A 144,179-nucleotide genomic window follows, 5' to 3' on the forward strand; every position below is an offset into this window, starting at 1 on the left:
GACGCTCGCAACAATGGTTGATATGTCCGATATGAAGGATGGTGCTTTACGTGAAATCGATATGGATGAAAGTGTCTTCGGTATTGAATTCAAGTCACTTATTACAATTGATGACTTGGAGGAGATTTTTAGGCATGATCAACTAGGCGTCACTAACATGCACTCATACATCCGGTAATATTCACTCATCCGATATATTATTTAATTAGTCCCACAATATAATTTATTTACACATTTCAATGAAAATAATCTAATGTTTATTATGTTTTTATTTAAGGTTGTTGTATGACAGAGTGTTGCGCGGGAATCCATTGTCTAACAGATTCCGTTTCGTGTCTTCCGCCCATTGCAGCGGAATGGCAATTGCTTCGGAACCGGAATCAGTTAGACAGCGCTTAGTCGATAGATTCATGTCCACCGGCAATACAGAAAGTCTGCATCTTTGGGCGTATAATACCCGACCAGTAGGGTTAGTTTCTCATTCTTTGTTCATCTAATCTCTGTTTCTTCTGTGTATAGCAAAATTTTCATATAACCTATTGTTTTAATTTATAGAGCACACTGGTTGCTGCTTGCTATCAACCCTATAAGGGAAGTCGTGTATTATCTGAATTCGGTAAATGGTGAATGGACCAATTATCCGGCTATGAAGGACATCGTTGATTTGTAAGTGGGATCGTTCTAAATATATATTCGTGTATATTTATATATTTACTTATTTGTGGGATTGATCTAAACATATGCTTTTATATATTTGTTAATTAGATCAATACAAGTGTTCCGAAGTCAACGGGACGCACAGGTATCCCGAACTAAATCTAACAACATTACTTGGATCCAAGTGCAGGTACATTATTTTTCACAATTTTGCTTATAATATATTTATGCTACTTGATAAAACAAGACAACTATAGAATCTTATTTGTTTTTCTATGTAGTGTCCGCAACAGCGAAACAGTTACGATTGCGGATACTTTGTATTGAGGTTTATGAAAGAAATCCTTCAGGCAAATCAATTAGAGATTCCGCTCACGGTATGAATTTATAACTTAAGATAATTTCATATAATTTATTACATTTAACTAAATGTATCATTCATATTATGTTTTTGTTTTGTAGTACCTTGACGAATTCCGTACTGCTGGGTACCCGAGACTTAAGTTGGAAGAAATAAAAGAGGATTTGTGTCAATTTTATATTAAGCGCTTTTTCATGTAGGATTTGTGTCGATTTGAACACTAATATTATTGATGTTGTAATGATGTATATATATAATTTTGGATATTATAATGGTATTATATTAGTATATATATTGTCTTACTGATGGCTGAAATAATATCGTCAAAATAAATTACAGGTCGAAAATATTACAGGTTGAAAACATATTACAGGTCGACTGGGAGGATTAAATTACAGGCTGCACATTAAAATACCTCATTTAGCAACGACAGCGCTTTTAAAAAGCGCTCTTAAAGGTCCACCTACTAAAGCGCTTCTTAGTAAAAGCGCTGCTAAAGATTAATAAAAAAGAAAAAAAAACAAAAAAAAAACGCAACATACGAAAGCGCTTTTGGAAAAGCGCTCTTATAGGGGGGGCTATCAGAGCGCTTTTTCCAGAAAAAGCGCTCTTAAAGCCCAACCTATAAGAGCGCTTTTCCAAAAGCGCTTTCGTATGTTGCGTTTTTTTTTTATTTTTTACTCTCACAGGGGGGCTATCAGAGCGCTTTTCTAGAAAAAGCGCTCTTAAAGGGTGGCCTACCAGAGCACTTTTTCCAGGAAAGCGCTCTTATAGGGGGGCCTACCAGAGCGCTTTTTCCAGAAAAGCGCTCTTATAGGGGGGGCCTACCAGAGCGCTTTTTGAAGCGCTTTTGTTACCTTTGCCAGCGCTGCTTTTCACAGCGCTTTTAAGCGCTTTTAAAGCCCATAAAAAGCGCTTTTAAAGCCCTTCCGTGTTGTAGTGTGTTCTTTGATATTCTATGCCAGCATGTCCTTGCAGTCTTATATAGGAAAACTATGTACTCATATTGATTCAACTAAATATATCTTTTAATTAGAGACACCCATCCCATGATTATAATTTACAACAAATCAAGCCTTACCGAAGCATGAGTCTTTCTCTGGCACCTTTTAACCTCCGCCTCTCAAAATCAAGATCTCTCATTGTAGCATTTATCTCAAGCTCAAGGACTGAAACTTTAGCCCATGCCTCTTCACGAGTTGCCTGCTAACGACAACAATAAGCATCTAAGTTTTAAATATATAAACTTCACCCGGAAAAAACAGGAGCATAAAAGAAAAAGGATAAGATAGAAAACAGAGAATAAAATAATCAATCAGAAGATCATGCAACGTGATGAATATATGAATCTTCATTCTTTGGATCATGGGTACTAGTAAGGTAAGATCATTATAATTGTTTCAACAACTTCTGCTGCTATCTTACTTAAGTAACATAGCAAGAAACCTGGGTGTAACAAGACATAATTTCTATAAAAGTACCTTGGTATCAAAACATTTTTAGTGTTTAATGAAATATAAACTTCTCATAACTACCTTTTTAGTATTATCATAATTCTCATCATCTTCTAGAGTTCACATATGAAGAGGAGGTTATGATTGGAGACAATCCTGTAACTTTCTTAAGGGCAAACAATTCTGCTTTGCCTCATGTACAATACAACCATCCCTAAGTTAATTCTTTTTTTCTTCATAGCATAGAGCATTTGGTGGAGGAGGAGGATATGGTGGTATTGGTTATGGTGGAAGCATGGATCATGGATATGGAGGAAGTGGCGGTGGAGGTGGTTATTCTCGCGGTGGAGGTAGTGGTGGTGGAAAGTGGAGGAATTAGTGGTTAAATATAATTCAATTAATTATTTATACAACCCTTTTGCCACGTCATCCAAAGTCAAAGGTCAGTCAGCAAATGTGGTAAAAGAGTTTGGTAAATCCAGGTTTTGGGTTTTATAAGGGGCGTTTCGTAAAAAAAAACATTCAAGGGGGCCAAACCCAAACTCGCAATATTGGCAGGGGGTGAAATATATTAAACCCTTTAATTTTTATTTGTCTCATGTGACATCAAGAGTATGCAACATGTGAGATCTAATCGAAGGGTACTTGATTGAATAAAATTCTAAGTTTTATGAAAATTTTGTTTTGAAACCCCGAAGACATATTCCATATGATTTCACCTTCTTATGGTATGATTTCATCTTCTTTCATATAAAATGTTTTGGCAAAAGAGTTAATAACAAATAAGTGAGTTTTGGCAAAACATTTTATATCATACAAAGTGAGTTAAAGAAAATTTAATAAAAATAAATATAAAAAGAAGTTGATTGTAAGTTAATTTTTATTAAATAATTAAAAAGATTAAATAAAATGAATATAAGAAATTAGTGGCTGATATATTTCTCATAGACATGTGAAAATAAAGGATATAATAAATTATTTAATAGTAAAAATAATATCTTAATTCCATACACAAATTATCCATTGACATGCTAAAATAAATTTTAAAAATAAATAATATAATAAATTGATAAAATTAGAAATTAAAATATTTTAAACATTTCCTCCATTGATATGCTAAAATAAATTAAGAAAAATAATAATATAATAAATTAATAAAATTGAAAAATACGAATGCTTTAACTGCAGGGCAATTTCCTCAACCATAGCATGATACTGCTTAATTTAAAAGAAGTGAAAGTAGGCGTGGCAAACAGGCATGCCCTCCCCGCAAAAGCCTGCAAAAAAAACGGGGCGGGGCGGTCAAAATAGTAGACGCAGGCTCATTTACTAGGCCCGCCTCGTTTAATGGCGGACATGCGGGCATGCCCACTACTCTCTTTTTAAAAAAAAAAAAAACTTTTTTCCCACTCATGCTATAAATTAAAAACATATATAATTAATAAAAAGATGTAGTTAAAAATAAGAACAAACTTGTAATATCCTACATTCAAATCCAATAATTAAATTCAACATAATTAAGTAGTTCAACATAAGTTCAACAAGCATTACCCCAAAACAAACATTACATCAAAACAAACATAAGTAGTTCAACAAGCAACATAAGTTCACTAATCAATCTTCATCTACATCATAAACACATGATGCTCCAGTTGTAATACTTTTCGCCAAGCTTCCATCATCATTATCTTCATCATCACCCACTACAGCTATAAAACAATTTAAGTGTAAGCAAAACTTTGATATTTGATTATTTACCAAAACAAAGTTGAGAGAAACTTGATATTTGATTATTTACCAAAACTATTAAAGCCGTGAAGCCAATTGCGAGTACAAATCAATGATTCTACATTCTTCGACAACAAGCGACTTTTATATTTGTTTAGAATGATTGAACCAATACTGAAAGCAGATTCAGATGCAACAGTAGTAATAGGGATGCCTAACAAATCACGAGCCATTAAAGATAATTCTTTAAATCTATTCCAATTCTCCTTCCACCATTGAAGAACATTCAAGTCATCAAAATTTTGATAACTTAAATCCACACTTGCTTCCTCCAAATAAATATCTAGTTGAGACTTTCCGGTCTCTGTTGCAATTTGTTGTTTGTGTACTTTCAAATCCTATTTAACACATTATGCAATTAGTTAACAACATAATAGATAGAATATTTGTAACATACTACAGCTGCAAAATTCACAATAGACAGCATATTTGTAACATATTACAGCTGCAGAATTCACAATAGACAGCATGTAGCCTATAACAACACATAGCAGCAGCCTATAACAGCACAATTCAACAACCTATAACAGCAGCAGAATTTGCAACATATAACAGCACATAACAACAGCCTCTAACAGCACAATACAACAACCTATAACAACAGCAAAACATATAACAGCACTTTAACAATTAACAGCAACATACAACAGCACTTTAACAATTAACAGCAACATTTAACAGCATACATTGAGCATATAACATCATACATTGAGCATATAACAACTTACATTGAACAAACTTCTGGTAAACGCGTGGGAACTTGATTCTCCTCTAGTGTTGAAAGATGGAGTTTGAGAGATTGTGGGAGACGGAGTATGAAGGCGACGATACATCTCAAAGAGAGCATACAACTTCTCCTTAATTTCTTCCGTTTTAAGTGCAGAGGTAAGTGGATCAACTTTTTCTTACATATATTCCAAAGAGGTAAGCTTAATCCTCGGATCAAGAACCGCTCCTAGAGCAAGAACCACACTATAATCACTCAAATACTTCTCAAATTTGATCATCATTCTTTCCGCCATGTCTCGAATAAGAGCATCTTCTTGAAATAGGAGAAAATTCAGGGTTCAAATATTTCATCCAATCCCTAATTTTTTGAAACTCCATAAATTTATACGGCAAATCATGTGCAATGGTTGCAGCAACACCCATTGACCTAGAAACCTTTTTATCTATTGTAAGATTCTTGAGTCTACCTTGCAAGTTGATCATTACTTGACCTACATCAGCATATTTGATTTTAGTGCACTTCTTCATATGACGATTCAAAGACGTGGTACCATAATTCCTATCGCCATCCTTCAAAATCTTTGAACAACCGTTGCACTTAGCCAATGGATTCCCATCTTTATCCATTCCCATTTTAGTAAACACTTTCCAACAATCAGCATTTGAAATTTTGGCCTTCTTAGACTTAGGTAAAACATCATCTTCGGTATTTCTTAATTCATTTTCACCAATAGTTTCATTCTCCAAATCAACCACATTCACATTCACTTCATCTACAATTTCATTACCAACAGTTTGTGAATCCATTTCAAGTTATCTCCTACATATCCAAATAAAAACAACTTTAAATTTATTCAAATGATTCATTAAAAATAGACTATATAAAATAAACAGTATAAAATAAACTATATAAAATAAACTATAAAATAAAATAAACTATATAAAATAAACAGTTTGTAAACTATATAAATCCATTTTCGTTAAACTATATAAAATAAACAGTTTGTGTAAACTATAACAAGTGAATCCATTTTCGTTAAACTATATAAAATAAACTATATAAAATAAACAATTTGTAAACTATATAAATCGTTAAACTATAAATAAACTACATAGTTTGTAAACTCATGAAATAAACTATATAAAATAAACTATATACAATAAACAATTTGTAAACAGTAAGTTACAAATGAAGTATTCTCAATGAGTTACAATGTGTTTACATAAACTCACCATCACGTTACAAACTGTTTATTGATTTTAATGATTTATAGTTGTTACAAACTGTTTACATAAACTGTTTATTACAGGTGAGTTACAAATGAAGTGTTCTCAATGAGTTACAGGTTTGTTCTCAATCGTTAAACTATAAGTGATGGTGAGTTTACAAACTGTCTTCTCATTGTAACGTGTTTGTTACAAATGAAGTATGATTATGAGAGAACAAACCTGTAAGTGATGGTGAGAAGAAGTAGTGCCGCTGAGAAGATGGTGAGAAGCGTCGCTGAAGTATGAGAATGAGAAAGTGATATTTTTTCTTTTGGATAGCAACAGAAAGTGTGTAAGTGTAACCCTAATTTCATTTGATATTGGGCCTTTTTTTATTTGGGCCATAAATAATTAAAGAGATATTAATAAAAATAATTTTAGTTGTTCTTAAAATACCCGCGGGCTGCCTGTGACCGTGTCATATCCGCCCTGTTTTTTTACGGGGCGGGGCGGGCATACTTAATTATGCGGGTTCAAAATTCATGCCCGAACCGCAAAAAATGACGGGTAAAACGGGCTTTACCCGCGGGCCAGGCCCGTTTTGCCACCCCTGAATAAAAGTATATTTCTATAGGAATGTAATATTCTCACCCTTTTATGGGAATAAAAAATAACAAATTAATGAATAAATCATATTATTGAAATAAATGTGAAAATATGATTTTCAACCTCGATATAAAATTTAAATCTATGAAATAAACACACTTCTAAAGATAATATGAATTCATTTATTGCTAAAGATTCTTACAACTGCATTATTTGTGAGGAAAGTCTCTAAAATAGAAGAGATTTTTTAAATATATTTTCAATAAATAAATGTAAATGACATGGAGGAAGAGAAATTTTTTTACCGATTAAAAATTGGAAATATAGAATCATTATTTTTATACAATAAAAGAATGAATACTATAAAAAAAAATACAAATTTGCAACATTTTTTATTGATTGAAACACATTAAAATAATAACTATCACTTATAGTGAACATCAATAAAATTTAAAAAAGATAATAAAGATTACATGGGGAAGAGATAAAATTTATTTACCGATTAAAAATTAAAAATATACTATCATTCTTTTGATACAACTGAACTTAGAAGAATAGATACTATAAAAGAATATAAAACTGCACGAATGGAACACAAATTAAGATAATAACTACCACTAATAATAAACATGAATAAAATTTAGAAAAAAATAAGTAAAGATTCAATTTATGAAAAGAAAATTGAGAGATGAAAGAAGTATCATAAAACAACTTGCTGGTTGTGAAAGTGTGAAATTTTCCTTTTCATAATTTGGAACATAAAATTTTGCGTTTCCTTTTATATGTCATTTAGCTAACTGTCTGTGATCACTAAGTTAATGCGCCAACATCTTGCAATATGTGCACTTCATTAAAAAAAGTGGAGACTAAGTAATTTAATTAACTGTTTAACTGGATATTTTTTTTTAAACATCCAATAAATACATGCATTAATATACTTAGGCATAAGAGATGCCCTTAGTACAATAATAATAGCAATTTAAATCCTGCATATACTGATACAAATAATACTGTAACACAAACTTAATCCACCCACCAAACCTCACTCCTCACACATAAAATAAACAGATTATAGTAATTACAATTACAACACCTATCCAAACTATAAATTCCAATAACTTGCAGCCCCAGCGGCGCAAAACCATAACCGAACTCGATTGAAGTTGCATCCAGAAGGAAAAACCTGTGACTCTAAGTAGTTGGCCCTGCTGAAAGCTGCAGAAACAGACAAAATCTAAGACAATAAAATTATCACAACTGGCAGCGACTCATTACAAAAGACTACTGCGCGCACTCTGAACCGGCTTTTAAAATTATCAGCTTCTGATTTGCGATTCCGAATCACCACTCAACAACTCTGCACTGCCGATAACAACATCGCTGAAGCACTCCCTTTAACAACCATTTTGTACGAAGGCAGGTCCATGAATTCCAACACCATTGGGATAAAATATAGTTCGAATTGTTATTCTTGAATCTCAGCCACGTTTTACTTTATTTTAGTCAAATTAATTATTTAAATTGATTTAATAAGATGAAATATTTATCAAGTATAATATTGATTTATAAAATATATTGTTGAATAAATAAAATAACGATTTAGGTTGTTAACTCAAAATATTTTAGTGGTTAAATTTTTGTTATAAGAGGGTAGTTCTTAAAAAACTACGTGGGTTATATTTATTTTAATTTATTTTAAAAAAAACAGGTACGAAGAAATAGTAAATTAGGGGAGTAATCATCTTTATCAAAAAAAAAAATTTATTAATTAAAATAAAACTTTATTGATTAACAGTGTAAATAATAAAATAAAATAAATAAATATATGAATATTAAATTGCAGAATTACCCTCAGTTTTGGCGTCAAAACTTTTTTAAGAGACTTAACAACTTTAATTAATAAAATAACTCTAATTTTGGCTCTAAAAATACTTCAATAACTTAACAACTTTAATTAATAAGGTATTTTCGAGTCAAAATATTTCATTTTATTTTAATGATAATTATGAATGTATAAAATATTTAATGAGATCAATTAAGTAAAAAAATTTTTTTTTCTCCTTTATTTATACATTTTTGTTTTGATCTGAATTAAGTAATTTATTAAGTAATTATCAAGCGTTTTTGTGAATTGCAATAACAAAACCCAGCTAAAGATTTTTCCTATCTAATCTAATAAGTAACGGAAACCATCTAGAAACTCACGCAACCGTGATCTCCGCAGCTTAACAAAACACCGAACCCCGCCGTGTGAGTCCCCGCCACGGCGAAACGCGATGCCGGAGCTTTTTTTTCATTTCTAAATCGATTCTCTCTCTTCTTTCCTTTTGTTCATAAATCAATCATCGAATCACACTACTATACTACACACTGGTTAATTTAGGGTTTAGGTTAATCAAATGGCGACCGCTTCTCAGTCGCACCCTCACCCTCACCTCCACTCTCACTCCCATCCCCACCGTTATATAGGTCCTCCCTCCGTCGTACCCGGCGATGCTCTGAATCGCATCCTCGCCGACCTCTGCACCCGTGGCAACCCTAAGGTAGCACTGTTATTCATTCTTTTCATTTCACTTAACATGCTTGCTGCAATTTGATTGAATAGTAGCTGATTTGTGAATTTGGAATGAATTTGATCTCTGTAGGAAGGTGCTTCTTTAGCTTTTAAGAAGCATCTAGAAGAAGAAGCTCGGGACCTAAGCGGTGAAGCTTTTTCTCGATTTATGGATCAATTATATGATAAGATATCAAGCCTTTTAGAGAGTAGTGATGTTGCTGAGAATCTCGGAGCTCTTAGGGCAATTGATGAGTTAATTGATGTGGCGCTTGGAGAGAATGGTTCCAAGGTTTCTAGATTCTCGAGTTATATGAGGACTGTTTTTGAGGCAAAGCGTGATCCTGAGATTTTGGTTCATGCTAGTAGGGTTCTTGGTCACCTTGCTAGAGCTGGTGGAGCTATGACTGCCGATGAAGTTGAACGCCAGGTTGCTGCATATTTTGTCTATTCTTATACACTCCATCTCTCGGAGTTGAATGAGTGTGCTGATTTTTTTGTTTATCTTTTCAGGTTAAAATTGCACTGGATTGGCTTGAAGGGCCCAGAGTGGAGTATCGGCGTTTTGCTGCTGTTTTAATCTTGAAAGTAAGTTTCATTATTATTATTATTATTATTATTATTTATTGCGAGAAAACTTGCATTTATATTGATTCTTTTTCGCGTCGGACAATTATTTTTTTAGTTTTCTTTTTCGGGTTTCTTATTTTTGGAATTTAGTTATTAAATAACTGTTTCACTGTTTGAGTGACAAATTACTTTAAGAATAGCGTTTTTATATTCTCTCACAATTTTGGGATCTCCATATTTTTAGAATATGAATGCAGTATCTTTTTGTTTTGGTCATTGCAGGAAATGGCAGAAAATGCTTCAACTGTTTTCAATGTCCATGTGCCGGAGTTTGTAGATGCTATCTGGGTTCCTTTGCGAGATCCAGCATTGCCAGTTCGTGAGCGGGCTGTGGAGGCATTGCGTGCCTGCCTTAATGTTATTGAAAAGCGTGAGACACGATGGCGTGTGCAATGGTCAGTTTTTTTTAAAAGTTAATCATATAAACTGGGGTAAACCTGAAGTTGGTAGTAAGACTATTTTGTTGACTTTGTTGACAGTAATTGTACTTGAACTAAAGGACATAAGAAAAAACTCTCACTAAAATCTAGTTTATATCTTCAGAAGGTGATTATGTATATGTAGTAATAAAGACTGGTCAACGGCTTTCCAGCGGCTACTTCGCATTTGAATATAATAACTGCTACTTCGCATTTAAATATAATAATCAGCTTATGGATAGACTGATCATTGAGCATAAGTACAAGTTCTTGTCCAAACTGCGAATAGTTATGGAAGACAATTCATTATCATTATGTTTCCATGGTTGTCAAAATCTCGATCTAGATCTTAGAATCTCAAGATTTTACGATCTCACTCACCCCAACAATCCAAATCTTAAGTAGAATCATGTACTGTAGCGACATCATTGATTATGTGCGATCATGGCCAGTTCCGGCCATAATCGGCTGTTTTTCGGCGACCACCATTACATGCCGAGAAGATTGACAAGACGTAGAGGAACAACAATTACGGTTTGGTAGAGGTGAAAGCACACCCTTTGAAATGATGAAGTTTTAGATTAAGGATTTAGAGAATAAACATCTCGTTTGTAGGGTTTGTTTTAAATAATAGGCTTTATTGTAAACTAAGTAATGGGCTAAATGTCCCTATTGTTCGACAAATGTTTGTTGCGGAGAATGGTAATTAGGTATAAAAACACACTCATACATGTCTAAAGAATATGAAAGAGGGGCATTTCCCCCAAATACCCTATTATGTTTTGTTTTAGTAGAATCTTGTCTAAAAATACTTCAAATATACAGTATTATGTTTTATTTTAGTAGGATCTTGCGATTTCTTTTATGATCTTATGTTTTACGATTTTTCTACCCCCTCTTGATCTTACAAAAATGATTGGGTAGGGTCTTTCAATCTTAGCTACAATCTTATGTTTTACGATCTTAAGCAAGATCTTGATAACCTTGTTTGCTTCTACTTGATGCTGTTATGTTAAGAGTTTTATTCAGATTTTTGTAGATTATATAATCCTAGCCTGATACCAGTGGCAGTGTATTCATAATTGTCCGTGATGTGAGGGGGTGTCTTACATTGTTTCCTGCTATACTTGACACTGTTCTGAAGAAATAAATGGGACAAACTTTGGCACTAACTCATATGGTTGTTTACTTCGTCTCACTGTCCTCCATGCGGAGGTGGTAAAAATATTGGCTGGGCCTTTTAGCAGTAGTAGTATTCCCGTTTATAGATCATCGAATTATAGAATATCAATAATAGTATAATATATTTGGCTTGTGATCAATGAAGGGTTATATTCTAGCCTGATACTTGATGGTGTTATGTTCAAGTTTTATTCAGATTTTTATAGATTATATAATCCTAGTCTGATACCAGTGGCAACATGTTTCCTTTTATACTTGACAATGTTCTGAAGAAATAAATGGGACAAACTTTGGCACTAACTCATATGGTTGTTTACTTCGTCTCACTGTCCTCCATGGCGGAGGTGGTAAAAATATTGGCTGGGCCTTTTAGCAATAGTAGTATTTCCGTTTATAAATCATCGAATTATAGAATATCAATAATAGTATAATATATTTGGCTTGTGATCAATGAAGGGTTATATTCTAGCCTGATACTTGATGGTGTTATATTCAAGTTTTATTCAGATTTTTATAGATTATATAATCCTAGCCTGATACCAGTAGCACCATGTTTCCTGTTATATTTGACAATGTTCTGAAGAAATAAATGGCACAAACTTTGGCACTAACTCATATTGTTGTTTACTTCGTCTCACTGTCCTCCACGGCGGAGGTGGTATAAATATGGGCCGGGCCTTTTAGCAATAATAGTATTACAGTTTATAGATCATTGAATTCTAGAATATCAGTAATAGTATAATATATTTGGCTTGAGACCAATGAAGGGTTATATCTTTGGTTATCTAAATTCATTTCGACGGGTGATTAAGTTACTGTTGACTAATATAGCAATATTTTCTAGGAGGGTTTTGAGTGGAGTAATCATGTCATTGACTTTTGGATGTATGATTTCCGCTGACTTTCATTGTACAGCATGCTTAGATTTCTTTGTTAATTTATTGCACAGTGCATCCCTATTAGAGAGTAAATCTTTCATTTGCTATTTGATGACAGGTATTATCGAATGTTTGAGGCCACACAGGATGGATTAGGTAAAAATGCCCCAGTGCACAGTATACACGGTTCGTTGCTTGCTGTTGGAGAGCTTTTGAGGTTAATATAATTTTCATCATTTGCACCGTTGATTTGTAGATGTTTTATAATTTATTCTAAACTAGCATTCTTGACAAATTTTGTCCACTTTTAGGGGGCATCATTATATATTGCTTAAAAAAAACACATATTTGTCTGGTTTGTTTAAGAACCGTAATAGTCTTCGTAGTTTGTTGCTAGTGCACTGCTCTAGTGCTCAGGCCTGTGCTTTGTAAAAGCTTTGTTTCAAGAGGTGTATACTAAATGAATATGAAAATAAAATGGTGGTTGTTTTATTTATGGATTATCATTCTTTGACCGCTTAAGATGGAAAAAATCAGTGTTATTAGTAGCGGAGTACGGAAAATAGAGGATTGCGAGCAATTCGATATGAGAAATAGAATAGCGTAAAAGGGTAATAGCAGTAGCAGAAGCCGCGAAGCGGTTGAAATATAAATCCACCTTTGTTAAACTTGGAAATATTAGATTTTTGAGATAAATTGTGGAATAAAAATCCACCTTTGTCCTTCAAACTACGTTATACCTTATCAATCTTCTTTTGTTGAGGCTTAAGAAGAACTTTGCATTTGGTTATCATTGACCACCTACCATTCAGTTTCATTAGTCTATTGGATTTAACATTTTTAGACTCTCTGGAAAAAAGAGGCTTACTTACCCTAATAGTAGATGATGCGTTTTTAGTGGACAAATAGGCAAGTTGATTAAATTTGAAATGCTATGCTGAATTAGCGATTGAACAAACTTATAAAATATAAAATGAGATTAAAGAAAATGTTTATATACATTCAATTTCATATGATGTTTTTACATATTATTTACTTCGAAATATTTACCAATACTAGAAATGAGAAAGAGTTCTTCAATCTTGTAATAACTCCTTTTTGTGAAAAAGAAGGAATAATTCATGAGTCCTCTTGTGTGAAAACCACACAACAAAATGGAATTTCAGAAAGAAAAAATGGTCATCTTCTGGACCAAAGGTCATCTTGACCAAACTCAGGCGTTGTTCTAAATTAATGTTCCAAAGTATCTCAGGGGAGATAAAGCTGTGTTCTCACAACAACATACCTCATTAATTGGATTTCTGGAGTGTTGGAATTTAGGAGTCCTATGGATATTCTTTACTGAAGATAAGGATAATTCTTTTGAAACTCTTATTCTTCCTAATCTTGAAACAAATTCTCACGAGTTTATGCGAGAGAAGAAATAGTTGGAAATGAATCTAAAAATGAGGCATTGGCTGAAGATGGATTTGGATGTGAATCTGGAGATGACATAATGGCTGATAATATAATTGAGAAAGAAGCATTGGTTGAAAACAAAGAATGATAAGCATCAAAATATGAATTTTCAATTTTACAAGATAATATTTCAGCCCCACATAATGAAATAGGAAACACAATAAATTAAGATAACCATAAACTCTTAATTGCCATAAAGAGGGGGGGGGGGGGGGGGGGGGGGTGCTACAAAATGTACAAAAAGATCACTCTATCCTCTCAAAATATATTTCATTTCAAAATTTTTCTTGAGCCCATAAAACCCTTCTAGCAAACTTCAGTACCAACCAAGTTTCCACTAATGTTTTTGAGGCATAATCTGATAAAAATTAGAGAAGAATACGACATGGTAGTTGATTGCTCTGCCAGAAGGAAAGAAACTAGTTGGTTTGCAAATGGGTGTATACTGTAAAATACAAGGCTGATGGGACAATTTAGAGGTACAATATTGCTATGACATTGATTGTTCGAAACTTTTGTCCTGTTAGCAAAGAGGAGTTACAACAATTTGATGTGAAAAATGCATTTTTATATAAAGAGCTTGAGGAAGAAATTTATGCGTTGATTCAACCGGGATATAAGAAAAATGTTGTTGCCACTTTTATTTGTAACTTGCAAAAGGTATTATATGGAATGATACAGTCACCTAAGACATGATTTGGAAAGTTTACTAGGACTATGACAATCTTAGGATACAAATAAAGGAATGGAGATAATACACAGTTTATTAAACAATTCACAAACAATCTACTTCAGGGGGTGTTTATTAAACATGACAATCTTAGGATACAAATAAAGGAATGAAGATAATACACAGTTTATTAAACAATTCACAAACAATTTACTTCAGGGGATGTTTATTAAACATGACAATCTTAGGATACAAATAAAGGAATGGAGATAATACACAGTTTATTAAACAATTCACAAACAATCTACTTCAGGGGGTGTTTATTAAACACTCTACTTCGGGGGGAGTATTAGTATTGTTGGTATATGTTGATGATATTATTGTGAGTGAAATGATTGGAAGGAACAACAAGTCTTGATTCAACATTTAGCATAAGAAATTGAAATGAAAACTTTTGGGAGGTTGAAGTATTTTTTAGAAATAGAGGCGACTCTAAAAAAAGGGTATTTTCATATCAAAACCAAAGTATATCGAGGATCTGCTCATGGTATATCGAAGATCTGCTCATGGAAACAAGTAAACTAGCTTATACACCCGTGGGGATTCTTATAGTTTCAAGCTATTAGTTGGGTAATATGGAATAAGATGCGGTGGTGGATAAGAAAAATGTACTAAATATTGGTTGATAGATTAAGTTACCTTTCCCACACTAGGCTAAATGTTACATTTGTTGTGAGTGTGGTTATAGCCAATTTATGCACAATGCAAAGGAAGTTCATTCACTTGCAGTTCATAGCATTCTACAATATATTTAGAGTGTGTTTGGATGAGGCATTTTAATGAGAGAAAATAATGTTTTGAGGAAAATAACAATGACTTGCCAAAATTCATTATTTGGATAAAAATAAGGAGAATTATTTGATGGAAATTTATGAAGTATGTTTTTAAGTTAAAATTAAAGAGTTTCAAATGACACCTAAAAGTTTGAATTTTCTCTCTCACTATATACATTGTGAATGTTTAATTGGTTATTATTAACTTTTCAAATTTTGTAAGTTGCTTAGGCTTAATAACTTTCTTGTGATAGCATGTACTCGAAGCAAATTATGTTGTGTGAGTGTAGGGTGTAGTGGCGAGTTGAAATTAGAGGAGTCAATAGAAGATACCAACAAACCTTGGCCGTTGCCAATGTAGATCTGATCTAGACCTTCAAAGTTGGAATGTTGCTGAATGTTGACACCATTTAGAGTGACATGGCGAGATGTATTTGATTATGGATGTAGTCAGGTCCGAATTGAGATAGAGAGCTTGAGGTGAGGGTGCATGAGCTATATGGTTGGAGTACATCTGAGAGGAAGACATGGACTGCATTCGAGGAGGAGGCAAGTGTGGAGGATGCATATTAGAGTTTTGTGCAATGTTCATAGAAGACATCATAAGCTGATGCAAGGCCGATAGGAACATGGAATGGTATGGGACATGGTATTCAGGACCAAAGATACTCTAAGCATAGTAAGGCAAAGGCAAAGTTTAAGAGAGAGCTTATGGAGTAGTAGCTCGTGTGAGGAGTTGCTCTGAGTTAGCCACGATGGAGAAGAAAAAGGGGAAGCTTGTGATTCATCTTGAAAAGTGGAGGGAACGAAATCTTGATTAAAGCGATGATAGCAAATGGACACACACTTGGCATTGAATCATGCTACCATGACCACTGCGACCTCCATGAACTTGGTAATTGGCTAAATGTTGCGAATCTGAGGACGGAGACTGCGACTCAGTGAGATTGATCCGAGGATCGCTCAAATTAGGTGTAGCATTTGATGCAGAGGACAAAGCTGTGAGATTCACATTGGTCGGTGAGATCGTGTTTTTGTGAAAACGATACAAGCGTGATTCATGAAATAGGAGAGTCTTGATTTCTTCGATTGACACCGACCCTAGTTTGCCAGTAATGATGCTGATTGTGGATTTGAAATCCTGAGGTAAGCCTTCAAGGATACATCGAGGTGTTTGTGAGGCGAGATTGGTTCACCAATAACATCGGAAGAATTAATCAGAGATTGAATTTGCAACAAAAATTCTGAAATATAATTCTTGTGGTTCTCCAATCGCTTCAAATGCAGGAGAGATGCAATTGTGATTTGCGTCTTCAAGTGAAGTTAATTTTAGGATTTAATTGAAAATGATGGAATTTGCAAGCTTTGATCACAAGCAGAAAATGAATGTGTACGCAATGGGGAAGAGGATTCAGTGCGCACGACTGTAGATGGAGGACCAGAGGCCTCTGGACCGAGGGGTGCTTCTATTGACACCATGTTAGAATTCTATATTATCACTGATTGATAGAGATAATTCTAGGGACCAGTTAGGAACAGTTAGATAAGGCAAGTATACTGCAGCTAGTGCACAGTAGTTACAATAGGAATTGCATTGTATAAGTTCCTTTAATATTTATCAAGTGAAATGATTTGTTTAAGTGGCATATTTCCGCTCATTCAATATTTTTTTGGGGGTGAGGGTAGAGAAAGAAGATAATTAAAATAGTTCAGGTAAAAACTAGAAAAAAAAACTGTTGGCTCAAATATTACTTTAAACAATGTATACAGAAACTTATAAGCTAGTGAAAAAACCTTACAAGATGAAATAAGCTAGTCAAATCTGCTTTAAGCTAGTGTACAAACATATCCATACTCACAGACAAAGTGTAACATGCTCTTGATACGCCTAATGGTTGGGCATAGTTTTGTCAACGTATGTAAAATTGAAACTAAGTAGTGAGTTTGTGCTCATTGGGCTTCTTTTATCAGCATATTTCTACTAGGACAATTTTTTTTTGATAAGCTCTACAAGGGCAATTTAATTTATGGCAATCTTTTTATCTTGTTTTATTTACTTAATGTAGTATCATGAAATATGTGTTTGTTCCTAATTATAAATCTTCTCAATATTTTTGTAAGTAACTTATTTGGTACTAATTATGGCTGTGAAGGAATACTGGGGAGTTCATGATGTCAAGATACCGAGAAGTTGCCGAAATTGTTCTTAGATATCTAGAGCACCGGGATCGGCTTGTCCGCTTGAGCATAACTTCGTTGCTACCTCGAATTGCTCATTTTCTGCGTGATCGTTTTGTTACCAACTATTTAACAGTATGTTAATTTTCCCTATTAATTGATTTTTATACTGGGAGGAGAATGCTGGATTTTGAATGATTTCAAAATTTTAATTGAGTGCCTATTGAAATGAAATTCCATGCAGATATGCATGAATCATATTCTTTCCGTCTTGAAAGTTCCTCAAGACCGTGATAGTGGGTTCATTGCTCTTGGGGAGATGGCTTTAGCACTGGATGGGGAACTTAGCCATTATTTGCCGACCATATGCACTCATTTACGCGAGGCAGTATGTTACACTATTTTGATGCCAGTCTTGAGCCGTATTTTTTTCTTGCTACTTGTTTCATTTCTTGTTTAAATGTTTGTTATTTTTTGGTCTATAACACATGACAATGCCATCTTTTGACAGTAGGTATTTTATAAATGCAGATTGCTCCCCGTAGGAATAAACCTTCACTAGAGGCCTTGGCTTGTGTTGGAAATATAGCAAAAGCAATGGGGCCTATTACTGAACCTCATATTCGCGGTCTTCTGGATGTTATGTTTTCTTCTGGTCTTTCGACTGTTCTTGTGGAAACTCTTGAGCAAATAAGTATGAGGTATGAGTGCAGCTTTGAACAGAGTTTTCACCTATCCAGTGAATAGTTTATATGCATTTTCTATGTTTGTTATTCAGCATTCCATCTCTGATGCCAACCATTCAAGACCGGCTACTGGACAGTATATCTATGGTTCTTTCTAAATCTCCTTATCTAGGGAGGTCCGCGCAAAGCATTGGTAAAGGAACAATTATAAATATCGGTCAGCAAGTTTCAGAGCTTAGTGGTTCTGCTCTCATACAGCTTGCTTTGCAGACCCTTGCTCGCTTTAACTTTAAGGTTCTGTACTCTTTTATGTATGAACTGCTGTCACAGATGATGAAGTCTTCATCTTTTTCTTGATATTCCCAAGTCATTCAAAAATGGCCAGAGATTGTAACGCCATTTTACTTTGTTGATATAGGGCCATGATCTACTTGAGTTTGCGAGGGGATCAGTTGTTGTCTATTTGGATGACGAGGATAGATCTACACGAAAAGATGCCGCTCTATGTTGTTGCAAATTAATTGCTACTTCTTTCTCTGGTATTGCGAGTGCACATTTTGGTTCTAACAGGTTGTCTCGATCAGGAGGGAAGCGCCGCCGTCTTGTTGAGGAGGTTTGCTGTTTTCCTATATTTATTTTTGATAAGTATTCCAATTTATTTATTCTTGAAATTTTTGATTCACTGAAAATTGAAAATCCCATGTTAACAACCTTTTTGTAATTGGAGTCCTTATTGTCCATTTCTTGGCTTAGTGTTTAGCACTTTGTCATACTTGCAGAGAGACTAGAGTGCTTTGTGGTATTGAGGAGTTTGTTGTTTTTCTGAGTTTCACTGTCAGTTCTTGTGAGGTTGATGCATTGTGATCATCATGTTGTAATGCTCTGTGGCATTTGATTTTCTGCAGCTTGTGGAGAAGCTTCTCATTTCTGCTGTTGCAGATGCTGATGTAACTGTACGCCACTCTATCTTCACTTCTGTTCATGGAGATAGAGGGTTTGATGAGTATTTGGCACAGGCTGACAATTTGAGTGCAGTATTTGCTGCTTTAAATGACGAGGTAAAATTAGACCGGGTACTTTGTTTGGTTAGATGTCATGTAAGCCTTTTGATTTTGATTTGCTAGTGTTTGATCTTCCCTTAGAATCAATTGACCAGTTTTTAACTTATTATCTAAGGTTGTGCAATGTTAAAATATTTTTGCAAGGGTGGTTGCTTTTAGCGGTTTTTTGTTGGGTTTGTTGAGCACTTTGTTGTGTATGATGGTGAAATTTATACTCTCCTTCATCATTTATATTTATTAAATTAATTCCAAAGGGCTCGGGTCTCTGACAAAATTGTATTATTCATCCATTAATGACACAAATTATAGATTCTATTGCCTTTTTGTGACAAAGTCGTGGTTATGGTATATCATCACATGTTCCTGTACAGTAGGGACTTATTTTCATTTAGTTTGTGTTTGGAGTGCCATTTCGTTAGATCTTATTGATATAGTGTCTTCTTCTGCAGGATTTTGATGTTCGAGAGTACACAATTTCTGTGGCTGGAAGGTTGTCAGAGAAAAATCCTGCATATGTTCTTCCAGCTCTTCGTCGATATCTCATACAGTTGTTGACATACTTGGGGCAAAGGTAACTTTGAAGTTTTAATGGGAGATAAGAGCCTTAATGGAAAGATTCCGCATTATAGGGTGCCATGGAGAAAAAATAACTTCTCTATTCCATGCCCATTTTAATTCTCTTGATGTGTCAGCAGTGCAGATAGCAAATGCAAGGAGGAAAGTGCAAAGTTAATTGGCTGTTTGATAAGGAATTGTGAAAGACTAATACTTCCATACATTGCTCCAATTCATAAGGTTTATCTTGTTATGCTATTAAAGATACATACTTGTTTTATTTTACATGGTATATTGTTAATGATTTTTCTAATTATATATCAGGCGCTTGTGGCCAGACTTCTTGATGTTAGTGCCAATATTGGAATTATAAGTGGAGTCCTTGTAACTGTGGGGGATCTTGCTAGGGTGGTAAGTAAATTTTCCTTTGTACTTTTTATATTAATTTATTTTGATAGCGTACTTATATTAATTGGTTACCAACTAATTTGGGCTGTGGTTCTGTTTAGGGAGGGTTTGCAATGAGGCAATACATTCCTGAACTTATGCCTTTAATTGTTGAAGCTTTATTGGATGGAGCAGCTGTCTCCAAACGTGAAATAGCTGTTGCTACCCTTGGTCAAGTTGTACAGAGCACTGGGTATGCATATATAAAATAAGTATGCATTTGTTTGTGTTTATATCCTTGCAGGGATATATTTTTTTGACAAAATGTTAAGACTATTCAAAAACGCGTCCATCCATTTGCAGTTTTTTCATTCATTTTTCATATATAGTTCAAATTGCACGCTTAGTTTTGATTTTTTTATTTTTCTAAACTTTGATATCATATGCAGAATAAAATGGTTTGACTCAGATATCCAAGTTATATGCTTAGTTTTCTCTTTTAATGTAGTTCAAATTTATTTGACTATTTTTGCAGGTATGTTATTACTCCATATAACGAGTATCCACAATTACTTGGGTTACTCTTAAAATTACTGAATGGCGAGCTAGTATGGTCTACCAGGCGCGAAGTATTGAAGGTGATTATGAGAAATGAATTAAGTAATGTTCTAACATGTGTTCAAATGTGGTAGTTAAATTATAATTGGTTTCTGCCAGGTTCTTGGCATAATGGGTGCTTTGGATCCTCATTTGCATAAACGAAATCAAAAAGCACATCCAGGGCCTCATGGAGAAGTTACCCGCCCTGCTTCTGATTCAAGTCAACAGATTCAGTCTATCGATGAATCTCCCAAGGACTTGTGGCCTTCTTTTGCTTCGTCAGATGACCATTATTCCACGGTAGCATATTATTACTATTCCATGTTAGTATTTCTAATTTGCTTATATTGATTCATACTTATAATGTTAATGTTTCATTTAAGGTTGCGATTAATTCTCTCATGCGGATTTTGAGGGACCCGTCACTTGCTAGTTACCACTTAAAGGTGGTTGGGTCTCTGATGTTCATCTTCAAGGTATACAAGCATGAAACAGGCCCTGTGTGTTTTCTTTCTTCTTTCTCCCTTCTTGATTTTTTTGGGCTCAGAAGGATTTACATCCTTATTTGTTCTCTTCTCTTAAAGTGTAAATAAGACAAAGTAGATGTAGTAGATGTTTACTTTGTTCTGTTTAGTTTATTTCTCTCTCTCCACATTTGTTGATGCAACTGAAATTTTGACAGAACTAGTGGTGTACTTAAGCTTTTGGGAGGACATGAGCTTGAACCTTCTTTGGAGGAAACCCTATATAGAAATTTTATACTGTTTAGAGTTCCACACCGGCTATGTTAATGTAACCGAATTTTGATAGAACTAGTGGCGTACTTTGAATTTTGGGAGGGCATGAGGTTGAACCTTCTTTGGAAGAAACCCTTAATAGAAATTGGAGACTGTTAAGAGTATCACATCGACTAGAGATATGTCATATGTAGACTTGGGTAATCTCTACCTTACAAGTCGACGTTGCGGGGTTGATGTTTGTACGGTTGTGACATAGCTTTAATTTAGGAAGGTAGTTGTTGGACTCTCTGCCTTAATTGCAGTCCGCCCCTAGTCGTCTTAATTGCGGTCCGCCCCTAGTCGCCTTAATTGCGGCACTTTGGCTTGCCTCATTGCAGCCCCCAACACCTTCATTGTGTTGGCTTTGAAGGGGCGGATTTAGTCCCACATTGCTTAGAGATATGGCCTGTGTTGTGTTTATAAGTGGGGGCAATCTTCACCCTACAAGCCGGTTTTTTAGGGATGAGTTAGGCGCAACCCAAATTTTGAGAGTAGCAAATAGTGATTAATCTTGTATCATTTAAATACTTTTGTACATAAAAGGTCTTGTGATAAATAGTATTAAAATCAATCTTGTTAGTTTGATTTCTTTATCATGATCTAATGTTGGAAACTAATGAACCATTAAGTGTTCTTTTTGATTGGTAGTTTTTTTTTTGATTTACAAATTCATATATTATTCTGGATAGTCACTGCTAATATGATTAAAATTTTGTTTGAGGTCAGTCAATGGGACTAGGCTGCGTTCCATACTTGCCAAAGGTTAGACTTTAAAGCTTAAATTTGGGTTGGACCTTCATGTTGTTTTTATTTGGTTATCTTGGTGTCTAAGAATTTGTTTCTGAACATGGGATACTTTGGGTGATGGATATAGTTTTTGTTGATTCTACCATGGCTTTCCCCCTTTCTTCTGGTAGGTTTTGCCTGATCTCTTTCACACTGTTCGTACATGTGAAGATAGTTTGAAGGACTTTATAACATGGAAGCTTGGAACTCTGGTGTCAATTGTGCGCCAGGTAGATTTTAATGTCTTCAAATTGAAAGAAATATCTTATATGATCACTTTTTTTTCTGCCCACTGGCCTAACTATGACGTTATTGTGCAGCACATTCGAAAATATTTGCAAGATTTGCTTTCTTTGGTTTCAGAATTATGGTTAGCATTCTCTCTTCCAGCACCAACTCGTCCTTCCCTTGGCTATCCGGTTCGTGTTGCAGCTTCTCTAAATTTGGTAGAATAAACCAAGAGATACCTTCTTGTGGTTTAAGATTATTTTTACATTTTCCTTCATCAATGTTGCAGGTACTTCACCTGGTAGAACAACTTAGCTTGGCTCTTAATGATGAATTTAGGACATATCTACCGGTTATTCTGCCGAGATGTATTCAGATAATCAGTGATGCAGAACGATGCAATGATTACACTTATGTTCTTGATATTCTCCACACCCTAGAAACTTTTGGTGGTCTGTTCTCTTTCCTGTAGTATACTGCGTGTTTTTATTCATGTGCTAAATCAAACTATCACTTTGACTTTTCATTGTGTGCAACTTACCTTGCATATCCAACTCAACCAATCACCTACTGAAACTTAGACAGTGTAAATCACACACTGTTACTAATTTATTTAAATTGCTAATGGAGTGGTGTATGTGACCTGTACATGTTTAAAATATAAACCTGAAATTCAAAAGACAAGAAAGGGTGCTACCAATGATAAAAGAAGTTTAATATTTTTAGCTTCATGGGGGTAATACTGCTCTTACTATGTAAAACAAAGGTTTGTATATGCTTTTAGGCCCTGCAAATATCAAGAGTCTTGGATTTAGTTCTGTAAATTTTTTGTTTGTTTAGTCATTGCAAATATACTACGATTTGTTTTTAACCTTTTTATTTATTTTTAATCTCTAAAATATGTTTATAAATTGATATATGTAATATTAGTTTGTTTTTATTTTGAAGTACTAAAATCATATCTTGTACACATTACAAGGACTAATTCCAATAGAATAAATTTTAGTGACTAAAACAAAATATGGAAGATCAATAGTAATAATTTGTATATTTTCAAAGACTAAAACCAAAATAATGTTTTTACTGTGACTAAAACCAAAGTTCTTGATATAAGTTTAAAATAAAATTATAGGTTAAGTGGTTGCTGTTGCTAGAAACAGTTTTGTCAAATAGTGGCCACTATGTGTCTGCTAGCGGATGTGGCGACAATAGTGGAAATAATAGAGTTTTAGCATTTTTTTAAAAGAATAAAAAATCTGTGTCCGAAGAGCAGGTGAGTATTTTCAATAAATAAGCTGTGCTCTGCCTCCATCCCCTTTTTTTATTTGTATGAGGTTAACCTTTTATTTTATATATATATATATATATATATATATATGTATATATATATATATATATGTATATATATATATATATATGTATATATATATATATATATATATATATATATATATATATGTATATGTGTGTGTGTGTATGTATATATGTATATATGATTGCCTTATTTCAACTGTTATGTGGCTTCTGCTGTTAGCGTGCAACACTATCTGCTATTTCAAATAGTGGATTTTTGGCATTCCACCATGACACTGCTAGAAATGGGAAACTGACAGTATTCTTCCTGGTTATTCAGGGACTTTGGATGAGCATATGCATCTACTTCTCCCTGCTCTTATTAGGTTGTTTAAAGTGGATACTTCTGTTACAGTAAGACGTGCTGCAATTATAACTTTAACGAAATTGATCCCTCGTGTGCAGGTTGGTTACTTGCTTCTACTCGCCCAGTATTTTTAAATTGGATTTGTGTTTGATATCTATTGTCCTAGTCTGATATTCGATCCTTTTCCCTTTTGTCATCAGGTCACTGGTCACATATCCGCTCTTGTTCATCACTTGAAGTTAGTTTTGGATGGGTGAGTCTGCAAATTCTAAAACTTCAAAGTATATTGTGGTACACATGTCCTTTAACCTTTGAAATCTTTTGACTAGATGTTTAAAATTTAAAAATATAGTTTAGGAAATTTATGTTTCTAAATATCAGTAATGATTACGATTGTTGAAAAATTTATGCCCGGTTTATTATCTTGGAATTTGATTGGAAAAGGTCATTTTGGCATTAGGGTGGTGCAAACCCTCAAAATTCTGCGACATTAATATGTAGTTCAAAGGGATTTTCCCTATATTCTTTTACATATCGGCAGGTTTCTATCATCTGCTATTAGAGCAGTTCTGAACTGGGGCAAGAGATTCACTCTAGGGGAAAATGGACATGCCGTAGTTTGACGGCAACAATAATGCTTATTGGTTGTTGATTTGTATTGCGGAACATTTTAATTTTGTGGGAACACCGGAGAGTGAGAAGTTGCCAGAGGCAATGAAAGCCTTAAGAAACTGTGCTCTCATATGGTGCCAGTGGTGGAGTCAACGCCATCTACAAGCGAGTTGGCAAACGTTTCATATTGCACTACTTTGGCATTTTAAGCCAGAGTAGAGAGACATTCTACTTAAATCTGATAAAGAAGAAGAACTTGAATTTGAAATGGGGTCGTCGATGTCTCACACATTCAATCTTCAACAAGAAACAAATTCTTTAGTGAATGTCATTATGGAAAAAGCAACATGACACTAAAGCAGATTTTTGCAAATTTCCTAGTGTCGAAAGCCACTTTGATGGACATGATGCGGGTATGGTGTTTGAATCGAGGACCAGGCTGTCTCCCAACTTGTCTTTGGTGAAGGTTGGATATATTTTAGATTGATCAAACCAGCGCTGTTGGTGCCTACTGCTGTCATGCTATGTTTTTGGGTCATATAGACATGCAAAACAATGTATGATCTAGGCATTAGTTATCATGTTTCACGCCTTGTTGGTCACTCTACTTCAAGTTGTGAGACCCTAGTGGACACTTATTTTATCCTTCACCTTGAGGACAAGGTGAATGAATCATTAGGGGCAGAGTATTGTTAGACCTTTTTAGTTTTGTAACTTCTATTATATTACTAGGAGTGGTTAATGGAAAATGATTAGATGCCTTTGTGGAAAATTATTAGTATATTATTAGGAGCAGTTACATTTTACTAATTATGTGTTTATATTAGGAATTAATAGGGGATGATAGGGGAGGTTTATTATCTTAGAATTTGATTGTAAAAGGGCTATCTTGGCATTAGGGAGCTGCAGACCCTCGAAGTTCTGCGACATTAATGTGGTTCAAAGGGTAGGAGTTATACTTCAAGGAGGTGCTAAAACTTCTTGACAGCTTGTTCTCCAATGCTAGGAGAACGATGCATTTTGGGGAGAATATTTATAATTAATTTTGAACTAAATGCAGTAGCTAACTGGAATTGAAGGTATGCAATTGAGGATTTAGGGATTAATCATTAATTTGGGTATTTGGCATTTTTCCTCTAGGATATCTTTTCCCTAGCCAAGTATGGCTTGATCTCTTCTTGTACATTGAGTTTTAAGTTTGTTGTGATGCTTGTTCTTATAAATTTTAAAGTCTGATTAGTTTCCTATAGAAGCCGTGTTATCTATGTTATGTATCATAGCTACTCGTTAGATTATTGAGATTGTTCCTTACTTCTTTATTCCTGTTCTATGTCGCATGCTTATAATTGTCTTCCTTGGATTTTAAAATATTTGTGGTCCCTCTCTCTGTAATGATATATATATATATATATATATATATATATATATATATATATATATATATATATATATATATATATATATATATATATATATATATATATATATATATTTGTAGTTAAACCAGTCAGGTTTATAAAAGGTGATAACAAGAGTTGATGAACATCATTTCTCCTTCAACTCTTGTTCTTATCCTTTGTTACCCTTGTTAGATGATTTTGTGATGTTCATTGATTGTACTTGTAATTTACAGGAAAAATGATGAGCTCCGAAAGGACGCTGTTGATGCACTTTGCTGTCTGGCTCATGCCCTTGGCGAGGATTTCAAGATTTTTATACCATCAATAAACAAACTTCTTCGGAAATATCAATTGCAGGTTGCTTTTTTTTCTTCCTCAATTTCTCACCCTCGTTTTGCCCTTAACGTCTGAAGTCTGTCTTATAAATTCTAAAAGTAATATACTGCAACAGCACAAGGAGTTTGAGGAAATTGAAGGCCGTTTACAGAGACGTGAGCCACTAATCCTTGGGACCACAGCTACTCAAAGACTGAACCGTCGACTTCCTGTTGAGGTTATTAGTGATCCGCTAGATGATGCGGAGAATGATCCTTATGAAGCTGGATCTGATGCTCACAAACTCAAAGGACATCAGGTTAATGATAGTCGATTGCGATCTGCTGGGGAAGCTTCTCAGCGAAGTACAAGGGAAGATTGGGCAGAATGGATGAGACATTTTAGCATTCAACTTCTGAAGGAATCTCCTTCTCCAGCCCTACGAACCTGTGCTAGGCTTGCTCAGTTGCAGGTTCTATTGGATATTTGTATTATTCGTTGGAGTATGGATGGATGCTCTTCTTTTTCCTATCTGATTTTCATTTTCACTTTGTTTTACAGCCTTTTATTGGGAGGGAATTGTTTGCGGCTGGATTTGTCAGCTGTTGGGCACAGTTGAATGAGGCCACTCAGAGACATATGGTTCGAAATCTGGAAATGGCATTTTCTTCTCCACATATTCCTCCGGAAATATTGGCGACTCTTCTGAATTTGGTATAGTTTCTCATCTTTGTAATTATTTTGAATCTTAAATGTGAGTGATCCTATTTCTTTCATTGGTTTCTCCTTAAAGAATACTGATTGGGCACACCTTGTTGAAAATTACCAAAATTGATTGTTCACATAAAGATGTGTAGCATTAATGTGTTTGGACAGCAGAGAATTTAGATGATAAAATAGTTATTACTGCTTGCAAATATTTGCTGCATCTGTTATTACAATTTGAAAAATATATTTGTACATTGGTGGATTTTTGGTGTTGCTAAATATACATTTTTCTGTATCATAGAATCTGATATATATGTGGATCAACCCTTGCAATTATTTTGAATATGCAAGGTAAGACTACCTACTACAAAAGGCTGATTGAGTTCTCTTAAAAGTCCCATACTACAAAGCCGGTTTTGTAGGGTGTTAAGAGTCCTATATCGGATAATATATGGCCTGAACATGTGCTTATAAGTAGGGGCAATTATCACGCTACAAGACGGTTTTGTGGGGTTGAGTTAGGCCCAACCATATTTCTTAACATGGTATCAGATCCTTGTTTAAGATCCGATGGACCAACTGCTATTAGGTTTCTGCTATCGAGACAACCGCCATTTATTTCCACGCTCCAGATGTCCTATCTTAGGCGTGAGGGGGTGTGTTAAGAGTCCTACATCAGATAATATATGGCCTGAACCTGTGCTTACAAGTGAGGATAATCCTTAACCTACAAGCTGGTTTTTTAGTGTTGAGTTAGACCCAATCATATTTCTTAACATAGGGTTGAGTTAGACCCAACCACATTTCTTAACATGGTATCGGAGTCTCGTTTAAAATACGGTGGACCATCTGCTATTAGATTTATGATATCGGGCCACCCACCATTTATTTACACGCTCTAGATATCCATTCTTGGTGTAAGAGGGTGTGTTAAGAGTCATACATCGGACAATATAAGGTTTGGACATGTCCTTATAAGTGGGGGTAATCCTCCCCCTATAAGTCGGTTTTGTACGGTTGAATTAGGTCCGATCACATATCTTAACACAAAATTACAAACAAGATGACTACAATCTCTCTCGCGGACACAGTTACCACTGCAATCTCTTTCGGGTTGTTTGACACTTTTGTTGCAAGAGTTTCTGATTTGCTATTCGACCGAACGACGAGCCCTTTTGGATTGCATGTCGTCACCTCTGAAAGTTCTCTCAATGCTTAAATTGACTGCTCTCTGAGCTTCACTAATGATGCATCTGAAGCAATACAAATCGTGCTTAGAGTGGCAATATTCACCTGCAAAGAACATAAATCAAATGATGCAAACAATAAGGAAGAGGATCGAGCACTTGAAGACATGGTATCTAGAGTTTGTTTCAATCCTTTTTGAATTATTTGTCGCTTCCGTTTTGAGTTCCCAAAAACAAAAGTAAACAAAAGTTTGGGATGTGTTTGTATTGTTTTTTTAATGATAAGTTATATTGAAGAAAAAGTCTTTTCGTTGAATTTGTGAAGTGTTCTTGACATTCTTTCTTCCTCTCACTATTGGTTTTGGTATTGGTCATGCTACCCTTTGTTATACACTCTCTTGTGATTTGAATTTCTTGTTTGTTTGGTTTCGTCTTGTTTGATTATGTTTGGTTTCGTCGTTGGATTATGTTTGGTTTGATTTTTTTTGGTTAGTTTGGTTTCATTGTTTTGTTTGGTTGATCCCTCTCCATCGACTCTTCTATTTGGTTACTCATCTCAATATTAGTTTTTCTATTTAGATGCTTCTCTCTCCATTGATTATTCTGTTTGGTTACTCCTGTCCTTATTGGTACTTCTGTTTGGTTGTTTCTATCTTTCTATTGGTTCTTCTGGTTACTCTCTCAATATTGGTTATTTTGTTTGGATTGAATTGATTCAATTTGATCTGGTTTGATTCAGTTTGACACAGTTTGTTTTGGTATGTTTGGCTCAAATTGATTTGGTTCAATTTGGATTGATTATGTTTGGTTTGGTTTAGTTTGTATTGGATTGGATTGGTTCGATTTGAACTGATTTGATCCAGATTGATTTAGTTAATTTTGATATGTTTGATTCAAATTGATTTCGTTTGATTTGATATGGTATGATTCGATTTGGTTCAAATCGATATGATTTGATTTGGATTAATTCAGTTTTGTTTGATTTGGTTTGAATTAGATTGGTTTGATTTGATTTGATTTGATTTGATTCAGTGTGTTCTGATTTAATTTGATTCAAATTGATTTGGTTCGATTAGACCTATTGGTTTGGTTTGTTCCCTCTCTTTGGATGCTCCTCCCTCAATTGGTTTCTCTCATTGACTTATTCAACGGTTGCTTCATCTCTCTTTGATTATTGCTTCTTCCTATAATGATTCTTCTTATTGGTTGCTCTTTCTGTTGGTTATGATATTAGTTAGTTTGGTTCAGTCGTTTATTTTTAAGGTTAATTTGTAACAAGTTTAAAGTTTAACAAACTTTAGCTTGATGGGGAGTGTTGGAAATTTAAGATTTATATTGTTTATTATTTTTTATTTTTTGTGTGACAAATTCTGATATTGTTTATTATTTACCATTTGTCGTTTTTTTATCCCTGTTGTTTAGAAAATAAATTGAATGTTTTGATCCTTGAGAGATCTTTTTTCAAGCTCTTACTAAAGACAAACTTGTGGTTGGTTGGAAATTATATTTTTCCAGTTTTGGTTTTGGGAAGCATTAGTTAGACATTTCATAAGTTACTAATATTGATTTTGAAAATGCATGGAGAGACTGACCGACATTTTTCTACTTTTGGAATTTAATCTCACTTGCTTTTGTTAATTGTATCTGTAGGCTGAATTCATGGAACATGATGAGAAACCTCTTCCTATTGACATCCGCCTTCTGGGTGCTCTTGCAGAGAAGGTTCTTCCCCTTTTTTCATTAGTTGTCTTTGGGTGTGTTTTTGTGTGCCTGCGTGTGATGCATGCAAACCTTCAACACATGTTTTTCTTTTCAACTTTTTAACCCTCTTATATTGGATATTTTCCTGACTTTCCCTCATCTTTTTCATGTGATCTTATTGTTTTATGTATGACATACAGTGTCGTGCATTTGCAAAGGCCTTACACTATAAAGAAATGGAATTTGAAGGAGCTCGTTGCACCAAGATGGATGCTAATCCAGTTTCTGTAGTTGAAGCTCTTATTCATATAAACAACCAATTGCACCAACACGAGGTTTATTTTAAAATTTGATTGAGTGTCAAGTTTAACAGTTGGCTGCTACTATCGTAGTTTTGACTTTTCTATCTCTGCATTTCAATTTTATAGGCTGCAGTTGGGGTATTGACCTATGCTCAACAACATCTAGAATTTCAACTTAAGGAGTCATGGTAATATTTGGTCTATATCTTTGGAATGCTATTGAGAATATTAGTTACTTATAGTATATATACATTAGGTATGAGAAACTGCAGCGATGGGATGATGCTCTCAAGGCGTATACTGCAAAGGCATCTCAAGTAACAAGTGCACAACTTGTGTTGGACACTGCTTTAGGTCGGTAACCGTGACTTCACTTTCATTCTAACTTTCTTATTTTGAGTTATTTCAACGTGGTTCAACATGCACGTTTTTTGGGCATGTTATGGCACCTAATAAGCTGTAGTTATGGGGTACTGCAATATCCGAGAATTGAGGTAATATTTATTGCACGTTATGCGAGTTCCCTTTGATCTTGAGTATGGACAATGCATATGCAAAAATATCTGACTTGTTTATAAATAGAGTAGTCTGCGGGTGTTGGTATGAATGAAACTCTGATAGATACTCTAGTCTGTTCGATTTTTAATCTTGAAGTGTTGTTTCTTACAAATAACCAGGGAAGAATTCTTTATGAAGGAGGGACAGAGTTCAATCCTTACAGCTAACAAATTCACCACTAACATTTGCCTATAAAAAGGGTGATCATAACCATACAGAATATCTAAACAAACTCCAACATCAAAAATACAACTTCAATACTTAAAGTTCTAAATAATATATTATTTACATACATATCAACATCTATACAATATCTCTCTTTGCAAGAGGACTGAGAAATTTTATCTGTGAACTATGTAAGAATAATTCAGATTTTAATTAGTTTTATCTCCAAACCCGATTTTTGATATGATATTATGATTTCTTTTAATTTGTGTTGCTCACCTCATGTAGTTGGAAAGAACTTTCGTTATTTGTTTTGAATAACTGTGAGCCAGAAGTTTGTATTGCAGGTAGGATGAGATGCCTTGCTGCATTAGCTCGATGGGAAGAGTTAAGTGATCTATGTAAGGAATATTGGACCCCAGCTGATGCAGTAACTCGTCTTGAAATAGCACCAATGGTGGGTTTTGTTCTCTGTTTATGTGTGGACATTTTCCACTGCTCATGTTAGCGTGTTTTTGATACCTTTGGTTTTTGGTTTAGGCTGCTAATGCAGCTTGGAACATGGGAGAATGGGACCAAATGGCTGAATATGTGTCTCGGTTAGATGATGGCGACGAAACAAAAATTCGAACTGCAGGAAATAATGCTTCTAGCAGTGACGGAAGTAGTAATGGTACTTTCTACAGGGCTGTTCTATCAGTACGCAGAGGAAAGGTATTTAATTTGTTGAAGATATCTACTTCTCTTGTTTTTTCTGTTTGTTTTTCCAATTTCATTTACAGTGATTGCAATCTAAATGGCAGTATGATGAAGCACGGGAGTATGTTGAAAGAGCTAGAAAATGTCTGGCAACAGAGCTTGCTGCTTTGGTGAGTGTGCTTTATTAAATTGCCCCTTCAGGATTAATTCTTTAGTATTAATTAATTTGAATTTCTTCAATTGTGTGGTCTTATTGGATACCATGCCTCAGTCATTTAGTGTGTGTTAATCATTGTGTATCAAGAAGTTTAAATTGAAACTTTTATCTCTTTTTTGGGAAAGGGTAAATGATTTTTTTGTTGCAACTATGTGACTTGATATGCCATATTTTGTATAATCTACAATCACTATACAACTGTTGCGAAAAAAACATTCTTGAGCATTTTACCAATAAGCTTTCAGCAATTTGACTTTGATGCTGAAACCTGTACTGTTTATGTTCATTGTTTAAATAAATAATATTATCTTACGTTCCCATTTTATTTTATTTATTTATGTTGATCAAATTTGATTTGCGTGCAAAGTCATCACAACCGAGTTTGAAATCCCAACTGTGGGGCACCTTAGAGCCTACCAATCATTTGCATCAAACCAAAGCATTATTAAAAACAAGCAAAATAACAATGGCATGGAGTGACATAAACCAAAAAACAAAAAAATTAAAATAAAATTTATAGCAAGGTAAATGACACAAGAAACCATGCAATAAAATAAGGAATGACATCCCACTAAGTAAACCTAGATTTTACAGTGCCACTGAAGCTAATTTTTCTGCGCAATCATTTCCTTCTCGATTTGTTTGTGCCTCAAGGTTTTGGAGAGCTATGAGCGTGCTTACAGCAATATGGTTCGTGTTCAGCAGCTATCTGAACTAGAAGAGGTTAGCATTCAAAAATCTTAACCTACCACTTACTTAATGTAATGGTTGGCCAACTTGGGAAAATCTTTTCTTCTCCCAGGTGATTGATTACTCTACACTTCCTATTGGAGACAGAGTTGCTGAAGAGCGACGGGCTCTTATTCGCAACATGTGGACTCAGCGTATAGAAGGAGCCAAGAGCAATGTTGAGGTAAACAAATTTTCTCCATGGAAATTCATATGTATGCTTAAACATTATTTATGGGTAAAATTTCAGATGAATGTAGTTAGCGTTTTTTGAGACTTTTAATGGATACATATATTAGTTTGTTGTTTCATTGAAAACAAAGGGAATTGTTTATGCTAGGTCACATTATTGAGGATATGGTGATGAGTGGTATTAATTAATGACTTTCCATAGGTTGACAGTTATTATTAACGTTCTAAAACATAACTAGTAACATTAAGTCAATGCTAAACAAAACAGTGGATGGGAAAGTGATATCAATAAAGAGAATTCAGAGGCCAGACACAGCAAGAAGCTTCACAAAGCAGGTGTGAGCTGCTGGATATATACTGAAATTGGAGTGAGCTACTGGAACGATGTTGAAGCAGGATAGGGACTTTGTGTGTGTGTGTGTGTGTGTGTGTGATGAGTGTCGGGAAACCAATGACTCTTTAAGTTGCTTGAAGCAGGTTGATTGTATGGATAAAAAAGGTTTATTTTTTTAAGATGTCAGAATAAATATTTGGTTAATTGAGGAGATTTCATTCAATGAAACATCATAAATTTCAATCTTCGAAGCCTTGCAGCTGGAATTAACCTCAGAAATCTCGTTATTATAGCACCTATGGATCTAAAATGGGATGTTGCAGTACTTCTGGAATGGTGCAGAGGGCTGCGATGTCTCATATTCCGTTTCAAACCTGCAACGACTTAAGTTTGTTTTTAGCTTCTGCAACCCAACTTTTATCCGTGTAATAACATTTACAAATCTGGGTTTTTGATCTCCTTCCTCTGACTTTCTGATGATTTTTTGGCAGGTTTGGCAGGCACTTTTGGCTGTTAGAACACTTGTGTTGCCACCTGGGGAAGACATTGAAACATGGCTAAAATTTGCTTCCCTTTGCAGAAAAAGTGGGCGCATTAACCAAGCAAGATCTACTTTAGTTAAACTTCTACAGGTTTGTAATGTGCACCTGGTCTATGATGGTTTCTTTCCTATGTTCACTGTTAAAATAGAAATCAGAGTGTTCTGAATGTGCTTGAGTGAGTAAAGCACTCAGCATCCATAATATTTATACACTATATAATTAATTACATATTATGTTTACAAGGAGAAATAAATAATAGTCCAACTTCCTAAATGCATGAATCTAAATATACATGAACCTAAAACTTAAATGCTCTTTTTAATGGAAAACTGATGGGTTCTTATATGAATATATGGATGAATAGAGAATATATGAATAGAATAGGAAAAGAATTCTGTAATTGTATTATTATGGATGATCAATTACAGAGAAATAGTGGCAATGAAGATAACAAACTGATAGTTAATAACTATCAGCCCTTAAGCACGCAGTGCTTCCCTCACCAAGATGGTGATATGTAATCCTAATAGAATCCCTAGATACCCTCTTTGCTCTATTCCTTCCCTATTTTATAGACACAAACTTAGCTGATTATTTTCTCTCTCTCTTCCCTAATTTATCGTAACAATATAATTATAATAACAAACTCCTATAATTATAATAATAGACTCCCATAATTATAGTAACTAACTCCTATAATTATTCCCTCTATTCCTTTATTCCTTTGCCACGTCTTCTAGTATAAACCCTCCATACTTTTGGCTTAGGCCCAAAGTCAAGCCCAACTTCTTCATCTAAGTCTCTATCAACACCTCGGTCCTTCACAACAGCCTTGTCCTCAAGGCTAAAATTTGGAAACTGCCCCTGCAGATAAGCATTGTCTTCCCATGTGATATCATCAACATGTTTGTTCTTCCACTGAATTAAACTTTGAGGAATAGAAACACCTCTCAGCACATTAATTCTGGAGCCTAACACCTTTTCTGGATAAAAGTCATCATCAGGTGCCACCTCTAACTCTGTAGGTAGTGCCCCTTGAGCCTGATAGTCACCTATAGCCTTTTTTAGCAATGAAACATGAAAAACTGGATGGATTCTGGAAGTGTCAGGTAATTGCAACTTGTAAGCTACAGCTCCCACCTTGTCCACAATTTTGAAAGGACCGTAATAACGAGCAGCTAGCTTTTGATTAATCCTCTTGATCACTGACGGCTGTCTATGAGGTCTAAGCTTCAAAAACACCCATTCACCGACATCAAATTGTACATCTCTTCTCTTTGTATCTGCATACTTCTTCATTTGTTGTTGAGCACGCAACAAATGACTTTTAAGCTGATTCAAAGCCTCGTCCCTTTCACTTAATTCCAAAGCCACAGCAGCTACCTTTGTTTCGTTGCTTAAAAATCTTAACAAGCTGGGAGGTGGTCTTCCATACACCACTTCAAAAGGTGTCTTCCCAATAGAAACATGAAAAGTAGTGTTATACCAATATTCTGCCCAGGGAAGCCAGTGAGACCAGGACTTTGGCTGTTCTGATGCAAAACACCTTAGATAACTCTCCAAACATCTATTTAACACCTCGGTTTGCCCATCAGTTTCTGGATGGTAGGCAGAGCTCATCTTCAATTTTGTACCTTGTAGCTTGAACAATTCCATCCAAAAATGACTTACAAACAAAGGGTCTCTATCACTGATAATAGAAGCAGGAACACCATGGAGCCTGACAATCTCCTTCACAAATAACTCTGCTATGGACTTTGCAGTGTAGGGGTGTTTTAGAAGGATGAAGTGACTGTACTTAGATAGTCTGTCTACTACCACAAGTACAGCTGCATAACCCTTAGATTTTGGAAGGCCGGTGATAAAATCTAAGGACAAATCCTCCCAAATCGCATTGGGTATAGGAAGGGGCTGTAGGAGACCACCTGGGGCAGTAGCTGCATACTTTTGTCTCTGGCATATGTCACAAGCTCTCACGAAATCTCTGACCTGCCTTTGCATTCCCACCCAATATAAATTCTCAGCCAACCTTCTATAGGTCCTGAGGTACCCAGAATGACCTCCTGTGGGAGTGCTGTGAAATTCTTGCAACAACAATGGGATTGAGGGAGAGTTTGGGGACAATACCAACCTGCCATGATAAAACAAGGTCCCCTGTTGCACCGTAAAACCTGGCCTAGCATCTGGTGAGGCCATCAATTCAGCAATGATCTTCTGAATTTCCAGATCCTGTTGCACTTCTTGCAACAATTTCTGACCCTCCAACCATTTTGGGTAAGAGACTATAGAATTCATCTCCACATCTCCATAGCATCTGGATAAAGCATCAGCGGCTTTATTCTCCCCTCCTGGCTTATATTTAACTTCAAATTGGTACCCAAGCAACTTAGCTAACCAACATTGTTGGTCTGGTGAGGAAATTCTTTGTTGAAGGAAATGTTTCAAGCTCTTGTGGTCAGTAAACACAGTGAATTGTTTCCCCAAGAGATAATGTCTCCAGTGCTGTATAGATAATACTAATGCCATTAGCTCTTTTTCATACACAGATTTTGATAAATTGCCATCAGACAAAGCCCTGCTGAAAAACGCTATAGGCTGTCTGTTTTGCATCAAAACTGCCCCGATACCCCTTCCGGCTGCATCACATTCCACTTCAAAGGGTAAGGAAAAATTAGGCAGCGCTAATACAGGAGAGGTGGTCATGATTGTCTTCAGTTGGCTGAAAGCCGCAGAGGCTTCTGGACCCCACTTAAAATTATCTTTCTTGGTCATTTCAGTCAAAGGTTTGGCCAATTTGCCATAATCCCTAATAAATTTTCTGTAATATCCCGTAAGACCCAAAAATCCACGTACCCCTTTTACATTTTTGGGTTCAGGCCAGTCCATTATACATCTAATCTTCTCAGGGTCTACTGATACCCCTGCGCCAGAAATTATGTGTCCCAAGTAATCTATTTGTTGACATCCGAACTTGCACTTAGATTTATTAGCAACAAAACAATTGGACAGTAAAACAGTCAGCACTTGCTTCAGATGGTTCTCATGCTCAGACATATTCTTACTATACACTAGGATATCGTCAAAGAAAACTAATACGAATTTCCTCAAAAATGGTCTGAAAATGTCGTTCATAGTGGCCTGAAATGTGGCTGGGGCGTTCATCAACCCAAATGGCATTACTAAATATTCATAATGTCCATTATGAGTTCTAAATGCGGTCTTGTGGATGTCCTTATCTGCTACTCTAATTTGATGATAACCAGATTTTAAATCAATTTTAGAAAAAATTGTTGCGCCAAATAACTCATCAAGCAGTTCTTCTACTATGGGAATGGGGTACTTATCTGGTATTGTAGCCTTGTTGAGAACTCTATAGTCCACACACATCCTCCAACTTCCATCTTTCTTCTTAACCAAGATAACAGGACTTGAAAAAGCGCTCATACTAGGACGAATCACACCGGCTTCTAGTAATTCAGACACTTGCCTTTCAATCTCTTCTTTTTGATGATGTGGGTACCTATATGGCCTCACATTAACAGGGTTCTGATCTGAGAACAGTTTGATTTGATGCACTTGAGACCTCTTGGGAGGAAGACTTATGTATTCTTGGAATATGCTCGGAAATTGACTCAACATAGTTTTCAGCTCTTGATTTTTTTCTGCACCATCTAACTTCTTTTCACCTTTTGACCAACTCCACACTTCACCCCTTCTCTCATGTCTATCTTCCAAGAAATTGTTGAGGAAACCTTGCTGTTCTGTTTTTCCTACCTGCCCCTGTAACATTACTATCTCACCTTTATGCCAAAATTGCATAGAGAGAGCCTTCCAATCCATAACCACCTTCCCTAGAGTGCTCAGCCATGAAAACCCCAGCACTACATCCAACCCACCTAAATCCAAAACCAAGGCATCCACCACTATCACCATTGGACCCAGATTTATACTAACTCCTTCACACACCCCTTGAGAAAACACCCTATGTCCATCCCCCAACTTAATGCTCTTTGCAGCCATAGGAGTGACTTGCAAGCCTAAAGCAGCAGTGATTTTAGGAGAAATAAAATTGTGGCTAGCTCCACTATCCACTAAAACCCTTATTGATCTTTCAGGGCATTTGTGAAGAGTAGGGTGATACTTCCCGCCACACTTGAAACATAACCCTTTAGCTCTTCTCTCCTCCATCTCATCACTATGCACGCTTCGAACCCCTTTCCATTGCTCAGAAAAGTTAGAACGACCGTTTTCCATTTTCTTTCCGGTTGAACGCAATGATGAAGAGGACTTTTGCGTGGAACCCACCAAACCCGTTTTCCGAGTCGGGTTGGACCAACCCGTATTAGTTGATCGGGTCAGATCTTTAGGGTTAGAATTTAACCCATTATGATATTTGGGTGAGGATCCAGCCCAATCCCTTCGACCCCCAAAATCACCAACGGCCTTCTTCTTCCCATAATATCGCTCCCCATCGTCATCTTCTTCCTTCAGTTCACCTTCAACATCTTTAGCCATCCTCATCATCTGCATCCTAGTGATAGGATTCAATGTTCGAACTCGCCTTCTGATCTGTGGTTTTAAACCACTCATGAAATAACCCAAATATTGTTCCTCAGGTAATCGACCCACTTGCGACGATAGAAGCTCAAAAGCTTCCACAAACTCCTCCACACTCCCGGTTTGACGTAACGTGGACAATTCTTCAAACGGGTTTTCTAAGCGTCGACCACCATAGCGCGCGATTAAGGCCTTCTTCAATTTTTCCCAAGAGAGATCATCCTCTGTTTCAAGCAGTAAATTGAACCAATGTATTGTTGAACCCTCCATGCTCAAACGTGACAGCTTAACCCGCATCTCATCCGGGGTATTCTGCACATCGAAATAGATCTCTGCGCGCGTAATCCACGCAACTGGATCATCACCTTCGAAGACTGGCAGCTTCACTTTCTTCCCAGCAAGACGTGATTCATTGCAAGACGATACTTCAATAGACGGCTCATTCTCCGGGGTTGTCTTCTGTTTGCCCAGTTGCTTGCTCATCTCACCGATCACAAGGCTTTGAGTCTGCATTTGTTCGATCAAGGACTGTAACGTCGTCTTTACCTCACTCATTTGTTCCTCCAGTGCGTCAATTCTGTCTCCCATTTTTGGTTTCCGTGGCATCTAACGCTCGCTTGCAGAAGCGGTGTGGGTTTCGGATCCGGTAGGTCGGACCAATTGATGGGTTCTTATATGAATATATGGATGAATAGAGAATATATGAATAGAATAGGAAAAGAATTCTGTAATTGTATTATTATGGATGATCAATTACAGAGAAATAGTGGCAATGAAGATAACAAACTGATAGTTAATAACTATCAGCCCTTAAGCACGCAGTGCTTCCCTCACCAAGATGGTGATATGTAATCCTAATAGAATCCCTAGATACCCTCTTTGCTCTATTCCTTCCCTATTTTATAGACACAAACTTAGCTGATTATTTTCTCTCTCTCTTCCCTAATTTATCGTAACAATATAATTATAATAACAAACTCCTATAATTATAATAATAGACTCCCATAATTATAGTAACTAACTCCTATAATTATTCCCTCTATTCCTTTATTCCTTTGCCACGTCTTCTAGTATAAACCCTCCATACTTTTGGCTTAGGCCCAAAGTCAAGCCCAACTTCTTCATCTAAGTCTCTATCAAAAACATACAATGTATTTTTTCTATTTCCAACACTCCCCCTCAAGCTGGTGAATAAGCATTCTCCATTCCCAGCTTGGATATAATTCGTTCAAAATTTGAGCAACTCAATCCTTTAGTGAGAATATCCGCAAGTTGCCCATGTGAGGACACATATGGGGTGCAAATCAGCCCACTGTCAAGCTTCTCCTTAATGAAGTGTCTATCAACCTCAATATGCTTAGTTCGATCATGTTGAACTGGATTATGTGCTATACTGATAGCTGACTTATTATCACAGTAGAGCTTCATGGGTCCTTCCCATTTGATTTTCAAATCTTCTAAAATAATTTTAAGCCAAAGTAATTCACAAATGCCTTGTGCCATGGCTCGAAATTCAGCTTCAGCACTAGAACGTGCTACTACATTTTGCTTCTTACTCCTCCAAGTCACAAGATTTCCTCTAAGAAAGGTGCAATACCCTGTAGTGGATCTTCTATCAACAATTGATCCTGCATAGTCTGCATCAGTGTAGGCCTCAAGTGTTGTATTTCCATTTCTTTTGAACAAAATTCCTCTTCCTGGAGTTCCCTTGAGATAGTGCAGGATTCTATGAACTGCTTGTAAATGGATCTCTTTAGGACAGTGCATGAACTGACTAACCATACTTACAGCATATGCAATATCAGGTCTAGTGTGAGACAAGTAAATTAATCTCCCAACTAGACGTTGATACATTTCTTTATCTACTGCAACATCTTCTTCTGTATTACCCAATTTAAGATTTGGATCCATAGGAACGCTCGCTGGTTTACACGCTGTTTTTCCTGTCTCTTTGAGTAAATCTGTAATGTATTTTTGTTGTGATATAAAAATGCCTTTTTGGGAATGTGCCACCTCAATTCCCAAGAAGTACTTCAGCTTTCCAAGAGCTTTTATTTCAAACTCCTTAGCCAAACAATGACTCAAGATCTGTTGCTCCTTCCAATCATCTCCAGTCATTATAATGTCATCCACATATACTAACAAAACTGTTACTCCCCCTTGTGGTGAGTGTTTGATGAACAAGGTGTGATCCCCTTGACTTTGCTTGTACCCCAAGGATGTCATAACCTTAGTGAATCTTCCAAACCATGCTCGAGGTGATTGCTTTAGGCCATATAACGCTTTTTTCAACCTGCAAACTGTATTGTCAGACACATTTTTCTCATACCCCGGTGGTACCTGCATATAAATCTCCTCCTCAAGTTCCCCATGTAGGAAAGCATTCTTCACATCAAATTGTTGTAAATTCCAACCATAATTGGCAGCAAGTGACAAAATTACTCTCACTGTATTCATCTTCGCAACCGGTGCAAATGTTTCTGAGTAGTCAATTCCATAGGTTTGTGTAAACCCTTTGGCAACCAACCTGGCTTTATATCTTTCGATTGATCCATCAGCCTTATATTTTACCGTGTACACCCATTTGCATCCAACTGGCCTCTTTCCTTCTGGTAAAGTCACTATCTCCCACGTTCCATTCTTCTTCAGTGCGTCCATCTCAATATTCATGGCTTGCTTCCATTTTTCATCAGACAATGCCTCAGAAACATTAGTAGGTATGGAAGTAGCGTTAAGGTTTGTAAGGAAGGCTCTATGGGTAGGTGAGAATTTTTGAAAAGAAAGATAGTTTGAAAGGGGATATAAAGGCTGTTTGGTGCATTTTCTGGTACCTTTCCTAATAGCAATTGGAAGGTCTAGGTCATCATCTGTTGTTTGGGTCATAATTTTATCCTGCAATTCAGAAGAATTAATTACCTCATTTGAAGGAGTCGAGTCAGGCTCTTGAACTTGTGTCGATTCAGGAACGGCCTTTGACTTTCTCATGTAAACCAGATTCTTTCCATATCTCACATCCACTTCAGGTTCACGTTCAACTACTGGTATATTTGATTGATTTGACTCAACTCCCAATTCTTCAGGCTCAGATGGGTTTGGTACAAGTGTGTTTAACTCAAGACCAGAAAGATCGGGTCTATTTGACTCGAAACTGGAAGAATTAGGTGGTTTTGACTCGAGACCAGAGAGATTGAGTGTATTTGAGTCATGACCAGATGTATTTGACTTAATACTAGACAAATTGAGTGTATTTGACTCGAGACCAGAAAGATCAAGACTTTCAAGCTTATCTTCCTTAAAACTCTCCCCCTGAAGATAAGGTTGAGTGAAGTACGGTTCCTCTTCATGGAAGGTAACATCCCGCGACACAAAGAATCTATTAGATGGAGGATGAAAACACTTATATCCCTTTTGAGTAGAGGAATAACCGACAAAAACACATCTTAGGGCTCTAGGATCGAGTTTTTTCCTGTCTTGACTATGCACATGGACAAATGAGACACACCCAAAGATTCGAGGTTTGAGATTACTACTTGTTGACAAATTTGGATAGAAGGAAGAAAGAACATCCATAGGACTCTTGAACCCTAATACTCTAGAGGGTAATCGATTAATAAGATATGTGCTAGTGAGAACGGCCTCCCCCCATAAATATTTGGGAACATTTTTATGAAACAATAGTGCTCGAGTTTGGTCTAATAGATGCCCATTTTTTCTTTCTGCGATTCCATTTTGTTGTGGTGTTTTAACACAAGAAGACTCATGGACAACTCCTTCTTTTTGACAGAAAGAAATAAGAACATGATTGAAGTACTCTTTTCCATTATCAGACCTAAGTCTTTTAATGTTTACTCCAAATTGATTTTTAATCATGTAGAAAAACTTTGGAAAAACAGTACTGACGTCAGACTTGTTTTGGAGTAAAAATACCCAAGTAACCCGGGTACAATCATCTATAAAAGTCACAAACCACCTAGCACCTGTTACATTTGGATTAGTAGAGGGCTTCCAAACATCTGAATGAATAAGATAGAAAGGGGAAAGACTTCTTTTGTTGTTTAATGGAAATGGTAGACGCTTATGTTTAGCAAACTCGCACACATCACAATGAAGACTTTCAATATCTACCTTATTGAATAAAGACGGAAACAAAACTTTAATGACTCCAAAAGAAGGATGACCTAATCGACAATGAAAAAGAAAGATTTTTTCCTTTTTGGAGAGTATTGACTCTGACATAAATGAGTGAGACAAGTGGACATTTGTACGGTGACCTGGTTCTTCAAGATAGTAAAGGCCATTCCTTTCTCTAGCACGTCCAATCGTCTTTCCCGAGTCCTTATCCTGAAATATACAACAATCATTAAAAAAAGTCACACTACAGAATAAATCATTTGTAAGTTTTTGTATGGAGACAAGGTTCATGGATAGCTTCGGAACATGGAGAACCCTTTTTAAGGTTATAGAATGATTTATTTGAATATCTCCAAAGCCAGCTACAGTTACAAGAGTACCATCAGCAGTAGAAATTTTTTTATTACTGGGACAAGGGGAATATGTGGAGAACTGTTTTGAAGAGGGTGTCATGTGGTCTGTGGCTCCTGAATCTAATATCCAAAATAAATGAGAAGGTGTTTCTGAGACATGAAATCCAAATGAGAGTGGAAGCTTACCAGAATACGCCACACTACAATTACTTGATGATTTTTCCATACCAGAAAATGCAGGGACAGTGGCTGGAACAGTGCAGACAGCGGCTGAAACTTGCAAACAGTGGCTGGAACTTGCAGACAGTTGCTGGAACTGTGCAGACAGCGGCTGGAACGGTGTAGACAGCGGCTGGAACGGTGTAAACAGCGGCTGAAAAATGTGCAGAGTTGTACCAACGGCTGCAGAAAACTGTATGAAACAGTACGGACGGCTGCCGGAAAAGTATAGATAGCGTTTAATTGAAAAAACTTGACAGCACGTGTTGCCCAGTCAAGATTTAAGGGTTCTGACAGCATAAAAATGCCCGGTCAGATTTCTAAATACTGATATTAGCGGAAGTAGAGTCCCCTAGATTAGGAGCTCTGATACCATGTTAAAATAGAAATCAGAGTGTTCTGAATGTGCTTGAGTGAGTAAAGCACTCAGCATCCATAATATTTATACACTATATAATTAATTACATATTATGTTTACAAGGAGAAATAAATAATAGTCCAACTTCCTAAATGCATGAATCTTAATATACATGAACCTAAAACTTAAATGCTCTTTTTAATGGAAAACATACAATGTATTTTTTCTATTTCCAACATTCACTTTCACATGTGTACCATACTCACTTTATTTCCCATTCACAGTATGATCCTGAAATAACTCCTGAAAATGTTCGATATCATGGCCCACCTCAAGTAATGCTTGCATACTTGAAGTTCCAGTGGTCACTTGGAGAGGATTCAAAGCGCAGAGAGGCATTTGTTAGGCTACAGGTATCTCATGTTTTCCTCTTGTGTATTGTGTACTTACCTGAGCTTGAATATTCATCAACCATCCTTCTGCTTTATATTGCCTAGAATTTAGCTATGGAATGTTCAAATGTACCCAACATTCAGCCAGTTACGCACCCAGTCTTCACAAGTGGTTTGAATCCAAGTGTTCCTCTCCTTGCTCGTGTTTATCTGAATCTTGGCTCCTGGCAATGGGCACTTTCTCCTGGACTGGTTGAGGAATCCATAAAAGGTTTTTAGTGGCCCTAATTTGGATCTTTAACATAAACTAATATTGATCAATTTTTAATTTTGTTTCATTATTTGTAGATATACTCGATGCATTCTCAAAAGCTACTCAATATGCAAATAAATGGGCCAAAGCTTGGCATAAATGGGCGTTATTCAATACAGCAGTGATGTCCCATTACACTGTGAGAGGTTTCCCAGACATAGCGGCACAGTTTGTTGTTTCTGCTGTCACCGGATATTTTCATTCTATAGCATGTGCAGCAAATTCGAAAGGTGTTGATGGGAGTTTACAGGTAAGCTCCTATTTCTCCTATTCCTGCTTATATTGCAATCTTTAGCCCGGCTTGGATACAATGTTAAATATGCTTGGATCTCAACTCTAAAACCTAGTTCAAAAGGCGAGGTTGCCCTCACACATTTATACATTCAACAGCCTAGAAACCTAAGCAATGTGAGATTTCAAACTAACCCCAACATCACAACTACCAACTTCAACATGAGTAAAGCACTCAGCAACCATGATATTTATACACATTATATAATTAATTACATGTGAGACTTCAAACTAACTCCAACATCACAGCCACCAACTTCAACATGAGTAAAGCACTCCGCAACCATGATATTTATACACATTATATGATTAATCACATGTTATTTTACACGGAGAAATTAATACAAGCTCAACCCCCTAAATGCATGAATCTAAACATACGTGAACTTAAAGACTAAAATGCTCTTTTTGAATGAAAGCATACAATAAATTTAACTATTTCCAACAACTTTGTTGATCATTATATGTATAAGTATATAAAGAGAATATTCTCTAGAATATTCCTTAGTGTATTCTAGAATAGAATAGGATATTTATGTAATTAATACTAGGATTTGTATTTTCTTCTATATAAAACATCTTCCGCTATGCTATTCAAATTTCAAACACATGGTTTTACCTAAATGTCTCTTAGTCTCTCCTAATTCAATAAACTTTATTATAAAAGCCCAATTTTCAAGCTCATGTCAATACAACACCAACAATATCAACAACCAAACTTTTTCCACTAGGTGAGATTTTCAACATGGATCAATCAGCACCATAATAGGTAGAAATAGGATGTCAAAATTTTGCATTTCCTATTTATCCCTGCTTTATCTTCTAGAGAAACATTTGCATGTTTGGATAAAAGTGATCTTTATGTTCATGTTCAACCGTAATTCTTTTACTCTGTATTCTACATCTGATTTTCTACATCAACTCTTCTAGCTAGGAATATTATTGAATCATGCGAGTTTTTCCTTTGATTCTTAAGCATTGGTGAACTGCAGGATATTCTTCGACTCTTGACACTATGGTTCAACCATGGAGCTACTGCAGAAGTTCAAATGGCCCTAACGAAAGGATTTTCCCTAGTTAATATCAATACATGGCTAGTAGTTCTGCCTCAAATAATTGCCAGGATACATTCTAATAACCATGCCGTGAGAGAGTTGATACAATCACTGTTGGTTCGAATTGGTCAAAACCATCCACAGGTATATGGCCGTATTTTGAAATTGGAGGCTTGTATTCTCACTAGTTACAAAGATTTTATAACCTGCGAAAGCATGAGTTTTCTTTTTGAAGGATCACAGTTTTTTAATTGCCATCTTTATTTGATCTTTCTTGAATAAGACTTAAGGGAGTTGCTTAAATCCGTATGTTTGCTCCTTGTATTACTGAGAGTTATATCAGTAATTTTTAATAGGTGGTTTGATACGTTTTTTGCTGCAGAAGTAATGCTTATTATTCAATAGAAGTAACAAATGTTTGTACGTAAATGTAGAGGTAGTACAGCAAGGACACCCGGCATTGGAATTAGCTTAACTAAAAACTAATGAAACTCATTGACTTGTTTGGGAAACTGAATAGGAGTGTATTTCTGTAGTGAACATGACTCACCATGCAAACTAGATAACTTGGGGAGATTTGACATTGATTTCTAAAGTTTAGGAATACCATAAACCAATTAAGTGTGTATGACATGAGGGGAATCCTTGTTGAACAAACACAGGATGAAGCAGATAGAAAGTGAAGGCTATGGGACTCCATCTAGCCCCAATCGACTGTCCCGAACTCCGGTCCTTTCAAACAACAATGTCTTTTTTATGCCAAATGTCTTTTGTAAATTAAAGAGACACCCAGGAACATAAAGGACAAAATCAACTAACCCGGAAAGGGAGAGGAAAGGAATGGGCTGTTCCAATCCCTTGAGAGGTATGGGAACCAGAGCTAGAGGTACTACAGGTAAATAAATAAAAAATGTAGAGAGGAGAAATTAGTCTTATTACCAGATATGGCCAGACAACAGTATCAAGAGCCTTGTGTCAGAATTTTGAATATTACCCATGATTCCTATGATTACACTTAATTACATCCATTTATAGATCTATTTGATGACTTGTTATAGCAGGTAGTGCCTAGGACTGACTGGCACGCGTCTGTCAGTTTGTTATGGCTATAGCACCTATTTGTAACTGTGCGAAACAGCTAGTTACAAATTACAATCAGCTATAAGGCTATGTTAGATCTCATGAGCTGACTAGATGACTATAAACTGATCCTTTCATATTGTATATATGCAATCAAATTGTTTACTAGTGTTTGTAACAAAACCGGCATAGCTTGACTCATGCTGCATTCTGATTAACATTGAAGAGTTCGATACAGTCTAGCATGCCAACTGTAGCTCTTCTCAACCATTTTGTTTCCATTTTATTGCGCTTTCCCACACTCTCATCAAACTACATATTCAAAGTCCCTTATGTATTCCCAAAATTAAGCTAGGTGTGTATAATCTGCTGTCCCCATCTTGTGGGTTAGTGTTAATGTTGGGCAGTCTAGTTTGGGCTTGTCTGGCCAAATTGGCTCACATGTCATTTTGTATATCCATATATGGTATTCTTGTACCCTAATGATTGTTAATAGATTCGTTTTGACATCATATCTTCCCTTTTCAACGTGATTCAGCTAGCTTCTGATTATCGGCAACATTGCTGATTGATACATTATGTTATTACAGAAGATCTAGGGGAAACACTTGGATGTCAATTTTGTTAATAATTTTAGACTTGGATTTCATTTTTTCTCCAGGCTCTCATGTATCCTTTGCTTGTGGCCTGTAAATCAATAAGCAACTTACGTAAAGCTGCAGCTCAGGAAGTTGTGGACAAAGTTCGGCAGCACAGTGGTGTACTTGTGGATCAGGTTTGATAATTATCCCTTTTAAGTTTATGTTTGTCAGATTCTACCATTTAAACCAAAATATGATTTTATCTACAGGCTCAACTTGTATCAAAAGAACTTATCAGAGTTGCTATTCTTTGGCACGAGCTGTGGCATGAAGCACTTGAAGAAGCCAGCCGTCTTTATTTTGGCGAACATAATATTGAAGGGATGTTAAAGGTGTTGGAGCCACTGCATGAAATGCTTGAAGAAGGTGCAATGAAAAGCAATGCTACCATAAAGGAGAGAGTATTTATTGAGGTTGTATTAGTATCCTTAGTTATTATAATAAACTATAATAATGTACATTGTATTGTATATCTTTTTACCTATAATTTTTATCAACCCACCTTGTTTTTGAATAAAAAAGTTGTTACTATCTTGTTGTGGCAGGCCTATCGACAGGAATTGTTGGAGGCATATGAATGCTCTATGAATTATAAGAGAACTGGGAAAGATGCTGAGCTTACTCAGGTATGAGAGTTTGGACTTTTAACTATGAAGAGCTGTATTAGAATATTATATTACTAGCGTTTATTATTAAGTATATGGGCATGACCCATTTGTCTTTCTTATGTATTAGAATACGAGGGTCACTACACATTATAGTGTATCTGATTGAATGTTCACATTCCTTCTTTCTTTCTACGTTGTACGAGAGCCTACTAGTGTTTGCCGTAAAAAAGAAGGAAGAGAGAAGTTGCTGGATCAGTTGAACCCACTAATTTATTGGTACAGAAGTTGCTGTAAATCTTAGTCAAATCCTATCCATTGTAAGTGTTAACGTGGTGGGATTTTAGATAAGACTTAAGAGGAAGAGAGAACAATAAGAACCTGAATGTTATTGATACTGACCGAATAGCAGCCTGATATAAAAGACTAAACACTAATCTCTATTAAAAGAGATGCATAGACTCAATCATAAATCAAGAACAAATCAAAATAAAACAGGTTGTATAATGTCTAATCGTAAGCGATACTCTAAAATATATACTAATTCTAAGAAATAACTTAAGATACTCTAATATAATATAATATAATATTAGATAGTATAAAATGTATCTTATAATATTCTAGCAGTAAGCTTCCTTTCCTGAATGGTGGACACAAGAGAAGTACAACCAAAATAAAATCCCTCATTATTTAGTTAAAGCTGTCCGAGGTTCCTTTGCTAAGGGTATGCACGGTGCGGTTTTGACGTTAAAAGTCATCCAAACTGCAAGAGAAGAAAAAATGCGGTTTGATTTTGTTCGGTTGACTTTGGATTGGTTCGGGTTTTTTCAAGATTTTTATTGAGTTTAACACACATATCTAACATACACATATAGAGGACAACATAATTTTGTATTTAGTCAGTCACCCATACATAACCACGAAATAAGTTCATAATTATCAAAATAAATTTGTAATTTGATGCATAAATATTAATTGTCTTACAATTTTATCTTATGTCTAAAGGATAATACACATAACATTTCATTCTTAAGTAAATTTGACATATTATATTGTGCACTTATAAACAAGTGCATGTATGATGTGACTATGCTAATCTGATAACACAATTTTTTTTATTATCAATATTTTATATATAAAGGGTTACAAAAGTAGTTTAAATTAAACTTTTTCTTTTAATCTTTTCCTTATCAACATCAAAAAATTAAAAATGAAAACAAAAGTAAATATATATAACAATTTCATTTTAAATAAAAATAATAGTATTTATAAATAAATAATTTTTTTTTATAATTGTGTAAATTAAAATAAATATTATAAAAAAAATGATAAAATATACACATAGTACTCGTTGATTTCTCTAAAAAATTTATATATAATGGTATGTAAGATTTTGTAACATATTGCGGTCCGGTTTGGTTTGGTTTGTAAAATACAAATTGCAAACAAAACCGAACCGCACGGTTCTGTTAGAAAATGATCTAAACACATTTGAATCAAATGCGTTTTTTTTGCGATTTTCAGTTTGGTTCGGTTCGATTAGCGGTTTTCTATTGGACTAGTACGGCTTTTGCATATCTTTTAGGGTTCTGTTTGTGAGGTAGGAGCGGAGGGGCGAGATAGGAGGGGAGGGGAAGAGAGGGCTTCGTGGAAGAAGATTTTAATAAAGAATAGAAAAATCAGTCTTTGAAAAAATAAATTTGTATGGATTATGGAATGATAAATAAATGCTTATCATTGATATTTTTTTTAATTTTCAAAATATTAAAACAACATAGATTATAAATGAAGAACTCTGATGATTCACTTGAGTTCTTCATGTTTAAAATAAAATAAAAAGATTATAATTGAAGAAATTATTTAAACCCTGCAAAAGCCTTCAAACGCCTCTTATATAATTTTTGAGTTCTCCCAAACTAGATGGTTTCCGTATTATGAATAAAATGAAACCCCACAAAATCTTCTCCACTTACATCCCTCAATTCTTTCCATTCAATCCTTCTCTTTTTTTAAAGTCTTACCTTTCAAATAAAGCCTTAGGGTAACTACTCACTCCGTTGTTTAAATGGACCATTCCTTGCCTGAAGTTGTGAACCCTCCCCATTGTAAAACATGCATACAGCCTCTTTTTTTTTTTTTTTTTTTGGCAAAAAGCGGATAGAATTTGACTGGTTTATCAACCAAATGAAAATAGCATGAATAGCGCACTTGCATGAAATTTGGTCCACCTTACATTAAACTTGAGAAATATGCTCCAATCTGATCTCAAAGGAAAAAGATGATGGACAGCATAAGAACCTAGATTGCATGCAACTCCTTATAAACTGACTAAAATATTCATACTCCATTACAACTTATTTTTAATGCTGGCACTAAATAACCAAAACATTGCATATGTGCATGGTGTTGCAAATCAATTACTCTAAGTGGTTAAATTGTTAGATGTAGATTCGTGAATGTTTTTTATTTTATATATCTAACACCATACTGGTACTTTCAGTGCAATTGTTGCTTGCTACAATCTGTTTGTCATTCTTTCCTTTCCGGAAATAATTTTTATTTATTTCTTTATCAGGCATGGGATATCTATTATCATGTATTCAGAAAGATAGATAAACAACTTCAAAGTCTTGCTACTTTAGACTTGGAGGTAATGGTGATGCTTAGTGATTCAATTTATTTGTCATTGTCATGGGCCTTATATTTTGTTTAAATTTTGTAGACGGTTTCTCCAGAGTTGCTAGAATGCCGAAATTTAGAGCTTGCTGTTCCTGGGACATACTGCGCTGGTAAATTAGTTTTACTATTTCCTTGATATCAAATTACATGATATTTATGTTCCATTTGAAAGCGGTGGAAATCAGAAAATATGAACTATTGAAAAGAAAAAACAGCGAAAATTAAGGGTTTTCTTTATTGTTTGGATAAAGAAAAACGGAGAGTTGGTATCTCAGAATTTTCTATCTCGTTTATTTAAATGGAAAATTGGAAAGAAAGAAAATTGATGATTAGTATAATGCTTTTTGACCATTGAAATGGAAGAATCAAATGCAACTCTCTAGAGGAGAGAAATGACCAGAAAGATAGATAAATTTAAAAAGATAGGTTGTCGAATAAATTATTGTATTTTGTCCATTTGAAAAGGTACTTATATTTAATCTACTTAATATTCGATTTCTAGTTATTACATTTATATATGGTAGAAAATGAACATTGAGAGTTTGATTGAATCGTATGTGATTATGAATATCTAAATCTTTAAGATCACAATACCTTATATGAGGTGAGTATGAAACAAATCTTATAGTGTGATTATTCCTTAGCATTATGTTAACTACGGACTGCATACAGTTTGCTGTAGTGTCTATGCTACTCTACGGCTACTCAACACTACTCCGAAACTAGGGTGAAGAGTAAATGAGGTCGATCTAAGTTGATCTGAAAATATAGAGTTTATTTTATTGAAAAAGAAGTGCATGATGTGATGTACAGTGTACACGATGGGGCACCAAACCCAGAAACAGTTTGGGCATCTAACAATACATATAAGTTTTAACTAACTTCAATGAGACATCTTCGGTTATTTAAGCTAAATGAGAGAGATCCTCCTATTACTACATCTAAAAATATGATATATTTCAGTAAACATTTATATCCTTATTTCAGATGCACCAGTGGTTACTATTGCATCATTTGCACCCCAGCTTGTTATCATACCATCTAAGCAACGGCCCAGGAAATTAACTATTCATGGGAGTGATGGTGATGATTATGCCTTCTTATTGAAGGGGCACGAGGATTTACGCCAGGATGAACGAGTCATGCAGGTATGAGTACGACGTCTCTTGTACTAGTTGTCTTAGAGAATACTGTCTGTATGTCTATGGTGGCTGGTAAATTTTTCTCTCGATGCATTCGTCTTGACAAGTTGATAAGAACCCTTTCATTTTTTGCTAGCTTTTCGGTTTGGTTAATACCCTTCTTGAGAATTCTCCTAAAACAGCTGAGAAAGATCTTTCTATCGAACGATATGCTGTAATCCCTTTATCTCCAAACAGTGGTCTAATTGAATGGGTCCCGAATTGTGACACTTTGCATTCACTTATCCGGGAGTACAGAGATGCTAGAAAGGTCAGAGCTATATTCCTAGTTGCCTTCACTTGCAAAGAAATATTTCTTCACTCTAATATGATAATTCTCCATGATCTAAGTTGCTTGAATTATTATAATTCTTGGCTGTACAGGTCATCTTGAATCATGAACACAAATGCATGCTCAGTTTTGCACCTGATTATGATCACTTGCCTCTTATAGCTAAAGTGGAGGTGTTTGAGTATGCTTTGGACAATACTGAAGGAAATGACCTAGCGAAGGTATGTGATGTTTGTACAAAGTTCACTTCACTCATTGTATTCTATGATGAGATCTAAAGTTTTGCTACTTTCCTGCTCCTAGGTGCTTTGGTTAAAAAGTCGAACTTCAGAGGTATGGCTCGAGAGGAGAACAAATTATACCAGAAGTTTGGCAGTTATGAGCATGGTATGTCCTTGCTGTTAAGATACGAAAGACTAAGAGGCATTTGAATAAACCGTGTGTTTTGTAAAGCACTACGGAGACTTTATTATATATAGAGAGATTACAGCTAATTACATAATATAGTCGATGTGGGACTATTCTATATACAAATATTCTTAACACTATATTTACAAATATCAACACTCCCCCTCAAGCTTGAGCATATAAGTCAAATGCACCAAGCTTGCCACATATATAATTAGTTCTGGGACTTCGCAGGGATTTTGTAAACACATCTGCTAATTGATCATTGGAGTTGACAAAACTTGTAACAATTTCGCCTGATTCAATCTTCTCTCTGACAAAGTGACAGTCTATCTCAATATGTTTAGTTCTTTCATGGAAGACTGGATTTGAAGCAATGTGCAATGCAGCTTGATTATCACAAATAAGTGTCATTGATCTTGCTTCTTCAATTTGAAGTTCTTTGAGTAACTGTTTTAACCAAATGAGTTCGCATGTTGCCAATGCCATGGCCCTATACTCTGCCTCGGCACTTGATCTTGCAACTACATTTTGTTTCTTACTTTTCCAGGATATAAGGTTTCCTCCAACAAGTACACAATACCCAGAAGTGGATCGTCTATCAATGGGTGACCCTGCCCAATCAGCATCAGAGTATCCAACTATCTGAGTATGTCCTTTATCTTCATACACGAGACCTTTTCCTGGAGCACACTTGATGTATCTCAGAATCCGGACAACAGCATCCATGTGTTCTTGGCAAGGAGAATTTAAGAATTGGCTTACCACACTAACTGCAAAAGAGATGTCCGGACGAGTGACTGTGAGATAATTCAACTTTCCAACCAATCTCCTATACCTACCTGGATCAGATAGAGGCTCCCCCTGATTGGGTAGCAATTTGACACTTGGATCCATAGGAGTATCAGCTGGTTTAGCGTTCAACAACCCTGTTTCTTGCAAAATATCCATAGCATATTTCCGCTGGGATATCACCAAGCCATCTTTAGATTGGGCCACCTCAATTCCCAAGAAATAACGGAGTTTACCAAGATCTTTTGTTTGAAATTGATTCGAGAGATGTTGTTTCAACTGGAGTATTCCTTGATGATCACTGCCAGTTATCACAATATCATCCACATATACAATAAGATAGATACACCCTTGGGCAGAGTGACGATAAAACACAGAGTGATCAGCTTCACTACGGACCATACTAAACTGTTGTACTACAGTGCTGAATCTGCCAAACCAAGCTCTCGGAGACTGCTTAAGACCATAAAGAGACCTGTGTAACCTACAAACCATTTGTGAGGACTCCCCCTGAGCAACAAACCCAGGTGGTTGCTCCATATATACTTCCTCTTCAAGATCACCATGTAAAAAGGCATTTTTGATGTCAAGTTGATGAAGAGGCCAATGTCGAATGGCTGCAATGGCTAGAAGAAGTCGAACAGATGCCATCTTTGCTACAGGCGAAAAAGTATCACTATAATCCAACCCAAAAATCTGAGTGTATCCTTTGGCTACCAAACGAGCTTTAAAACGATCAATCTTACCATCTGGACCAACCTTCACTGTGTAAAGCCAACGACAACCTACTAACGATTTCCCAGGGGGTAGATGAACCAGTTCCCAAGTACCACTGCTTTGAAGAGCACACATTTCGTCAATCATTGCTTGCCTCCACTCAGGGTGAGATAATGCTTCACCTGGAGTGTTAGGAATAGAAACAGAAGACAAAGAAGACAAGCAAGTATACTGCAAAGGAGAAAGACGATGATAACATAAATCAATATAATGTGGAGAAGGATTTCGTGTTTGACGTATACCTTTTCGAAGAGCAATCGGAAGATCGGACTCAGGTTGCGGGATCGGATCCGGTGATGGCGAAGGCGTCGGAGGAGAGTCTGCAATGACCTCAGGGACAGGTACTGCCTCAGGAATAGGTACGACAGAAGTGGGTTGGCGACGCTGATATGTTTGAAATGGGCGAGTAGTGGGAGGGTCAACCGTAAGGCTTGAATGGTGGGGGATAAGGGGAAATGAGACTTCCGGAAGAGGTGTAGGAGTACTTTCCTGAAGGGGTTCCGGAGTTACTTGGCTGGACTCGAAGTATGGAATTGACTCGAAGAAGGTAACATCGGCCGATACGAGGTATCGTTGTAGAGTATGTGAGTAGCAACGATATCCCTTTTGGGATCGATGATAACCAAGAAAGATACACTTTAGTGATCGAGCTGATAGTTTATCAAGACCAGGGGAGAGATTGTGTACAAAACACGTAGACCCGAAAACTCGAGGAGGAACTGGGTGAAGAGGAGAGTTTGGAAACAGGATTGAGTGAGGGATTTTATTATTAAGGACAGATGAGGGCATGCGATTAATGAGGTAACATGCCGTGAGCACCGCATCCCCCCAAAACCGGAGAGGAACATTATCATGGAGAAGTAGGGTCCGAGTGGTTTCTACGAGATGCCGATTTTTACGTTCGGCTACCCCATTTTGTTGAGGTGTATGGGGACAAGATGTTTGGTGCAGAATACCATTGGATGACATAAAAATTTGAAATTGTTGAGATAAATATTCGCGTGCATTGTCACTTCTTAAGGTACGGATAGACAAGCCAAATTGGGTTCTTATTTCTTGATAAAATTTTTCAAAAATAGAAAACAATTCTGATCTGTTCTTCATTAAAAATAGCCACGTGCAACGTGAAAAATCATCAATAAAAGTGACAAAATACCTAGACCCAAAAGTAGACTCAGTACGCGAAGGACCCCAAACATCGGAGTGAACTAAAGCAAAAGGGGACGCAGCCCGTTTATTGACTCGATTGGGAAAGTGACTACGAGTATGTTTCCCTAACTGACAAGACTCACAATGTAAACTAGATAATTTAGATAAGCTGGACACCATCTTTTGGAGCTTGGGGAGACCTGGATGACCTAACTGCGCATGTATAATGAGTGGAGAATCTGTGGCAGAGCATGTGGTGGATGACGCAGAGAAGTAGTAAAGGCCTTGAGACTCACATCCGACGCCAATCGTCTTCCCCGAACTCCGATCCTGCAAAGTAACAGCACTATTAGTAAAGGTGATAGAACAATTAAGGGCACGAGTTAAACGACTGACTGACAGTAAATTAAACGGACAATTAGGTACATATAGGACAGAAGTAACAGAGAGAGATGGTAGGATTTGAACAGTACCAATCCCTTGGGATTGGGTTTTAGAACCATTTGCGGCGGTTATACTAGGTAAGAAACCAGAGGTAGAGATGGAAGAGAAAAAACCTTTATTACCGGTAACATGATCAGACGCACCAGAATCGAGGACCCAAGGACCAAGAGGAGATGATTGAGAGAGGCAAACAGATGAATTACCAATGTGTGCAACCGAAGCCGTGGAACCAGAGTTCTGATTAGTCTTACACCACCTGAGAAAATCGTCGTAGCTTGGCGTAGGATTTTGAAGTGAAGGTGAAGTCTGCATAGTATCGGGATAATCAATTTGAGCTGTATTTACCTGACGTGGAGGTCTGCCATGAAGCTTCCAGCAACGGTCGATAGTATGCCCAAGCCGATTACAATGGTCACACTTGGGACGTGGTTTGGAGTTGGATGACCCTCCTCGAAGGCGATTGTGATTGTTTCCAAGAGATGCAAGGGCAGCAGTGTCACCTGGTGTTGGAGCAGGAGAAACCGGACCAAACTCATGAGGTGTAGCCAAGCGCAACAGTTGTTCACTAACTGTATCATAGCTAGGAACAATAGTACCTGATAAAATCTGGTTACGAACGGATTCGAGTTCTGATGGTAGTCCTTTAAGTGCCATGACCATGAAATATTTACTCTGCTGTTCGGCATGAGCTGTTTCATCTTTTGCGTAAGGCATGAGGGTTTCATAACTGGCTTTCAAGGCATCAAGCTTACTCAGATAAGCTTGCACATCCATATTTTCCAACGTCAGTGTGTTGAGTTTGTGGATGACACTGTATAGAGAGTGAACGTCGTTGGAAAAGACTTTCTTGGCCTTTTCCCATACCTCATAACAAGTGGAGTAGGCTTGGTACTGAGCTTGGAGGTTAGGTGCTATGGAAAACCACAACACAGTACATAGAGAGGCATCAGTTTTCTTCCATTTAGCGAGTTTGTCGGTTGCAACGGCAGACAATTTTGTGGTTAGGTGCTCTTCAAATCCCTGACCGTGAAACCACATATCGACAGCACGAGCCCATATGTTATAGTTTGCTGATCCGGTTAGTTTTTCACATGGGATTAGCGGAACTTTAGTAAACGAGTCTCCCATAGCTTCAAGTTAACAAGAACGGGGCTGTTTGTACTGGAGGGTAGATTTTTGCGAGTCGGAAGAATAAACCGAGAGCGGATCTGCGATCAGAGAACAAAGCTGAGCAAAAAAAAAAAAAAAAAATTTTTTTTTTTTTGATGAACAGTACCGCGCCGGTGAACAGTACCGATCGATGAACAGTACACACGATGAACAGTACCGCGCCGGTGAACAGTACGCGCGATGAACAGTACCGAAAAAGTTGCCGAAAAAAAAAAAAAAAAAGAGGCAAACCGGAGTGATGACACGGTTTGCAGAAGGAAATTTCTCACCGGAAGACAGTAGGTCAACCGGGTAAAACACGGCGAAGAATTTCCTCTTAGTAGGCTCTAGATACCATGTTAAGATACGAAAGACTAAGAGGCATTTGAATAAACCGTGTGTTTTGTAAAGCACTACGGAGACTTTATTATATATAGAGAGATTACAGCTAATTACATAATATAGTCGATGTGGGACTATTCTATATACAAATATTCTTAACACTATATTTACAAATATCAACACTTGCTATGTCCAAATTTTCTCACTCCTACCTGCCATTTTTTTTGAATATGCGGTGGATTGAACCTAAGCTACTTGGAAAGTGGAGTAATAATGTTTCAATTTCCAACACTCCGCCCATGCCGATGAATATATTTTCTTTATCTTAAGCTAGGACACTACTCTTTAGAAAACTAAGATATCTATTTGTTGACCTTGTTAAGGAACATAAGGAGTCCAAATTAAATTTTATCAAACTTCTCTTCGATAACAAGCATCTCTGTTTCATTAGGCATGTTGAGCAGGATTATGAGCTATACCAATTACCGACTTATTATCAAATAGAGTGTCATTGGTCCATCTGTTCGAAACCCAAAAATTGAGTTCCAAAGAAATATCAATTTTATTAAGACATAGGATATAATAGGAGAAAACCTCTCTTCAAGGTATCATCCCCTTCACAGTCCTGCAACTCAACAGGTGATCCAAACCCAGGGAATGGATACTCTTTTCACAATTACAACATTCAATGACACCCCTTGCTATTAATGGTACTTCAGCATGCTTGATTAATGTGCCAAATAAAACTATGATTGCAAATGGTTTTTTTTAATATGCTCTTACAATTGTGGTTGGACCTAACTTAACTTTATAAAAACAGCTTGTAATTGTGGTTGGACCTAACTTAACGTTTAAGCCACATATGGGACTCTTTAACATAAGCCACTCTATTATTAAACCGCTATCCAAGCTCATGACTTGCCAAAGATGGACTTAAAGTACAATGTGACAATCCGGTTAGAAAAAAGAGGGTAAACAAATTACTGCAAATAGGTACTACTAAGTTTACAACAAGTGACACTTATCACCCCAAATATTAAAAGTAAATAATTATAAATACCATATATTATATTTATAAAAAGTAAATAACATAATTCGAAGTCAGGGACTAATAATTGTTTTTAAAATTTTAATAAATAATATACCTTGTGCACACTAACTCTTATGAAGGTTAGAAAAGATTTATTTTAATTTTTACTGAACTGAGTGTCAATGGAGTTATATATTCTATCTTTATCTATATGTACATATGAAATTTGTAAGCTAATTTAGATATTATTCTTACATTAGGTCAACTTTGACAACGTTCTAGTCCAGTCTATGAAAACTGTACAAGTTTATGTAGACTTTTGAGTTTTACAACTTGAATATGACCTTACTGTATATGTACGAGTTTCCTCTCACCAAAGTTAATTATTTTTAAAAGGTTAAATCCCTTTTAGATATTATTCTGACATTAGGTCAACTTTGACAACTTACTAGTCCAGTCTATGAAAACTGTACAAGTTTACGTTGACTTTTGAGTTTTACAACTTGAATATGACCTTACTGTATATGTACGACTTTCCTCTCACCAAAGTTGATTAATTTTTAAAAGGTTAAATCCCTTTTAGGCAATCAATATTACGTTGCAATTTTATGACCCTTTACTTTACATAAGACTCCCTGGCAATAATTCATCAATAGTTCAATACTGAGTTTTCATCTGCAATTATATTTTCCTCTGTTGTTTGTTATTTTTATTATTTACTATATGGGCTAAGCTAACGGTTTGGTTTTGACAGGTTGGCTACCTTCTTGGATTGGGTGATCGCCATCCTAGCAATCTCATGTTGCACCGATTTAGGTAGGCTAATGATAGAGAAATTTAGCTAGATTGACATTAACTTGATAGTTTTAGCTTATAATATTCCTAATATTCTGCAGTGGGAAGATTTTACACATAGATTTTGGAGACTGTTTTGAAGCATCAATTAATCGAGAGAAGTTCCCGGAGAAGGTATATCCAAGAACCACTTCTTTAGTTGTAGGGAATACGGATATTTAATTGTATCTTACTTTAATGTTATTCAGGTTCCATTTCGCTTGACAAGAATGCTTGTGAAAGCTATGGAAGTTAGTGGAATCGAAGGAAATTTCCGCTCAACTTGTGAAAATGTTATGCAAGTTTTGAGAACAAATAAAGATAGTGTTATGGCCATGATGGAGGTAAAGATAGATACTTTCCCCTCACCTCCCCCCTTTAATTGCCATGTCTTAAAAATTATCAATGATATCATTAAATCTCATATTCTAAGTTAATTGTTAAATCAAGTATGGTTAGTGATGCCTCACATTTCAGGTCAACATTGGTATGAACTGTCAACCAAATTAATATCAAGAAAGAAATAGAATCAAAAATAATTATTTTTTTTTATGATTAACAGTTCTTTAGCTTTTATTGAAATGATTTCTTTTAAATCTTAAAATTATAATATCTTAATTTTAGCTAAATTTTGTTATTAATTACAATTATTAGGATCTGAATAACTATTGTTAAGAGTCCTACATTGAATAAGAGATATCCTGAACACATGTTTATAAGTGGAAACAATCTTCACTCTTCATGTCAACTTTGCAAGAAATATTTAGTGATAAGTTATTGGCGCAGGATGAACCGTTAAGATTTGTTACATAAAAAAAACTGTGTTTATTAACTGAGCTCTAGTAGACTAATATTTCATAAATTTGGGCCACCCAATGGGGATTTTATTCCAAACAATCTGTATTTGTTGTTGTAATCCTCAATATTTGAATAAATAATTGATTATATGTTCTTACATTTTGGGCCAGAAATCTGTATTTGTTGTTGACTTGTTGTTATCCTCAATATTTGAATAAATAGTTGATTATATGTTCTTTACATTCAGGCCTTTGTGCATGACCCTCTTATAAATTGGCGTCTTTTCAACTTCAATGAAGTTCCGCAAATGTCTATGCTTACTAGCAATCATGCACCTCCTACTGTAACTAGTGAAGAATCTGGCGCAAATCGAGAGCTTCCTCATCCTCAGCGTGGTGTCCGTGAAAGGGAACTTCTTCAGGTATATACATTCTGTATTATTATTATTATTTTGTTGCTTGCTTTTGATTATTGCTGCTCATTATACGCATTTGCTCAAATAGGCGGTTAACCAACTCGGTGATGCTAATGAGGTTCTGAATGAGCGTGCCGTAGTTGTCATGGCTCGTATGAGTCACAAGCTTACAGGTCGAGATTTTTCAACTTGCTCTTCAGTATTAAACAGCTCCGTTCAGAATGCAGTGGACCATAGCAGCTTAAATCCTGGAGACTCTCGGGAAGTTGATCATGCTTTATCTGTGAAATTGCAAGTACAAAAATTAATTTCCCATGCTACCTCACATGAAAATCTATGTCAAAACTATGTTGGGTAATGATCTCCAACTCCTGTAATTAGTTTTCATCGAGTTAAAATCTAATTTAAATTTATGTGGACTCACTGATTTAGATACATGAGAATGACTCTAAATTTTGTTTGTTTAAACAAAATTGGCTTACCTCTCTTCTCTTCCTCCTATATGTTTGATCTTTTAGATGAAAAGAAAAGAAGCCTTGTTCTTGTATTTGATGAGAGTTGTGAAACGTGATGTCTGCGGCCAACTATGGATTATATAATACTATGTTTCTCTGTTTTTCAGGTGGTGCCCTTTCTGGTAAATCAAGGGAGCTGTAAATATTGGTATTCTGTACATAGTGAAGACTTGCCATGGATCCTACTCCATCCTATTTCCCCGACATCTTTAATGTGTATATTGTACAGTCATTTGCTACAGTTTACATGCTCCTTGTAGTTATGACTACATTTTAACCGGGTCTATATCCCTCTCCAATCTTTAAATTGTTTATATGTATATTATGTACATCTGTATATCTATGTATATAGCCATTATTTGTTATGCCTTTGTAGTGTATCCCATGCTTTGGTATTTGTAGTTCAGATTACATTTTTAACGGGTTATGATGTTTTCATTTAGATTTTTTTTTCTGTAGAACCACATACAGAAAAATTTTCAAAATGAAAAGAAACACTATCATAAAACAATTGTGCCTATCCTTATTGAAAGGTTGGAGATAGCATAAAACCTTTTTCATCAATCATACCAATCAATTATAAAAAAAAGAAATAAACGACATTGCGGATCATAATAATTTATTATCACATTTTCTGAAATTTGTGTGAAACATCGGATTTTTCAAATCTTTGGGTGATACTGGAAATTTGGCGAAAACAAGTAAGTTACTGGTAGATTTTTGAATTTTCTGGTAGTTTTTATCGAAAATTGTGATATTTTTAGTATTTTGCACTGGAAATTTTACAATTTTCGGTATCTTTATAAAATTATAAAAATACTTGAAATTTTGAAATTTCAGGTACAAGTTTGCCTACTAAAAATTGGTCTGGAGAACATTTGTCAACAACAACATCATACAATAACACAATAAATACATGCAACAACATAAAAAAACATACATTTTAGGACGCACCTTTTATTGAAAATGATTGTGAAAATGGAACAACTATGAAGTTCATCTAATTTGTGAAGCTATGAAAAAGAAATATAAGGTGGATGAAGTTTTCACATCAACTTCGTACTTCTTATATTTTTTTCATAGCTACGCGAATTATATGTATGATAGCCATGCATGCGCTTTGTTAAAGTGGTGAAGACGAATATAAAAAAATCATGACAACAAACATCTATCATCAACAGCAAAGCTAATGATGATGAAGAAGCAAAAAAATATTATGAAAATTATGTGAAACATAACAACAACATACATGAAAATGAGAGAATAAGGAATATGAAGAATACCTTCATGTATGACGAACAATATAAATCGTTATCACTTATCTGAAAAACACTCGTATGTAATAGAAAAGCTAACGACAGAGAACAAGATTGACGGCTATTTTTTAGAATAGGAAAGCTAATAACAAAGAAGAACAGAAAAAATGAGTGTTAGAGTTTTGCTGTGAATGTTACTGCAATACTATCAATAAGTGAGAGTTTGTTCGTTTATATATATATATATATATATATATATATATATATATATATATATATATATATATATATATATATATATATATATATATATATATATATATATATATATATATATATATATATATATATACACACACACACATACACACATGAGGAGAGGTGATACTCCTTTTAATTTTTTAAAACTAAATAAAAAAGAAAAGGTGCGCCTTAATGTTAAAGGAATAAAATATTTTAAGATGTTGAGGTTCGAACCCATGAAAGCTCTATTTTATCATTATGGTTAGCCTAACAACCGTTATTATATCCTAAGAATTTTTCATTTGAAAATTAAAAAAAAAAATGTTAGAATCTAAGAGTTGAGATGTCACCACGGTGTTTGGAAGAACCGTGGTGACTTAGACGTTGTTGTTTGCACGTTTTGTAATAGTTTAGGCTATTAAAAAGTCAACGAAACTTGATAGGTCAGATTATATATGCACACCTATTAGAAAATAGGTCGAATAATATATATTAAATATCATGTAGTCTATCTAAAAATAGGTAAATGAGCTCTTTGAAAGCCTAAATATTAAGGAAAATGCTAACCAGTGCTCTTGGGACACTCTTTAAGTGATTAAAGTGGTAAGTATTTTTTTTAAAAAAGCGTGTATTCAATGCATTAAAGTCCCACCCTTACTCTAGGATGACATTTTCAACTTATGTTGGGATCCCCCCGCAATGTCAAGCGTCTGTCCTGCCTCAAACTGTGTAAGTTGGGCCCTTGAGGTAATCATTTCTTTCTATATACGAATGCATGTTAAAACACTCTACCACATATATATTTATTTTTCGTAAGCTATTTCTTTATAGTTTCAAACATACAAAATAAGTAAGAATTTTATCACTGTAACTCTAACCTAGCTTAACTTATTAAATTAAATAGAGATATATTCATAAAATTTTAATCAGGCTTCTAATAAAATTAAACACTTAACTAGGTAAAATAGTTTATTTTAAATGCATTAGGTAGTAGTAGAATTCAAAATAGATAGTTGTTAGAGACATGCACTATGATTTAGTTGCATTTTGGGTTGTTAGGGGAAAACTAATATCCTTTTCTGACATTGTTGCAAACACGGACTTTTTTGGAGATGCATCTCTGAATTGTTTCCTAATTGACTTTCGGAGATGCATATTCGAAAATGTCTTGGATGCAAATTGATGTATTTTTCTTTTTCTTTTCTTTTCAGGAAGGCTGAAAACAACGACGACAAAATGAGACTCGGTCGTGAAACTCAACATGCTCTTATTCGACGTGAGAGGGCTTGAATTTAGAATGAGTAGGCAAGAACTAGGCAGGGAAACCTCCCTAGTCCTCATGACGGGGAAGCATTGAGTTGTAGGAGTTTCCTATCACAGGGGTCCTCAACCTAGGGGCAAGTTTTCTCTGCTCACGTAGACCTGAAGGAAGCTCCTGTTGCACATGATGATGTCCCTCCACTTGGAGACCCTTATCCAAGAGGGTCTTTTGACACCTCCTTAATGATATATTATAGAGATCATGTTGGTGTGCATTTATGGGCCAGAGAAGTGTGTTTATTAACAGTTATTCATTATATATTTTAAACAAAATCCTTACAACAAATATTGTTATATTTTTTTAATAGGAGCGCCATTGTTTGAAGTATGTTAGCCACAACATAAAGATTTTGAAGTTTTATCAACCTAAGGATGATTGGTTCCAAAGTGTCATCTGATACTCTGGTATTTTCGACATGTGTTCTTTCGACTACAAGACCATCAGTCATGGCATGCAGGGGGAATTTACTAAGAGATGGCATAAAGAAACATCATCTTTAAACTTCCCTATTGGCGAGATGAAAATTATACTAGATGACATCGTTTGCCTTCTACACCTTCCCATGAAGGAGAAGTTATTTGATCATTCCAAGATCAAACACGATTATGGTAATTTATTTGGGAGCAGACTAGAAGGGGGATATCAGAAAAATCTGCACATATCAAAATTGACGCATACATCGCCATCTGGAGTAATATGAAATCGGGTCGAAGACAACAGTGTTCCGGTGAGTGGTATATGGTGTCCAGTTGTTGTTATCATGTTGAGTAGGTGTTCATAAAAAAGTTTCATGCTTAAAGGAGCTATATGAACCAAATGTGGTGTTGACCGATGATGTCGACGGTGATGATCTACAGGTTACCTACCACTGGAAGTGTGCTTTGAGTTGTTTCCTCATATTCTTGGTTCACACGTCCATGTTTCTGGATAAAAGTGCAACCTACGTCGATGTGGCATACCTTAAGTACTTCATCAACTTGTCAGTCATTCAAAAATGAAACCGGGCGGCCGCTTGTTTGGTATACTTGTACTCCAAACTAAGCGAAGGTTCGCTTTGGACGGAAAAGCAAATGACTGACTCCTTCACCCTACTGACATTAACTTCCATAGCTAGTATTAATTTTAAAAGCACCTTTTTTTCTATACTTGTTACTAATTTTTTTTTTCTTATTCATTTTCAGAGATGGATCCTACGCTTTCACCGCATACATGAGTTATATCGTTTGCTAGAGTATACTGAGGATTGACCACATGATTGCATATATTGACAAGACCCAACATGATGACATCGACTAGACACCATACACCACTCCCCAAGAAATTGTTGCCTTCAACTCTATTTCATACTACTCGGGATGGTTGGCATGTAGGAGTAATCCAATGTGCAGGTATCTTCCGGAGCAATGTATGTGTCATTTGGATATGTGCATATATTTCGAGACCCCTCATTCGAGTCTGCTCCTAACAACAACGTGCGCAGACATCTTGATGACATACTGGTAGATTACGAGAGTCATCTGGTACCATAGGAGTATCGAAGTATGTCAGCCCTAAGTCCGTGGTCTTACGTGGACGATTACATGACTTGGTTCTATATTGTGTCACACCATGTCATGACACCAAACGCTTTTGGACGTTCACCTAGGCATGTTCACGAGGAGATCCTAGAGAATGAGAAGGTCGGGGATAACCATGTCGTTGATGTGTTGCTGATCTGTTAGAATATTATGTGAATTACATACGAGGGCGTAAAGTCTGGCAGTTTGAGAGAGGCGGCAATGATATGGTTGCTCTAGCACATTTTGTTCTTACCGAAGCACGAAATGCCTTGGGTTACCGGTAACATAGAAGGAGCCTAGAGGTTAGGATTAGGCATACGCAGTAAGTTTTGCATTTTTTTTTGTATTTTCGGATGTTTTAGTATTACTTTCCATACTTTGAGAACAATGTTTGTAATATTATAGAATTTTTTTTAGCATTACCTCATTCTATGTTGTTTGTGTGTATGTTTGAATCAAATTATGACATTGTTAGTCGGATTAAAATAATTTTGGATTAAAAAAAATACAAACTTAGACAATGTCTCTGTCCAAGATGCATGCAAAGAAGTTTTCGGAGATGCATATTCAAAATAGGCGTTTTTGGAGATGTATTTTCGAATTCATCCTAGAAATATTTGCTGATGCATCTCCAAATCAATTTTTGATAAAAATGAAATGATTGCTTAATTTACGATGGATGTGGGGATTTAAGGTGCGTCCGAAGATATATCTCCAAAAATTTCTGAAGAGAATTTTAGATTTTCAGAGGAGTGAACCACATCACAAGGGTGGGAAAAGAAATTGCCAAAAATTAAACACTATGATGGTGCATAAGTTTCTAAAGTGGCATGTTTTTTGGAAAATTTCTTTTTAGATGCAAGCAAGCACTGGCAAATCACCTCCTAAGTAACTATTCAAATAGGAAATACATTATAAATGTTAACATACCTTGTAATTTGTTTGATAACTTGCAAGAAATTGTAACATGTAATACTTGATTTGAATAAAAATAAAGTTTTATGAATTTGGGTTGAGAGTTAGATACCCTCACTTCTTTATTGTTGGTTTATAACATGTAAACTTAATGTAACATGAGTTAGATACCATTAGCTTAAAACCATCACCTTCCATTTTTTCCCATATAGGAACTGAATTTGTATCATAGCCTCTTCTATTTTCCTCCACATAGGTATTGAATTTGTATCATAGCCACGTTGCTTCAATAAAATTGTTTTAAAAACAACTCCATCCTCAAATACAATCGCTCTAAATTTCCAAAAATACAAAATTTTCATTTATTGTAATAGATTGAAAATTAACTTACAGAACAATCTAGTTTCCAATTGCTTTAGATTATAATGGATTCAACACGTGAAAAGAATTAACCACCACATAATTATTTTGCAGCAATGAAAGTTTTCCACTAATATTGCTAAACATTTAACTTACAAGTTGGAACAAAGGCTTTATGATCAGTGAGTGAGTGAGCGGGTGCGAAAGGGAGAGAACAGAAAGCTTTGAGAACTCATTTAACACATTTTAATGAGGCTTCATTCACATTACAAACAAAATAAACAAGTTGAAATTAGAATGTTACTGGTTATCAAGAAACCACTGCCTAGCCAAGGATAGCATCTATACACATCCCTCAGTTTAAGTACCATCCTTCTTCTTACACTTATTGTGCCCGAGACTAAGTAGGAAATCTATAAATATGTTCTCATACTCTGGCATTTTTCCATACCCTGCAGAGGGTTAAAGAGCAAAATGTTCAGCAAGTTTGGCGCAGAAGTTTAGCGACATGTGCAATGCCCGTAAATGAAAAAGGAACTGTTGAATTGCTACAGAAAACTTTAACTTTAACACACTAAAGAAACAATGACATAAATGGAAATAAGTTGTACTTGCCAGGAAAGTAATTGATATCAATGACATAAAACACGTCCTTTGTCCCGTGTTCCCGTATCATATCAATGTTGAACAAGCGGAGTCCCTAGAGGTGTGATGCAGTTGAGATTTAGTATGATGTTTGTCTTTATTTGAGGAGTGTTTATAAGAGAAAGTAAAATAACAACGGTGCATACCAGTCTACGACGTAGATCCTTTGCAAGCCTCTCCAATAAAGGTCTTGGTGGATGTTCTACAACAACGGTGTCACAATAAGACTTAAGAGACTACTAGTTAGATACAAATTATTGTGTTAATAGATGATTGTTTAATTGATAGTGTTTAGTTTCCTTTCGTTGTATTTAGTGATAGAGAGCATGAGTTTCACCTGCAATATTTGGATCCAAATCAGCATCATCTGCAGAAGCTGCTGCACATGAAACTCTTGGAAATCGGAATAAACCATCAACATCCAATAGCTCATTTTTACTAACATTGGGTAGAGAGAAACGCCTCACAACCTTTATAGTTTCCCCGACAATATAAATCTTAAAAAGAAGGCCACCTGCAATGTAACCCACTCCCCGAATGGAGAGAAAGATTTAAAAAAACAAAAGTGAATAGAACACAAAGATTAAGGTCTATGAATCAGTTAACAAACCATGATTAACAAACTCTTGAAGAACAAGCGGAGGTTCAAGCTTTGAAAGAGACAATTCATCATAAGCAAGACACAATTCGTGTGACTTTGCACTCCCATCCACAACCAACGGTTTAGCAACTGAAAATGAGAATAAGAATTTGTGAATATTTAAAGATGTGTAGACAGCACAAGAGAGAATAGTAGATGGCTTTTTAGTGACCCTAAGAATTTGTGAATACCTAATGGTAACTTCATTCCAGCCTTGATGACTTCATAGGGAATAGTAGATGGGTTTTTAGTGATAACTAACTGTTGCGGAACCCCAACCTTACCTAAAAATCGAAAGTTGAGAAATAACACATTGCAGTGAGTAATGAAAATACCTAGTGTAGTGCAAATGAAAAGGCTTCAACTTGAAAAAATACTTGTATTTATATTCCAGAAATATAACAATTCCGTGAGCTTTATAAGTAGCCAATATTGGACAAAATACATGATTGTAAATTTAGAATGTAGTAAATAGGTTACCATGGCAGTCCGATAAATTTAGCTCTGCCACATTTTGTAGCATGGACTGTCGATTGAGCAAATGTTGAATTGCATCTGGAGGGTCAAGGATGGTTACTTCGGGATGTTTATGCCTGTAGTCCTTCAAAAATAAATAGACAAGTTTAGACATAAAATCAGCCCCATCCAAATACAAAATTCACAGACTACTCAGATAATGACCCACTACATTTAACTTAAAACTACACTCAACAGAAAAATTAACACTGACCAATTTAAAAAAGCTGTAAACTCATCATCTCAAAACAAGCAGCAAGTTTTTTTTTGGCACGTGAAAAGAAAATAAGGCCTAACTTTTATAAAAGTCAAATTTGTTAACATGCTAACCTGAGACCTTTCACATACTTCAATACTAAACCATTTGTCAGAACTCAGAAGCTCTCAGTTTATGTTCCTTCCAGGTTGATATCATTATATCTATCAGGAATGTTGGATATTATAAGATTACCCGACACTAACGATTTGATGACTAAAAATATTGGATTATAAACGACATTTATAGGCAGCCGTGTACTTTAAGAAATTTGGTGTTGACAGCTCCACTCTTTAGCTGAACAGCCTTGGCACAACGGTTGAAGTTGCTGTTGCTGTCATAGGACAAAGAAGTCACAAATACAAGAGAAGACTGCTTACAATAGATCAAAAATGGGGCAGACCATTCTACATACCCCGTCATGGTGAACACTGAACTGAACAGCTTATGACACTGCGCTGCCCAATTTTTATGCTTCATTCTTTAGCTACAAAGACCGGAATACTGACAGAAGAGTAATTCCAAAAGAATTATATATTTTCCATAATATTTTAGAAAATATGGAAAATATTGCATCAAAGAGAAATCTCTTTTTTCCAATATTGACCAAGTTAGCCTTTGTCAATTTTTCAGCAATCCATCATATGAAGGATATAGAAGTGTAAGGAGATCAAAAGGAAACACCTAAACAAATGGGTTGGTTTCATATCAAAATTGCCAATATCGGAAAATAGCAGTTTGTAAAAAGTCCGCTGCGCAATAATGCTACAGCGCCACTATAACTGCTATTTGATGACATTATTGCAGAACAATATCAATTTGTTCAGATTCCACTATGCTATAGCACTGCTTCATTTTTCATCCCTTTAAAGGAAATTATGGTTCCCCATTTGGATATAGTAAAGAAATTTTTTATTAATACAAAGACAAAAATGGCAAGTAACAGAAGCATGAGTAAGTATCAAAGAGACAGCAGATCAAAAGTTAAAATATAATTATTATTTGTCTCCCAATGAGATTAAGAATAACTCTTATTATGATATTTTCCTAATTTTCTTTCCTTAACACTGCACATATATGTGATTGTAAATTAAGTTTCCAAGTCAGATAGTCCTAAATCAGGGAAATATAATCAATCTATGGAATGAACAGCATTACTATTCTCTTATAAGTCTAAGAAGATACTAATTTTTTCTATTGACAACAAAGTCCATCAATGCTTACTCATATTATATAGATGAAATGAATCTCATGATGATTCATGACGAGGAGAGCATAAACTCTGCAAGTTATGTGTAAGAAAATAAGCTTTTAAGAATCCAAAAAATGGCTATTCACTGTTTCAAACTTAATTCACAGCATCGAAAGATGCCATTGATTTCATGCATTTTGGTGCATTAAAGGTTCACAACAATACAAGATTTTTAGTACAATCGGAAAGAGGGTGGATGTGGAGGTATTCGGAGTTCACAAACCTCAATAATCTCACGCCACTCTTTTCCTGGCAACTGGGAATAACAAATAGAATGTCAGATAATATGACGCAGATAACACAAACAAAATAGTTCTTAAGATATAAAAAGTCCATCAGGCAGAAATACGGTATAACCATTCGTACAAGAAGACTTTTAAACAGCAATGGAAGAGACAGACCAATGAAAGAAATCTCACAAACCTTATGCAAGACAACATCAAATGGACCTTGTTCTAACAGTGGCTTCTTTAGATCAATCGCAACAAAGGAAATCCCCTTATTCCTACAGTAAACAAGTAATCACTTAAGAATCATTATTGAAGGTCCTAAAATAGTAGCAAATTCTAAATTAAATTTATAGAATAGATTTTTACACTCAAATTTACTGATCTACTCACATTTAGATGAATTTTACATTCAACTCCCTCTGGGTACAAAAATAATCAATTTTCTTCAATGACAATCAAACACACAAGAAAAAGGCATATATAATAGTGGAATATTCTGGTATAAATTAGAATGTCAGAGATATGGTTATATCAAAACAAAACAAAAAACCAATGTCAAAGATATCAGATACTATATTACATAGGTCAAAATTAAAAAAAAAATAAAAATTACAAAGAAGCAATGTGATAAATAAACAAATAATTTAGAAGAAAAAAAAACAGCTTGTGAGTTCCTTATACTATACTGATAGAAAAATGGACTAATAATACTCAAAATGTAGATTTAAAAATAAATTTTTTTAAAAAAAAAAAAAAAAAAGGTGTACCGAATGAATATGCATGCAGAATGATAAACAGTGCGAGAATGAAAAAAACCTTGCAAGGCCAATAAAATTAGGCTTTAGAAAGCTTTTCTTCTTCTTCGACGTTAAGGCGTAACCAACCACCATTTTCTCTTCATCTTCTTCTCCCTCCGAGATTTCTCCGTTCAACTTCATGTTCTCACAAACCCTAATTTAACAAAATCTATTCAATTTTTCAGAACTATTTTTTCTCGGTGAAATCTCACAAGCTAAGAAGAGATCGAAGTTTTGTGAGTCTATATAAGAAGCTTGATTTCACATAATGTTGAGTTGAGTGTGAATCAAAAAAAGTGCGTAAAATTTAATTATGAATTTGATTTTCATTTCATTTTGATTTTAATTTCATGGTTGGTTGATTGTGTTGAAGGGGAATTGTGCAGCGTGCGTTTTTTTATTTTGGAGTGAAGTGTTTGTGAGGTGAAGACACATGTTTCTGTTTAGTTATGTTTCTATTTAATAATAACAACAAACTTTGCACTTTCTCTATTTTACCCCTGTCTTTTACTTTTGGCATCTTCCTACATCAATTTGCAGGATATCTAATTTTATTCTCTACCTTATCCTCGTGTTCAATTCTTTAATCAAACCATTATCTCCTCTAACTTTCTTTTTCTATATTTATTTAAATAGCCAATTGAGATTAGCAATATCTCACTCCGTTTTAAAATAAAAGATTTATTTTAACATTTCATAAATTAAAAGTATATATAAATAATTATAATAATTATTTTATTATCCTTATCAATCAAATATTTTTACTATTATTTTAAATATAAAATATAAGGTGTTAAATTTGAAAATATGTATTTAATATTATATTAAAAATTAAAAATATCATCTATTCTAGCTTTAAGCGGACTTGGTAAATGGACGGCACGGTAGAATTAGTTCTCTTGAATTTCTCTATCGCAAAAACCGTATATCAAATTTAAAAAGAAAAATAAAACACTAGTTTTTAAAGTTTGTAATATGCCCACTATCTTAGTTTATAAAAAAAATCTTTTTTTTAATTATAAGTAAAAAGTCGATACTTCTCTTATTTGATTATTTTAATTTAAAATTACATTTCTTTCAAAAGTTACATTTATTTAGGAAAAAATGATATACACTAACACTGTAAAATAGTTTTACACTGTCAACCAATGACAACTATGAATCAGGACAAGTCATACTGAAAATTTAAAAAGACTTTTACGATAGAACGTTATATTCTAATTAGATGACCGTGTAAAAAATTTTACACTCAGTGCATAATCATTAAACTCATTAATAAAATCAAAATATAAATTATATTTAATTTAATATTTATCTCATTTTCTTTATAATCAATAAAAATTATATTTTCCCATAAAATTTAAGAACCCATTTTCTTTATAATCAATTTTTTTTCATTTTCCCCAAAACTTATTCTAAAGAAAAAATATTCTTTGAACTAATATGTTTTGATTTTTTTTAATAAGTGTGCATTAACTTTTTCTTTATAATTTGGAGTGGAGTGAGTGTTACGGTTTTATTTCAAAAAAAAGGTAATTTTTTGCATTGTTTGTATTGAAGTTCCACAGGAAATTACATGCACAAATAACCAATCCAACATGATTTCTTTTTGTTTTTATTATTTTATTAAGTAAATATTAGTAATATGGATTTTTCTATAAAGAAGTTAGCTTTAGTTATTTATAGATATAGATCATTTGTGGAATTTCAACATACATTGATTATTTACCCCTCGCCTAGAGTCAAAGTTCATTTTTCATTGGCCAAGAGTGAGGAATATTTAAGAATATGCTTGGAGTTAGGCAAGTAACTATGCGATTTGTTAGAAACAAACAAAATTCATTATTATTATTATTAGCATCAATTTCAACTTACTAGAGGTAACTTAGGAAAATCAAATATGTGATGTGGAAAGTCGCAACATGTAATTTTATAGCCTCTCATATTATAATTATTGTGTTCAAGGTCAATTCATTACAGTTTTTCTTTTTCTACAAAACAAATATTGTTAATTGATCTTTGCAAACAATTTTGAGGTAAGAAACATTCGACCTGTGACATTGAAGGTGCAGACAAAACGACACACTCAATCAACTACTTGTTCTTATTCTAATTCACAGTTGGACGGTTCTCTATTAACCAAAAATTATTACTATCATCATGAAACATTTTCCCATGTATAATAAAATAAAAAATGCCAAAAACAAAACTAAAACTGTTCTACGTTACTCACTAATATTAGAGTTTGGTCTAATTCATCTATGTCTAACCAATCTAGGACTTAGTATAGTCCTAACACACCCCCTCACACTCACCACTATTTTGGGCTTGGTGCGTGTATATTAACGATAGACGGTCAAAACCAGCTTCTAAGGATAGGGGTGTCACTCGATATAAACTATTTTGAAGTTTTATGTCTAACCAATGTGACACTTAGGATATTCCTAATACACCCCCTCACGCTCAACACTCTTTTTGGGCTTGGTGTGTGGATATTAACGATGGACGGTCCATGGTCTGATCGATAGACTCTGATACCATATTAGAGTTTGACCTAACTCGTCCTTACAAAACCGACTTTTAAGGTGAGGGGTGTCACTCTATATAAACTATTTTTAAATTCTATGTCTAACCAATGTGACACTTAGATATTCCTAATTCCTAAAAACCAATACCCATGATGAAATGTTGAATAACATACATTGTATAGAAAGACACAGGAAAGAAGTGAGACATCATCCAAGCCGATAACACATGATTTCGGCCTCCATCATATCCATCATTGTCGAATCTAACCAAATGACAAGCCTCACGAGGCTTCGGATCTCACGGAGACAGTTTTAACTACTCATACTATATAAAGCATAACATGCGTCGGTCCAAGTGTTCTCTCATTCTCACATTCAAACTACTTTCAGACTTGTTAGAAGATGTAATTCATTTTTTTAGTTGGAAAGTTGTATTTGATCTTGTAGAAGTTGTTATAGACAACATAGTCAAAGTAAGCAAAGTAGGAGTAAGTTGTATTCAACAAGTCGAATACAAAATATGTGTCGAAGTGTGTAAACTAGTATTTGACAAAGTCGAATGCTGTTGTTTGTGTGTGTAATGATATTAATCAGCAATAATAATAAAATACTATTTTCCCTTTTATCACAATATAGTTTCTCTCCTTTTTCTTCTTCTTCTTCGATTTCTTAAAAACCCTATTTGTTCAAACAAATTGGTATCAACGAGTCTGGATTGCGATGCAGAGTGAATATGTAATGGCAAACAAAAATACAACATCAACACAATTTCCAACGATCTATCAGTTTTTAAAGGTGAGAAACGAAAGGTGGGTTACGCAGATGAATATCATCTTCAAATTTTTCAAGATGTGACTGAAATCTTGAGTGATGGAGTACATGCGTTGGAAGCGAATGCAAATGATGTTCAGAAGGTTGCACACAAGGAACAAAGGAAGAAAGATGGAAATATTCTTTTCTTGATTCACCAGTGTGTGGATCCAAATTATTTGAAAAGATCATTAAAGAATAAATGTCCAAAGGAGCGTGGGACAAGTTGAAGAACTAGTACGATAGAGATGAAACACTGAACATGGTGAAGTTGTAGACATTGAGAAATTGGTTTGAAATGACACGGATGAAAGAAGATGAATCAATTGCTCATTTCTTCTTAATATCAGTGTTACTCGCCAACCAGATGAATGTGTGTGGTGAATCGAACAATGATCTGCAGAAGATTGTGAAAGTGTTGAGACCTCTAACTACAAATTTTGAGTACATTGTAGTGTCTATCGAAGAGTCCTCAAACCTACCTAAGATGAATTTATAAGAACTTCAAGCTTCATTAGAGGTTCATGAGATGAGGCTTAAGCAGAGGAACTCAAAAAGGGAGAAGGTGGTTGAACAGGTATTGCAAGCAAGATTCATCAAGAAGTCTAGAAAAGAAGAAAAAAATCAAGTAAAGAATCTTACTAATGATAAGAAGCCAAGCAAGAGTTCAAAGAAAGACATGATTAACAAGTACGCATGGAAAAAGTAGACATGAATGAGGTGCAGTGCTACAATTGTTAAGGATTTGGTCATTATGCTTAAGACTGTCAAAGAAAGAAGAAATTAAAAGCAAAAGATAATGAAGAAGTTCAATATGCACATGCTGAAGAAAGTGACTCGGATGATGTGTTGCTCATGGAAAATACACAGTCGAGAGATGAACAAACTAATATGTGGTATCTAGATTCAAGATGCAGTAATCACATAATTGGTAATAAAAATTGGTTCACCAAGTTGGATGAATCGGTTAAGAAAATGATAAAGTTTTCATATGGCAGGCACGTCACATCAGGTGGAAAAGGAAACATATTTATGGTTAAAAAGGATGGTCAAAAGCCAACATCAATGATGTGTTGTATGTACCTTAGATGACAAGTAACTTGATAAGCATGTGTCAATTACTTGCAAAAGGGTACAACATGAAGTTAGAAAAGAATCAGATGAAGGTCTATGATGGTGAAGAAAGAACGATTTCGAATGCACCATGGGTAGAAAACAATACCTTCAAAGTAGATATCAACACTTTTAATCATCAATTTATAAATTCGATTGTCAATGGAGACAAAGACTGGTTGTGGCATCACAAGCATGGTCATCTAAAATTCAGAAGTCTATGTATGCTCAACCTGAACAAGATGGTGTATGGCTTACCTCAGGTGAAGGAACTGAGTAAGGTGTGTGAGGAGTGTTGCAGAGCAAAGCGGTTTAGGAAATCATTCAAGCATGATTTTCCCGTGATGTCGAAGGAAAATCTAGAGTTTGTTCACTCTAGTGTGTGTGGACCTTTTGAAGTCATGTTGAATTGAGATAATTGTTATTTCCTAACTTTCATAGATTAATTCACCAGATATATGTAGATTTATCTTATTGAAAATAAGAGTGGGGTATTCACACAGTTCAAGAAGTTTAAACTACACATCGAGAAACAAAGTGGATGCAAGCTAAAGAAACTGAAAACTGATGGTGGAGGTGAATACACCTCTATCGAATTTGCATGATATCGCAATGAGGAAGGTATAGAGCATGAGGTCATTGCACCCTATACACCTCACTATAATGGTATAGCTGAGAGGAAAAATAAAAGTATACTGAACATGGCCAGGAGTATGTTGAAATCTAAAGAAATGCCAAAGAGATTTTGGAGAGAAGTCATTTTGACATACTTAATAGATGTCCAACCAAGAAGATAGTCGAGAGGAACCCTTATGAGGCTTGGACATGACATAGGCCAAATGTTAGTCATCTTAGAGTATTTGGATCAATGTGCTTCATGCATGTACTTGAGAAATTGAGGAAGAAGTTAGATGATCGAAGTCATGTCATGGTGCTCATATGTTATCATTCAACAGATGCATACAAGTTGTATTTGCCAAATAATGATAAACTAGTAATCAGTAGGGATGTTTTGGTGGATGAAATTAAAGGGTGGAATTGGACTCGGGATTTAGTTCGACATATGCAAGAGACAATCCCAATTATGCTTTAAGCATACCAGCAAAATGAAGACATAACCACTCAAAATGAAGAACCACTCGATCAGAGTGTTAAAATATTGACTAGAAAAAGAGCTAAGTTGACAAGGCTAGCTGGATATGAGAGATTTTCATATTAATTGATGATGATGGTGATATCATAGAAAAAGTGGTGATGATCGCTGAATTAGAACCAATTAATTTGGATCAATCCATGACTGATTCGAATTGGTTGGCAGCCATGAAAGAAAAACTAAGGCAGTTGAGAAAAACAAGACATAGGAACTTGTCAAAATATCTAGCAAGAAGTTAATTGATATGAAATGGGTCTACAAGTTGAAACAATGGCCAAGTGGTGAAATTTTCAAGTATAAGGCAAGACTGAAGGTGCGTGAAACACAAGAAATGGGGGGTTTGAATTAGGTTTCAGGGTTTAAAAACAATTTCTTCCCAAATCAAAAACACAAGAACAAAAAATAAATAATATAATTATTTTTATCTTGGTTCGCTGTTAACGAAGTTACTTCAGTCCACCCGCCAAGGTGATTTTGCCTTATAAAAAAGGACTTAATCCAATATAATCAAACTGATTACAAAACCACAATAAACAATACTTGTCAATATTGCAAACCACAACGAAGACCAGCTGTCACTTGTTACAAACCACAAAGTCTAATTGTCAATCTCTTCTTGAGAATTTTGACTAAAGCCTTAGTCTCTCAAGGAACTATCAAATTCACTCGTTGAATACAAAGATTTTATGTTTATAGAGTTGCTTCTTAAAAGAAAATTACACAAGCTTGAAATATAATAAAATAACATGAAAGTGTTAAGCAAGTATCGAACAAAAGCTCACTTGTTGCAAGTTAACGAATAAAAGTTCACTTGCTTACAAAACTGTACAAAGAAATGATCAGAGTAATTTTAGCAGTGTTTCACAATTAGCTTTGTAATGTTCAAAGTGGGAGTTTTAACGAAATTTGAATTCTTCTTCTAAGTCTTCTTTTTATAGTCAGGGACGAGAAGTCCACTGAAGGGTAATATTGGAATACGTAATTCCAGTTGTATAGTTCCAACGGTCAGTGAGGGAATGGTAGATAGTATGATACAGTAGTAGTGACCTAGCACCACCCTATCCGAGTAGTGGAAGAGTAGATACCACTTTTGTTTTCTCACGTGAATCTAAATTTAACCTTTATCTTACAATCTTCATAGGCTTCAGATATTATATGTTGAAGCATGTTTAGAAGGATCAAAATATTGAGTTACTAAAACCTAAGTCTTCAGAGTCTTCGGAACTTGTTCAAAAGAACATTGTCTTTAGAGTTTTCAGCACTTGGTCTTTTGAAACTTTAGAATCTAAGTCTTCAGGGTCTTTAGAACTTGTTCACTGATCAGTGTATTTTTATACACGATCCTCTATGTTTATACTTTTACATTTCCATGTTTTATTTTGGTTATTTTTCCTTTTTAATGTGTTTTTATAATTTAGTTTATTTTTATACTTATTTGATTTTCGTATTTTATTTTCAGCTTTGACAGCTTTCACGGAAACAATCATAACTGGAGTTACAGGAATCCGATTGAGGCGTTCTAATAATCTCCGGAAAGCTAAGACAGAGAGCTACGACTTTCGTGTTTGAGTCGAAGTTAGATTTGGAGCGCATAATTTCCAAGTTTACGTTTTAAGTTGCAGTCTTAGTTTTATTTAGTTTTGGGTCATTTGTTATGGGTCTAGGTTATATTTTCGACCCGGTTCGGATTTTTAGTGAAAACCTTATTTTGTTTTATAAGAGTTGGCAGCCGCTACGGTACTTTTACCTTATATTCATGAAAAATATTATTTTCTTTCACGATTATGATGGAGAACTAATTCCCTGAGTTGATCTACTGTAATCGCGTTCCAACTCTTTGAGGTTTTTAATTTACCAATTCAATTTCGTTTCTCTTTCAATTATATTTTATGAAATTACATTTGCTTAATCTATTATTTCATGGAATGTGTTGATTAAATTTGTATGATTGTATTCCTAATCTTTAATCGCTATTTGCGTCGATTAGTCGTTGAATCGCGTTTGTAATTCGTGTTTGCTTAATTCACGAGGGCTTAATCCGTTTGCTTAATTCGGAAAATAGGAATTCAATCTATTTTATATCGGTTTGCGCTTGTCAGTTGATATTGAAATCGAATAGAGATCAAAGCCGCTTAGGGAATTGGTAAGGTAAAAATCAGTGATTAGCAGGAACCCGAAAACAGTAGATTAACTTATTTATTTAATCACTTATTTCAATCACTTAATCTGTTTTATAAGTTGATTCTGAAATCATAAACCCCCTCGTAATAGTTTCTATTGGTTAATAACAATACAAGAATCTTGTGAGAATGATATTTGAGTTGTCGTTACCGCTAAACTACAGTTTACAAAATACTCGTTTTTGATTCGTGTGCGACAACGGATCATTCACTCATAAACTTGTCTTCAAAACTTCAGCACTTGGTCTTCAAATCTTAAGAGTCTAAGTCTTCAGAGTCTTCAGAACTTGTTCATCCAGAACCTTTGTCTTCAGAATTCTAGCACTTGGTCTTCAGAAGCTTTGTCTTCAAAATCTTTATAACTTATTTTTCTAAAACCTTGTCTTTAGAATCTTTAAAACTTGGACAATAGAATCTCAGAGCTATAGGAGGCCCCAAAATCTCTTTCAAGATAGTCTCGATCAGAAGCTTTATCACAAACGCTCATCAGAACCATTGTCATAGAAGCATTCTCGAACTTGACTAAATCTCTAAACACCTTGATTTCTTCGAGAGTCGAAGTGTGTTGAGTTAAGAACTTGATGACGTCACACGCCTTTTCTTCAAAGTTACAACCTGTTACCAAAAGCTAATAAAATGTTAGAGTACTAAATTGTGCTCTAATATACCATGTAATGTTATCATCAAAACCTAAGGCCAGATGCAGAATCAAATCTTGTTCTTACAAAGACTAGTGGCAAGAGGTTTTCTACAAAATTCTGGTATCGACTTCAAAAAAATTTATGCACCTGTTGCAAGGTTGGAGACAATTAGGATTGTTGTGTCGGCTGCAACATATAAAGGATGGAAGATACATAAACTAGATGTAAAGTCAACATTTCTTAATGGACAATTAGAAGAGGAGATCTATGTTAGTCTACCACCAGGATTTGAAAGCAAAGGGAAAGAGCAGAAGGTATACAAATTAAGGAAGAGTATGTATGGCTTAAAATAAGTCCCAAGGGCTTAGAATAGAAGAATAGACAACTTCCTTATCAAAGCAGGTTTCACAAAGTATATTTTATAACATGAATGATTGATCCGCTGTCGCGCGCGGATCAAAAACGAGTATTTTGAAAATATAGTGTAACGGTAACGACAACTCGGATATCGTTCTCACAAAGATTCTTGTTTCGTTACTAACTAATATAAATAAAATTGGGGGTTTATGGTTTTAGAATCAATTTATAAAACAGAGTAAAATAAGTTATTATCAAAATAAGCTAAACGGCTAATCCTACGGATTCGGGTTCCGACTTATCATCGGTTATAATAACACCAATCCCTAAACGGCTTCGATCCTATTCAATTATGAGATTAATCAGACAAGTGCTTATCAAAATCATACGAGTTATGTTCCTGTTTACCGAATTAAGCAAACGGTTAAGAATATGACGAATTAACGAATTAAACAAACGATAACACGCAATTAAATTTAGGAACATGCATACAATCGAATTTAATCAATTCTATCCTATGAACAACAATCTAATTAAGCAAACAATTGTAATCAAATTAAGCAAATGATTTCATAGAAAAGAATTGAACAAAAATAGAATTTAAATTAGTATTAGAATAAACTCAAAGCAATGGAACCCATAAGCAGCAGGATTTGCCTTCGGGAATTAGTTCTTCATTCTAATCATGAAATCAAAAGTGAAATTTGTGGCAAAAAAGGTCTCCAGTATTCTAGCGGCTGTCAACCCTTATAAAACAAAATAAGATTTTCTTCTCTACTAACTCAAACTGGGTCAAAAACATAACCCAAGCCCATAAACTAATGACCCAAAAACAAATTATTCTAATGACTGAAACTTGAACGAAATTCTGGGAACTATGCATTTCGAATTTGCCTTTGACTCCAACATGAAAGATGTAGCTCTTTCTCTTAGCTTTCCGGCGATTATTAGAACGCGTCGATCCGATTCCCGAAGCTTCAGTTGTGATCATTTTAGTGCAGACTGCTAATGCTGAAAATAGAGTGCGAAAATCAATTAAGTGCAAAAATAAACTGATTTATAAAAATACATTAAAATAGAAAAATAACCAAGGTAAAGTAAAGAAATGCCTAAGTAAAAATATAGGAGAATCTGCATAAATATGCACTGATCAATGATATGTCAATGATGCAAACATCATCAGCCAAATCATTTTATGTCTATAGATGGATGATTTGTTGATCTTAGGTGCAGTTGAAGCAGAGATATACAGAGTCAAGTCGAAATTGTTGAAGGAATTTGAAATGTATGACCTAAGGAATTTTTCGTATTTTTTAGGAGTGTTCTTGCACCAAAATAAGTATGCTTAAGACATTTTGAAAAGGTTCAAGAAGAGCAATTGTAATGCAACAAACACACTAATAGAGACAGGAACAAAGTTGAAATGAGAAACAAATGATGAGTTTGTAGATGCGACATTGTACAAATAAATTTTTAGATCTCTAAGGTGCTTATGCAATACCAAGTCTGACACTTGTCAAAATGTTGGACTCTTGAGCAGATTTATGTAGAAGCCACAAAAGTGTCATCTCACTACAGTCAAGAGAGTATTGAGATACATAAAAGGTACTGTTGGAAAATATTTTACTTCCCTATTTTATTATTTTTGTTTATTTTCCTTTAGTTTCCTATATTCTCTATTAAGGAGAGAATTAATTATAATTTATGGAATTCTCACTATATAAATCAGGTTGAGGCTAAGAAATAAAATACAATAGTATTTTACCATTATTTTCAATATGGTCTCAAAAGCACATGGTTTCTTACCCGACTCGATTCACATACTCGTTTAGCCTCCTATGGTGAATCACAACAACAGGTGGCCTTCCCCAGCAAATGCCTACACCGGATCCAACCATGGAAAATAACCACCACCCGAGTTAGGCGACGACTACGAAAATAACAGCGGCAGAGATGACGGTGGTGGCCGCGGAGATGGCGGTGGTAGAGGAAACGATGGTGGTCACAAAAATGGTATAGTAGAGGAATCGTCGGTGATCACCAAAAATTGTGGTAATGGTGGCAAAAATGGAAACATAAACAACAATGTTTATGGTGACAGTTATTCCAATATAGGCGATAATGACCAACAGGGTTCCTTATACTTCCTAAAGGTCAATATTCCTAAGATGAATGGGAATACCTATAGTGAATGGTCCCAAACCGTTTGCTTGGTATTGGATATCAAAGGGAAGCTTGGTTTTTTAAACAAAAACAGTAGCTGAACCGACAGGAGGAGACTCTCTCCTACAAACAATGGAAATATGAAAACCCCCTGATTATTGCATGGTTGGTAAGCTCTATGGAAACTGGAATAAGTAAGCCTCACATGTTTTTTCCTTCTACAAAGGATGTATGGGAAGCTATTAAGGAAACATAATCTGATATTCAAAACTCCTCACAAATTTTGGATTAAAATCAAAGTTACCGCATGCGAAACAAGGTGACAGGAGTGTAACTGCGTATTACAATGAGTTGTTGACTCTACGGCAAGAGTTGGATCTCTGTTATCAGGACAGTTGGAGGTGTACATATGATAGTGTTCTATTTCTCAAAAGGCAAGAAAATGATCGTGTCTTCATGTTTCTCGATGGGCTCAATACAGACCTTGATGAGGTAAGAGGTGAAGTTTTAAAGAAAATACCATTGCCATCTCTTCGTGAAACTTTTGCAAAAATAAGAAGGAGGGAGGCATGACAAGGTATTATGATGGGAAAGACACCACGAAGCTATGAATCTGAAGGCTAAGCTTTGGCTACTAGGAAGCTTGACGATGGAAAAAGGTTAGATAAAGTTCCTTGGTGTGATCACTGCAAGCGCGAATGGCATACACTTAAAACTTGTCGGAAGTTCAAAGGCAAGCCTCTTAATTGGAAGAAGATAGGTGGTCGTGCATTTCAGGCTAGTAATTATGATCAAGGGCGGAAAATCTCTTTGCCTCAACTTCCACTCACTATAGAACAACTATACTGAATGTACAAATTCCTCGAGTCTCCAACTCCTTCTTGCTCTATAACAACAAAAGGTAATTATGCACTTCTTAGTGTCAGCCCCAGTCATACTTGGATAGTAGATTCAGATGTCTGTGATCACATAAGAGGTGAATCTACTTTGTTATCTTCATGTAGTCCATGTGCAGGTAATCAAAAAATAAAAATTGCATATGACTCTTTTTCAACCATTGCGGGTAAAGGGTCAGTTGTGTTGTATCCAATGTTAGCTCTTAAAAATGTCATTGATGTTCCAAATTTATCATGTAATTTAATGTCCGTCAGTAAATTAGCCCAAGATATAAATTGTTAAACTAATTTTTTTCTAATCTCACTATGTCTTTAAGGATTTGAACTCGAGGAAAATGATTGACAGTGCAAAGGAGAGTGGATAACTATACTACCTTGACATTGGATTTGCATCACAACTACCTTAAAAAACAATAAGTTCATGCATTGAGTGCGAGCCATGTTAAATTAGCAGGGCAGACATGTTAAAGAGTGCGAGCCTAAAACCTTGATCCACACCGCAAAAAAGTGAGAACAAAACGGGCATGCCTAACGGGCCGGGCCTTTTTTGCCACCCTACATAAAAGAACAAGAGATGAATGATGAGTTACAAAATGCTTGAAAAAATATTGAAGGAGTGTAAGATGTTTTCCAAATACAACATGATTTTTCATATTATTATTCCCAAAATTAATTTAATAGCTTATATGTTCAAAGAGGGGTTAGTGAAACAAACAATTAGGATGACAACGGGTAGGGTTTGGGCAGGGTATTATCGTACCCGTCCCCATATCCACGGTTTGAAAAAATCGTTGTACTTGAGTCCATACCCGTGTGGGCACCAATGTTCATACTTGTATTCGTACCTATGGGTACCTCAATCCCCGTACTCGTACCCGTTTACCCTATTTTGTAGTTAAATTAAATCGATTAATTACAAAATATCATATAATTTTAAGTTTTTTAACAATATTAAAAAAAAATATGGATGTTATTGTTGAATTAAGAAATAAATAAACATTTTTGGTAAAATGTGTAATAGTTTAATCGTGATATATTTTTTTAGAAATTGGTAAGCATGCATTTAATATAATAATATTAATAACATTATATAAATGTGTAGTGCGGGATATGGAGCGGGGTGGGTAGAAAGATACTTGTGCCCGCACCCATACCCGCTTATTTTAATGAGTAATTACCCGCACACATACCCATTTTGCGAAGGTGTGAAAAACACTAGAAAGGGGGGTTTGAATAGGGTTTTTAACAAACAAAACTTTGATTAAAAAAAACAACTCCCCTCTTTAAACAACAAATTTTTTACTCTTGATAATAACTATAAAGTGCAAGAAGGAAACAACAATGTATGTTTATACTAGTTCACTTGAGAAATACCCAAGCTAGTCTAGTCCACCCGCCAAGGTGATTTCGCCTCTCTCAATCGAGGTCTTAATCCACTATAACCAAACTGATTACAATTGCATGGGCAACCGCTGATGACTAATATTGCACAAGCTACCCGCAAGTGACTAACAATATAATACACAAGCTACCCGTAAGTGACGAACAACACTGCACAAGCAATCGCAAGTGACTAACAACCTTTAAGACTCTCTAGTCCTAAACTTCCCAAGACTACTGACCAACAGGTCTCTTGAGGTACAATCAAACAACTGTTTGAATTAGAGTTTGCCTATAGTATAAGTGCTTCTACACAAGCTGAATGTAAACGATATATTTCAAATTTTAGACTAAGAGTAAAAAGCTATGAACAGTCTTTCAAGAATGGATATGATCGTGAATTAGCAGTTTTCTCTTGAGTCTTCAAGCCCTTTATATAGCTAATATAATAATATATCCGTTGGAGGGTAGTTCTGGAACTTCCAAAAGTTTGGCGGCTTGACCGTAGTGGGAGACAAGATGGTACACAACGTCCGTCCTTTCTCAACAATGGAATGAAACTTTCATTTGTACCTTGTACCTCGTACTACATAATGTTATCTTCTATTCTTATTGAACTTTAGAGACTGACAACATGAGTTGGAAGAAAGAAAATAAGCTTTTGGGTCTTCAGGGATTAAAGTCTTCAGAGTCTTTAGAACCACATCTTCAGAGTCTTCATCACTTGGTCTTCAGTATCCTTTGTCTTTAGAAACATGAATCTTCAGAGCTTCAAGTCTTCAGAGTCTTCAGAAATGCGTCTTAAGAGTCTTTCAGCACTTGGTCTTCAGATTGATTTCTTCAGACTTCGTATCACAAAGTGATAACTTTATATGCTTCTGAAGCTTTTTGCTACTGTTCATCAGAACGCGTGTAGCGCAGATGCGGAACTTGGTATCTTCTGATGTATTGGCCACACCTTTCATCAGATTCAGAACCTGTTTGTTAAAAGCTCAAAGCAACAAACATTAGAGTACCAAAATTGTTCATACAAACATACTCATTTGTTATCATCAAAACTCAGAGATATATTGCAGAACCAAATCTTGTTCTAACATTTTGTGAGTTTTTACCCTACCCGTTGTGAGCATTTTTTATGGGTATCCATACAGTATGAGACAAATTGTCATCCCTAAAAATAATCAATATTAGATATAATAAAATCAACGGTATTTTATGTCGCTATAATATCCTTTTGACATGTTCGACGAAACAAGATGAAAGCTGCACAAAGAATTACAAAAACATAATCTCAATTTCAAACCCAAACCCAATAACAAGAACTAAACAATAACATATATCTTTCAAAACTTTGCTAAGTAGAACAACTAAACAACAACAATAACATCAACAACTCAAAAACAATAATAAATAACAACAACACTAATATTCAATCTCATTCTAAACAACAACTAAAAAAACAATCTCTCAACAAAACTACACCAACATTAACAATAAACTTATAACATCAATCCCATTAAACCTATAACGTATTTATCTCAACAAGAACAACAACATATAACATTAATCCCATTAAACCTATAATGTACTTATCTCAACAAAAACAACAACATATAACATCAACCTCAGTTTAAACAACAACAACACGATTAAGAAGATGGCACTAGCGTTCTTGAGGCCGAAAGGCATGGCATTATAGTAGTAGTTACCATGGTTCGACATGAAGGTTATTTTGGATGCGTCCAGGGAATCCATCTGATTTTGGTTGTACCCAGAGTATGCATCCATGAAGCTCAACATACGGTAGCCTAATGATCCGTCAATGTTTAGAAGAGGGTACTAATTTTTAGGGTAAGCGACGTTCAGATCGTTGAAATCTATGCATATGTGCCACCTGTTGTTAGCTTTCCGTACTAGAACCACGTTAGCCAGCCAGGTGAGATACTTCATTTCTGTGATGAACCTGGCGTGTGATAGCTTTTCCACCTCTTCATCAGTGGCAACCATCTTTTTCTCGCTAACTTTACGCTTCCTCTGCGCCACTGGTTTGGCGGAAGGATGGATGGCAAGGCAAAGACTCACCACTTTTGTATCTATTCATGACATGTCGGAGGGAGCCCAGGAAAATAAGTCGACATTCTTAATGAGTTAGTCGACTAGTTCTCGTTCCTCCTCTGCAGATAGGAATATACCTATCTTCGTCACCTGATGGGTGTGAGGACCTATATGAACCTCCTTCAAATATTTCGTGGAAGTGAGCTTTTTTGCTTCTGCTCCCAGTATGGGATTCCAGCACTCTATGTCACTATTTGGATTTTTGGAAGGGAGAACATCAATAAGGGTGAGCTCTTCTCAGATTGTCTTCAAGCTACTTATATAGCATTCACAACCCTCTTATTAGTTCCACATATTGTACCAACTTGCTCATCGGAGAGCGGATATTTTAAGGTCATGTACATAGTGGATATGAGTGCTCCTAGGGCATTGATAGTCGGCCTCCTAAGAACTACGATAAGACCTGCATTGTTGTACGAGCCTGAATGTTGGACGATTAAAAATTCATACGAGAATAAAGTAAGAGTAACAAAAATGATGATGTTGTGTTAGATGTGTGATAAGACTAGATATGATAAGATTAGATATGACAATATTAGAGAAAGTGTTGGAGTAACAACTATAGTAGAAAAGATGCTGGAAAATATTTAGGTGGTATTGACATATAGAGAGAAAATCGATTATTTGATAGGAAGAGTATATCAGAGGAAGAAGTGTCAAACAACTAGAGGTACAGAAAGACCTAAAAAAACTATAAGAGAAGTTATAAAGAAAAACTTTGAAATTAACGATTTGAATAGAGACATGATCTGAAATAGAACAAAAACTAATCCAACTAGTTGACCCTATTTAGAGAAACTCTAGTGAAAGTTTTTTTTCTTTGTTCGGCAATGTAGAGTTGCAAAAAGTATAGGTTCGCTGTTGGAGAACAAAAATAATTTTGCCAGCTGGACCATTGCTTCATCAAACAATGTAGCTTTAAACCATTTTTTACTTAAAAAATTCATTAGTGCTGTTTTGATTTTATAACAAATTACAATGGTTCTATTTTTATATAATTTTTTCTTTAAAAGTCATTTACAAATATTAAAATTTCATTTTCATTATTTTAATTTTATTGCAATTATATGAATAAAATATTAATATATAAAGTAAAATTGTAAGACCTAATATGAGTTACTTAAAAGTTATACCATTGTAGTGAAAATTTGTTAAATTAATTTAAAATAACATGTAATGAATCTCAAAAACTCAAAGATTAGTTGTACCATGGATGATGCTCTTTAAGGAATAAGGTTTAGCTGTTGCAAGAGTTTTTAGGTACCAATAGATTTTTACATATCATATCCTAAAAGCTCGGCTGATGCAAAGACTGATTTGATTGGGTACACTGATGTTGACTGGTGTGGTGTGGAGACAAAATGATGGAAAAACACATGTTATGGGTTTATGCTTGAAATGTCGCCAACTACTTGGTGCTTGAAAAAATGTAGCAGTATCCATATCCGAGAATGAATATGTAGTGGCACTTATGGCTAATATCATTAGTGGAAAAAGGTGAATCTAAGAGAAGTTAAACCATTAAAGCTCTGAACTGACAAGTCAACAATTGATCTAGCCAAACACTCTTGCACATAGAAGCGAGCACATTGAAACATATTTTCATTTCATATGATATATCAATTTGAACAGTTACAAATTAATGTTGGAACATTGCAGGTTTGAGGTGCAGCAGGTGACTCACATTAATAGAGAATGAGGAACAAGCTTAGAGTTCTATCTCTAACTAACATGAATTGGAGAATGTTTTGTAAATGTAATTCAAAGTGTTAGTCAGAAAATAAATAATTCAATTTGATGGTTGTTATTAGCAACAACAAACACAAGCAATTCACCATAAACAGAAAAAGGTGTGTAACTTGCATATAAAACATTCAGTAAAAATTTGATTCTATCATTGTTTTCTCGTAACAAATACTCTAAATATCATATCAAAGTATATCACAGTGTGTTGCATGTGCGCATGACACAAACAAACTCGCATCATGTGTGAAACATAAAGAAGAAAAAAATCAAAATGCTTACAGATATAACAAACTACAAGAGACTGAAATACCATTGTCCCTCTCTTATTTAACAATGACGCCTAAATCATGATTGATTATATAATAATAATGGATCAAAACTGATATGTTAATTTGAATTAAAATGAACACTTCAACAAGATAAAAAAGACCACAAAAAAACATGAAGAAAAAACTCAAATCTATGTAAAAACCATAGATTGAAGATATATAGAGAAGAGGTTGTGTAAGTTAGTTCAGTTATCAGTAACTTTCAACTAACATTTGTCAACAAAATAAACAACTTACAACTAACATTTGTCTTCTTTTTTAGAAAAGAAAAAGATTCTTAGAAAAACCATGAGGTTGTGGAAGTTAGTTCAGTTATCAGTAACTTTCATATGCACAATGTGTTGGTGTATTTCTTGCGTTCTATGGTCACAACAAACACAACATAAAAAACACCGTCTTCCTTTTTGCAAGGTGATTGAGAGTGTACAAGTAAAACTAACAGGTAGGTTTATCAACAAACAAGTTGGTAACTTTTGCTGCAAGTAAAAATGCATATCAAACTACAAAATTGGGGGGAAAATCCGTGAATGGGGAGATATTACACGCTCCTGCATATACTTAGAATTTGTTGAATCTCGAACCCAATGAATCTCACTCATGTTTGGTGTCTCAACATAGGACATAGTAAACTCTCCTATCTTCTCTAACTTCCCTCTCTTACCCGCCCTTAAGATAAGGTTGCTGCGCTGGTAGGAAAATATGCCATTGGTTAGATAAATGATATCACCTGTATCAAAAGCATCACACTCATCTCCCCAAAGCTGAAAATGAACCGCCGCAGTCTCGTCAGCTACCAGAGCCAAACACACTTTATTCTGCCCTTCAAGTGCTGTCTTCCCTTTCTCCAACATTATAAATTTAGTGTCTATGTTGTTTTGAGCAGCAGGCACAATGTCTTTGAGAACAATCATCATCCTAAAAAAGGCCACACTTCATTACACACATAACATATAAAATTGCAGCAGCATAATCATAGACAACCCTTCATATATATTTCAATAAGTTGTTATGGATAATTAACTGGTTTTTCACTTATGAAAGCAATTTCTTTTTGGCATAAATTTAGAAACAAACAAGGCAAAGAAAAATAAAATTAAACCTTGTGTGTGTGTGAAGAACATATCAAACTAAAAATAAAAGAATGCAAAATCCAGCACACACAAACTAATACTAGTCTTAGGAATTAACCGCCATATGCGGGCACGCGTGGGTGTGTGTGTGAAGAACATATCAAACTAAAAATAAAAGAATGCAAAATCCAGCACACAGACAAACTAATACTAGTTTTAGGAATTAACTGCCACAAAAATGAGCCAAGTGGTGTGAACATATAAACAAAACTTAACTACAAGTCAGATTAAAAGAGAAGAACATGGATAACAATGAGGCAGCATGATGGATTGTCTTAGAATTTAACAATTAACACAACCTCACAAAAATCAGCTAGCAAGGTGAAGCTTATCCTCACTTATAAATGCAAGTTTATATCATATTTAGTCCAATGTAGGTCTGATAGCTAAAACCTGATAACGTGTGGCCCAACAGATCTTGGATAGATTGTAATATCATCATAATATTTTGTGTTGGATCTAACTTAACTTTACAAAACAGGTTCGTAAGATAACGATTGCCCTCATTTATAAACTTGTTCAAAGCATCTCTCGTCCAATGCGAGAGTCTCAAGAAACACCTTATCCATCCACTTTTTCTTCTTAGACAGCAACAAATATATCAACGCAGACTGATCATCCGCCTCAAAAGCCGGCTGTCCCTTAAGATTAGCAGTCAAAACCTTCCCAGCCTCTTCACGAACAGGACCTTTCGGACCCATAGGAGCCCACTCATCAAGCAAATCCAAAGACCACTGACAGTTCCTAAACAGAAAACTCCCAGTATTGATAGCAATCCACGACTTTTGCTCGAACAACAAATCAGGGTAACCATGAATAATCATATTATAGTCATCATAGTTCAACAAAGGAAGCTGAAAAACCAGGATGGAGAGTACTGTTAACTTCAGTCTCAGAAGCATTTTGTTCTGCTGAAACTGGTTTTCCACGACCAATAGAAACAGAAAAGAGTGAATCTGATCATTTTGTTCTATAATGAAATTACCAGTAAAACAGTATCACAAATTAATTCCCAAGCCATGGCCACAGTGACAACTAACCTCCAAAAACCTATGCTGCTAATAATTCTTAACTAACTTTCAACAATATAACAACAGAACCCTCACAAAAAATTATCCTAACTGAAACTAACAGAATTGCCAACTCAGTAATTCAGCTCAAATACATTTAACCAAATTCACATTCACAGCATAAATTTAAACTCATTTTCAAATGACAATTCAATTCACATGCAAATTCATGCTAGGTGGAAACAAACACGACTTACTTAAGTGCATCATAAACTAACTGCATTTCAACCAAGCTAACTCAAACCTATAGTTAAGTTGACCTGTTCTAAGCATAACTAACTATAACTTCCCTAACAGCCTACAACACAAACTAACAATACTAACAGAATCGCAGTGAACAAAAATAGAGTTAACAGAATCAAACTAACTCTCTAACCGATGGGGGAGATTTTGCAGAGAATGAAGCGTGAGTATTGTTTGAAGGATCTTCTTAGAAAACTTAAACTGAACAGAGTCGTCGCCTTAAAGAAAACTTCATGCTGTGTTTTCACGTCTACTGACACGGTACTTGAATTGTTTGCTTAAATTCAGGACACAAACTACTAAGTAGCTAATGGTTCAAAGGTGCTCTACTTCCTGCAACTCTAAATTCAGGACACAAGCTATATAATAACTTCACTGTGTCTCTTTACAAGGACAACACACATATTACAACTCAAGATTTTAAGCAAACACGTCACATTGCTAAGAAGCAGATTCAAATAACAAAATGTTTATAAATCAAACATGTATAAAGCTATTGACGCATTTTCACAAACAGCTTGTGAATGCACATATTAAGCAATATTGTAAATATAAAGGATGACCCATGTGAATTCAAATAAGATGAAAAAGAATCCATTTATAATCCTATTGATTCATTCCTATAACATGAAGATTTAACATCAAATGAGATGAAAAATGAAAGTTGATTTTAGGAAAACTAGAGATTAAAGAGAAATGGAGATAGAAGAATACTTTTGATTTGTAATGGAGAAAATTCGACGGCGGCGCAATGACTTGACGGTGGCGGTGCAGGCGAAGCTTTGCTGAACGAAAAAAGATACAGTCTTGTGCTATTGTGCTACAGGAAATGAAGTTTCTATGAGTTTTTGGAATAAAATAAGGCCCCTTCAATGGGGCCAAAAAAAATGCATTATGCAAAGGGCCTAAAATTTTAGGCCCAAAATAAATCTCAATAATTAGGGGCTCAATATAATAGGGCTTTAATGGGGTCAAATAATTAGGGCTTTTAATTATAGGGCTTGTTTCACAGCTCTATGCGAGACTCTTAAACATTAACCGGTTGAAGGGAGGAACGAGTCAGTAAGCCAACCAACTTTCAAAACAGTGTCAGCATGCCATTCTCCTAGTTTTTTGTATGTGAGAGTTGCATTTCCAGGTTATTAGAGGATTATTTGATTTCTGTTTTCATGTACAAGCTGTGGTTGAGACTTAAGATTTGAAGCATAAGTAGAACCAGAAAAATATAGTCTATAATTGCACACACATTCTACAATCGCAATATATAAATTTTGAAATCTGCACAAAAAGCTTCACAACGGTACTTACTTTATACTACATCTTTCATAATTTTGCCGCAATATAAAGGTTTAATTTTGAGCAATATAAATATTTGCATCTTAATCACAACTGCAATGAAAATTTAAAACCATGCACACCGTGATAAATCATCCTCCTATATAACATAACAGTAGTATTTGAGAACAAAACAACAACACTTACCTATGAAATTGAATATCACACCAAACTCCAACTAAAAATTAACAACACTTATTTCTGATTTATTCCTATTTATTTTGTGCTGCACATTGATTTTCGAATTATATTTTTCAATTATAGTACGGTATTTAATATAAGTAAATTGGCGGGAAGAATAAAGGGAATTGGCGGGAATTGTAATCAATATAAATAAATTGGGAGTAAATAATCGATTCAGAATCGAAAACAGAAAGAGAGAAAATGGGAAAAGACGTGAAGAGGTTTCTACTGAAAACGGAACCATCAGAGTGGTCGTGGGAGGATCAAGCCGCAAACGGCGGGATAAGCAAATGGGACGGCGTTAAAAACAAACAAGCTCAGAAATACCTGAAATCAATGTCAATCAACGATCTCTGCTTCTTCTACCACTCCGGTACGAAGGCTCGTCGAATCGTCGGCGTTGTTACCGTCGTGAAGGAATGGTACACCGATGAAGAAGAAGACGGTGGTGCAGTGGACGTGAAGGCTGTCGGCGAGATGAGGAGAGCGGTTGATTTGAAAGAGATGAAGGATTTGAAGGATTTTGTGCTGTTGAAGCAGCCTAGGCTTTCTGTTGTTCCAGTTCCTGACCTAATTTGGGATAAGATTTGTGATTTGGGCGGTGGTTATCATGGTGATGGGAATGATGATGAATCAAACCCTAATGTTTGAATTTATGTAAATTAATCTAACAACATCTTAGTTTTTACTTTCAATATTTGAACTTTGGGATATAATTGCTTGTTTTTTTCGGTTTTCCAGTTAATTAAATATTCTGTTAAACTAAACAATTAAAATAGTTATTATATAAAGTACAGTATAAACATAGAAATTAAACAGTTTAAATTATTTATTTAACACCAAAGCGAAATTTGTTTCAATCCATAATAATTTGTGATATGCTAGCTCTTTAGCCATTTTTATAGCCCTCAATGCACCATGCAGCGTAGCTTGATATGGAATTTATTTGTAGCTCAAACTGGAATTATGTTGGATTTATGATACACAATCGGATGATAGTTCATTGATAGGATTTATGTTGGAATTTAGTACTTAGTAATTTGGAATTTATTTGTAGCTCAAAATTTGTAGCAATTTCTCAAACAAACTCCTTCATCTCTTTCGTGAGTCTTCTCTCTCAATGCTCTGCTATCTATTCTATACGAATCACAACAATAAACAAAGAGAACCTCCCACCCTCTCTGCCCTATACTCTGCTTTGACCGTAACAACAACAACTTCGGTTCGCATCAACAATCAACAATACGTTCACTCAGTTTCAAATCGAAAACAATAAACAACACAACACAACGATACAAGTAGAGCAGCAACAACATAGCATTCACTTATACATTCAAACAACAACGACAAAATTGCATTACGTTTGAGAAGAAACGAAAACTTACAAGCTCCGAGCTAGTCCGAGAATTTCGACACCGACGATAAAGAAAACCAGAGGTAATAGATATGCTCCTTCTTCTCCTCCGAAAATAAATCGGGAAGTCTATGCCATCAGGTTGCTGGAAGTGATACACGAAGATGAAATTCAACAGAGGTTTCTGTGAGAGTTTTGGCTCTTGGATTGTCAGTGAAGGTGCGGTGATGGTTCAGCAGGTTGAAGGTTTGGTCTAATTTTTTAGGAGAATTGTCTAGCTTCAATTCAACAGCATAACATTCCTTTTTTTTTTTCGCCTTTTAATCTGTGAACTTATATAGGCGAGAAGAGTGAAAATTGTGTGAGGAAATTGAGAGGGAAATTAGTAACAGAATTCTGAGTTTGGAAGTTTTGGAGAGGTGAATCCGTGTGAATCATTGAGGTTAATTGAGGGCCTTTGATAATTTTCAAATGGATGGTTGAGATTGATTGAATTGTGATGAAAATTTGCTTTCAATTGATTTTGCTGGAGGTAAAAAACGTGAACTCCTTTGGGGAAGGGAAAACCTGGATTGACTTTTGGGGGTCCCAATATGTAGTGACTCATTATTTTCCTACAATTGAATTAAGACAAAAAAAACACAATAATACTAAAATAATAATGGTTAATAACTAAAAACTAAAAAAAAAAATTAAGGAAAAAGATTTTAAAAGATGGAAAAGATTAGAAAATAATTTTAATTTTAATTTTAGTTAGTAATTCAATTTCAAAAAATTTAAAATTTGAATTAACAATTAAAATTGAAAATCAAAACTAATATTGACTTAAAAAAGGAAAAAGACATATTTTGTAATTTTTTTATTAATAGTTAGTAAACAAAAGGACATAATCTGATGAAATAAAATGATGCGATTGAGATGAAGTCTTAGGGTAAAAATCAGGGTGCAATACTTTCAAGTTGAGTCCATCAGGCGGAAAGGATCTTCTGCTAGAAATCTAACATTTATATTACCTATTTGGGCAACAGTTATCTTTTAATGGAAGTCTACCATTTATATTACCTTTAAGGACGACAAGGATCTTCTAGTGGAAGTTCAACATTTATATTATAAGGACGGAAAGAATCTTTTAGTAGAAGTTCAACATTTTATATGAACTTGGTAATGGGTATATTTTATGGGAATACGTTAATAATCAATTTTTAAGAGAATTCGTACATTAGCTGGCTAAGCTCCTTTCTCCTTATTCTAAACAAAATATAGAAAAATGACTAATTGTAATCGTATCTCAGTTTCATTGAGTTCCACGTTATTGGGATAAGTCGTTTGTTCATCTATTTAAGGTTGTAAGCTCCTTGGGGTTGTTTATGGCATGTGTGGTAAGGGCCCTCCCAATTAGGTTGTAGTTTACCTTGCTGAACCAAAACGACTTCCTGTCTGAGCACGAGGTCGTCCTCTTGCATCTCTATTGGAACCAACTTTGAGTTGTATTTTCCACCCGCCCTCTGTTTAGAAATAAATTTCCTGATGTGAGCGACATCTCGAGTCTCGTCGATTTGGTCGGCTGCACACTTAAGCTCTACCTAATTTTCTTCTTCGTTGAATTGAGAATGCCTCCAGGTGGGTGGGTCGATTTTGACAGGTAGCACGATGTATGTACCATAAACCATTCTAAATGGAGTCTCCTTGGTTGCTGGATGTGGGGTGGTGTAATACGACCATAATACTTTGTGGAGTTGCTCAACCCACAATCCTTTGGTTTCATCTAACTTTTCTTTATCATGTATAATATTATTATGGTCGTCGATTCAGCTTGTCATTTTGTATGTGGATTAACAACGGAAATATACTTCGTTTGAACTCCCAGGTCCCGGTAGAAATTGACCATATAGGCCCTGGAAAAGCTAGCACCATTGTTAGAAATGATAACTCCTGGAAAACCAAACCTGCACCTGATTCGTTGCGAGTAGAAGCGACACACCCATTCATGAAATAATCTACTCCAACGATTGGGAAATTAGTTGGCCATATGCTATCGTAAAAAGGATTCAAGATGTCTACGCCTCATTGGTAAAATGGCCAACATGACATTATGAAGTGAAGGATTTTAGTTGGCACATGGTGTAAATTGGAATGTGTTCTTGGTCAGCCAAAGACTCAGAGGCCAATTCATCTTAAATCCACTCTATTAGATCCAAAGTATAAAGCCAATTCACGCAAGAGACAAGTTACACTCTTTAATCTCCATTTTCACTACACTCTTCCTCAATCTTGAACTGACTTGGGTGTTAGAGTGTTAACCATCCACCCTGCGCCTCCGTGATGGAGATCAACACCACCAACTCAAGACATCCAGTTCATCAACTACATCCATTTTGGTTCGTGAACCAAACATTGGCGCGTATGTGGAAAAGACTTTGGATTCCTATGCTTTCCATGATTTCTGATCCAACCTCTGATTTACCAGTTGCAACCTTCTCAGGTCACTGAATCAAGAGCATTAAGGATCGGAAGACGAGATCCATCGCATTCAATCCAGTCATTTACCATTTCAATTATGATCCATCAGATTTTTAGATCTACAATAAAAGGAAGGATAACAGATCCAAATCCAGATCTACAATGAAATTACTGGGAAGTTGAGGCAATCTCCTCGAAGATAATGCCAAATATGTACGGTCAATCTTCTGATCTAACATCATCTATATTTTTCGCTGTTGACATGATACTTATTAGGGGGATCGTCAAAGATACAACGAGTTCATAGTTAATAACCGACATATATATGGTAACGGAGCGCCTCCTATATGTACCAAGGAATCTCTGACTGGTGAAAAGGGCCTCCTCAGACCAGATCTCGTAGGTTGTGATGGAGCATGTCGACTCAGATACGTCTTTTCCTTAGCGCTTGGTTCAGTTCTTACCAAAAGAACAGGTGGCTTCATGGTTAATCTTCTAGAAATATTTCTCTTCCATATGTCTCAGGGGCGTTGCATCAAGAAATAGATACGTTCAGGCGCAAATACGTTCAAATAATAATAACAGCGAACAAACTATGGCTTATGACCACTCGGTAAGTATAACTATTTCCACCGAGGCCAGAGTCTAAACGAGGAGGCTTGTAAGCAACGTTATTCGAGTGTTATCACCCTGCCTCTAGTAGCCGACTACCAAACCCCCATGGTAATACCAATAAAGAAAATAGGACTCACCAACTACACATAGAGAAACAACCCCTGAAATATGGTAGCAATGAAACCAAGTCTCCTTCAAAGGAATTTTCGGTCGTCAATTATCTATGGTCCTCCAACCGGCATCACTAGTTCTTAGAAAGGTTACCAAATGAAAAGAGCTGACCAAGCTACTTTCACAAGGGTCGGGGAACGAGCCTCTCAAGGGACTTCATCTTCGTCTGATCATACTCTATTATCCGAGCATCTCTTCTTTCTATGAAGGTAACCATACGCTCTATAAAACCCCAAGGACGGGTTATTGTTCAATTGAAACCTTGCATGTCATAACGCATATAAGGTGATAGTTTTTACTGTAGAAATCCCATCTTCTCAAAGATTTTAGTGTACATGATGTCAAACAAGCTTCCCCTTAATGAGAATCCTCGAGTCGTAGAAATTGATCATGGCCGTAATAGCCGCTAGTGGAAATATCTCATTAGGGATGATGCCTACCTTTTCATTATCTCTAAACCCTGAGGTGGACCTCTTATACATATCAACAGTAGACGTTTCTCACTTTTCATTTATCGTCATTAGCTCTTCAATCTTCCTTTAGTGATAAATGAAGTTTTAACCTCTGTTGACAGATTCTACGAATGGTTGTTTTCCCCTACGTATTTATCTCCCTCTTTGCTACTACTTTTTCTTTTACCGATGTTCTCTATAGCCTCGATTATTTTCTTAGTCGTGTATCGCCTTGATGGAAAGACCTTTTCTTTTATGGTGAATCGATATGTCTTCTAGACCTTCTATGGGGGACCATCGGGTCTTTTGTAATCGTATCTATTTTTTATTTCTTGGGCATATTTTCCTATACTCCTTTATTAATAAGCTCTTTTATGACATCCTTTAAATAGACGTAATCATCATTGTTGTGCCCATGAATTTTATGGAAGTGGTATAATTTTGATTTGTTGGTTAGTTCATATTTTTTCATGGGGAGATACCTTACTCTTGCCTAGTTAAATTATTTCTTGGCACATTAATTGTAATATTTTTTTTCACGAAGTATTAATTGGTGTGTGTCATACCCCAAAATTTGCCCTCCATATTCTAAGACTCAAGATTAATTGATTATCAATAGCTCAAGACATCTCAAGGATTAACTATGCACACCTCATCCTAATCAAAGATCCTTAAACTAGGGTTTTGGATTTCTCAAGAGAAATAGATGTATCAAGGTCTCAAATGAATTCCATGTGTTTTCCTAGGATTCAAATTACCTCCAGGACAAGTTTCAAGCTTTAGTTCACAAAGTTTGGCCAGTCAAAGGTTCAGATGATCAACAGTCGACTAGTTTGACCTAAAAGTCAATTGAGGTCAACATACAGTCAAAACTCCTAATTTTTGGTCATCATCAACATTTTGAGGTTATATTCATCATTTGATCAAGGGTTGATCATGATTCATCAAGAAAAGCTCAGAAATCAACAAAACTCATAGTTGCTAAATTAGGGTTTTGAATGAAAAGTTAACTGAACTTTGACCGGTCATAACTCTCACATACTTTATCATAAATTCCCCAACAAAAGCTCATTATCAAGGAAATTCAATTCTCTACAACTTTGATGCTGGGCCCAAGACCAAGAAATGCATCATTTGAGAGATAAGAGCCAAAACATTATAGGTCTTTTTAAAAGTCAACAAAAAGCAGTTTTTTGTCAGGACCAATATCATCAAGATAAAATCTCCAAATGCAAAAAACGTCCCAAAGTGGATTGTAGATTAAATCTTGGGCTTTCCGAAAAGTATTAGATCATCTCCATATGATAAATATTGAGTGAGTTATGGTTGGTGCAAGTTGGGGAAAATTAGAAAAATACATGAAACCCTAAATGAGCAAATTCAAGTTTTCGAGTAATGGGCCTATAATCTTGAGTTATCCATGTGATATTAAGCTAACAAGAGGTCCATAAACTAATTCCTATTTATTTTATGATTTTATTTCATTTATTTTTGAGTTTATTTATTTAAATTCAAACTAAATCAAAGAAAAATCATAATTTAATGGAAAAAAGATTGCATGGTCATATTTCCAAATATCCTGTGTTCTGGACTGGGCCGAGACATGGCCCAATCCACTTTCGGCCCATTTAGCCTTAGAGGCCCAATCCACCCTAAGCCGCTGATCGACTATGCTCCATGCTCGTCCCCTTCATGCTCGGCACCACGCTCTCCGCGAGCTGACTGATGCTCGGCATGAGGGCTTCCCACGAGCACCTTCCCCGCCGAGGACCCTGCTCCGCACAGGGCTCCTTCATATTCGACCCTCCGAATAATATGGATTCCACGTGGCCCCTAAAAGACCGCATCTCCCTTAAACTTCGGAGCGGTTAACCAGGACAGAGGGCACTCACGCACCTCCGATATTTCCGCTCAGGAAACCTGGCAGTCTCCTAGTTGGGCTTGGAAGTCCAACCCAGTAGCGAGATCATGGCCCAGCGCTGGGGGCTATAAATACCCTCTTTCACTAGAGGGTCAGGTATTCACTTCTTTTCTAACCTTTAGCTCGTACTTGCACTCCTTTGCCCGTCTACTCACTTTGGCATCGGAGTACCTTGCCGGTACACCCCCTCCTCATTCCTAGAAGATCCAGTCCGAGCAGTCAGCGACGATTCTTCTGATCAGGTACGATCAGTGGCGCCGTCTGTGGGAATCTTGCTTCCCCTTCTTTAACAAACGAAGATCAAAGCTAATCCATTCACGATCGTCATGGCTGACAACAACAACATCCCAAATCCTGATCCCTTCCTCCTGCAACAGCTGATCGAGGAGTCCAACCGCGAGGGGACGAATCGTCGTCGGCAGGAAGGACAGCAGCACACCCCTGCCGGGCAAAGAAGGCCGAGGCATGAGACCTCACAACCTAGGGGGCAGCAGATCCAGAACATCCAGCAGCTGCAGGGCCTCCAACAGGTTCAGAACGTTGAACAAGTTCCTCCCGAGGGACACGTTCAGAACGGGGAGGACGAGCAGACTCGACCCCATAATGGACCAGAACAGCCCCAGAACGGGAATGAGACTGACGCCAGAGACGTGCATGTTGCCTCCTCGTTCACCCACACTTCCGACAGGCGAAGAGTCCGTCACGAAGAAGAAGATGAGCAGGTCAACATCCCCGAGGGTGCTGATCCCACCACCGCCCTCTTGTTCAAGGAACTGCAGAAGACGAACAGCCTCCTCCGACTCCAAGACGACCGCATCCACGAGCTGGAAAGGAAGCGACGATACCGCTCACCTCCGCGGAGGCGCTATCGGTCGCGTTCCTATTCCTCCTCGCGCTCACCTCCGAGGAGACACCGTCGGCGTTCCCCATCTTCCTCACGCTCTCCGCCCAGAAGATACCATCGCCGGAGATCATATTCCCGCTCTCCACCACGAATGAGCAGGAGAAATCGGAGACCTGAAGTCGCTGAAACAGGAAGCCTCTCCCCTGAACGGGACCACCGAGTTCCTTCAAAAGCTGTGCTGAAGCCCCGCGAACGTTCCCCTCCCCGGGATAACCGCGCAAGTCCAGACAAAGTGCAAGGAAAGCCCTAGCGAGGCAGACACTCAAACTCCCCGGGACCAAGTGACGAGGAGGACTTCCGCAGTCCTTTGTCCGAAAGCATCCGGAGAGCCCGTCTCCCACGGGGGATGGAGAAACCACCAGTTTTGGACCAATACGACGGAACAACTGACCCTGACGACCATAGTCGGAGCATCGAAGCCGTCATGGATTATCACGTCGTCCGGGGATCCATCAAATGCCAAATCTTTCCGACCACCCTCAGGAAAGGGGCGATGACTTGGTACAGGAACCTTCGCCCCAACTCCATCCACTCCTGGACCGAGCTCAAAGAACTTTTTTTGAGCCACTTCACAGCCTCCCGTCGGCAACCAAAGTCTGAAGCGAATCTCGAGGTCGTGATCCAAGGAGCCAACGAACCACTTTGAGATTACCTCGACAGGTTCAACAAAGAAGCCGTCCAAGTACAGACGACCGACTACATGAAAAGATACCTCCTAGAACGAGGACTTCTCCCCGGAAGCGACTTCAAGAAGGCCATAAAAATTGAGAAGGTGCACACTATGAACGCCCTCCTCCGTAAAGCCCAAGCCTTCATCGCTTTCGAGGAAGGCGAAGCAGCTGCAATCAAAACTTCGAGGGGCAATGATGTCGCTCGCAGCTGAAACCTCGACGACTCGGGTTTGCGTCGAGGACATGATAAGAGGAAAGATGATAGGTCCCGCGACGCCAGAGAGCGCCGAGGACCGGCAGGTCGGTTCAACGACTACACTCCCCTGAACGTCTCGCGCGAAAAAATCCTGGCCGAATGCCAAAACACCGAGTTCAAGAATTCCAGCATCAGACCCCCGAAGCCGAATCCCACAAGACCGGGGACCGACAAATCCAAGTACTGCAAGTACCACAAGAGTCACGGGCACCTAACCGACGAATGCATACATCTCAAAGATGCCATCGAGACCTTAATCAAAGAGGGCCGCCTGTCGATGTACACAAGGAAGGGAGAACCTCCCCGAAGAGAAGCCCCTCGAAACTCTGACGAGGGCAACTCACCAGACAGCAGGCCGCTTCAAGTCGCACTGTCCGTAACTCGACCAGAAGACTTCATTCCTTCGGTCGGCGTGACGACTGCCTTCAGTACATGGGAATATTTCCCGACCGCAATGGTCATATCCAACGGCGGTGACCCCGGCTCTCTCACCATCAGCTTAGTAAAAAGAAAGTTCGATGAGTTGATCAGCGCCAACTCGGATCTCGCTCCTACCCTACGGAAGTTTAGAGGAAAATCAGAACCAATCACTTTCTACTTAGAAGAGTTGCCCGGCGGAACCCCGAACGCCACAATTCCCTTGCTCGTCCGAGCTAGAATGGCAAACTTTGACGTCCGACGAGTCCTAGTCGACGAAGGCAGCTCGGTCGACATCATGTATTCTCACCTCTTCCAAACACTCTAGCTGGACGACTCACATCTGACTCCTTATGTGGGCTCTGACCTCCAAGGCTTCAACGGGGCTACCACCAAACCTCGGGGTTACGTTGAACTGATCGTCACCTTCGGAGAAGGGGAAGACTCCAGGCAAGTTAAGACGATATTCTTGGTAATCGACTGCAAGACCCTCTACAACTGCATCATCGGACACCCTACTCTGGCCGAACTCACTGTCGTCCCCTCAACCGTGCACTTGAAGATGAAATTCTACACAAAACGGGGACGAGTAGCCACTATCAACGCAGACATTGAAGCTGCCAGAAGGATCTTCGATGCCTCCGTAAAAGGGTTGCAACTAATCGCCCCTCCATCCAACTCCAACAAGAAGCCGAGGGTCGAAGACGAACATCCTCAGGAGGATCAGCATCAACCGAATGTCAGCTCAGTCGACCTAGATGCTCGGTTCACAAACGAAGAGCTAAAGAATGGCGAAGGGACGAGACCAAAGATAACTCACCCCGTCCGGCCTATCCCAGACGGGGACTTCGAGCTCGTACTGCTGGGAGACAACCCCGACAAAGCGGTGAAAATCGGCAATGGCATCCCAGATCTACCGAGTAAGCAGCTCGTAGCATGTCTCCAAGCCAACACCGACTTATTCGCTTGGAACGCAGCGAAAATGCCCGGACTCGACCCTGAGGTCACCTACCACCACCTCTCCATCAATCCGGCCGCGAAGGCAGTAGTTCAACGTAGGCATCGGCAGTCTCTCGAGAAAGCGGAGGCTGCCGAGAAAGCTGTAAAAGACCTCTTAGAGGCAAATTTTATTTCCGAGGCCAAGTATTCAACTTGGCTCTCAAACGTTGTACTAGTAAAAAAATCTAATGGAAAATGGAGAATGTGTGTTGATTATACCGATGTTAACCGGGCATGTCCCAAAGATGCTTATCCTTTACCTAACATTGATAGACTGGTCGACAACTCGGCCGGCTATAAATTATTATCGTTTATGGATGCTTATTCAGGTTACAACCAAATTCCCATGGCGAGGTGCGACAAGCAGTGCACGACATTCATGACCGAGTCGGACAACTATTACTACAACGTAATGCCCTTCGGACTCAAAAACGCCGGAGCCACATACCAGCGGATGATGAACAAGGTGTTCCAAGGAGAGATCGGCGACACCCTCGAGGTATACATGGACGACATGATCGTTAAATCTCGAGAAGACTCCGATCACACCACACACCTCGAACGGGTATTCGAGCAGGCCAGATCCTGCAAGATGCGCTTCAACCTAGAGAAATGCACCTTCGGAGTCCGGGCAGGCAAATTCCTCGGCTTCTACTTAACCGAACAAGGGATAGAAGCCAACCCGGATAAATGCCGAGCATTCTCAGAGCTTCCCACCCTAACAATAAAAAATCCATCCAAGTATTAAACAGAATGCTCACGGCACTATCCCGCTTCGTCGCGAAATCCGCCCAACACGCCGTCCCATTTTTTTAGTTACTACGGAAAGAAGCGACCTTCGAATGGTCTGAGGAGTGCGAACAAGCACTATCCCATCTTAAGCAAGTTCTCTCAAAACCGCCCATCCTATCCCGACCTGGCGACAACGAGATTCTGTATCTCTACCTGGCCGTCTCAAACGAGGCGGTCAGCGCAGCTTTGATCCGAGAAACTGAAGACGGGCAGAAGTCCGTATACTTCACTAGCAAAGCTCTACAAGGACCCGAGGTGCGATACCAACAGATAGAGAAAGTCGCACTGGCCCTAATTACGGCTGTCAGGAGGCTGAGGTACTACTTCCTCGCCCACATCGTCGTCGTCCGAACAGACCAACCCATCAAACAACTTCTCAGCCGGCCAGACATGGCCGGAAGAATGCTAAGATCTCGAACTATCCGAATTCGACATACAATACGAAGGTAGGAAGGCACTGAAAGCTCAGGCACTGGTCGATTTCGTGGCCGAGATGACCTCAATTTCCAACTGCCCCGCTCCCACCGAAAATAAATGAACCATCTACGTAGATGGCGCTTCGAGAAGCTCGGGGAACGGAGCCGGCATTATCCTGGAAAACGACGAGGGGCTCATCATCGAGGTATCGTTGGTTCTGTCTTTTACCACGTCGAACAACCAGGCCGAATACGAGGCTCTCCTAGTCGGCCTGCGTCTCGTCGAAGATGTGGGCGCTCGGGAGGTCATGATCTACACCGATTCCCAGCTCGTCGCATCTCAAATCAGCGGCGATTACCAAACCAAAAACGACGTGCTAGCCGAGTACCTCACGCTCGTCAAAGAAAAAATGAAAAGATTCTCAAAGGCAGGTGTCATACCCCAAAATTTGCCCACACTTTTCAAAAATTCAAAACTATTTCAAAAATTGGATTTTTATAAAATCTCGGATTCATTTACATTGACATTCTGAATTTTATAAATATTCGATTTAAAGTCTATTTTAAAAATATAATAGTTTACTCTTAAATTGTTATATTTTAAATAGCAAAATGCTGACCGATGCTTCATAAACTTTCAATTGGCTTTTTATTTCGAATAAATACTATAGCACAATTGGTAAGCAAGTAAGGTTTGTAGGTACAAGGTCTCGGGTTCAAATCCCACTTCTGACATTTTCCATTTTTATTTATTTCTAACTTTATCTTAGTAGTATTTTATTAAAAAATCACAAAATATAATTTTATTATGTTAATTTTCGTTTTTTATTTTAAACATTTTTAGTAATTATTAATTTTTTCTAGTATATTCACAAAAATAACAAAAAAAGACTTTCCAATTATTTTCAAAAAAAACACTTACACGACAAAGTTATTTTCTTTCCAAAACAACACCTAGACAAAATCATATCCTTTTCAAAACAATGATTCATTAAAATAGAAACCTTAATTATTGATTCAATGTCATTTAATCGGTTTTTTCAAAATGATTCTATATGTACATACACTAACTTTTACATTAGGGGGGATCCATTCACAGCCACAAATTCCATGTACAAAACAGTCGCCACACAATTTTTCTAACTTTTCTAACAAACAATTCTCACCAATCCTTGTACATGCAAACCAAAACCCTTGTCTCTTGTTTTTCATTACTGTGAAAATGCCCAATCCCAGATTCACTCAATTCCACCATATTCAACCATCTCCTAATTTTCCAATCTTCCACTCAAACTACACCAAAAATCTCCATATCTTACTCCAAAAACCATCTTTATATTATCATAATTTTTTTATATTCATCAACCTTAACTAACTAAACCTCACAAAACCATTAAGTAGTCCTCAACATGTAACAATACCATAACAACAACCTTTCAAATTTCTGAACAAAATCTCAAAACGATCCATCAATAATAATTACAAGTAAAAGCGAAATCAAAGAAACAAAACAATGTTCATAATAAACAAATTTGCAATATTTATGTTTTCAGGTAAAGAGCAAAAGAAGATTCAAAATTGGAAGCCACCGCACCCGACAAGCCAACACCGCTCATCAGTCGACAAAACCGCGAGTCACCAACCGCCGCAGATCGCTCCCAGCCGCGCCGACGAGATCCCGAATGGCTACCATCCGCGAACCGATGGCGGCTCGCCATGCGGCCAGCCTTCGGCACCCGCAAACGCCGCACGAAGCTCGAACCGAATCTCACCACACCGCCATAAGATATCCGACTCGCTATTTCTCCAAATCGGTAGCTTTCTCTTGCTCTGTACTTGATCTTTTCATTTGATATTAGTTTGTTCTTGTGTAATTGTTTTACTTGATATTGATTGTTTTGGTGTTGTGGTTATAAAAAATGGATACTTGTTGTTTGTCTTAAGAAGGAAGATGGTAAGAAAGAAAGAAGATTTTTTTTTTATCTCTTAGCTAATAGTTGCTGATGTTGTTCATTATGTTGTTTTATTTTAAAATAATAAAAGACATGTGTCACACATTAATTGGTTTTAAGAGTATTTTGAAAAAGTCAAAATTGAAACTATGTTCTCACTGATAAAACAAACAATGACGTAGTGCTCCATACCACCTCCCTATTGTAATAATAATTTTCTATTTTATACTTTTTAGCTTTTTTTTTTTTTTTAATTAGTCTTAATTAAATATTCAAAAACATCAAAAATAATGTCTTTCTTTTACATAAAAACACAAAAATGTTTTAATTAGTTTTTTTTATTTATTAAATATTAAAGATTCAAAAAATACCTTTTTTAGTTAAATTTTTATTTTTCTCTCTAGAATTTAATCTAGTCTTTATCTAGATTTTCTTCTTCTTTAGTCAATCTTTTATCCATAATTGTTCATAATTTTTGCATTTTGTTTATATGTCATTACTAACAATTTTGTTCTGATTTTGAGGTACCATCTTGAGGCTATTGGATTATTCCTTGCGGACATTCATAATTTGTCACTTTTCGCGTATATATTATCTTTTACTTTCGTTTCAATTGCTACTTTGGGTTTGTAATAATTTTTATTCCCCGTTTGGCAAACTGTAAATCCCCATCCCGAAGCGATGTAATAGCGTAGGATTTAATTTCCGCACCTTTACTTTCCGCACCATATAACTGTGATATACTTGTTAGATGTATGACTAATAGGATTGCATGAGAAGATTAAAACTAACCGTTAGCTCACTAACTTATAGATAAATAACTGAATCTAACACACATGATTGCTGCACACACTCACCTCTAGGGTACGCCTCTCTTGGTTGCCTTTCTCGATTTAAATGGTCAAGTACCTCGAACGTAGGGATGTCTTAGCAAGGTTGCCTCCGATTAATATCATCATAGTCCCTTCGAGTTGCCTACGATAAAATGGCGACTGTCCCTTCGAATGCTAAGATGTCCTTACATGTTGCCTTCTATGACCATTCGATGACCCTTCGATGACCCGCACGTCCAATATAACAAGGACTACCTACTCCTATATAGTATGGATAGTCCTGGGAACTTTAAAAATTACAGAAAAAGACCAATCAATTAGGGTAGTGCTCTTAAACTGCCTAGCTCAATAAAAACATCTTTTCAATACTATTTCAAAAAACTAAGGCTACGCATTTACGCTAAAGTCCTTATGCTCCTTTCAAAACAAAGAAACAAACAAACATGAGCTAAGCAAGTTAAGAGCCCGTAGATAACTACGGATGAAAAGGGTGCTTACACCTTCCCTTTTCATAACTTACCCCCCGAGCCCGTTTCTTTTTAAAAGAGGTCTTTTTCTGTACTTTTTACCTTTCCTAACATTGGACAAAATAAAAGTCGGTGGCGACTCATGCTCACCGCAACATTGTTGCATATTAAAAATAAAAGTCAGTTCACCGAGTTACAGCAGGCGTCGAGCATATCCCCCGGGAACATAACTCGCGGGCCGACGTGCTATCCAAACTCGCGAGCACTAGGAAGAAAGGTGGAAACAAGTCGGTAATCTAAGAAATCTTGCCCAGACCGAGCATAGGCAAAAACGCGCAAACTCTACAAGTATTCACTATCGGGGACGACCATTGCTGGATGACCCCGGTATATAACTTCCTCACAAAAGACGAACTTCCCGCTAACGCGAAGGAAGCTTCAGCTATTAAGAGACGAGCCTGCTCGTACACTATCGTCGAAAATAAACTATACCGACGATGCTTCTCCATTCCTCTCCTTAAATGTGTCGACGCCTCGCAAGCACTTGAGATACTCCAAGAGCTTCACGAGGGGATCAACAGCCAACACCTCGGCGGCCGGTCACTAGCGAGAAAAGCTCTCAGAGCCGGTTACTATTGACCGACCATGCAGCAAGACGCCAAAGAACATGTCCGGAAATGCGACAAATGTCAGCATCATGCCGACATGCATTTGGCTCCCCCGAACGAGCTTAAATCTCTCTCCTCGCCTTGGCCCTTCTCCACCTGGGGAATGGACCTCCTCGGCCCTTTCCCAGTTGGGTCATACCAGAATAAATACCTAGTGGTCGCTGTGGATTACTTCACGAAATGGATAGAAGCCGAAGCGCTCGCCAAGATCACGTCTCAAAACGTACTCCGTTTTTACAAACGAAACATACTCGCTCGGTTCGGAGTACCACAGGCTATAATCACTGACAATGGCACCCAATTCACTGACAGAAAATTCCAAGAGTTTGTGGCCAAGCTCGGCACAAAACAATATTTCACTGCAGTCGAGCATCCTCAGACGAACGGGCAAGCCGAGGCAGCCAACCGAGTCATTCTCCGAGGGCTAAAAAGGAGACTCGGCGAAGCTTAAAAAGCATGGGTCGAAGAACTACACAATGTACTTTGGGCATATAGGACAACGCCTCGTTCAAGCACGGGCGAGACTCCGTTTAGACTAACCTACGGCACCGAAGCCGTGATCCCCGTAGAAATCCGAGAACCTTCTCGGCGCACCGAGTCACCCCTCGAAGAAGAGCTCAACAACGAGGCTATGAGGGAGGAGCTCGATATGGTTGAGGAGATCCGAACGGGATCTTCCCTCCGAGAAGTAAAATTAAAATAACAGATAGCTCTTCGCCACAACGCCAAAGTTATCAAGCGCGAATTCGAGGTCAGCGCCCTAGTGCTCCGCAGAAACATGAAAGACTCGCGCGAAGGCAAACTAGCCCCGAATTGGGAAGGCCCATACCGAGTTTACGACAAAACCGAGAATGGCGCCTATTACCTCGAGAATCTCCTCGGCGAGAAACTTGCTCGGCCTTGGAACGCTGAAAAACTCAGACGCTATTACAGTTAAACACAACCTAACGCTCCCCGGACACCTGTATCGAACACAAGTGGTAACCGGGCATGGACCTGCGTCATTGGTACTAACGCGAGTGCTCCATGACAGCAACGGTCGGATTACCCTATCAAAAGGTAGGACCGACTACACGGCGGATTCTAAACCTAGACCCTCCATGGCAGTACCTGCACGGCAGAACCCCAGCTCGCGATGGGAACGTTCACGCCGCGAGCACTTGGCCCCGACCGCAGTCTCGTGCCCGCTAATAGCGCACACCTGCTCTGCGCACCCGGACCGTACACCACACGCCCAGACAATAAACCTCGGCCAAGCATAACAAATAATTACAAATTTCCTAAGTATTGGAATACCTCCCCGGAACAAACATAACCCGGGCCCATAAACATGCAACAAACTAAACATTCTAAACACACAAGAGGATAATCAAACATAAAGGGCAAATTAGCAAAACAGCAAAAGCCGACCAAATTGGCCGGTGATGTCCAAATATTACAAAATGTCGGGCACGCAGGCCCCAAATATCCCGGGCACAAGCCCCGAAAATCCTAAATTGAAAAAGCGGCACGCAGGCTAAGAAAACAAAGGCACACAGGCCCCAAACAAGCTCACTCTTCGTCGGATGTGCCGGGCACCAGATGGCCGTCCACAATCCTGGTCGAAACCCCGATGTCATCCGTCTTCAGACCCGGATTCAGAAGCTTCAACTGCTGGACAACACATTTAAACCCCTCCTCGGCCATGTCTACAAGCTCGATCTTCAAGTCGTCGATCTTCTCGACAAACTCGGCCCTCGACTTTAGCACCGCCACATCCGAAGACTCCTCCGCCGTCGGCTCCCAAGCCTGTTCGAGTTCAGCGACCTTCTTCTTCTCCTCCTCCACCTCCTCACTTTTTTGCTTCAAAAGGTCCTCCATCTTTTTCTTTATCTTCTCCCGAAGAGATTTTTGTCGGGCGGCTTCCTCCTCGGCGGCCCTCTTGTCATCCTCTGCCTTCTTCAGGGCCTCGGCAGATACAACACCCCATTGCGCAAACAATTGAGCCATTCCGAAGACCCTCATTACAGCAGCACTATCGCTGGCCAGCTGCTTTAGTCGGGCCGAAGAAGACATCTCCTCGACTCGACGAGTCTCGTCCGGAGAGATGGACAGAGGAAACTTCTCGAAAAACTGGCCCTCTTTGAAGCAAGGAGGGAGTATAAATCCATGCTCGGACCCCGTGGCCGGTAGATCCTCTCGGAGTATTTCTGACCGACGCTGCCTTTTCGGCGCCCCCCCTTCCGGAATCACCAAAGGAGAGCCAGCAGATCCAGAATGTTCACCTGAGGCCGTCCCCCGATTCTTGTTTTTCAGCGCCCGGAGCCTCCTCTCGTCTTGAGCCGCCTTCAGGACCTTGTCCTCCTTCGACGGCATAACATCTGAAAAACAAAACAAACAGGTTAGCAACGAGCATTGACTGAAAAATCAAAATAAACGACGAAAAAATCCATCTAACAACGCCTTGGTTTCCGCCGGCGTCCGACACGTCAGGAGAGCATTGGTGTTTATGGCCCGAACCTTAGTCTTCGGCACGCCCTCCTCGTCATAAATAGGCTCCCCCGTCCTCGTCACCCACGGGCTGAGACTAAAGCTATCCACCCACTGACAGAGACGGAGATACGACGCCGAATCTTGCTCGTCTAGATCCCCGTCCTCCCGAGCATAGTACTTAGGAGGGAAGTTAAAATGACCCTTCCACCAGACAAAGGGGAACACACTACAAAGCTTAGTCCTGACATTCCCTTCCTCGTACTTTTCCGGGATACCATCCTCGCCGCACACTGCCATCATCTTCAACAGCGAAGTGTACGCTGCCCAACTGTGCAAGCGGATAACGTAATAACGGTCTTTAAAGTCCTTGACCAAGTCGACGTACATTTTGAAAAGTTTCCGATCGGCATTCCTGAAGGAAACCCAGCTGAAGCGCCCGTCAGCCATCTTCCGTTGAACTCTGAAACAACGCCAAAACAAGTCGATCGTAGCTCCGATGCCCAGGTAGTCACAGACGAACTCGAAAGCCCGCATGAAAGCAAAGGCATTCGGATGCAATTGGGACGGAGCCAACGCAAGACGGGCCAATAGTGAAACCTGGAAACTGGTGAAAGGCAGGCGAAACCCGAGCTCCCTGAAGACATACTCGTACATAGCAAAGCTGTCCCCATGGAAGTGGGAACAAATACGCTCCTCGGCCGTCGGACAGATCACCTGGAAATTTAATTCGTCGCTTGGCCCTCGATCCTCGACCTCACGGAAGGCTCCAACCAGCGATTCAGTATATCGGGACACCTCGAGCTGAGGCTCCTCGGCCACCCAACCTAGGTCAACCTCGAAGTCATATTTAAAAAGCGGAGTAAGAGGACCCTCCTCGTCAGATCCCGAGAGCATCCCTTCCTCGTCGCCTTCTTCTATCGCAGTAAGGTGCGAGCTCTCAACCTCCACTTCCTCAACTTCAGAGCTACTCGTGGTCATATTTTGCGAATCGTCCCACGAGCTAGAACTGGAGCTGGACCCCGAGCCTGATTCACCTGCATGCAGAAGGAAATAATGAATTTGATTGATCATCAAATCCACCCTTCCACCGCGATGCAAGTGAAAGGGTGGAACGGCGAGCAACAGAACCACCGACCAAACCCCCTCGAAGAATTCATTGATTTATGGCCAAGGTCCTCCACCGAAAGAAGACTAACTTAACATAAAAACGCAAACACACTCGGATCCAGCCCCGGCAAGACCGGCGGAAACCTTGGATCCGCCGAGCATAGCTATGAATAAGCCGACGGGCAACTCAATGGTGCCGGTCATTCCATGAATCTGACGGGCTAAAACATGAAGAAGCCGAGCAGAACCAAGAAAAATTTAACTTCTACATTGACCTTCCCCAGGCATCGCATGAATAACCCGGGGAGAAGGCCCAGTTTTCGCGTCTGTTGGCCGATTTAGATGGCAAAATCAGTAGAATCACCTCATAAACCCCCATAAAGTAAAGAGAAAGGCATTTAAAACCAAAAAGAAACCTCAGACGCACCTGATTCAGACATGATTTCAACGAGCTTGATTGCTGGAAAAACGCTGGCAAAGGCAAAGTCTGAGATTTGACCTAAAAATGCCGAGCATGCAAACGGGGAGCAGAAAAGTTCCTAAATGAGGGATTTCGTTCCTTTTTATAAGGGGTTTTGCTCGGAATGCGAAACGTCGCGTCGGATGACACAGATCCCCTAGGCGCCGCCACCTACCCCTAGGCAACCATTACCCTGCCACGTCAGCGAGTGTTGTCCACGCGCGACCTTTCGACTTTCCCCTCGGGATGACATCGCTCGAGCAACCAACAACGGACGAGGGCCACTATCGCGCCGACCAGCAGTAACAGAACTCGAAGCTCCTTCCTCGGAATTCCGACTTGGGGGGCTCCTGTTCTGGACTGGGCCGAGACTTGGCCCAATCCACTTTCGGCCCATTTAGCCTTAGAGGCCCAATCCACCCTAAGCCGCTGATCGACGATGCTCCATGCTCGTCCCCTTCATGCTCGGCACCACGCTCTCCGCGAGCTGACTGATGCTCGACATGAGGGCTTCCCACAAGCACCTTCCCCGCCGAGGACCCTGCTCCGCACAGGGCTCCTTCATATTCGACCCTTCGAATAATACGGATTCCACGTGGCATCTAAAAGACCGCGTCTCCCTTAAACTTCGGAGCGGTTAACCAGGACAGAGGGCACTCACGCACCTCCGATATTTCCGCTCAGGAAACCTGGCAGTCTCCTAGTTGGGCTTGGAAGTCCAACCCAGTAGCGAGATCATGGCCCAGCGCTGGGGGCTATAAATACCCTCTTTCACTAGAGGGTCAGGTATTCACTTCTTTTCTAACCTTTAGCTCGTACTTGCACTCATTTTCTCGTCTACTCACTTTGGCATCGGAGTACCTTGTAGGTACACCCCATCCTCATTCCTAGAAGATCCAGTCCGAGCAGCCAGCGACGATTCTTCTGATCAGGTACGATCATCTTGATTTATTCTAATCAATCCCAAGGGCCAAATAACAAGTGAACAAAGGCATGGAAATAGAATTGAGTCATGAATAGAAAGTTTTGAATTTGATTTTTAATCAAAGATCCAATCATTCAATCATGGATATTATGCAAGTTTCTTTAACCTAATTCCATCTATTATATAAACACAACAAGGCTAAACTCTAAGGGGACGAAAAACCCTAGCCTCTCAAGCATATCTCAAAGTTCCAAAAATCTCAAAAAAAAACAATTTTTCGTTTTCGGCTTTGCAGCCACTTTCAAGAAGTTTCAAGCATTCTATCATCCTCGTGCAATTCCCAGGGATCAATTCAGATCATCACACAAGGCCAAAGCATCCCTGATTGTGCCATTCAAGTGTCACCGGTAGGGTAAGGTTTCTTGAATTCGAACTTGGTAATTTACGCATTATTGGCCGTTTGATGTGTGTATTCGTGTTCAGCAGTTCAGGACATCCATTAGAACAGGTCTAACGTTTTACATGTGAGTTTTAAGGTTTGAATCGCAAACCACCATTGTTGAGGCAAGGTTGAGCTCCTTCTTCGGGTTTACGTTTTCAGTGGTTTTTAGACCAAACGAACTCCATATTCGTGATCAGGGGCCTTTTCTTATGAGATATGGGCTTTTAGTTTTATTATTTCGATTGTTTTACGTGGTTGTTTTGTTTGTAGGTATTGCTACAATTTTTCTTGTAGCCAACTTGTAACGAGAAGGAGTCAAAACCGTAGCTAATAATGGAACTCAGGGAAGAAGACAATGAACAGTCTTCTTGGGTCACTCTCGGTACACGCGCGCGGAGATTATTTGCCAGTCAACAACGACAACGTCTCTATCCCTCTCTCATTGGTGAAAGCGTAAACGACTGGGGGCCCACACGTTGACTGGTTCCATTCACTGTTTATTTTTCATATTTAATATTTGTTAACCACTCCATTGACAATAAACATGCAGGGCGCAGTTGGTAAAGCATGTCGGCTGTTAATCTCAAAGACCTGGGTTCGATCCAGGCTTGAGACATTAGACATTACTTTTTTCTTAATTTTTTCTAACCTTTAATAATTAACATATTGATATTAATATTAATCCTATGATGAACCCCATACTTAATACTTAGCCTACTAACCAACCATTAACTAATAAATCACCAACCTTCTTTTTCTTTTCACCTTTCTTTTTTAATTAGTTTAATTTAGTTAGTATTTTTTTCTTTTTCTAACTTAATTTTAATTCATTTTAATTTTCACTTAATCATAAACGTACAAAAAATGATTAATTTAATTAGGTTTAGCCTTAATCAAAAACCATATAAAACCTCAAAAACGTGTGTTAGGTAGGTGTTGCCCATTAACCCCGAGTCTAGGTTTTTTACCCATTTGTTTTTTAACCAATAATTAATTAGATAATTTAGGTTTATAATTTTAGGGTTTTTTTTACCTTAACCCTTTTTATTTTTATTCTCTCCTCCTTCATCTTTCCTTCTCGATTGTTTGAGTTTATCCTGTCTTATTTTTGTATCTGTTCAGAGGTTGTAATAATTAATTAGATTTATTTTCCGCACAATTTCTTTTATTGTAATTTTCCCAAAGCTTTGTAATAGTTGTAGGTTTTAATTTTCTGCATCCCTGTTTTGGTTTTTGTAATTCCCCATCCCCGAAGCTTTGTAATAGCATAGGACTTTATTTTCTTCCTTTTATTTTCTGGTGATATAACTGCTTAGATGTATGCTAATAGGGTTGTATGGCAAGATAAAACTGAATATAGAATAAGCCTAATTTTCAGGATTAAATAAATCAATCACTCTGTTTCACACACCCACCTTTAGGGTAATCCTCTCTTATGCTGCCTTTCGATTAAATAGTAAAGTCCCTCGAATGTGAGGATACCTTAGCAAAAAATGCTGCCTTCGATTTAAAATCATCAAAAGATCATATTCCCTTCGAGTTGCCTACGATAAAATGATCTCGTCCCTCGAGTTGCCTTCGATAAATGATGATAGTCCATTCGAATGCTAAGGTATCCTTACTTGTTGCCTTTTATGACTATTCACATCCAATGCATAGGACTTCCTACCCTCTTTATGGTATGGATAGCCCCTATGACTATTCGATGACCCTTCGATGTCCCGAATACATCCAATGAAAGGACTTCCCGCTAACTAATATTGTGGATAGTCTCTTTCCCTTAACGAAAGACTTTAAGAACAAGAAAGACTTTAAAATTAGGGTAGGTAGTTCTCAATTGCTTGCTCAATTCAAAACATTTCAAATTACTTCATACACCTCTTTTAAAAACAATTTCAAAAGCTACACTTTATTTACTAAGTTAAAGTCCTTTTTCAAACTGTTTTTCTAAAGGCACATTACACTTTCGAACATTTCAAACAAACAAGTGAGCTAAGCAATTAAGAGCCCATGGATAACCATGGATACAAAGGGTGCTTACATCTTCCCTTTGTATAACCTACCCCCCCCCCCCGAACTCAATCTCTTTCAAAGGTCTTTCCTATTTTTTTGCCTTTCCTAATTGGATAAAATAAAATTCGGTGGCGACTCTTGCTATCCGCAACATTTTAAAAGTCAGTTCTCCCACCGTATTACAATGTGTACGACAAAAATCTAACGCATGGTCCATTGTGTGTGTATCTATGTCTTCTTGTTTGTTACTCACCGAGTTTCCTGATCCTTTGTTCCTTTCAACGTTGTGGACCTCCGATTTTTTATTTTTACCGGGCCATACCTCTGATCTGTAGAGATACGTGAACTGACTCTTTTTTGTTGCTTAATGCTTTCGCATTTTTTTGAAAATTCACAGAGTCGCCACCGACCTTTTATTTTATCCAATTAAGGAAAGGTTTATAAAAGAAACAGAAAAAAGACCTTTAAGAAATTCTGGGTAAGGGGGTAGGTTATACAAAGGGAAGGTGTTAGCACCCTTTGTATCCATGGTTATCCATGGGCTCTTAAGTTTGCTTAGCTCACTTGTTTTTCGATCACTTTTCAATTGCCCTGAAATTGCTCATATGTGGTTTCAAATACTTTTGTAAATTGAATTTTGTAATGATCCGTGTGTGGATGTATACAAAATGCTTGTTTATCTTTCGAAAGATGTTTTGAAAAGAACGTTAACTTTGTAATAACCCGTGTTTGGATGTATACAAAGTATTGTCTTTTTTGAAAGTTTTGAAAAATCAACAGTGTATGAGAATTTTGTTTGTTTTGATTTTGAGCAAGCAAACTAGGAGGTCTACCCTGAGTTGTAAGGTCTTTATCCTGTTTCCTTTAAAAATCTATCCTTTCACCGGATATAAAAGCAAGGTTCGATTTTGTACTCAAAATAGTAGAATTTGACTTTGATTTTGAAAGAATGAAAAGGATTACCTGAAGAGGTGCAAGTGTGATTGTGATTGGATTCAGATATTTATCTTTGAAGTTAGTGATCTAACGGTTCAATTTTATCTTTGACATACACGCAGTTTATATGTGCTGGAAATTAAAATGCGGAAACGTAAAGTGCGGAAAGTAAATCTACGCTATTACATCGATTGTGCGGGAAATGTAAACTAGCCTATTTACATCAATTTGACATCCTATACATTTATCTAGGAATTTAAATTGCAAGAAAAATAAAAGGCATGTTTTTGGATTTTTTATGATTTATTTTAATTATAATTAATGCATGATTAATTAAATTAAAATGAAGAAAAAAGATAAAAATAGATTTAAACCTAGAAATTAAGTTTAAAATATGTACAAAAATATTTGTCAATTAATTTTAAAACAAAACTAATTTTTTTGGGTTTTTTGAAATTGATTTGAAATTGATTTAAGTTAATTAAAACATAATTATGCAAATAATTATACAAATAATTAAAACTTAAAAAGAAAATTATTCAAAATATGTACAAAATTAGTTTATAATATATAAACAATATTTAACACAAAGAACAATTTTTTTTATGATTTTTGATTGGTTAGAATAATTAAAAAAGCAAATATATAAATATATACTAATTAATTATGCAAAATATTGAAATTATGAAGAAAAATAAAATATTTTTATTTCAGAAAATAATATATTATTTTAGAAGTCTAAAAATATTTTTTGTGTATTTTTTGGATTTTTAAAACTATTTTTAATTAATTTAACAAAGAAATTAAAATAAAATAGAAAATAAAATAGAAAATAAAAGGATACTGATCCTGTGTGGTAATCAGTGAGGGAGCATGGTGGGGAAGAGTGATCTGGCGCGTTGGATGAGTTGATGGATGAATCAGAAGGCCCAGATGGTGAGGGACCATAACACGTGAAACACCTGCAAAACACTGAATCCCAAGTCAGTTTAAAAAACACGCGCGCGCCTCCCAGCGAATCAGAGGGCGCCACGCATCATCTTCAACCTTCAGATGGGTTTTTACACCGTTCATTTGCAGGTGGTGTAAAAAACCCAATCTTTTACACCTGGTAATAATAGCGAATACAAGCAAACGTGAGTATAAATTTTGCGCGATGGTATGGTTGAGTTTGTATTGTTCATGCGAACTCAATGGTACTATTCAGAACCTGTAATTTTGCCTAATTTAGAAAACCCTAATTTTGGGATGAAGAACCCTAAAATGGTGGTTTCGTGTATACGCATCTAAAACTTAATTAAAGCTCCAGAAATGATCTACACCTCAAACCAAACTCAATAGTATGTCTACATCTTGTTAAACATGTGTGAATAGCCAGATACGAATTGATTTTAGTTTGAACAATTTTTGACCTGTGTAGCTCGATTCAGTGAGCTTCAAGGCTTGTAATTGATTGAGATAGTTTCAGTGATGTTCAAGGAAGGTGTATGAATGCTTAGTTTGTATTGAAATGAGCAGAAATTACAAATTCGAATTTGAGTTTTCTTTGAATTTTTTCAAGTGATTACAAAGTGTTATGCTTAGCTTTGCTTCTGAACTTGTCCCCCTTCGTTTGCTGAACTATGATAGCTTATTTATAAGCTATGTGTGCTTAGAATTGAAGCTAACTTGCAGCTAGTTGCCTTTGTTGAAACTTTGCATTTTTTAATATAAAAAAAGCTTGAATTCTTGACCAAGTCATCTTGCCTTCAATGCACCTGCCTTGTCCTTCAATTCTCTGCAGAAAGATGAAGATTCTTTGAGGTGAGTCATGCTTGGAAGTTAAGCTACCATTATCCATGCATTTTCCTTTTAATTTTAATCTTAAAATAAGATAAAATCATGCAAAAATGGATAAAAAAAGGTATGGGCTTAGTCTTGGTCGTGGGAGGCCCATAGTAACATGGAAATGATGTTTGAATGCTGAAAACTTGGCCCCATTTGGAAAAAATGCATTTTTGAACAATGTTGATTTCATGTATTTTCCCAAAATTTAGCCAACTTCAACAGGGTGTAAATCCTTCAATTTTTGTCATATGAAGGAGATCTTGCACTTTTTGGAAACCTCAAAGAGTCCTCTAACCAATGCCTTTGGTCTCATGTCAAAATGATTTTTGAAGCTCCTTGTGTGTCCTTTTGAAAAAAGTGTCTTTTTGTTGACTTTGAAAATGACCTGTAATGTCTTTGATCATATTTTTCAAATGGTGAATCCAATGACCATGGGATCAATGGCATTTGAAAGATAATTGAATTTCCTTCAAAACAAGCTTTGGTTTGAATTTTTTGGATGAAGGATGAGAGAGTTATGATCAGTCAAAGTTGAGTTGACTTTTCAGGCAAAAACCCTAATTTTGAATCTTAGGGTTTTGTTGATTTTTGATCTTTCCTTGATGAATTATGATCATCCAATGATCAAATGATGAATCCTTTGACAAAATATGGACTTTGACAAAAAATTTCATTTTTGACTGTCTGTTGACTTTTTTGGTCAAACGGGTCGTCTGTTGACCGTTTGAGCTGCTGACGGTGCGTCTGAGTGAATTGAAGTTTGAAAATTTGTATGATGGTACTTTGAGATATATGGATGTGTATGAAATCCATTTGAGCTCTCAAAAACTTGTTGCTCCTGTAAAAACAAGAAAAACCCTGATTAGGGACTGTTTGTGTAGGAGACAGTTAAGCGTACCTGATTTTTGTGCAGTGTTGAGTCTCTGCTAATCGCGTGATATTCAGAAGACTTCTAGAACAAAAATCTTGGAATTTTGAATTGTGAAAGATTGATTTGATTGTTGGTACAAACACTGAGAATTGTACTGCCAGCAGTTTGGCTGTCAACTGACTGTCCAGGTATTGATGTAGCAGTTAGAGTGAAAAATCAACAGTCAAAGTTAATTTTCTTTTTTTTTTTGTGGTTTTTGTTTTATGTTTTATGTGAAAAATGAAAGTTTATTTACATGACCTGTTAAAAACATAGACATAATAAATAACTAATATTTACGGTATGCGGGCAAAATTACCGATAATAACCCTGAAAATCATTTAATGCACAGAAATAGGAATATTTGACTGGCAGAAAACACACAAAATATTATCTTAGTAATTAAGCAATATTATGACAAATAGTACAACATTTAATACTGACAGTACAAATATTACATACTATATTGAACAGTACGACGAATAAACGGTACATTTAAGATATGAGAAATACGGCAAATTTTAAGAATGACGATTGATAACCCATGCTATGAACAATAACATGTAGATGATTGGGAGCATAACCATTGCAGGTCCACACTCCTCCGGACTATGCAGGCAGAAAAAAGTCATGATCACCGTAGCAATGGTGATGACTGCAAGAGACAGTGTCTCTATCCATTTTGCCATTCTTGTTAGGGAAGAAGAGAAGATGGATATGAGATAGGAATTTGAAAGATGAGTTGGAATTTGATGTGAGATTTTATGGAAGGAAGTGAGAGGTATTTATAGAATGGAAAGAAGGAAAGAGACGTTGGGGAATGATGTGATTCCGTACAAAAAGGAAAATTTGAGTGGAAGTAAGATTTGAAAGAAAGTGTATGATAGTGTTGAAAAAAGAGAGATTTGATTTTTGAAAAAGAGATTTGAAAAGATTTTTGAAAATAATGGAATATAGTACAAAAATTAGTGGGAAACAAAAGATAATAATAATCTACTTGTTACCAGTACAGTCTGAGTTTCCTGATTCTGCGCCTGCAAAAAGATTTAACTCTGTACCAATTGTGTCAGTACCATTTATCTGTAAATAAATAAATAGCATGTGTGAAGTAATAAACAGTATTTGGCGTTTGCGTAAGAATAAATTCAACTGCAAGCCAAATTACTGTATAAGAAAAATTCTAGAAACTAAGTGTTTCATATGTCAGGATATTTGTTGAAATAAAAATCCATGATTATATGAGACCCTTAATTTTCAGATTTGAGTTTTTCTTGAAAAATATGTGGGCAAATTTTGGGGTATAACAAACGTCATCGTCAATAGCTTCTCTTCATAGTTAATATAGGGTTAGTCTCGAGTGAGAAGGTAGACCATACTCTCTACACTCTTTAACCCCATCTTTTATTAAATCGTGCAGTTCGTCCTTAGTATTTTTTGAAGATCCAACATTTTAGACCATCGTTGGATCCCTTACTTCCACGAATAATTTAGTGAATCGGTCCTTTAAATTCTATGGGGGTTTATTTCTTCTTTTGGTGAATTCTAGTCAGGGTGGTTATCTTTTTTTGTAGACCTTTTCGCATTGTGAACTCATCACACATTTTTCTCCTAGAATTGATGAATCATCCTCTAGGGTTTTGAGTTATGGCATGGCGGATCCTTTGAGAGTTAATACAAATACCTTGCATATCACGACACTTTTGGCATGATGATATTCGAGCATAATTTCCACATGTTTGATGTGTTTGTCTGAATCTTGGTTTTGTTGTGATTGTCTATCTTTGGAGATTTCCCAGGTACTTAGTGATCCTACAATCAACAATGTGTTTGGTGAATGAATTTTTTTGACGGTGATAGGGAGATTGGTGAATGGTGCCTTACTTGCTTCTCCATTGAGAATGGTGCAACAAGGATCTCCCAGGATGTCATTCTACATGAGGAGTGTGGTTATAATTTGTGCCCCCTAAATCATGAGGAGGTGAGTTACAATCGTGAGGGAGGCGACACACCAGTGATTTGGGTGCCCTCCTTTTTTGTGATGCAGCGTCACCATGAATGACCTTATGCGTGATCCCAAGGTCATTGTGATGCAATACTTCCAGTTAAGTAGCGACTTACAATTAAGCCTCTCATTGATTTTCTTTTATACATAGAATTCCCTCGTTGAGAAAATGCACGTTTTGCTACTACACCAGCTTATACATGCTCACCATGGTTCATTTGTGCCTTGCATCCTGAGTGTGTCATTAAGTCACTATAGTCATTAGATGTTATTTCGACATTTAGACCGGGAGTAGTTATTGAAACAATTTTGGGTGACGGTAAGACCTTGAAATTTCCTAGTCTAACAAAAACGATTGTGGCAGCACAACGTATGGAATACGAGAATTCATAAGAGGAATTTCGTGAAAATCAAGACACGATTTCCACATGTGATGCCAACAGGGAAATTGGTGGTAGGTTGGTGTGTCCATTATGGAAGGCCTTCGACATGATAGTAAAAGTCTTCGGTATGTGAAGATGAGGTGTACATGCATGATTAACACTCTAACACTCAAGTCAATGAAATCAGCGAGAAGGAAGTTGTAATTGTGCAATGATTCATACCTTGGTGTGACACATAGTCACACTTATATATGAACGACCGTTATAATTAACCGGCCCCGTTGAACAAATCACCCAATGCAAGAAGCATTAGATGGATTTCACTAATTGAGAAGTGCAATGTGTCTGACTTCAATGGAGTCCTCTTAGTGAAAGTAGACATGCTCGCCAATTTGGATCAATAAAATTTTAAATTGAGTTTTTTCTATTGGACCAATCATATTAGGACGCTTGACGTCCATAACAATTATTATCATATTTTTTTTATATCTTAGAAAAGATAATTTGGTCAATTTACTATCAAATATATATACTCTATTATAATCTCTATTCTACATATTTTTAGTATTTTACTACAAACTCTAGTCTCATTTTTCATTTCTTTTCTCTTTTGTTAACAATATCAATAAAAAAATAAATAAATAATACATTGATATTTATAAAAAAATAAGTAATTTGTGACTAATAAATATTATAAATAGACAGTTAAAATGAGAGGGAGAGATTAGTCTCATTTAATTATCAAAATTTGATATTAAATTAATTTAAACTTCATTGAGTCTCTTTGAAAGAAATTCAAAGTGTTTTTTATTCTCAGATTTCAATTCTTATCTCTAAGCTTTGGTTGTATTTCTTTTTTTTGTTTCAAATGTATTATTTCTCATAATAAAATCATTCATTTGTTTATTTTTTATAAAATATTCCAAGTCCATGCACCTCTTAAACTTATCAACGCCGGTCCAACCAACCATTCAATTAATTGAATTCAGATCTAAATTAATTCCATAATCAAACGGTCAATATTCACTACTCCTCCATGCACCTAACTACCATTGACTTTGTGCCAGAAACTGAGAATAAAACAAAAGCATTTAATTTGTTACATTTAATATTTTGAACCTCCTTATCTCCGTCACAAAATAAGGATTGTACTGGTATTTAATTATTTCAAATAAAAATTAAAATAAATAAAAAAGTGATTATAATATTTAAATTTAAAAATAATGAATAAAGTGGAATAAAATATTATATAAATGAATAGATTCATCTAATTTTATTAAAATTTCTATGTTTTATTCTATCTTAAAATGTACTGTATGTAATAGGATTAAATAATATTAATAAAATATTTAAAATTTATATATTGTATTTTATTCCGTTTTTTATTTTATTCTATTTTACTTTGATATACTAGTATTCCGTTAATCAAATAACTATAGTTATATATGATAAAAGAAAAATGGGTTCATGCACACTTCTACTGTCAACCAATCACGACTATATATTCTATCAAGTCATATTGTTATCTTTAAATTACTGAGATAACATGGCTGAATGATATATATTCATTAGATGACAATGTAAATTTTTTTTACACTATCAGTGCATCACCATTAAACTCATAATAAATTAAACAATTATGATTTCGCATAACTATTTATCAATTAAATCATTTTTAAGGAGATTTATTACCATTAGTTTATATTAACTTTTCAAAGTTATAACCACTATATGAAAAACGTGTAAAAAATGGTAAAATTGACAAATTATAACTTAAATTATCAAAGTGACAATTAACAAAAATTTATTTTCTTATAAAAATATAAATAAAGTGAAAGAGTCTTTGAATTGGATTTTATGTGTTGAATTGAATAGACTTGTATGATAAGATGAAAGATAAAAATTTAGAAAATTCCTCCACCAATTTCATGGATCTCTTACACACTATGGAAATTTCCATTTTTGCCTCCAGCTTCCGTAGATGGATCTCCGGAAGCACCTCATATTTTTAAAAAATTTGATTTCTTTTGTAGATGCATCTACGGAAGCATAATAAACTAGTATATATTGGGAGAAAATACACATAAAATCAGTTCATGGATTCTTCCGTAGATGCACCTACGGAAAGGCTTAACGCCACATTCTTCCGCAGATGCATCTACGGAAGTGTCTGATATAGTTTGAACCAGCACGATCACTTCCTCCATTGTTTTATTTCTCCAAACACCACATACTCCACACCCTAAAAACCCTACTTCATCAATACCTTATATCACTCCAAGATCCAAACTTTTTGGTGCAACAAGTCAAAAGAAGCAAGAGGAGTCTAAATTTCAGGTAAATAATCACTTTCAACCGCTACATTGTTCACATTATCAATCTTTTTCTGTGCAGAAATTAACGTAGCTTCTGTAGATGGATCTATGAAACGTGTTGAGGAAGAACACTTCCGTAGATGGATCTACGCAATAGTCCCTGCAGTTTTTTCCAGCATTTTGTAATTCTGTGTGATTTTTGGAAAAATAAGTATGGTGCACCCAGATAATATTTCAAGTAAATTAGCTTCTTTAGTCGATGTTAGTGCGAGTATTGATGAGGTGGTCGCAAATGTGGTAGATGTCGGAGGTGACTTTATTAGCAAGCACGATTTTGATGATCGTGAAAGCAGTTAACCTTGGATTTGCGGAAGATCAGATAATGGTACCGCAAGAAGAAACATGTTTGTTACAATGTTGTGCGAAAGAAGCGGGACATACAATCCTCCTCTAAAGAAGTTTAAAAAAGACGGGATGAGCATGTCATTTTCTCTCCCGTCAAACCCCTCGTGCCGGTGAAGTTTTGGAATATTCATTCCTTCGACCAACTCAAGAGGACTATCATGTCTTTTTTAGAGGGGGATTACAAACCCGGAGAAGAAATCAAAAGGATCCAGAGGCTTAGAACAAAGACCTCGTTTGAGACCGGAAAAACGGAATGTTGGTGGGTTGTAGTGAAATTCGACATGGATTGCATTCAAATGAGGCATGGATTAGATGACATTATTTTAACCGTCGTAATTTCTTAAATCTCTTAGTTTTCTTAATTTTCTGTTGAAAATTTCGTTGTAATGCCGATTAATCAATGAATCAATGCATGGGTCTTTTATGGTTCAAAATGCTTCTGTTCTTGTCTGCTTCAGTGGAAGGATCCACGGAATGATTCCGTAGGTGCATCTACGGAACAAAGTAAGCGTAAATAAAAAAAAAGATGCTTCTGGAGATCCATCTACGAAAGCACGAAGGCAAATTTGTCAATTTTGTGATGCACCTAAATGTTATGAAGTGGGGTGAGAAATTTTCAAAATTTATAATTCGCTTATAAAATTTGAGATAGGTAAATTATAAATAAATTTACATATTATTATCAATATTATTATCTATTAAGATGTATATTTAAATTTATTCCACTATTATAAAAAGTTATGTTAATTAATATTATTATGTCAAAGTTTATGTTAAAAATATGATTAGATTATATATTTTATTTTAATTTAATTGTGTATTACATCGATCTAAATATTATTCTCTCCATTTTATAATAAATGTTTTTAACTTTTTAACACTTTCTAAAATAATAATTAATTAAATTGATTTTGATGATGGTGAAATAGTTATGAGACTGATGAAATAGATATTTAAAATTGTATAATTTATAAAAATAGACACACTTTAGTCATTGTCATTCAAGATACAATAATATAGTTTACCTTGTGTGTTTTTTTTTTTTTTTTTTTTTTTTTTAAACTGAAAATATATTAAAACCAAAAAAACAAGGAATACAAAAGAACACAAGGGGGGACCAAACCAAAACCCCTTAATGGCAGAGCCTAAGTCTAGGGGTACCCTCCCTGTCTAAAATATAATCCTTAACGAGAGGGGGGGGAACAAAGTCAAACCAACAAAAAGTCCCACAGGATAGCCCAATATTCGCCAGAGAATCAGCACAAAAATTGGCTTCGCGATAAGCATGAGAAACCATAAACTCAATACTTTGAGCAAAAGCAATACACTGTAGCCAACGAGATCTGATTCTCCAAGGAACAAGAGTCGGGTTAGAGAAAGCTTTAACAACAAGAGTGCAATCTGTTTCAAGCCATAGCTTCTTCCAACCTCTAGAAACCGCGTTCTCAATAGCTAACATAGCTGCAAGAAGCTCGGCCACTTCGGGAGTACCTTCCCCTAAAGCGTCACAGAAACTACCAATATGAATAGCCTTATCATCTCTGTAGATTCCTCCACAAGCCATCAACACCGGATCACCCCGAGCAACCCCATCCGTATTTACCTTAACCCAATCTTTGGGAGGCGGACACCATAAAACATCAGCAGTGAAAATTTGCTTTCCAGGTCGGATATTGACATTCAAACTTTTTAAAAAAGAGAAGCAACTAATGGAATTATTAGAGACACAGTCTGTATGATCACCAGCCCATTTAGCACGAGCGGAGATTTGAGAGATACAGTATTTCCAATGAGTCTTCTTGCCTTCAAATTTTTTGCAGTTTCTTGCTTTCCAAACATAATAGAACAGGCTGCAAATTGTGGAAAGCATCACCACATTAGCTTGAGGCGACCGGGGAGTTTGAAAAATATTCAAACAGTCCTCCATATTACTAACAGAACCTGCAACATGGATTTTATCGAGCAGCCACGACCATATGTTCATAACAAAATTGCAAGCAAAGAAAACATGCTGCAGAGTGTCGGCAGCAGCCCCACATAGTGAGCAGATGGAAGGCCCAGCAAATCCTCTTCTAGTGAAATTGTCATCCGTTGGCAGTCTGTTATGAATGATCTTCCAAACTACCATGGCAAAAGCTGGAGGAACGTGGTTGTTCCAGATGAAAGCAGCCCAAGACACGCGCAAATTATGTTTTTCAAATCTGCCAAAAGCTTGCTTCAGACTCAAATCTCCATTAGAGGTATCTTTCCAAATGAGATGGTCGTCAATGTCCAACACCCGGATTTTAGAATCATTGATAAGCTGCAGTAAGTTGGGAAAAGCAGAAATGATGTTACTAGGAATATGCCATTCATTATTAAGCAGCCAGTCTTTCACCTTAACATTAATATGCTTGTGGAAAGCAGCCGGGATGTGAAATTTAGTGGCCAGGGGTTCATCTAACCAAGAGTCCAGCCAGAAATTAACTTTAGCACCATCTCCAATGATCCATTTAGAGTTTTCCATGACAGTCTCATAATTGTCTTTAATGCTGGTCCAGATTGAGGACTTAATGTGGTAAGAAATAATTTTGTTATTCCTTTTGATTCTGGAGGCAAGAAGAGAATTCCAGCTTTGATCCCCTTTAACAAAGCTCCAACAAAGATGAAGATTAGTGGCTTGATTATAAGAGTGAAGAGATTTTATGCCCAGCCCTCCATCCTTCAAACTTTTACAACAGTCCTTCCAAGCAACAGTTATGATCTTCTTTTGCTCCATATTTCCACTCCACAAAAAATTCCTCATCCACTTGCTAATTTGATTAACAATGGAGGCAGGCCATTTGTAGACAGAAAAGCAATGCAGCAACATGCTATGAATCACCACTTTCAGCAAGAGAAGCCTCCCCGCCATGGACAAAAGAGAAGCTTTCCAATGAGCCAACCTGATTTTGATCTTGTCTGCAATAAAAGAGAAATAATGAGCTTTAGGTCGACCCACAAAAATAGGAGCCCCAAGGTAGATAAAAGGAGGATAAGCCAAAGCAAATCCCAGAATATCAGCCAGGGATTTGTGCCTCTCCAAAGACATGCCCCCAGCATATATGAGAGATTTGGCAGTGTTACAAAGTTGGCCAGAATTCAGCGCATATTCCTTCAATAAATTATCAATGGATTTGATAGACTTTTGATCACCCCTGCAAAAAATCATGATGTCGTCAGCATATAGGGTGTGAGATGGAACATAAGAATTCCTAGAGGCTTTGATGAGATTCAATTGATTATTGGAAACCAAGTGAGTGATCCCTCGACTCAAAACCTCTTCAGCAATGCAGAAAAGAAGGGGAGACAGGGGATCTCCCTGTCTCACACCATTAGAACACTTGAAAAACCCTGCTTGTTTGCCATTAACACCAATGGAGAGATTAGCAGAGTTAAGAAGAGTGGAAATCCAGTTACAGAATTTTAAACAAAACCCAAAGCCTCTGAGAGTCCTAAGGAGGAAATCCCAACTCAAGGTATCAAAGGCCTTAGAGATGTCGATCTTAAGAGCCACATTACCACTGTAACTTTTACTGTCAAGAATGTTTATGGCCTCAGAAGTTAAGCAAATACTATCTTTGATATTCCTACCCAAAATAAAGCCCTTCTGCTCATTGGAGATAAGGTGGGGAAGAAAAGAAGCAAGTCTGTCAGCAATAATTTTAGAAATAATTTTGAATTTAAAGTTTGCCAGGGCAATAGGTCTATAATGATTGATAGTGTTTGGCTCATTAGATTTAGGGATGAGCACAATGGTGTTAGAGTTAAAGTTAGGGAGCATCCAATCCTGCAAGAAAAATTGTTTAACAGCCAAAATCACATCTTTGTTGACAATGCTCCAGTACTTTTGAAAAAAGATAGCTCCAAATCCATCCGGGCCAGGGGAGGAGTCAGACTTCAGATTCATCACAGCATGCTTAATCTCTTCCTCACTAGGAATATTAGTCAACATAGTATTAGTGTGGTCATTCACCAGCTTAGGGATGACTCTGTCGATAAGGCCAGTGTCCTGCAAAGTAACATCTTGGTTGAAAAGGTTAGAGAAATGATTGACCAAGTGAGATTCAATAACATTATGGTCAGAGATAATAACATCATTAATATTAATAGAGGAAATAAGATTCTTCTTTTTTCTGATCCTAGCATATGTGTGAAAAAATTTGGTGTTACGATCGCCCTCATTATGCCAATTAATGTTAGCCTTTTCTCTCCAAAATTCTTCCTCATAAATTAAAGCTTTTTCCATCTCAAACTGAGCTTTGGCCTCATCAATTTGAAGATTGTCGTTGTAACCATTAAGGCTGATAAGAAGTTGAATGTCCTTAAGGACCTTTTCAGCCTTCATAACCCTGGTTTTCACATCACCAAAAATGTTTTTGTTCCAATCTTTGAGCCTAGATTTAAGGATTCTGAGCTTTCTATCTAAAATGTACATGGGGCAGCCATATATTTTGGTGTCCCAAGACTCTTTAATAATTCTCTCACAATCCTCATGAAGGGTCCACATCTTAAGAAATTTAAATTGAGGTTTAACATTAATTTTCTCAAGGACACAAGAAAACAAAAGGGGGTAATGATCAGATTTTAACTTAGATAAAGTGTGACAAAACACATTGCTGCAACTGTCAAGAAGCTCAAGATTACAAATGACTCTGTCGAGTCTTTTCTCAGTAAGATGTCTCCCTTTCCTACCATTGCTCCAAGTAAACTTGTTGCCCATAGTAGGTAAATGAATTAACTGATTAGAGTCCGTCCAGTTGAAGAACTCCTTCATAGGAAGGCTAGCCGGAGTATGGGAACCCTTGTACTCATCAGCACTAATGATTGCATTGAAATCACCAATGAAAGACCAAGGAAACCTATAATTAGCTATGACACCATTCAGGTTATTCCACAAATTTCTCCTAGCTAAATAACAAGTGGCAGCATAGATAACAGAAAAACCAAAAACTTTGCTATTAATGGTGACAGAGAAAGAGACATGTTGTTCATCAATGAGTAAAATATCAGGTTTGAGGGAGGGTTTACAGAAGCACCAAAGGTTGGGCAAAAGACCCTCTCTCTTGTTAAAGGCAAAAGGAAGAAGATCTAAATTATTAAGCCATCTAAGAGGGAAATTGTCAAAATCCATCCAAGGCTCGGCAATGAAAACAAAATCTGGAGAGTTACTCAGAATAAGTCTCCTCAAAGCCAATCTAGATGAGCCATTGGCAATTCCCCTGATGTTCCAGTATATGCACTTCATAAGGAAGTGTTTTTAGCACTAGACAAGGGTCTAGTATTACCTGTAGAGCTTGCTTTCTTATTTCTTCTCTTCTTACCTGTTACCAATTGAAAATCCTTCTGCTGGAAAAGATCCACACCAGGATCCTCTAAATCTGCCATGTTGTTCCATGACTCATGGAGAAAGTTGGAAACTTGCTCCTTGAACCTAGCATCTAATTGAGTTTCAGGAACATAATTTACCATTTGGGTAGCATCGACATACTCTCCTTCTGAGGAGCCTTCAGTTTCATTAGAGTTTCTTTGAGTACCCAACTGATGAGTGGGATCCATGACCGGAACTATGATGGAATTTTCATTGAAATTGTTGTTATCGCTAACAACATTCTTGCCCTTAGAATTAGCAATATGAGCTTCATCCTCAATCACCTCCTTGGGGTTAACAATAATGTCCCCTTCATTATTCAGAGTTGGTGTTGCCCCAACATCAGTAGCATCACCATTCAAGTGTATCCTAGAGCTATGTTTAGAGTTTTCTCCAACCAAGATCTTTCTCCCTGTAGGGATGTATGTGTTTTTCTCTTGTCTTTGCAGACCCTCCTTTTCTTTAGATATCGATTGCTCCTTTCTTTTACAGTTTTCCATTGAGTGACCAATGCAGTTGCAAAAATTACAAAAAGCAGGAATCTTTTCGTAATCAATGTCCACAAAAAACGCAAAACCCACTCTTTCGACGAGTATTTTGTAGCTTAGATCCTTAGTGAGATCCAAATCGACAAGAGCACGGACATAATGTCCAAAGGGTCTATCAAACACAGATTTAGTGGAGGCAGAATCAATGCATATAGGCGTACCTACACTGCTAGCAATCGCAAACAGGATGCGGGGTCGCCAGTATTCTTGAGATAGACCATGGATTCTTATCCATACCTGAGCAGAGGTCTGTTTAAGGGTTGAGGGGATAAAGTCTTTAGTCCAGGGAAAGAGCTTTAGAACACCATTTGGAAGATTCCAAGCACTTACCGATCTAACCCTTTGAACAGCTTCAAGGGAAGAGAAGGCAAATTCATAGAATCCTTTGCCTAGGGAAGTAACTCCCCAGATGCCAATGGAAGGCCACAATTCTGTAAGTTTGCTTTTGAGATTAACCACCGTGAGAGGCTGTGAACCCTTGGTCCAGACTACACGACCATGAAGATGATGTTTACATTCTTCCAAACCGAGGGCATATTCTTCTTCCGGTATAGTGATCGCAATCCTATCCCCTTTGAGACAAGGTACCGGCAGCTGGCTTAAAGGGATGTCGCAAACGTTATTGGAAACGACCGATGCAAAAGACTTGGTTTTCCCAACCGTTTCGCTAGGCCCCTCATTGGCTTTAGAAGAGCAGATTCCAACCGAGGTTTCAGGGAAAAGCAGTGAAGCTTCCATATCAATCAGCGGACACAGAAAGGGGAAGGAAGGGAAGAGGCGGAGAACACTGAGAAAACTAGCCGTTACCGTTCATTGGAGAGTGATATTTAGTGGTATTAACGTCAGTTTACCTTGTGTGTGAATAGAAAGAAAGAAAAAAAAGTCAAATCAAAGGTCAGAAACGGCGCGTGGCAAAAATGGCAAAGATGGTAATTAATGGTATAATCGAGGCCAATTTGTTGAGATATATTTACAAATAGAAAGGCAAAGAGTTCTCACTTCTCTCTGTTTCTCTTTATTACTCTGTTACTCGGTCGGTGACTCAGTTGCAGACTCATTCATCAATGTTCAATGGCGAATCAGTTGGGAAATCTGGTTTAATCGATAAAGTCAAAGGTTCGGTCAACACTGAAGATGAAGAAGGGAAAGAAACCGTACGTAAAGATGGACAAGAGTGCAAGCGTTAAGGTCGAGATTCGAAGCAGAAAAGCTCGGAAGATCATTGAGAAGATCATTGAGAAGCAGTGAAGGGCAGGATTCCCATTGTGTGGAATCTGTGCTGGCAGGGCCGTATCTGGATGATGATAGATCGGTCGGTGGATGATGTCCACTGGTGATGTTTGGTACCACATGCATAGTGTCAGTTTCATACATGTGCATGATTTGTTTATAACATGATGGTGTATGTTTTAAGATGACTTGTCTGTCTATCTGTGGATGTGTGAATGATGATTTGTCTGAATATGAAACAGTTGGTGAATGATATCACTATGACATGTTATTATTTATGATGCAATAACATTGGTTAACTGTGATGAGACTCACCCTTACTTGTTGTCATTTTCAGATTGAGGATAGCGGCGCGACTTGGTGAGGATTAGCTCATAAGTCGGTTTTTAGTTATAGTGTCGGTGTCATGCTCTGGTAGATGTAACACTGGGAACGCGTTGTTTTGGAGTTTGATTATAACTCTATTTTGTTTTGTTATTTGAAGTCTTATACATTAATGATTGATGTTTGACTTGATGAAGTATTTCCGCTGTGTAAAACATGAATTGATTAATGAGTTATAATCTCAGACGTTCTCAGTAAATGCATGACATATACCGAACGTGTATTTTTCTTTATTTATGAATTGTGATGCCTCTCTGCATGTTTACTCTGATTATTAATTGCTTAAATGCTGCGGGTTATTAGAGGGGTGTTACAGGGCGCAGTTGGTAAAGCATGACGGCTGTTAATCTCAAAGACCTGGGTTTGATCCAGGCTTGAGACATTACTTTTTTCTTAATTTTTTCTAACCTTTAATAATTAACATATTGATATTAATATTAATCCTATGATGAACCCCATACTTAATACTTAGCCTACTAACCAACCATTAACTAATAAATCACCAACCTTCTTTTTCTTTTCACCTTTCTTTTTTAATTAGTTTAATTTAGTTAGTATTTTTTTCTTTTTCTAACTAAATTTTAATTCATTTTAATTCTCACTTAATCATAAACATACAAAAATATATTAATTTAATTAGGTTTAGCCTTAATCAAAAACCATAGAAAACCTCAAAAACGTGTGTTAGGTAGGTGTTGCCCATTAACCTCGAGTCTAGGTTTTTTACCCATTTGGTTTTTAACCTTTTTTAATTAATTAGGTTTTTAACCAATAATTAATTAGATAATTTAGGTTTATAGTTTTAGTTTTTTTTTTACCTTAACCCTTTTTATTTTTATTCTCTCCTCCTTCATCTTTACTTTTCGATTGCTTGAGTTTATCCTGTCTTATTTTTGTATCTGTTCAGAGGTTGTAATAATTAATTAGATTTATTTTCCGTACAATTTCTTTTATTGTAATTTCCCCAAAGCCTTGTAATAGTTGTAGGTTTTAATTTTCTGCATCCCTGTTTTGGTTTTTGTAATTCCCCATCCTCGAAGCTTTGTAATAGCATAGGACTTTATTTTCTTCCTTTTATTTTATGGTGATATAACTGCTTAGATGTATGCTAATAGGGTTGTATGGCAAGATAAAACTGAATATAGAATAAGCCTAATGTTCAGGATTAAATAAATCAATCACTATGTTTCACACACTCACCTTTAGGGTAATCCTCTCTTATGCTGCCTTTCGATTAAATAGTAAAGTCCCTCGAATGTGAGGATACCTTAGCAAAAAATGCTGCCTTCGATTTAAAATCATCAAAAGATCATAGTCCCTTCGAGTTGCCTACGATAAAATGATCTCGTCCCTTGAGTTGCCTTCGATAAAAGATGATAGTCCCTTCGAATGCTAAGGTATCCTTACTTGTTGCCTTTTATGACTATTCACATCCAATGCATAGGACTTCCTACCCTCTTTATGGTATGGATAGCCCCTATGACTATTCGATGACCCATTCGATGTCCCGAATACATCCAATGAAAGGACTTCCCGCTAACTAATAGTGTGGATAGTCTCTTTCCCTTAACGAAAGACTTTAAGAACAAGAAAGACTTTAAACTTAGGGTAGATAGTTCTCAATTGCTTGCTCAATTCAAAACATTTCAAATTACTTCATACACCTCTTTTCAAAACAATTTCAAAAGCTACACTTTATTTACAAAGTTAAAGTCCTTTTTCAAACTGTTTTTATAAACACACACTACACTTTCAAACATTTCAAACAAACAAGTGAGCTAAGCAATTAAGAGCCCATGGATAACCATGGATACAAAGGGTGCTTACATCTTCCCTCAGTATAACCTACCCCCCGAACTCAATCTATTTCAAAGGTCTTTCCTATTTTTTTGCCTTTCCTAATTGGATAAAATAAAAGTCGGTGGCGACTCTTGCTATCCGCAACATTTTAAAAGTCAGTTCTCCCACCGTATTACAGTGTGTACGACAAAAATCTAACGCATGGTCCATTGTGTGTGTATCTATGTCTTCTTGTTTGTTACTCACCGAGTTTCCTGATCCTTTGTTCCTTTCAACGTCATCGGTCAATAGCTTCTCTTCATAGTTAATATAGGGTTAGTCTCGAGTGAGAAGGTAGCCCATACTCTCTACACTCTTTAACCCTATCTTTTATTAAATCATGCAGTTCGTCCTTAGTATTTTTTGAAGATCCAACATTTTAGACCATCGTTGGATCCCTTACTTCCACGAATAATTTAGTGAATCGGTCCTTTAAATTCTATGGGGGTTTATTTCTTCTTTTGGTGAATTCCAGTTAGGGTGGTTATCTTTTTTTGTAGACCTTTTCGCACTGTGAACTCATCACACATTTTTCTCCTAGAATTGATGAATCATCCTCCAGGGTTTTGAGTTATGGCATGGCGGATCCTTTGAGAGTTAATACAAATACCTTGCATATCACGACACTTTTGGCATGATGATAATCGAGCATAATTTCCACATGTTTGATGTGTTTGTCTGAATCATGGTTTTGTTGTGATTGTCTATCTTTGGAGATTTCCCAGGTACTTAGTGATCCTACAATCAACAATGTGTTTGGTGAATGAAATTTTTTGACGGTGATAGGGAGATTGGTGAATGGTGCCTTACTTGTTTCTCCATTGAGAATGGTGCAACAAGGATCTCCCAGGACGTCATTCTACAAGAGGAGTGTGGTTATAATTTGTGCCCCCTAAATAATGAGGAGGTGAGTTACAATCGTGAGGGAGGCGACACACCGGTGATTTGGGTGCCCTCCTTTTTTTGTGATGCAGCGTCACCATGAATGACCTTATGCGTGATCCCAAGGTCATTGTGATGCAATACTTCCAGTTAAGTAGCAACTTACAATTAAGCCTCTTATTGATTTTCTTTTATACATAGAATTCCCTCGTTGAGAAAATGCACGTTTTGCTGCTGCACCAGCTTATACATGCTCACCATGGTTCATTTGATCCTTGCATCCTGAGTGTGTCATTAAGTCACTATAGTCATTAGATGTTGTTTCGACATTTAGACCTGGAGTAGTTATTGAAACAATTTGGGTGACGGTAAGACCTTGAAATTTCCTAGTCTAACCAGTAGGGAAGTCAGGATCTAGGGGATGTGGCGGCTTGAGAGTAACTAAGACATGATCGTTCATTCTAGGGGAGGAAATAAATCTTCAAATGTGTGAGCAAGGACTAGTGCGACGATGTTATTCGCAGGGATGCCATTGCGATGAGCAGAGGTTTCAATCTCTTTAGAAGTTACCATCGTTGGTGATTATAGAAGTTAACAATGATTGGATTAGCTAACAAAAACGGTTGTGGGAGCACAACGTAGGGAATACGAGAATTCATAAGAGGAATTTCGTGAAAATCAAGACACGATTTCCACATGTGGTGCCAACAGGGAAAATGGTGGTAGGTTAGTGTGTCCATTATGGAAGGCCTTCGACATGATAGTAAAAGTCTTCGGTATGTGAAGACGAGGTATACATGCATGATTAACACTCTAACACTCAAGTCAATGAAACCAGCGAGAAGGAAGTTGTAATTGTGCAATGATTCATACCTTGGTGTGACACATAGTCACACTTATATATGAACGACCGTTATAATTAACCAGCCCCGTTGAACAAATCACCCAATGCAAGAAGCATTAGATGGATTTCACTAATTGAGATGTGCAATGTGTCTGACTTCAATGGAGTCCTCTTAGTGAAAGTAGACATGCTCGCCAATTTGGATCAACAAAATTTTAAGTTGAGCTTTTTCTATTGGACCAATCATATTAGGACGCTTGACGTACATAACAATTATTATAATTTTTTTTTATATCTTAGAAAAGATAATTTGGTCAATTTACTATCTAATATATATACTCTATTATAATCTTTATTCTACATATTTTGTATTTTACTACAAACTCTAGTCTCATTTTTCATTTCTTTTCTCTTCTGTTAACAATATCAATAAAAAAAAAAATAATACATTGATATTTATAAAAAAATAAGTAATTTGTGACTAATAAATATTATAAATAGACAGTTAAAATGAGAGGGAGAAATTAGTCTCATTTAATTATCAAAATTTGATATTAAATTAATTTAAACTTCATTGAGTCTTTGAAAGAAATTCAAAGTGTTTTTTATTCTCAGATTTCAATTCTTATCTCCAAACTTTGGTTGTATTTCTTTTTTTGTTTCAAATGTATTATTTCTCAATAAAATCATTCATTTGTTTATTTTTGATAAAATATTCCAAGTCCATGCACCTCTTAAACTTATCAACGCCGGTCCAACCAACCATTCAATTAATTGAATTCAGATCTAAATTAATTCCATAATCAAACGGTCAATATTCACTACTCCTCCATGCACCTAACTACCGTTGACTTTGTGCCAGAAACTGAAAATAAAACAAAAGCATTTAATTTGTTACATTTAATATTTTGAACCTCCTTATCTCCGTCACAAAATAAGGATTGTACTGGTATTTAATTATTTCAAATAAAAATTAAAATAAATAAAAAAGTGATTATATTATTTAAATTTAAAAATAATGAATAAAGTGGAATAAAATATGAGTTAAAAGATAATGCACTGTCATCTAATAGAAAATTATAAATGTACCATGTCATTAAGTTTTTTTTTAAATAAAAAAATGATTTAATTGGATATATGGGTGGTGATTGATTGACAGTGTATAAATATTTTTTTTAATAGAGCTCCACCGCTAGACCAACTCTCTCGGGTTTCAATAAAATATTATATAAATGAAAAGATTCATCTCATTTTACTAAAATTTCTATGTTTTAGTCTATCTTAATTGTAATGTACTGCATGTAATAGGATGAAATAATATTAATAAAATATTTAAAATTTATATATTGTATTTTATTCCGTTTTATTCTAGTCCATTTTATTCTATTTTACTCTGATATAGTAGTATTCCGTTAATCAAATAGCTATATTCATATATGATAAAATACAACTAAAGGTAACAATTAAACAATTATGATTAATCATATAAGTATTTTTCGCATAGCTATTTATCAATTAAATCATTTTTAAGGAGATTTATTACCATTAGTTAATATTAACTTACTTTATGAAAAACGTGTAAAAAATGTTAAAATTGACAAATTATAACTTAAATTATCAAAGTGACAATTAACAAAAATTTATTTTCTTATAAAAATATAAATAAAGTGAAAGAGTTTTTAAATTGGATTTTATGTGTTGAGTTGAATAGAGTCAATAGACTTGTATGATAAGATGAAAGATAAAAATTTAGAAAATTTCTCCACCAATCTCATTTTTGTCCCCAGTTTTGATAGATGGAACTCCGGAAGCACCTCATATTTTAAAAAAATTTGATTTCTTCCGTAGATGCATTTACGGAAGCATAATAAACTAGTATATATTGGGAGAAAATACACATAAAATCAATTCAGGGATTCTTTCGTAGATGCATCTACAGAAAGGCTTAGCGCCACATTCTTCCGTAGATGCATCTACGGAAGTGTCTGATATAGTTTAAACCAGCACGATCACTCCCTTCATTGTTTCATTTCTCCAAACACCACAAACTCCACACCCTAAAAACCCTACTTCATCAATACCTTATATCACTCCAAGACTCAAACTTTTTAGTGCAACAAGTCAAAGGAAACAAGAGGAGTCTGAATTTCAGGTAAATAATCACTTTCAACCACTACATTGTTCACATTATCAATCTTTTTATGTGCAGAAATGTAACGTAGCTTCCGTAGATAGATCTACGGAACGTGTTGAGGAAGAACACTTTCGTAGATGGATCTACGCAATAGTCCCTGCAGTTTTTTCCAGCATTTTGTAATTCTGTGTGATTTTTGGCAAAATAAGTATGGTGCACCCAGATAATATTTCAAGTAAATTAGCTTCTTTAGTCGATGTTAGTGCGAGTATCGATGAAGTGGTCGCAAATGTGGTAGATGTCGGAGGTGACTTTATTAGCAAGCACGACTTTGATGATCGTGAAAGCATGCTAACATGGATTCGTTGGAAAGCAGTTAACCTTGGATTTGCGGAAGATCAGATAATGGTACCGCAAAAAGAAACCTATTTGTTACAATGTTGTGCGAAAGAAGCGGGAAATACATTCCTCCTCTAAAGAAGTTTAAAAAAGACGGGATGGGCATGTCATTTTCTCTCCCGTCAAACCCCTCGTGCCGATGAAGTTTTGGAATATCCATTTCTTCGACCAACTCAAAAGGACTATCATGTCTTTTTTAGAGGAGGAGTACAAATCCGGAGAAAAAATCAAAAAAGGATCTAGAGGCTTAGAACAAAGACCTCGTTTGAGACCAGAAAAACGGAATGTTGGTGGGTTGAGAAATTTTCAAAATTTATAATCCGCTTATAAAATTTGAGATAGGTAAATTATAAATATACATATTATTATCTATTAAGATGTATATTTAAATTTATTCCACTATTATAAAAAGTTAAAAACAGCAGCATACTTTTTTAGAACACCTTATTATAAGTCTTATTTTATTTTTAATTAATATTATAATGTCAAAATTTAGTTAAAAATATTATTAGATTATATATTTTATTTTAATTTAATTGTGTATTACATGGATCCCATCAGAACTCCGCAGTTAAGCGTGCTTGGGCGAGAGTAGTACTAGGATGTTGGAAATGGACATACGATTCAGGCTTGGAAGGATAATTTGATTGATAAAGGGGAGAACTTTTGTGATAGTGGAATCGTAATTCCGGATTACTTGGTTGATGCTAGAGTTATTGATTTGGTTGATGTAGATGGAGATTGGAATTGGCAGCTCATGGATTGGATTCCAAACAAGCTTAAGTTGAGTATAGAGGCTATTCTTCATCCTATGAATGCCGATAGCGAAGACAAATTTATAATTTCGACGTGTGAAGATGGATCTTTCTCCATAGGGCATATGTATCGGGCGATGATGAAGGAAGCTAACCACATAACGGAAACAGTTTGGAATCTTATCTGGAAGCTGCAGGTTCCGGAGCGAGTGCGAAGTTTTATATGGCTCCTCAATCACGATAGGCTGCTCACTAATCAGCGGATGTTTGTTGCAGGTTTTGGTAATGCGGAATGCAGACTGTGTGGGGCTGCTAGCGAGCATACGTTACATGCTCTCCGAGATTGTCGTTTCGCGAAGCTAGTTTGGCAGAATAAGATCCCTATGCATATAAGTGATGAGTTCTACCAGGCAGATATCCATGACTGGATATTACTGAATCTCTCAAGCAAAAGGATGAATGATTTGGAATGGTGTAATTACTGGGCAATGGGGTGCCATGCTATTTGGTCATGGAGAAATAAAGAAACTCATGAAGAGAACTTTGTGAGACCTCATGATGTGGGGATGAATATAGAGGGAAGAGTTAAAGACTATAAAAATGCAGTTATGATCAATAAGAAAGTCCTTAATAGGAATATCGAGATTTGTCATGTTGCTTGGACGTGTCCGAAGCAAGCTTTTGTTAAGCTTAATGTGGATGGTGCTCAAAGTAATGGTATTGCTACTTGCGGTGGGTGTGTTCGGGACGAGCATGGCAATTGGTGTGGTGGTTTTGCAAAGTTCATAGGCAAGTGTAGCCCGTTGATGCGGAGCTTTGGGGAATATATGCTGGATTACGAATGGTGAGGGAGCAAGGGTATACCAAGGTCGAAATTGAGTCTGACTCTAAAGTAGCTGTTGATAATATCAGTATGAAGAATAATAGTAGAAGCTGTAATATTGTTATCCAGATCAGATCTTTGATGGGAGAATTTGATATGGTAGAGTTGAAACATACATTCAGAGAAAGTAATATTTGTGCTCATGTTCTTGCTCAGGAGGGGAAGAACCTTCAGGATGGGAACAAATTCTTTCCAGAGATTCCTGGATGGTTGGAAGAATTTGTTAAGAGAGACAAATCTGGTTGTGTCTCTTTAAGATCTGTTGCGGTTTAGTTTTTTTCTCGCTTCGGGCTTCGGCCCTCTTTGTAACCAAAAAAAAAAATTCATTAAAGGGTCATGTTAACGAGTGCCCAGTGGGCACTGGTTAAGCATTCCTAATAAAGAAGATATTATAGGTTCAATGCATTGAATTCTCACAATATTCTATGAAAAAGTTAATTATTTATGATTTCAATGCATTTAATATATACATTTTGGTTAAAAAACTTATTTTTTATTTTATTAAATAATACTCAACTTACCTTTTAAATCTCTTAATCAGTACCCCTGGAGCACTCGTTAGCATTACCCTTAATTAAATTGATTTTAATGACAGTAAAATACTAGTTATGAGACTGATGAAACAGTAATTGTATTTAAAATTGTACTAGTATAATAATAATTTATAGAAATAGACACACTTTAGTCATTGTCATTCAAGCTACAATAATATACTTTACCTTGTGTGTGAATAGAAAGAAAGAAAAAAAAAAGTCAAATCAAAGGTCAGAAACGGCGCGTGGCAAAAATGGCAAAGATGGTAATTAATCGTATAATCAAGGCCAATTTGTTGAGATTTATTTACAAATAGAAAGGCAGAGAGTTCTCACTTCTCTCTGTTTCTCTTTATTACTCTGTTACTCGGTCGGTGACTCAGTTGCAGACTCATTCATCAATGTTCAATGGCGAATCAGTTGGGAAATCTGGTTGAATCGATAAAGTCAAAGGTTCGGTCAACACTGAAGATGAAGAAGGGAAAGAAACCGTACGTAAAGATGGACAAGAGTGCAAGCGTGAAGGTCGAGATTCGAAGCAGAAAAGCTCGGAAGATCATTGAGAAGACGTTGAAAGCTGCTGATAATCCCGGCAAGCATAACATCACTGTATAATTTCATATTTCTTATTTTCTAATCTCTAGATATAGTTTAGATCAAGATAATAGATATAATAAAATCTTATCTGTGTTTGTTGTTTTTGAGAATAGATTAGAAGTATCTAGATTGTATTTGATCGGTAATACTATGAATGAATGAACAACAACCATAGGGTGGAGACTCTTTCTCTTTCCTTTTCTTTCACCATCAAAACGGTATCATAGATGTCTGAATCAAATCCATTTTTAACATACATCTTGTTGATTGGTTGCCAACAATTTTTTTTCTCTTGATTTTATTTAACTTAACTATCCCATAACCGCAATTAATAAAGTTAATTACGGTTGATAATTTTTTAATGAATTATATATTTTTAATTTTATCATTAAATTCAATTTAATTATTTTTTAAAGAGCTGTGCACAAACAGTTAAGACAGTAGAGTATTTAATTATTTAATTAGTTATTAAAATTTGGATCATGCTAACAGGACACATGTTAAGGATACTATAATTAAAAAAAAATAAATATAATTAAATACAATAAAGTTATATTTAAAATTTAAATACATTAAATACACGCGTTCTAAAAAAATATTTTTATAAATATCTCATTAACTTGTGCCCTTGATGCACATGTTAGTTTTTTCTTTTATATTTAATTATAGTTTCATTTTGATTGGTTTTTTTTTTCTCTTCATTTTTTTTTCTTTCTAATTCTCTATCTCACTTTTTTTATTATAAAATTATTTTATTTTAAGAAAAGGTGAGTGTTATCGAGAAAAATAAAGAGAAAAAAGAGAAGAATAACTAAAACCTTGTGCTTTTGATTGATAACTTATGTATTATAGATTAGTTTATAATTCATTAGTTAGTTTATATATGTCAAATTGAAGAAAAAAAAGATAAATTGCTTTATGATAAAAAGTTATAACGACGTAAAAATAAATTATAAAATAGTGAAAAACTAATGATTATTAAAGAGATTTTTTTAAATATATAAGCTTATCAATTATATTTCTTAAATTTTAAACCCAAACAATAACATTGTCAAAGATAGTTAGTATCTTTTAAAGAATAAACCACCATTTTGAGTTTTAAGGAGTATTATGCTACATTCCTTAAAAAATTTCAATTAAAAATAAAGTCAAATACAATGTGCCTAAGTAATATATTTATTTTAAAATAAAATATAAATAAAAATGTACTTTTTCATCACTATTATAATTAAAATTAACTATATTTTTTACTTTAACAATTATTAAAATTAAATGCATTTGATTAAAAATCAAGATTAAAGTATTAATTTTTAAAATACGGAAAGAGTGAAATAGATTGATATGTTATGAAATTAAATGAAAAAACCAATTGTTATATCAGAATAAAAAGTTTTACACAATCAATTCATCACAATCATTCATAATCAGTACTTTAAATATATTTAAAATAAAAATCAAACGCGATTTAAGATCTAACGGTTATCATTCATTGACAATATTTTTTATATTGTCAATGTCAATGTATTCTAATTAAATTCTTAAAAGAATTATAGTTCATTATTATCTGATGTCAACATTTAGATATATTTATGTATTAATATTAATATAAATAGATTTTGTATATTTAAAAATTAATAATTTAACAAAATTAATATAACTTTTAATTATATTTATGCATTTTTTATTATACTAGCATTTTTTAATATAACTTATATTTATGCAAATACCAATCTAAACTACCACCTAAAACGCAAATGCATTTTAATTATTTAGAACACCGATTTCCAATACAGCAACACCAAACAAAGAACCCATTATTATTAGTGAGAAATAATGATAGAATACTTTTCAAATAGAATACTCCATTTTCCAACAATTTAAAAGACAATAACCACAGTCAACTCTATAGCACAATGTAAAAAATAATAAAAAGGGTCAAAATTTTAAGGTGGAAATTTTTTCTCAAAAATAAAAGAATAAAAACAACGAGATTTAGTTTAATAAAATCTTTTATCATATCAATATGAGTATATAAGAATCTTCCTAATTACACTTGGAAATAATAATCTTTACCAATAAATAATAAAGGTGGAAAACACACTCCAAACAACTCATCCACAAAATATTGGGATATCAAAATAACTTTTAAGAAATGATAAAACTACTCAACATAAATATAAATAAAATTAATTAAGTGATAGATACAACATACTTACATTATAGCTCAAACTGATAAAGTTTGTCACTTTAGTCTATCACTCAGAGCCAATTTTTTCTTCTTATCTCCCAACGGTCGGTCGTGCTTTTCCAAATACACCACATAGACGCGAACCAAATCATTTCAACCTGATTTGGGACAATCCTTCCTCCACCAATCAATCATACTAGCTGCAAGAGACATTCCTTGTGCAGAGTTATAGATACATACATGCAAACAACATACCAAACCGCTACAAAAATTGGACATTCGAATAATAATTGAGACGTCGACTCTTCAATTCAACACTATTAAACACATTGCACGATCCTTGACCAATTACCCCTCTCCTGAACAAATCTTCTTTTGTAGCTATTTTGTTATGGAAAATTCTCCAAGCTAAACATACAACTTTCGAAGGTATCACTTTGTGCCACACCTTGGACTATAACAAGTTATAAAGGTTATGAATGTGAGACATATAAGCCTTATATGCTTCTCTAACGGAATAAACGCTTCATGAATACCATTATCCACTATTAAGATGACTTATGGTCTTCCACAAACCATAGTCACCTCTACCCTCAATTCTAATAAAATCATGTCCCCTTCCCATATCTATTATACAAAGTCTTATACCAAAAACCACTTCTCTCAAAATTTATTTTTCACTCCCATTTTTCTAAGAGCACAATTAAAAACCTTCAAATTCTAATTCTCAATTCACCCTCTTCGATGGGCCTAAAAACTTTATCCTAATTAGGGTTGACAAACGGACATGTCGGTCCCGTTTATGTCCGCCCCACAAAAGGCCGCAAAAAAACGGGGCGGGACGGTCATAGTTGAAAGCGCAAGCCTAAAACCTTGGTCCGTCTTACAAAAAAGTGAGGGTGGGCTAAGACCGCGGACATTGCATTTTTTTAAGCTTAAAATTCAAAATTCATATTAATGTCCATGCCTGCATAAAAAATGGGGCGGGATGAGGCAGTCACATTTGAGGGTGAAAGCTTAAAACTTTGGTCCGTCCCGCACAAAAGTGTGGATAAAACGGGCATGCCCAACGGTCCAGACCCGTTTTGCCACCCCAATCCTAATGGATCAAATTTATTTTTCTTTCATTCTCAATTCCGCCCCACATAAATTGCTTAAACAAAGATTCAAGTTTTAAAATGATACCCGCCGCAACTTTGAAAAAAGAGAAAGAATAGTCTGGAAGACTGATTTTATTATAACCACACGACCACCATTGGACAATTATTTATTCTTCCACCTTAACAACAATTATCTCACCACCTTGACTATTGGGAGCCATTTTTTTCTCCTATTTGAATTTGCACATATTGGCAAGCTAATATACTTACATTTTAAAACATTATTCTCCTCTTAAAGCCACCTTTGATGTATGTTGACTCCCCCTCCCCCCAAATAAGCTCTTGTTAAAAGTTAACCTTTAACCATACATTAATTCAATTAATAACAAGTTTTTTTATTATCCTAATACTATACCAATTTTTTTTTACCAAAGATGAGGGTGTCATAAGCACACTTAAGGTGAGTGAATCTTTATTTAGCATTGTCGAATTTAAACGCTTTGAACTTCCCTAAGTTCAACGCTCTTATCATCAGTATATTAAAATATTTTGCCAATATAAGGAACAATAACAGCAATAAATGATCTCCTTATCTAAATCCACAACTCATTCTAAATTCTTTAATGGGACTATCGTTTACCAATATTGACATAAATGACTATCTAAGGCATTTTGATATTCAACTCCTCAATTTATCAGAAAACTACATCTTTTCCATCACGATATTCCAAAAACTCTAATCCACTAAATCACAGCCT

The 144,179-nt window shown here is 36.2% G+C and overlaps 6 protein-coding genes across 13 annotated transcripts; 4 read left to right on the forward strand and 2 right to left on the reverse strand.

Annotated features, from left to right (window-relative positions):
- The first annotated feature begins 8,925 nt into the window (after positions 1 to 8,925).
- On the forward strand, positions 8,926 to 61,174 carry LOC131652626 (serine/threonine-protein kinase TOR). Its single transcript, XM_058922537.1, has 56 exons — positions 8,926 to 9,347; positions 9,450 to 9,788; positions 9,872 to 9,946; positions 10,211 to 10,383; positions 12,586 to 12,684; positions 17,582 to 17,741; positions 17,851 to 17,994; positions 18,138 to 18,307; positions 18,385 to 18,586; positions 18,711 to 18,905; positions 19,198 to 19,350; positions 19,803 to 19,924; positions 20,049 to 20,148; positions 20,233 to 20,319; positions 20,418 to 20,548; positions 20,831 to 20,933; positions 21,013 to 21,195; positions 21,279 to 21,371; positions 22,401 to 22,436; positions 22,592 to 22,690; positions 22,781 to 22,879; positions 22,978 to 23,140; positions 24,322 to 24,446; positions 24,549 to 24,601; positions 26,594 to 26,717; positions 26,812 to 27,147; positions 27,237 to 27,389; positions 30,221 to 30,292; positions 30,472 to 30,606; positions 30,700 to 30,761; positions 30,830 to 30,927; positions 31,644 to 31,753; positions 31,837 to 32,010; positions 32,100 to 32,165; positions 32,867 to 32,935; positions 33,015 to 33,125; positions 33,959 to 34,099; positions 43,912 to 44,040; positions 44,125 to 44,290; positions 44,368 to 44,582; positions 45,616 to 45,822; positions 47,420 to 47,533; positions 47,609 to 47,812; positions 47,945 to 48,025; positions 50,580 to 50,654; positions 50,727 to 50,793; positions 51,671 to 51,831; positions 51,962 to 52,135; positions 52,249 to 52,377; positions 52,460 to 52,543; positions 59,002 to 59,063; positions 59,144 to 59,216; positions 59,291 to 59,425; positions 60,127 to 60,300; positions 60,383 to 60,648; positions 60,917 to 61,174. Exons 1-56 carry the CDS (start codon positions 9,204 to 9,206, stop codon positions 60,933 to 60,935), a joined length of 7,434 nt encoding a protein of 2,477 aa, XP_058778520.1. The 5' UTR covers positions 8,926 to 9,203; the 3' UTR covers positions 60,936 to 61,174.
- A 5,512-nt stretch (positions 61,175 to 66,686) lies between these two features.
- On the reverse strand, positions 66,687 to 71,237 carry LOC131652627 (inositol-tetrakisphosphate 1-kinase 4-like). Of its 5 annotated transcripts, XM_058922542.1 has the most exons (12): positions 70,196 to 70,258; positions 69,996 to 70,028; positions 68,936 to 69,024; positions 68,782 to 68,854; positions 68,595 to 68,684; positions 68,229 to 68,349; positions 67,940 to 68,032; positions 67,719 to 67,838; positions 67,446 to 67,622; positions 67,255 to 67,310; positions 67,079 to 67,163; positions 66,687 to 66,915 (listed from the first exon to the last, which is right to left on the reverse strand). In XM_058922542.1, the coding sequence occupies exons 6-12, from the start codon at positions 68,269 to 68,271 to the stop codon at positions 66,824 to 66,826; spliced, it is 666 nt and encodes a 221-aa protein (XP_058778525.1). In that variant the 5' UTR covers positions 68,272 to 68,349; positions 68,595 to 68,684; positions 68,782 to 68,854; positions 68,936 to 69,024; positions 69,996 to 70,028; positions 70,196 to 70,258; the 3' UTR covers positions 66,687 to 66,823. The 5 variants fall into 5 exon arrangements, with proteins under 5 accessions (XP_058778525.1, XP_058778524.1, XP_058778521.1 ...); XM_058922541.1 differs by having other exon boundaries at positions 68,782 to 69,024; XM_058922538.1 differs by lacking the exons at positions 68,595 to 68,684; positions 68,782 to 68,854; positions 68,936 to 69,024 and adding an exon at positions 70,819 to 71,237 and having other exon boundaries at positions 70,196 to 70,277.
- A 17,356-nt stretch (positions 71,238 to 88,593) lies between these two features.
- Positions 88,594 to 93,903, reverse strand: LOC131652630 (uncharacterized). 4 transcript variants are annotated; one of them, XM_058922547.1, is made up of 3 exons: positions 93,557 to 93,902; positions 91,368 to 91,473; positions 88,594 to 89,125 (listed from the first exon to the last, which is right to left on the reverse strand). In XM_058922547.1, exon 3 carries the CDS (start codon positions 89,122 to 89,124, stop codon positions 88,711 to 88,713), a length of 414 nt encoding a protein of 137 aa, XP_058778530.1. In that variant the 5' UTR covers position 89,125; positions 91,368 to 91,473; positions 93,557 to 93,902; the 3' UTR covers positions 88,594 to 88,710. The 4 variants fall into 4 exon arrangements, with proteins under 4 accessions (XP_058778530.1, XP_058778528.1, XP_058778531.1 ...); XM_058922545.1 differs by lacking the exon at positions 93,557 to 93,902 and adding an exon at positions 92,499 to 92,639; XM_058922548.1 differs by lacking the exon at positions 91,368 to 91,473 and having other exon boundaries at positions 93,557 to 93,903.
- Positions 92,365 to 92,887, forward strand: LOC131652629 (uncharacterized). The gene has a single exon (XM_058922543.1). It carries the CDS (start codon positions 92,373 to 92,375, stop codon positions 92,820 to 92,822), a length of 450 nt encoding a protein of 149 aa, XP_058778526.1. The 5' UTR covers positions 92,365 to 92,372; the 3' UTR covers positions 92,823 to 92,887.
- Positions 93,904 to 99,470: 5,567 nt separating the features above from the next.
- On the forward strand, positions 99,471 to 100,298 carry LOC131650413 (uncharacterized). Its single transcript, XM_058920125.1, has one exon. It carries the CDS (start codon positions 99,471 to 99,473, stop codon positions 100,296 to 100,298), a length of 828 nt encoding a protein of 275 aa, XP_058776108.1.
- A 39,565-nt stretch (positions 100,299 to 139,863) lies between these two features.
- On the forward strand, positions 139,864 to 140,340 carry LOC131647159 (uncharacterized). The gene has a single exon (XM_058917072.1). It carries the CDS (start codon positions 139,945 to 139,947, stop codon positions 140,149 to 140,151), a length of 207 nt encoding a protein of 68 aa, XP_058773055.1. The 5' UTR covers positions 139,864 to 139,944; the 3' UTR covers positions 140,152 to 140,340.
- The last annotated feature ends 3,839 nt before the right edge of the window (positions 140,341 to 144,179 follow it).

This window comes from Vicia villosa, linkage group LG2 (genome assembly GCF_029867415.1).
Source record: "Vicia villosa cultivar HV-30 ecotype Madison, WI linkage group LG2, Vvil1.0, whole genome shotgun sequence".
Classification (NCBI taxonomy): domain Eukaryota; kingdom Viridiplantae; phylum Streptophyta; class Magnoliopsida; order Fabales; family Fabaceae; genus Vicia; species Vicia villosa.

What these genes read in the sequence shown, in the direction of transcription:
- LOC131652626 (XM_058922537.1), top strand. Translation starts at nt 9,204, where the DNA reads ATGGCGACCGCTTCTCAGTCGCACCCTCACCCTCACCTCCACTCTCAC. An exon ending in ACATTGCTCCAATTCATAAG is followed by an intron (nt 20,149 to 20,232) that starts GTTTATCTTGTT and finishes ATTATATATCAG; the next exon opens with GCGCTTGTGGCCAGACTTCT. An exon ending in GAGCCAAGAGCAATGTTGAG is followed by an intron (nt 33,126 to 33,958) that starts GTAAACAAATTT and finishes ATTTTTTGGCAG; the next exon opens with GTTTGGCAGGCACTTTTGGC.
- LOC131652627 (XM_058922538.1), bottom strand. Translation starts at nt 70,940, where the DNA reads ATGAAGTTGAACGGAGAAATCTCGGAGGGAGAAGAAGATGAAGAGAAA. An exon ending in AATTTTATTGGCCTTGCAAG is followed by an intron (nt 70,278 to 70,818) that starts GTTTTTTTCATT and finishes TGTTTACTGTAG; the next exon opens with GAATAAGGGGATTTCCTTTG. An exon ending in TTGATGTTGTCTTGCATAAG is followed by an intron (nt 70,029 to 70,195) that starts GTTTGTGAGATT and finishes TGTTATTCCCAG; the next exon opens with TTGCCAGGAAAAGAGTGGCG.
- LOC131652630 (XM_058922548.1), bottom strand. Translation starts at nt 89,124, where the DNA reads ATGATGATTGTTCTCAAAGACATTGTGCCTGCTGCTCAAAACAACATA.
- LOC131652629 (XM_058922543.1), top strand. Translation starts at nt 92,373, where the DNA reads ATGGGAAAAGACGTGAAGAGGTTTCTACTGAAAACGGAACCATCAGAG.
- LOC131650413 (XM_058920125.1), top strand. Translation starts at nt 99,471, where the DNA reads ATGGCTGACAACAACAACATCCCAAATCCTGATCCCTTCCTCCTGCAA.
- LOC131647159 (XM_058917072.1), top strand. Translation starts at nt 139,945, where the DNA reads ATGGCGAATCAGTTGGGAAATCTGGTTGAATCGATAAAGTCAAAGGTT.